The sequence below is a fragment of the Camelus ferus genome, chromosome 19, assembly GCF_009834535.1.
Source record: "Camelus ferus isolate YT-003-E chromosome 19, BCGSAC_Cfer_1.0, whole genome shotgun sequence".
Lineage (NCBI taxonomy): Eukaryota > Metazoa > Chordata > Mammalia > Artiodactyla > Camelidae > Camelus > Camelus ferus.
Genome location: NC_045714.1, coordinates 20,237,195 through 20,356,325, shown reverse-complemented (window position 1 = coordinate 20,356,325; position 119,131 = coordinate 20,237,195). Strand labels below are relative to the sequence as shown.

At 53.5% G+C, this 119,131-nt stretch overlaps 2 protein-coding genes across 4 annotated transcripts; one reads left to right on the top strand and one right to left on the bottom strand.

Annotated features, from left to right (window-relative positions):
- Positions 1–3,533: 3,533 nt before the first annotated feature.
- On the bottom strand, positions 3,534–64,787 carry RRBP1 (ribosome binding protein 1). Of its 3 annotated transcripts, XM_032461782.1 has the most exons (25): positions 64,523–64,725; positions 42,450–43,073; positions 40,715–42,419; positions 28,594–28,742; positions 27,294–27,416; positions 22,298–22,450; positions 21,401–21,519; positions 19,316–19,469; positions 17,464–17,602; positions 15,362–15,531; positions 15,203–15,237; positions 12,776–12,866; positions 12,190–12,282; positions 10,430–10,522; positions 10,266–10,346; positions 10,048–10,137; positions 9,418–9,510; positions 8,987–9,058; positions 8,453–8,548; positions 7,836–7,919; positions 6,270–6,377; positions 5,489–5,572; positions 5,161–5,259; positions 4,556–4,699; positions 3,534–4,086 (listed from the first exon to the last, which is right to left on the bottom strand). In XM_032461782.1, the coding sequence occupies exons 2-25, from the start codon at positions 43,050–43,052 to the stop codon at positions 4,048–4,050; spliced, it is 4,617 nt and encodes a 1,538-aa protein (XP_032317673.1). In that variant the 5' UTR covers positions 43,053–43,073; positions 64,523–64,725; the 3' UTR covers positions 3,534–4,047. The 3 variants fall into 3 exon arrangements, with proteins under 3 accessions (XP_032317673.1, XP_032317675.1, XP_032317674.1); XM_032461784.1 differs by having other exon boundaries at positions 40,715–43,073; positions 64,523–64,787; XM_032461783.1 differs by lacking the exon at positions 6,270–6,377 and having other exon boundaries at positions 40,715–43,073.
- Positions 64,788–90,464: 25,677 nt separating this feature from the next.
- On the top strand, positions 90,465–112,479 carry BANF2 (BANF family member 2). Its single transcript, XM_006194894.2, has 3 exons — positions 90,465–90,538; positions 103,826–103,954; positions 112,027–112,479. Exons 2-3 carry the CDS (start codon positions 103,829–103,831, stop codon positions 112,171–112,173), a joined length of 273 nt encoding a protein of 90 aa, XP_006194956.1. The 5' UTR covers positions 90,465–90,538; positions 103,826–103,828; the 3' UTR covers positions 112,174–112,479.
- The last annotated feature ends 6,652 nt before the right edge of the window (positions 112,480–119,131 follow it).

Below are 119,131 nucleotides of genomic sequence, written 5' to 3'. Positions count from 1 at the left end.
ACAAGCTCTCCAGGTCATTCTGATGCAAAATGAGAGTTCTGAGACCTCAGCTGACACTGGTGAGGAATAAAACTACAGGTGCACTCTGCCTTCAGCACCTTGACCCCTTTACAAGCGTTAACACGTTACCAATCTGTTCATGGAAAGCTGGCTTAGGGTTCATTTAATAATTACTCTTGCCCTGAGGAAGCAGCCACTGCTAACAGAAATTCAGCTTAACTGTGAAGTTTGTTATTTCAGGGCATATTAATCTCTGAGAATACAGTGAACACAGTGACTCGAGTAATAGGATTAGACTTAGGTCAGTGGTTTCCTTTTTCAGATCTCCCTGGAGGGCTGGCTGGTCCGCTCACAGGAAGTGCAGCTTCTGTTTCCTGATGGATCTTTGCCCTTCAGAGTGTCAGACTGGATGTGCCCAAGGACACATCACTGTGTCATGATTTGGTGCATTTCTGAAATATGGAAACAGTCTCCAGACCGAGTTCCAACCGGGCTCCAGCTGGAAGAAGGGTCACTGTACGGTGGCTGGGAGGAGGATGGTCCAGGAGCCTGGGTTTTGGTGGGAGGGGCTGTGTTTGGCCAGCCCGTGCTCTCCTTGGGTACCACCTGGGCCCAGAGGGGTGGCAGGGGGAGGGGAGGGGCTCACTGAGCCCACAGCCAATGCCTTGGTAACCCACCCAGAGAGGTAAAGTAACTTGCCTGAGGTCACAGCTCATGGGCTGCACAGCTGGGCAGCTTGGGTCTTGTTTTCTGGTCCTAAGCTATTCCCGTCACACCCCTGGCGAGTTCATTTCTAACCTCTGGAATTCTGAGCTAGGTTTTGTTGGGTGCCAGGGATGAGACTTGAATTGGAGCGGGAAGGAAAACAACACCGTCCTTTTGGGCCCGAACCTGCAGGAAGCTCAGGGAGAAGGCATTTGTGGAGTGTCTAGCGGTTTCTAGAATCTTGAGTTTTCTGCCCTGCAGGCCGGGCATCCTGATGATTGTCCACTTTACTGAACAGCATGCAGAGGTGACCAGAGGAAACTAGTGCGGGAGGCCCCAGCCAGCTTTCTGGGTGGGGCTTCCAGGTCTGGAGGGGCTGTCAGTGGGCCATGTGACCCCAGAGTTTTAAGTCCACCCGGGGAGCCTCTGAAGGGAGGGGTTCAGCCTGGATCTCAGAACTCCCACAGCTCTGCTGTTGGTCGGAGATGCAGTGATCCGAGCCCAGCCTGGGGGCTTTGAACTTCATTCCCGGGGACTACAAAAGCCGGTTCTTAGGTGCCGCTCCATTTGCAGGACAGGGAGCTGTGAAAGGCCAGAAAGATGCGCCCGGCTCCCGGGGTGTCTGCACCGTTGCAGACACTACCACATTGTAGAGAAACCACAAGGGGCCTCTCAGTCTCTGGTGCTGGACGCTGGCAAGGGTGGCTGCCTGCAGCTCTCTCTCCTTACCCAGCCTGAGGGTGGAACCCGGCCCAGGAACAGCGAGGCCCATGGGCGCCCCCTGCCGGCACAGGAGCTGCCACCGCTGAGCCTTGGGGCTGCTCAGCCCAGCCCGACAGGTGGGGAGGGCGGGCCTCAGAGCTTGAGCCGCAGGGGCCTCCAGGTCAGCTCCGTGGGGCCTCCTGTGCTGCACCTGCCTTTGACCTCCTCTCCACAGGGGACACTGGGCCCCACCAGGTGGTCGAGGAGGGACCCAAAGGCAGCAGCTCAGGGTCTCTTGTACCTTTCTCCGGGGTCCCCCACCCGTATTCCTGTGCCTGCAGAGGGCTTCTCCCCAGCACGAGGGTTCTCAGTTCTACAGACAGTGGGGCAAGGGGAGGGGAGCTCGCTGGAAATGCAGGCTCCCAGGCCGATGGTGGCCACGCTGATGCAGGAGTCCTGGTTCGGGGCACAGTGCTGGCCTGTTTCCCACCAGGAAATGGGGCCCCAAACCACTGACCATGCAGGAGGATGAGTTTTGAGCCCCACTCCAACGTGCAGGGCCCACCGGAGCACAGTGAGGCACAGCCCATCACGACCACACAAACCAGACTCTCCAGCTGCCGCCCCAGGCCTCCTGATGCCCTGCTGGGTGTTAGAGGCGGGGTTGAAACCTCCCTGCCCTGTACCAGGTGGGCTACTCCCTTCTGTGGGGACTCTGCAAGTGCGGAAGGTTCCCCTGAACTGAAAGCTGTCACATGAGAACCAAGCACAGGGCTGGCACGTGGCTACATCAGGTGTGACGGGTCACTTCCTCCTGCTCAGTCTCCCAGCCAGAAACCACGGCCTGGATCCCACATTCCGCAGGTGCCCCCTCCACTTCAGCCCCCTCCAGAGAAGAATGGTACTTCAGTGACCCTGTTGCCTTCCCTGTCCAGACCTTTTCTGTCCTTCATAACCCAGCTCCTCAAGGCTTTCTTGCCCCGCCCCTGCCACCACCCCCAGCCCATCACACGTCTGTGCCTCTGCACCACTGTCCCCTCAGCCTTGACCCTTCTTCCCTCCTGACAAACATCTCTTCTGCTGAGCTCCAGCTTAAGCGCACATCTCTGGGGAGCCTTCCCAGAATTCCCAGCACCCTGATCCCAACACAGCCACAACACACCAGTGCCACCCAGTGTGTGTGGTCAGGCGGCCCACGGACCAAGTGGTCCCTGAAAGCCAGGGCCAGGTCTTGGTCATGCAGACCGAGGCCAGCACCGCCCGGCCCGCGGCAGCTGCTCACATGTGGGGCTGAAGGTGCCCGGAGGACACACGGTGCTGCAATCCCCCTCCCGTGACAAACCGCCCCAGGGAGGAGTCAGCCCCACCAGCAGGTGGCATGGACCGCACAGAGGTCCCGGGAGGTGGAGAACCTAACTCCAAGACCACCCTTCCCTGGGTGCCGCCCTCCCTCCTGTTTGGCCGCACCTGCTGTCAAGGTGCTTGTTTTCTCCCAGCTAAGTTCAGCCCCTCAGCCCCCAGCTGTCAGGAGTCTGAGTCTTGGGACTGAGCTGAAAGTAGACAGACTGGCTGATGCTGCCCAGGGGCATCGGTCCGCTGATTCGCCTTCCGTGCTGGGTGGTGCAACCACTCCTGCGACCCAACCTCTAAACCCGTTTTTTGCTTACACGCCAGGTTCCTTACAAAGACCTGAGCACACACCTGTTGACCAGTTTCTCTGGGGCCACCGAGCACAGTGGGTCTGATCTGAGGCTCACGGGAAGGTAAGGCAGCTGCCCCAGCCCTGAAGCAGCCCGCCTGAGGTGTGGATGTCTGCCTAGGTCCTGGCCAGAAGACAGAGGCCCCTTTGTTCGTTCCCGGAACTCACTTCACAGGACAGCCTCGGCCACCCACAGCCCTTTGGGGTGGGGGGTGCGGTCAGTGCATCTGGCCACCCCACCAGGTGTCACAGGCCTTGCTCCCTCATCCCGCCCAGTGGGTGCTAGGACCTGGGTGGCGGGACAGGGAGAGCAGTGGGACAGGGGACCTGGAACCACACCCGTTCTCTCCCTGAGGGAGCCCCTGGTTCCTCATCCCTGCCCAGCACCAGGTGTGGGAGCCCCGCAGGAGACCAGACCAGACCGCAGTGCCGGGCGACATGTGGGTTTTAATGGATTTCACGTCCAGGAGGTCACATCAGTTCTGGTGTCAACTCCTTCCAGGGCTCAGGGCTGCTGCCTCACTGGGTTGTGACTCTCCAGTCTCGGCAGCCCACCCACCCACAAGACCGCCCACCGCCTGACCCCCGACCCCACAAGAGACAAAACAATTGCACTGACTGACATACAGGTGCCCAGAGGTCCCGGCCTCCCCAGCACACACCCCGGGTCTGCCCCACAGCTGATGAGGGCTTTGGTGTCCGCTGGCCGGCGGTCCAGGGCTGGTCCTGGGGAATAGTGTTTATCAAATGTGACAAAGGTTCTCTTACAAACAGGGATCTGGAAGATCAATTTCTGGTGCTGAGACACTGTCATCTCTGACGGCGTCTCAGATGCAAAGTCAGGCCCGGAGGACGACGCTGTGTCGGCTGGGCGGTTGACTTGTAGGAATGTGTAAGGCATTTTGGTAAGTGGAACAGTAACTTCTTTTTCCTCAGGAGACTCAGACAGAGGTGCCCTCCTTTGAGCTGCCGCCGTCCTCCTGTGGAAAAGGACAGAGGGAGGGAGAGGCTGGGGCCAAGGAGCCCAGGGGAGCACGCGCCCCAGCTCCGAGGGCCCTCCCGTCCCTTCAGGTTAACCCTCCTAAACCACCCCAACGCCTCCAGAGAAGGCCGGCCCAGCCCACCACGTCTGGAGTCCCAGCGAGGACTCGCTCCGGGGGCTGGAGGAGACGCCTGAGGGCTCGGTGGGAGCAGAGGACACAGAGGGGAGCGAGGGCCCCAGGTCCGGCTAAGGACCCGGGGGCACTGGCTCAGGGGCAGCGCGGGCCCAACGTGAGGACCTGGGCTGGCAGCAGGGGTCAGAGGCGCGCTTCCCACCCCGGGGGGCCGCAGAAGGCCAGGTGCGGGCCCCACCGCGGGCGGCAGGGCTGCCTAGCCCCCAGGTCTGGGTCACGCTCCCTGGGAGTCCTGGGAGCCCTCCCCCCGCCGCGGGCAGGCCAGCGCACTCACTGCCTTGCCCAGCTGCTCCTGCAGCTTCTTCACGGTGTCCTTCTCCTTTGCCAGCTGCTCCTGGGTTGTCTTCAACAGCTCCTGTAGTTTGGTGGCAGCACGTCCCAGATCACTCGTCAGCTTCTTCTCTTTTTCTAGTCTCTCCTGTAGGGCAGAGGGTTGAAGGGGTCCAGCCTTTGCCGACGCGCAGCCGGAAGGCCACCTGGCCATGCCCGTGCCCGTGGGCCCGACGCCGGGGGCCCTGAGGGCCTGAGGACGTGCCTCCTGGTCACAGGACGGCAGCGACGGCCCCGAGCAGGCAGCCCACGAGCCGGTCAGGGCTGCGCCATCCACAGCGCTGCCGGGGTGCCGGGGATGCTCGGATGCGCACAAGCTCCACACGGCGCCCTGGGGACGGGCAGCGGTGGCACACGCCTGCCAGGTGGCAAGGGTGACGGAGGGACTGAGCTCCACTTCCGCTTAAACAGCGGAGCTGACTAGTGGCTGCCACGTGTGACACTGAAGACACCACCCCACTAGGCTCGACGCTGCACGAGGGGCTCCGAGGCTCCTCTCCCACCCTCCCCCTGGAGGGGCGGGGAGCCCGGGCAGGCGGCCCCTCCTACCTTCAGCTGCGCAGCCTCCTCTGCTTCGGAGGACCCGAGGGGGCTGGTGTCGCGGAGCTTCTCCAGCTCCCCCTGCAGCCGACACGCCGAGTTCTGAGCCTTGGTGGAGAGAGGGCGGCGGGTCAGGGTGGTTTGCCTCATGACCCCGACAAGCCTACTGGGGATGGGAGGGCACCCAGCACGATGGGACAACGGCTCGAGCCCCCCGGACCCAGGCACACAGGAGGCAGGTGACTGATGGCGCAGACCCTCATCCTCCTGCCTGGACCCCCCCCACGCCCCTGGCATCCTGACCCACAGAAGGCCCGACACTCGATACGACACAGACCTCCTCAAACTCAGCTGTGAGCTTCTGCCGTCGTGCCTGCTCGTCCTCCAGGAGGGCTTCTGTCCGCTCCAGCTGCGTCTTCAGCTGCGGGCAAACACACTATCGGAACCTGCTGCAGGACGCTCGTGGGCGCCCAGGGCTCCGGGTCAGGCTGAGACCGGAACCTCACCTTCCAGCCGCTTCCCGGGCTCCCCCGGCTCTTCCCTGCCTCTGTCTGGCGGTGGGAGTGCCCACAGCCAGACCACTGGGTCATCTCCAAAGCTCCCCGCTGGGGGGGGGGGTAGTGCCCCAGCTCCCGGTACAGGGCTGGTGTGGATGAGAAGGACGCTGGTGGGACCCCTACTAAACTCGGGCGCCTCTGATGGGACCCATGGGACAGAGACCCCCTCAGCCCCGCGTGCCGGGCCCCACTCAGTGTTCCCACGAGGCGGCCAGGCCACCGCTGTCCAGGCGCACTGGGCAGCAGCTACTTGGACCAGGGGTCTGGAGAGCAAGTGCCCCGCTAGTGCTGCCCCAGCAAAGGCCACAGGGGAAGACTGACCCCCGAGCCCAGTCCCTCCCGAGCACATTGTTAGGATGGCGCCCCCAGCCCCTCCGCGCCCTGGCTGCTACTCTGGGGCTCCCAGAACCTGGGGGTCGGGGCAGGAAGGCAGGCGGTGGACACTGCCAGTAGCCAGGGTTTAGCAGAACAGAGGCTGCCGTCCCTGTGCTCCAAATGGGGCGGAGGGGCCCACGAGGGTGGTTAGTGACCGACATCTGGGGGCGGGCTCACCACCCTAACCTCGACGGGGTCCTGCTCTGCTGGGGGGGCCTCTGGGGGGACAGCCGGGGACCCGGCTACATCACCATCCTCTACGTGGCTCTTCATCTCACTCAACTGCTGCCTGACCTGAAACAGGGAGGGGTGGGTTGTGCAAATACACAGCTGGATGCCGGCACTCACGCACGGCCCCCCCAGGAGGACCGCAGGCGCTCTCAGCAGCTGAAGCCCCCACGGGGTACCTGGGTTGGTAACAGTGACCTGTGTCAGGCTCCCATGCGGGTTCACTGGGGCAGGAGGGCCAGTGCCACAACCCCTCACCTGAGCCAAACTGAGGCCTAGGGAGCATGTGGTGCTCTGCTCCAAGGCCAGCCGGCATGGAGCCCTCCCCAGGGAGCCAGGGACCTCTGAGGGATGCAGCACACACAGAGCTAAGGAAGCCGAAGAGAGGAGAGGTGGCCGGCAGGCTCAACACGGACAACACGGCCCACGTCCCACACCCCTTCTAGACACAGTCACTATTCAGGGTCCTTCCGGGGTCTAGAGAAGATGCTGGGCGGAGCCTCTCACCTAGTAAGGTCCCCCAACCCTGGGCTCCATCGCTGGTGGCCCCTGAGCCCCCAGACCAAATTTGAAGGGGCAGCACTGTCACCCACGAAGCTTGGGTAAAGGTTCTGGGCAGGGCTCTGGGTGGGCCCTTGGCACGAGCTCCCCAAGGGGCGCCCCAAGTGTGTGGGGCCTGCCCCCCGACCTCCTTCCCTCCTGCCAATGGCCCTGAAAGTGATCGCCAAAGTGCACAGGCCAGCGACGACCGGAAGCTCTGGGGCCCAGACCCGGTGTGGACAACAGCTTTGGAGAGTGGGCCGCGGACTCAGCCAGAGTGTGTGCCCAACGCAGGGCCTGCTCAGCGGAGGCGGCTGCGGGACCGCCAGCCCCAAACACCACACTTTCGTCTCCTCTCAGAAAACCAGACGCTTAAGTTCGGATCCAAAATATCCCAGTGTCTAGACGTTAACTAATTCAAGGTTTTTAAAAAGCCTGTGCAGATCACCCAGCACGTGTCCATGGCCTCACAGGCTGCTGTTTGCGGCCCAGCCCCAGAGCTGGGACTGGGACTGGGGAGGCCCCACTCCTGTCAGGCTGGGCTGACCTTGTCAAAGAGCGGGGACCAGGATCACATGTCAAGGCTGAAAACCGAGAGAACCAGAGGCCCCTGCGCAGCTGGGGGACATCCGTACCGCCCGGCGTGGAGCGGGCCTCCCTGCCCGCCCACAGGCTTGACTGGACTGGATGGGTCTAAGCCACTGCTGGGAGAGAAAGGACCCCAGTCCCACCAAGGGCCACAGGGTGGGGGGACCCCCAGCTCCCAGACCAGGGGCTGGGCTGCCCTAGGGGCTGGGAAGCAGAAGTGGGCACTGTGGTCCCGGCAGACTTGGGCCCAGCTTGGACCATTGAAATAATGGGCAAGGAGCCTGCTCAGCAGCCTGGCCCCAGCCCTGAAGCGCGGACCCCCTCCACACAGCTGGCACGTGCACCTCACACACACCTGACCCCGCGTCACACGCCCGCCACACCGAGTTCACTCACCAGGGCAAGCTCATTGCTTTGTTTCTGGGCTTCACTCTTGGCTGCGTCCAGTTGAGACTGAGATTCTAATAGAAGTTGCCTCAACTTGGACAGAAAACAGACCCCGTTGATGGAGGGAAAGGAGAGAGAAAATCAGTTCCTTTGAGTCAGCAACTCAGCACCCTATCTTGTCCCCAGCGCCCGAGGACACGGCGGGGCAGTGGCGGGGCGGTGCCGGGGGTGGAGCACCTGCTCCGAGGGGCCGGGAGGCCCGAGCGCAGTACACGACTGTCTGAGGCCCTTGCAAACGTTTACAGATTGTCCTCTGCTATATGAGGCCAAAAGTTTGAGATCAAACCAGAAGGGAGGAAGCTGGTTTGCTCTTTCTGCTTCCGAAATCAGGAAACTCTGTCAGGTTTAAATGTGGACACCAGAGAGGGTGTCCCCACACCAGGTAGAGAATCCTGCTGCCAGGCTGACCTGGCTTCACCCCTGTCCGGTCCCCAGGGCTGCCTTTCTGCCACCTGCCCTGTGACACACTCGTCAGCTGGCGGTCCCAGGCCTAAGGCACAAGCTCTCTGAGCAGGCTGCTGAGGAGAGGCCCCTCCAGGCTGGCCCGACGCGGCCGGGAGACTCACCCCCGCCACCTCCTGGGCGTAGCTCTGGCACTCGGCGCTGGCGGCTGCCATGTGCTTCTCCAGCTCGGCCTCTAGGTGCGAGGTGCGCTCCTTCACCTGGACACACGTGCACACACACAAGTGTCAGAGGCTCCAGCCAGGCAGCAGGCAGGCCAGAGCCACAGGACGGGGAGACGGGGCGACAAGGCAGGCTAGCCCTGGGATAAGGGCTGAGAGGAGGCCTCGCCTCTCCTGGGCCAACGGAGGCTAGGCGGGCGTGAGCCCGGGCACCCCGACCCCAGCACCAGGTTTCCCCGTGAGGTGGGCGAGGGGGACCGGCTCCAAGGCCTGATGGGGGCGCCAGGCAGCCCCGCTTCACCAGGGCTGGGCCTGCCACCTCCCACCACCCCAAGGTCGTAAGGCTCATTAGAAAAAGCTGGGCTGAGAGATCCAGAAGCTTCTCTAAGATACGTGGTCCTCGAGGGACAACGACTGAAGGAGCCTCTGGGGTGACCTCTGGGACAGGAGAGCCCCTCTGAACAGAGCCCCATGTACCTGATCTGAACTTTCCAGTTCTCCTTTCAGCTTCTCGACAATCTCTTCAAGATGTTTCACTGTGACGCGTGACTACAAAGCAAAGGGACAGCCATCAAAGACAAGCGGTGGTGGGGCGGGGCTGTCCCCAGCCGTGGTACCACGTGTCCTAATGGACTGTCCTGAGGCCGAGCAGCCCAGGCCCCCCTCTCAGGAAGCCCAGGGGTGCCCACAGCCCCCAAGTGTGACCAGCAGCCTCCTCCTGGCATTCTGCAGTCACACTTCCTGTGGTGTTACCAAAACCCAGCAGACGTGATCCACAAGTCACCCAGATAATCCCATCAGTGTTCCTGTGGATTTGATGGAATTCCAACCCGGCCGCCTGACTAGAGTGAGTTAAGTTTGGATTCCCAGGGAAGGTGGGCCCTGGGGGGCGCAGGGGCCGGCCGTACCTTCTGGAGCTCCTCCTCTGTGGCGCTCACCCGGGCCTTCCACACCTGCTCCTCCTCCTCCACGCTCTTCTGCAGGTCCTTGAGCATGCCCTCCTGAGGGACGCGGGCACTGAGCGTGGCCTTCCAGGGTCCCCTACACTGTGCCCTCCTGCCCCCAAGGCTCCCCCCCGGGGACCACCTGGCTGCAATGCAGCTCCGCCCAGATCACAACCCAGGGAGGAGGGTGGGCAGTCCTGCAGCAGGGCCCTCCGGCTAGTGTGCAAAGGAGGCCACGAGGACTTCATCTCTGATGGGTTTGCCACCAGCACTGGCCTCGGGGTCCCAGGAAAGGCGCACAGGACGGGGCGGTCAGAGCTAGAGGGCTGGACCGAGCGTGGCTCTCGGAGCCACAGGAAAGTGGCTTTGAGCTGGCGTCGGCCACATGCTCACCTCTCCCTTCCCCACACTGTGCTGCCACTGAGGCTGTCCACTCCCCCAACCTCTAACCTGAGCACCTGACTCACCCCTTTTACCACTCAGCCAAAGAGAGGGGCCCAGAGAGGGGCAGAGAGACAGCATTCCAGCCACGGCCTCTCTCCACTGGCCTCCTGCCTTTAGCCCCGGGGAGCCCGGTGTCCCCGCCCGCCTCACCGTTTCGGCCAGGATGGTGCGGTACTGGTCACACTCGGCCTGCAGGCTGCTCTGCGTCTCCTCCGCCTCCCTGAGCTTGGAGGCCAGGTCCTAAGGGCAGAGGGCAGAACAGGGAGCTGGTGAGCCAAACCCAAGGGATTCTCCCGGCTGCTGGATGACTGGCTCCAGGTACCCTCTGTCCCGGAGACCAGGGAGGGCGCCTGTGGCCCCGCACTCACCAAGGGCTCTGGGTTCGCTGGCGGCGGTTTCAGCAGCTCCGGGCCTTTCTCTTTGAGCTCCTGCAGCCATTCGGCATAATTCTGCACAGAAATGTTTCGGGTCGGGCCCGGACGTTCCCCATGTGCAGTGCAATGGGGCCCCCAGGAGCTGCCTCCCCTCCTACCTGGTGGGTCGAGTCGGAGAGCGCCGGGAGCAGGGCCAGCAGGGCCTCCTTGGTCTGGGCCTCGGTCAGGCTGAGCTGCTTCTCCGACTCCTCCTGGAGGAAGGGTGGGGGTCAGCATGGAGCTTAGGGCAACCCCAGGGGTGTTTACCTCAGAAAGCCATCCTCAGCTCTTCAGCGGAGGGTCAAGGATCAGAGACGGGTGATGGCTCCATGTAGCCACTGGGCGGGTGGGCGGAGGCGGTAATCTCAGCAGCCAAGTTCTGGCCAGCCCAGCCCAGGCCAGGTCAACTTTAAACAGACTGAGCTCTAAGGAAGGGGAGGGGGGGCTGGCCCTCATGCCAGGTGCGGGTGCCGAGTGTGTGCACATGCGTGTGCGTGTGGAGGCGGGCAGAGAAGAGGTGCGTCTCCCAGCGGCCCCAAGTCAGGAGCTTCTGCAACCCTGGGGAGGGAGGACCTGTGCTCCCACAGAGGCCGTGATCTTCGTGGGGTGGCAGCTCTCTGGACGCCTGCTTGGTGCCACGTGCTGCAGCCACGCCAGCCAGAGCCCCATCCGTCCTCTGTGCTGCTCCCACTCAAAGCGAGGAGGAGCCGAAGGAGGAAGGAAGGGGCTAGAAGGCAAAGCCGAGGACAGCAGCATCCCTGGGGACAGATAACCCTCTCCCTACACCCTAGGGGGTGGCTGCAGGAGATTCCTGGCTGAAGTCCTATCTGATAACCTGTCCCCAGCAGGCTGAACCTGCTGCGGCCCCTCACAGCCCGAGGCCCCAGAGGGGCACTAGGAACTCCAACTGGGTCAGAGCTGGGAGCCATGTTCTGGAATGTGCCTATGGGGGACGGCTGACAAACGGACGCCCAGCCTGACCTCAGCACCCATGTTATCTGGCTCAAGTCTCGAGCTGATGCCCAGCGACCCACAGACGATGCCTATGGCCTGTCGTGGGCCGCTGACCTTGTGATCACCACTCAGGCGCCCCATCCCGAGAGCCCGAGGCAAGAGCCAGACAAGCAGAGGCCAGCTCCTGTCTTTATCTGGCTGAGTGACCGCGAGCATGTAGGGTGACACCTCTGGTCATAGCTTCCGCATATGCCATGGAAAGGCCAGGCGGGTGCCCAGGTCACTTCTGGGGAGTCTAAGTACAGCTCCACTGCAGACCCAAGGCCAGCACCCCCTCTGCCTCTCTGGGGGCCTCATCTGACACAACCCCAGGCTTCCTGGGAGGCTAGTGAAAATCACTGCAAAGCTCACGATAACAGGACAGACCTCCCCCTGCACGGGGGGGGGGGGGGAGCAGGGTAGGGCTGGCCCCCGGCGCCTTTCATCAGGACAGAAACGTGTGGTGAAAGGGGCTGCGAGGTCCTGCCTGCTGCCATTGCTGCCCACGTTCTGGCCGGGGCCCCAGAGGCTTCGTGGGGCCCCCAGACACCCCGACCTGAGCCTAAGTGCTTTCTGCTCAAGACTGTCCTTCCCCTAAGGCTCAATCAGAAAACCTCCTGGGCCTGAGAAAGCAGCGCATCATTCAGATGAAATATCAGGGGAGAAAAGTAACATGAAGACAGTCCAGGCAGACAGACCAACCAGAGCCCACTCAAGGCAGCGCCGCAGTGGGCTCGGGCCCAGCTGGCAAAAAGCAGACAAGGGCTCACTGTTCCCCTTCCCCTTAAGGAGAACTGGGATGGGGGAGGGAGGGGCCGGAGGACACAGGAGGATGTGGGAGCCCGGGCCCTGGCGGGGATCTCCGAGGCGCCGGGCAGATGCTGACCTTGGCCTGGGTCAGGGAGCGCAGCTTCTCCTCGCAGACCCTTTCGGCCGAGGCCAGAGCCTCCATTGCCTTCCAGTTCTTCTCGCGGAGGTCCTGGGGGAGATGGGGAGGCGATCAGCAGCCAGGCGGGGCCGACCAGTCTCAGCAGCCTGGAGAGCCCTCTCCAACCCGGGTCTGGACCCCACAGGCCACATCCACTCAGCCTCTCCTCTCTCCTTTCAGGGAGATTTGTCTGGAGGAGGAGGGGGAGGGTCACCCAGCTCCTCAGAGAGATGAGGGTCCTAACGGCCAACGGCCAGCTCTGGCCCCTCTGGGCTCTGGTCCAGCCACACACAGGTGGGCGCTCCCAGGGAAGAGCCAAGGGGCAGCCAGCAAGCCTAGGCAGGCAGCCCAGGGAAAGGATGGAGCCAGCTCCTGGGCACCCTCTGGAGAGGAGGGGTCTCCAACACCACCCCCTTCTCCTGATGCCAGGTGACCATGGGATCAGCTGACCCAGGAGGAGTCAGGACTCAAGGAGGACGGTGCTCGTCATCCCCACGGGAGCCCCTTCCCTGTTCCCATGCATGCAGGAGGCCCTGACACTCACGTTGTTCTTCACTTTCTGCTGCTCGACCGCCTCCTTGAGCTCGGTGGCCTCCTTCTCCAGACACCACACCTGGGACTCCAGCTCCATGAGGCTGACGGGAGACAGTGGCATCACCAGTGGGCTCCGAGGTCCTGTGGTCCCCACAGGTGCTACTTCGGAGGCCCTTCCTCTGCCCAGGGACCCAGAAGCACCCATGAGGCCAAGCCACTCGGTCACCTTCCCAACCCCCTCGCAGGACATGAGACTCAGGGGAGACCAAGGAGCCACCCCGGCCCCTCCTCTGAGGGCATCAGGCTGTGGGGACAGCAGAGCCAGAGCAGCCACCCCAGGCAGCGCAGGGATGGGTCCCAGCCAGTCAGGGTTTCGGGATGCCTTCCCTTCTGGTGAACTGAGCCCAGCAGCCGGGTCCTGCTCGGCCCACAGCATGTGTCGGCGGGCCCTTCCCTGAGGCCGCACCTGCCCTCAAAAGGCCTTCTCAGAGGACACCTGGCTGGAGGCCCCCAGGGCACCGTCACCCACACACCCACTGGGTACACCCAGCTCTGGGCAGCTCCTGACAGGCCCCAGGTCCCCGCTGGGGACAGCAGGACTGTCCTTTGTCCAGAACCTAACCCCGCTGAGACCCAAAGGCTCCCCCTCAGCCTGTGCCCAGGCTCTAAGGAATCAGCCTGGGGGGCCCCCGGGCAAGACACAGTCCCACCTTTCCACACCTCTCTCCAGACTCAAGGCCCAGCGGGCTTTGCCCACCCCCATCATCCAGAAGGTGGGAGATCGACACCACAACTGCACTGGCTGTTCTGAGGAACAGGCTTCAAACAGACACTAATATGTCACCTTCTGTGTTAAGATTTAGAACAGGGCAGGCCCCAGGGACACACGAAATCTGAAGTCCAGAAGCCATTATGACCAAACAACTCCAGCATGGGCTGTGCGAGCTGTCCCGACACCTGCCACAGCACCGCCTCACTTTTATTTTAAATACAGCTTGCATCTGGCCTTGCAAACGGTTGTTGACTTCTTGGATGTTGGTTTCAGGCCACAGAACTTGACCCCACCCTCAAAGCTCCACTGGGACCCCTCTCAGCTTCTCCCTCAAGCTGCCCACGTCGTGCAGCCGCCAGCCTCTGCAAACCCCTGCGGGAGCATCCACAAAGGCACAGGGCCCTGAGGAAGAGGACACAGCAGGCCAGTGGCAAGGACACTGCCTCCCTTGGTTGACCATCACCCTCTTGGTGGCCACTGCCCAAGTTCCAGAATGTCTGGGGCCAGATCACTCATCTCCATTCTACAACAGGCCAGTCTGGCCTAGACGCAACTTTCAGATAAACAGTCTGAGAAAGAAATTTTTAAAACCCCTAATTTCTGCCAAAGACATCTGTATGATACAAAAAACTAGAATCAGCCTGATCTGCACATGACTTAAGTACCTAGTAATCAGCTGTGTGGTCCAAGAATCCGATCTTAAAACACAAGAGGAAAAACCTAAACAAACACAGCCTTCTACCCCCACAAATAACACGAGAAACAAAGTTTTCCCAAGCTTTCTGGAAAGGCATATGGAGAGGGTTTGCTTTCGAGTCTCCTGCAAGGCACTCTGGGGCCTCTGAGAATCTGATTTCCTTCCACAGCCCCCAAACCTGAGCCTGAGGCCAGAGATCATGGGCCGTGGCCTGGGGAGACACCCGGGAGGTGACTCACTGGTGGCAGCGCCCAGAACAAGAGACCCCTGTCAGTGGACGGCCCAGGACACGACCGGCCACCTGCACATCTCACCTCATGTGGCTGCCCCATGGAGCCCTGGCCACGGCAGCCAGGACCACCCCGAGCCTGTGGGCATCTGCTGAGGGACACACACGCCGGAGGTGACGGTGCCCAGGACTCCAGCACGCAAGCCTGAGGCGCCCTGAGGCTCCCCACCCAGCCGTGGGCTCCAGTCCCAGCAACGGCAAACGCACAGTCCAAGTACCCACCAAGCCTGGGGCTGGGCTGCTGAAGCCACCTCCCGCCACCCCTGCAAACTGATGGGCTCTGAACGGCACCACATCCCAGTCTGTGCAAAGAGCCTGCGTAACCTCCCAGCTTCTCCATTCTGGGTGTGCAACCACTTTCCTGTTTGAATTATGACCTCAGCCCCTAAAATCCGTCGCCTTGTAGACATAGAGAGAACTCCCTGACCACCAGTCCTTCCCGTGGAGATAAGGACGGATGGATGGATGGACAGGCAGCAGGAGGCCCGTCCCCTGCGGCCAAGACGCCGGCCATTCCGCAGGCAGCCAAGCTCCTCAGAGGCAGGGAGCTCTTTGCAAGGCTTCTTTCCTGCCCAGCCTGCCCTGGTCCTCAAGGTGACTGGAGGGACAGGGAAAGGCAGGGCCTGCTCCCCAGGGGTCCCGGGCCCCGGGCCCAGGCTGCAGTCCTGCCTCCTCTTACCGGGCCTGCTGCTGGTCGGCTTCCGCTCGGCTGGCCTGGAACAAGAGACAGAGAGCCCCGTGGTCACGAGACGCACCTGGCGCAGCAGGTCGTCAGGGCAGAGCCCCTGCACAGCGAGGGGGGCCCTAAGGTGCTCTCCCTCCCCTCCCGACGGCGGACCTGGGCATCCTGGGCCTGGCCGGCCTCCAGCAGAGCCTCGATGGAGCGGATCCTCTCTGCGAGCTGCACGTTCTCGGCCTTGGCCTCGTCGAGCTGCCCGTGCAGGCCGCGCAGCTCCTCGCACTGGCTCCTCACCTCCGCCTCTGCGGACTGCAGTTTGCTGTGCAGCTCTGGGGGAAGGGGCGGCGAGCGGGTCGGGGCGGGGAAGGCCAGGAGGGACACCCCCACGCTGCTGCAGCCCACGCCCCGCCCGCGCTGTGCGCTCCCGACCCCCGGGGCGTCTTATCAGCTGGTGGAGAAAGTGACGCCCTGGCTTCTTCTCAAGGACTCACTCCGGGAGAAGGGAATGCCCTCAGATCACTCGGGAAAACGACGGAAACCTACACAGGTTCCAGGTGCAGTTTCTAAAACCTTGTCCTCCAGATCAGCTGGCGTTAGCCGAGACCGGCGGCAGAGAGCTTCTCGGCATGTCCTTCTCCCTCGGTGACCTTCGTTTGCTAAGTCCCATGGCTCTGAATGTCACCCACGTGTCTGTGACTCCACACAGTCCCGAAGCCCTGGCTCGGCCGGCAGCCACTTCCAAACAGAGCTCTGCCAAGGCCGCTCACACCCAGCACTGCGGCCGCCACGTCTCCTGGTCGTGGCTGTTCTGCTTTCCCGTTCTGCCCCAATCTCTAACCCACCTTCCAGGCCTGTGAATTCAACAGCCATTGTCTGCCAGGTCCTCACCAGCGCCTCTGTGGCTGCCTGGGCCCAGCCCTGCTGCCTCTGGCCTGAACGACCACGAGAGCCCCATCCCTGGTCCCCAGGCCACCCCTGCCCCTCAGTCCTTTCTCCACCTAGCGCCAGAGCAGCCGCAAGTGCAAATGGGATCACAGCATCCCTCTGCCCAAGCCCCGGCCCTCTCATCACTGCACACAGCGCCCAAACTCTTCACAAGAGGCCCACCCGGCCCTGCCCATCTGGCCCCACACTAGCCTCGGCCTTCTTCCCCTCGTTGACCTTCTGTGTCTGTTTCTTGCACAGGCCAAGTTCAAGTTCCTCCCTATTCTCAGGGGCTCCATGCTGGCCACTTCTGCCCTTTCTGTTCTTTTTGAGGCCAGCCCCTTCCCATCACCCAGACCTTGCCTAAAACATCCGTTTCTCAGCAGGGAGGTCTCTCCTGACCACCCAATCTAAAGCCACACCTGGCCCATTATAGCAGGAGGCAGCAGACCAGGCCCGTGGGCCACCGCTGGCCCACCACCCATGTTTGTTTTATTGGCACACAGCCAGGCCTGTCTGTCCGTCTGCTGTCCAGGGCTGCTTCTGCACTGGGGCAGCACAGCTGAGCAGTTGTGACAAACACCGTCTGGCCTACAAAGCCAAAAGTGTTTACTACCTGGTCCTTCACACACACTGCTCGCCGTCTCTAGGACCTGCTCTGGCAACATCAGCTACCTGAAGTCTGTCGAGCACAGGGCTGTTGAGCTGGTCAATGCGGACCGTCCACTGACTGTGCCATCTATCCGTCCAGCTAGAGCATGGCCCTGACTCCGCTCAGCCCCTCACAGTTGCTCTGGAAATACTGTTAAGCAAGTGACGGTGGAGCTGTCACTGACACCGTGCACCCTACTGCTCCAGGGGCCCTCAGTGGCCTGGACTTTGCCACCCCTCCTGATTGGGAGGATGACCTGTGAGCACAGGTGATCAACAGGCCCACCTTCTAAATCTGGCCTCCGGGCTGACTTAGCTGGAAGAGCCAGAGAGGGCCAGGAGTCAGCCCGGAAGGCAGCGACTGCTCAGGAGCACCTGGGCTCCAGGTGGGGCCCACAGCAGGCGAGGTGCAAGGTGGCGGCACCTTTCACCCCCACCTCCCTCCCCGGGTCTGCCTCACAGTCTCCGCCCCTCGCCCCACCTCCAGCCCTCAGGCTCCACCCCAACGTCTAGTCCTCCTGACCCCAGGCCTGATGCTGCACACCTCCAGCTTGTCCCCCAATGGGGTGCAGTCCCTGTCTGGCTGACTTTCTAGAGGGCAGAGCCAGGGATTCCCAAGCTTCCCTCGCTCACCACGAGGCTGGCCCGTCTAGGGGTGCCGGCCCCGGCCTGGATGCTGCCCTCACCAGCCATCTGCTGCTGCTGCTCCTGGGCCTTCTCGGCGTCCGCCCGGAGGCTGGCATGGCTGGTCTGCGAGCGGCAGAGCTCTTGGCTGACCTCGTCCAGGCGCTTCTGCAGGGCCTCCTCACTCTCCTTGTGAGACGCCTGGTGACAGGGCAGCGGGAAGAGGGCTGTGAGGATGCAGGCGGGAAGCTGGACCCTCAGCCAGCTCGGCGGTTGAGCCCGACAGAGAGAGCGCCTCACACCTGCCAGCCTGCACTGACAACGTTTACAAACCCCCTGGATTTCTCAGGCCAACTAACTAGGAAAAGCCAGGAGGCCGTGTCCACCTGACCCCCGAAGAGTGGGATCCAGGGGAAGGGGCCTCAGGTGCAGGAAGGAAAAGACCCACTTCACTGCGGCATGGTGCAGGGAGAGGCGTCCTACAACCTAACCCTCCAGCCTGACCTGGAGATTCCCCAAATGGGTCTGTTACAGGTCACAGTTACTGGGCTTTTCTGGGGAGACTGAGGCTCACTGTCAACACCACGGGGGCCAATGAGGCAGCCGCACGCCCCTGCCTCCCCACCACTTGCAGTCAACCATGCCCAGAACCTCTGGAGTCAGAGGGAAAGAATGGACTCTGTGTGGCCGAGGACCCTGAGACCTGGAAGGCAGGAGATGCTCAGTCTGGGCCTTACTGGTGGGAGCCAGGCCCAGGCCAGGCCCTTAGGAATCTCACATGTGATGGAGATACCTGGGCACCGGAGTGGACATTCCAGCCCAGCGGCACCAGAACCACGTGAGAGCCTTTAGCTCCGTCACAGCCACGCCCCCCCCCCCAGCGGTTCTGAACTCACTGGTCTGGCTGGACCTACTTGACATGAAAATCAGTAAACACCAAGTTATCCGTCTCAATTCCACCCAAACGATCCAAACTTTACCTGTTCCTTTTCTCTTTTAGTCCCTTGCACACACGCAAACGTCAGTTTGACAGTTTCCTGTCTGTCATTCTAGTCCCTTCCATAAAACAGCTCCACCGCCCCACACGCAGAAGCCTAGCTTCAGAGACTGAGCAGGAACCGGCACACAGCCTTGCGGGTCTCCAGGGTTTCCTTGTTCTCCAGAAAATTTCAAGCACAGCAGGTGTGACATCAAGGCCCCCCACAGGCATGACAACTGCCCCACGCCTGGGCACCCTGCCCTGAAACAGGCCAGCTGGGGAAGCAGAACCCGTCAGGCCAGTGGACAGCAGGGCCACTAGGCTGAGGGCCACGCGGGATTTGCCCAGTGCACTTCGGGGTGGGCAGGGGGTGGGGCACAACAGTCCTCCCCCTGGAGAACAGGCATCCTCCTGGGAAAACACGAGCTTCCAGGCCACATCTGGAGGCCGAGAAGGAAGAACACTCTGGCCCTGAAGCTGGAGGCTGTGTGAGCGTGCCTGGAGCCGCACACTGCAGGTGGGGGGAGGGGGGGAGGCTGACACTGCTCTGGGGCTCCCCGGGGCTCACACCCTTGCTCTGTGTGAACCTAAGGGAGCTGCTCAACTTTGGGCCTCAAATTTCCTACTGAATAAATCACAGATAACAACAGTACCTACCTTGTGAGGTTACAATGAGAATTAACTAAGTTAATGTTTATGTGAAGTTTACAACGAGCAGCACGTAAAAAGCACCCACTCAATGGCATCCAGCCATCACTACTAACAAGGCCAAGGTGTGCATTCCAGCCCCAGCCCTGCCTGAGTCTCTGGCCGTCACAGACACAGCTGGGAAGGGATGAGCCAGTGTGGCCGGTCAAGCCCTGGCCCGCCGGCTGTGCACAGGGGCTTGGTGGGCAGGATGCTCGGGCACCGAGGTGGCTGCCACCCCGACCCACCTGCAGCTGAAGGATCTGCTTCTCGAAGGCGGCTGCCTTGGCCTCCAGAGCTTTCCGCTGCTGCTCCTCCTGCCGAGAGGCCTCCGACTTCTCCATCAGCTCCTTGCTGACCTTGCCGAGCTCCTGCCGGAGCTTCGCCAGCTCTGCATTCTGCCTGCAAGACAGTCACCAACCCCTGACTGACGGTCGAAAGAGGGTTCAAGTCGGCTCTCGGAGGCCCTGAGAGCTGCCTTGGACAATGGGGACGGCACTCTGAGCCTTTCCTCCAGGGCACCTGCTCTTTCTTAAGCAGTTTCCCACGTCTTGGAGCCATTTCCAAAGTCCCTCTAGGTCATCAGCCATGTGAGATGTGATGTGTTTCATTGAAGATGCTGTTTCAGAAGCACGGCAGTGGACCAGCGAGCAAGAGCAAAGAGCAAAATGTGCGTTGAAGCAGTCCACAGAGCCCATCCAGAGACAGCGGATTCCTCATTGCTGACCTGGGCCCAAATGAGCCCTGAGGCGCGGGCTGACCCGCCTCACCGCCCTGCAGGGCCAGGGGCAGCGGCCCACTCGGGTCCATGCACCAGACTTACTGGCCAGTTGGACCACGGCCGGGCCGAGGAGGCCACTCAAAGCGGGAGGCTGCTGCATTTAGTGAAACACACCCCTCAACACTGCCCCAAAGCTGGGTCTCCAGACGGCAGAGGAAGTGCTGGAATGACAGAAGGAAACTTGATTGACAGGAAAAGAGGGCAGCCTTTTCCAGGGTGCGGAGGTCCCCAGCATGTCGGCCTCCTTCACTAGCACAAAAGACACCTCTTCAAGGCAGGACTGACTGTCCAGACAAGACGAAGGGGACAGACAAGGCTGTCCATAACCCGAGGAGGCAGGAAACCTGGCAAAGACCAGCTCTGCTCTGCAAGTTCATCACCTGCACGGGGGAGGCCGTCCCAAAGCCCTCTGCAGGGCTGCACACGCCAAGATTCAAGACTGGAGGGCTCACACCAGAGCCGGACTCCACACCCTGGGGTGGGGGTGGGAGGCTGGCTGGGAGGCCCCGAGGGACTGACTTGAAGCTCTGGGGGGGCCCTGGGGACACCTGTCCTACACGGCAGAGCTTCCGCAGATGGACGGCGTCAGCGACCACCCTCTCAGTGACAGGTCTCCGGGCATCAGAGCTGTCCCCAGGCTGGAGGCTGCAGCAGATCCTCCACGAGAAGGAAGTCAGAGTGTCCCTCTGTCCCCACAGTCACCTGCTGCTGTGGCTGCTGAGGAAACCCAGCCACAAACCACCAAGCTGCCAACCGGCCAGGATGCAGGTGAAGACAGGGACCTCCCAGCAGAAGGGACCAGCTGGGGGAGGGTGGCCTCAGCGGTCTGGGGGGCACACGTGTCCCTCCCCGTGCTGCGCGTGGGCAACACCCTCCCCACCTCCCAGGGTGCCTGTCCTTGCTGCTCCTGTCAGTCTCCTCCAGGACGGAGAGGATGTTCCAGGGATGATGAGAACCCCAGACAGTCCCCTCGGGACACCCCGGGCCAAGAGGAGGCAAGGAAACGTAAATCAAGAGGAAACGCAGCGGGGCTTCCTCGGGGCGGCCTACTGACCGGTGATGCTCAAAGCAGGGGCTTAAAAGCAAGTGTGCTGTTAACAGGGGCCCCGCCTGCTCGCAGACACTCCCGAGCTCCTCAGCAGAAACGCTGAGAGCGAGCCCCGTTACCACAGCACGGCGGCGGCAGGGGGGCCCTCCCGCACAGGCGACCCCGCCAGCAGGTGTCAAGGCGCTCAGGCCCACGACAGGCCCCTACACCACCCCAGGCTCTGATCCTGGACCGTCAGCTTGGCCTTGATACTCTGGGCCCAAACCAGGAGTTTTTAAAAGCTTCATGTCAAAATATTGTAAAGGTAGACATGAAAAAAATACCTGCTCTCCCAGGAAAGCAAGATGCTGACAGCATCTGAGGGGGACACAAGCAGGATGTGGCCCGGCCACGTGAGAGGACTCAGCCGCTCAGGACCAGCCCGGAGGCGGAGGGGCAGGACGGAGCCCACAGGGGAGGCAGGGAGTCTGCAGCCGGCCCAGGGCCCCGAGGCACCGAGCTCACCTGCTCTCCACCTGGCTCGTGGCCTGGTTCAAGGCATCTCTCAGGATGGAGTTCTCCTGCTGTAGGCGGGCCAGCTGCGTGTTGGGGCCGTTTTCCAGCTGTTCCTGGAGAGTTCGGATCTGAAAAGTCATTGAAGGGGCATCAGAGAGCCACTCGGCCTTCAAAGAGAACCACCTCGGAAGCAAAGTGAGCGAGGTCAGCCCTGCCGACAACCCCCGGGGGGCTCCGCCTTCTCCACACAATGGGGGCGCACCCCTGAGAACCGGGCGCCTACAAAGGGCACAGCAAAGGGCTCAGCCCAAAGCCCTAGATGTACTGCGTGCGCTCTGCCTCTGACCGAGGTCACGGGCGGCCTGCTCTGGGACACAGCAGCCAGCCACAAGCCATAGCCTACAAATGCCCCGAGGAAGGCCCGTTTCCGGCCCTCTGACCTCCCATGGCTTGGCCCACCGTGAGCAGAGTACAGCTTGAGAAGGTAAGGCTCGGAGCTTGGACCCACAGGTCGGCCCTCCGCTGGCCTCGGGCCCCACGCTGAGGTTTTGTGGTTTTCAGGCCTTGTTTCACGGGGTCCTCCCAACCTCACATGGTGGAGGCGGGGCTGGCGTTACTCCAAGGTCACAGGAAAGCTATGAACTTGATCCATGGACAGCCAGGGGACGGGACACAGGGCTGACCACTTGGGACCAGAGTATTTTCAAAAAGGGCTCTTTAAAACGTATTTACACCTTCCTGGTTGTTAACAGTAAACACACACACGGTGGGCTGGCTAACACCATCTGCCTGAGAAAACACCCGCTCCCTCCAAAGTCAAACCAGATCCCAAGGTCCCTCTCAGCAGGCATCCTCGACTGCCCTGGGGGGCGGCTCCAGACCCCCGGCCCCACAGCCGCTGCCCACCTTGCCCTGCAGCTGCTGCACCTCCTTCACGTGCTCCCGGTAGCTGGCCTGCATGCGAGCCTGCACGGCTGTGATCTCCTGCTCCCGGGCCACGAGCTGCTTTTTCACCTTGGCCTCCCCAGCTGCGGCCTTGGCCTTTTCCGCTGTCAGCTCCTAGGAGAAAGCAGAGGGCAGGGGGGCCAGTTAGGCAGGTGGGGGCAGGAGCTTACTGGATGAAACCACGATGATCACAACCCAGAGCGTGACCTGGGGCTGGAGAGGCCGGGCAGCAGGGCCATGAGCTCTCGCACAGACCCAAGCAGCCACAGTGGTGAACAAGCAGGGGGCCCTTGGTGGAAGGCTGGCTGTCGGGCCTTGACCACAGCAGACACTGCTAGGAGCTGGGTAACACAGCATCCTGTCCCTGGCTGAGCCCTGCTGGGATTATAATGCCCTGGTTTGGCTCAGTCCCCCAAATCCAGGCCCCTGAATGCCCACTTCTACTCGAGCACCTTGGCCAGGACCCACAAGGCAGCAAGGCTCAGTGCCTAGGGGTCAGTCCCACTCCTGGAGCGCCTGGGTCTCCATGGGCAGCCACTCGGTCCTCCACCCCAGCCCAGAGGACAACTGCTCCGATCAGCAATGGATGCCCACAATGAACACAGGAAGTGGGGCCTGAGGACCCGGAGCCTCAGGCCAGGGCAGAGCACACGGTGGGAAGGGCTGGTCGAGGTCTCTGTCATCCTGGAAGGATAGGCAGTGGACAGAAGGCACAGGGAAGCAGGGGGTGACCGTGGAGGAAGGGCTGATGAAACAGGCCCCCGAGGTGGGAAGCCCCTGTCCAGCAGGCCTCCAGTCCAGACTGGCCACTCCTTGCTATGGGCCCAGCTGGTCCCATGAGATTCAAAGCCCTTCCCCAGCCTGGGCAGTAGGCCAGAGAAGTGGGAAGTCCTCTCCTCCTCCAGGCCAGGGCTGCCAGGGAAGCCCATCCCGAAGAGTCAGAGTAGCTGAGATGTCTGAGATGGGAAGGGCTGGGCTGATCGGGGTGGCCTCTGGGTGTCAGGGCTGCTCTGGGTGCCTGGCATTCCCTGGGACCACCTGCCCCACTTTTCAAAGACAATCAGCTTCCTGGCTCCACCGAGGGCAAGAGCCCACAGAAGCACGAGATCCACGCTAAGGAACACTTCACTGATGACACACAGAAATGGGCGGGGTGGGGAGAAGGGCTGGCACCGTGCCCGCTAGGGGACAAGCATGTGTCTCATTCAGTTCTCTTACGAAAGTGAAGATTCCCATCCCCAGTTTAAAGTTGAGCCCACTGAGCCTCAAGGAGAACGTGCGGCCCAAGGCTGGAGAGCAGCTCTAAGCGGCAGGAACCTGGGACTGCGCAAGCCCACGAGGGTCCCTTGAAGGGATGGAGTGATGAGGTGCCCCCTCCTCTGGCTGGCCCGGGCGCCTCTACGGAAGCAGGAGAGGGCAGCTAAAGGGGCATCAGGGCACCCCCAGGCTTCCTCTAACATGCATACCCCCACCGGCCCCGCCAGAACGGGCGTGGTGGGGAGCACCCGGAAGACCCCTCGACGTACATGATCAGAGATGCCCCGACGTGCTCACAGCCACACCGGCAGTGAGTGACACAGCCACACGTGGGCCATCCTCTGCCCGTCTCTGCTCACCACCCTGGGCCAGACCCAGAGGCTGGCACTGAGCATCTGTCTGGGGACAGCCTTCCCTACCCTGAGCGGGTCCTGTGCAGTTGTGGGCATCCCCTTGGGTTCAGGGCATAAAGGTCCCCGTCTCCTAGAGACAGGGTCCCAAGGCCACCAGAATTCAATGGGATTTCCCTTCCCTTTTTTTTAAAGGCATAGAAAGCCAGCTTCTCCCCAGGATGTTTGTTTCGTCCTCCAAGGCTTCTCTTTTTTCTAAAAGCTCAGACTCCCAGGACTTCTCCAGCCTGTCAAATTCTTAAGTCAGTCGCAAGGGTCGGGTGTATTTTCCTGAAAGGCACATGAGGTGACGATGGCTGACTTCCCGGAGCCCCATTTCCTTTGACTGGGCTGGGAGGGGAGGCTTGGCACTGCTGAGCATCGCTGGCTCAGAAGTGCGCTCCGCTCCCTAGGCCAAGTGGGCCCCACATGGTGTATCTTCCAAGGACAGCTAAGACGCAGACAGGAGGCAGCTCCCACCAAAAAGGTCTCCCAACAGGAACACCTCCCGCCCCACCCCTGCAGCACGCCCACTCCGAGAACCTCCTTGGCCACCAGGGATGGGCTCTCAGGCCCAACAGAGTACAGGATGCGGTCCAGTCCAGGGCATCGTCCTAGGACAGAGGCCCCTGGTGCCTAAGCAGACAGACGACAGCTGGAAAGATGGTTTTCCAGAAGAGTTGCTCTGGAGCCACGTGGTTCCTCAAAACCTCACACAGGGCCCTGGAGATGCTCAGAAGCCAGGACAGAGGTCTCAGGATGCCTGAGCCCATGAACTGGTGCCTGGCACTGTACTTGGACCCAACTCTGCTGACTTCACCCACTTGCGAGGCACGGATCTGGTAGGCAGTCCATATGGTCTGTGTTTAGAGCATGCCTTTGGCCACAGACCACAAGGAAAAGAATTCACCAACATCCCCTTTTGCAACTACAAAAACTTCTCCACAAGGACAAAGAAGACATGGAGGGAGCTCAACGTGAAATGCAGGTCCTGTCCACCCACCAGCTCCAGTAGGGGATAAGTTAGAGGAACCTCTGTATTCCCAGTAACTTAGTTTCTCATTAACTTTCCCCAACAGTGCTGCGCTAGGGGACGTGACCAAGGATGAAGCCAACCATCGGCTCTGCTCGGAACTCGCAACAGAGAAATGCAGGGACCTCATGTCCGTGGACCCAGGAGCACGGGAAGGACAGATGACAAGGCCTGAACCAGCAAAGGCTTCCCCTTAGCTGTGCGCCGGCTGCGGGCCTGTGGCCACTGGCTGACAGGCACCTGCTGGGATGAGCCAAGGGAGGTGGCTAGACTCTCAGGGGACGCAGATGATGAGGCACAAGGGTGTCCTCTGTGCTGGGACAGGAAGATGGGGGCCGTGGAAGGCTTGCTGGTGGAGGGGAATCAAACTGAGTCTCCAGGAATAAGGAGATTTCCAGTCAGCTGCGAGGCTACTGAAAGAGGAGGAGAGGCCCGAGGAGGCAGCGAGGGGTGTGGAGCAGACGCGGGGAGGCAGGTGCTGTCGGGGGTGCAGACTTGGGTGTGAAGACTAGGAGCCAGCAGCTTTGAGAGAGGGCTCTCCCGGGACTGGATTAGTGCTTGAGAGCCCAACAGGACGTCCTCAGGCTCAGCGGGGAGGCCAGGCCCAGGACGGATGCACTATCGGATTTCCGGCCTCAGAGCCAAGGCCTGGAGCCCAGAGGAGCATGAGGGGTTACAATAACCAAGGGCCGCACCCTTGCGTGTCTCTCAGGCCCCTGCAGCTCCCAGCAGGGAGACAGTCTGCCAGGGCCGAGCTGGAAATGCATCTCGCCCGGGAGGCTGTCTGCGGCTTAGCTGTGCTGTGGTTTAGAAATCTCGTCAAGCGGCCAGCCCTGTGGGGGAGCAGTCAGGGTCCAGCACAAAGGGCAGCACCGAAGGGGCCTTCTTCATAGGGTGCAGCCCCCCAACCCCGCACCTGCTGCCCTGCCTCCGGTGGCCCACGACCCCAGCAATGGTCACCGTCACCATCACCATCAGAGGCTGCACCTCCAGCTCATCCTAAATTCAGGGCCAGCATAGGAACTAGCCAGGGAGCCACACAGCCACCAGCCGTGGGAACAGTCACTCCCCTGTGCTCTCACTTCAATTTTATTTTGGGCATCAACGCATTTTCTCAGTTTCTCCAGAAAGAGGATACAGAAGAACGGCCCCTGAAACCACAGACTTCAGGGTGGCTGCCAGCCGCGGGCCTTAGCGGGTGGGAGGCTCTGACGTGCAGCGCTGGCCCGCTTCCGTGATGCAGACACTCCTGGCCGGTGGCACAGCACCAGCTAGGCCTGGGAGGGATGCACAGTTGGCTCTTGGTCGCTGCGTGAGTGTTTCCTGCCGCCCGACATTTAACCAGCAACCCAACACGGGCTCACGGGAAGGCTGCGTGCAGACAGTCTTGAGAGAGAGCAAAGCCCATCAGGCAGGAGGCGACCACCAGAGGCGGCCTTGGACACCTGCCTCTTCCCATCCTCCTGGGCGCAGCATCGACAGGACTGACCATGGCAAAGCTTCATCTTCTGCTCCTGCCATCCATCCGTCCCCCACCAAACGAACTTTGCCATCTGGCTCGGAGCTGCGTGCCTCCAATTTAGGACAGAAACTCGGGCTGCCTCATTTCTGCTTCCTCAAGAACAAGCAGATGCAGGTGCCCAGAGGAAGGGATACAGCCCAGGTGGCACAGGACGTTCAGATGCCCAGGCCGCCTCCCTGCGCCCACCGCCCAGGTGGAGCAGACGGGCAAGCAGGAAGAGAGCAGGCAGCCCACAGCATTTTGCTGGGAAAACACAGCTTCTGAGCTGGGTGTGACCAGCCCCATGGGGCAGCACATCTTACTCCTCAGAAGGAGAAAGGTGAGGGTCCCGGCAGGGAGAGGAGCCTTGTGCCTGTGCCCTGACTCCTCCTGAACGATGCTCGCAGCCCGCTGCAGCAGCAGGGACCCATCGTGACCGGTACCCACGGGGAACAAGTGTCACATGCAGAGCCATCACAGGCTCCCCCCAGACATCAGAGAAGGGAAAGAAGCAGCCTGTCACCCTCTCCCCACTGGCTTCGGCTCCAGCTCTCAAGAAAAGAACCTGAGATCAACTGTGCCCACCCTCCTCCCAGGGCATCCCCCTAAAAATACAGCCACCATTGCGGGGTCAGCTGAGCACTCCCGGCCATGTGTTCTCACGTCCGGAGACAGGCGCTGCAGCCCAGGCTCCAGGGTCTTCATGCAGCCCCAGGCTCGCGGGCCCAGGGAGAGCCAAGGGGAGGGTGACCCCCAAGCCGGCAACGCTGGCCCTACCTTGTTGAGCTCCCTCAGTTTGCTCTTGGCAACAGCCGCATCCTCCTGCTCTGTGGCCAGCAGCTTCTCCTTCTCCTCCAGCTGGCGTTTCAGAATTGCCACAGGGTCACCCTTTTGAGTGGCCTGGAAATGCCCAGAGAGACATGTAAATGGGAGGAGGGGGCGGATGCTTGGTTGGAGCCCCAAGCCCGCTCTCAGACCCTGACCCACGCCCAGGGCAGCGGTTCTGTCCTGACGGCAGACACCCCTGGGGGAGGCACCCGCCTGGCCACCCAGCCTGCCAGGCCGAGGGCCGGGGCCGTAGGAGCTGCTGGGGCCCAAGGCTCGGACCTCTGGGTAGTTTTTAGGAGCGTGGTTGATGGTGGCCAGGGCCTATTCATGGTCTGCTATGGGGCAGTTGGCCATCATTTCTGGCTCGGTGCCCATTCTTTAGCTGCTGTGTATGGACTGCAGGTTGCCGGCCTAAGCCTGAGGTCATGGCTGGAGGGATATTGTGGGGACAGAGGCTTGAGCTGAGTCCAGGCCTCTCTTGTTGGAGAGGAGTGGTTACCGTGACCTCATGCCCAGGAGATGGCCCGACACTCATGGAGTGAGGAGCTCCTTGCCACTACAGGACTCATCACCCCTCACTGAGGGCCGGTCGTGGGGTGGAGAGTGACCCCAGTGGCCTTAGGGCAGGGATCACCCACCTGGCTCTGAGGACACCCCCAACATCTCTTACCACTAAGGTGCCACAAAATCCTCCAGTAAAATGATCTACAATTCCAGCTCTGCTTAAGGAACAAACAAGCCACACAGCCCCTCCTGGGGCAGCTCACTGCCACAAGTGCCAGCAGGTGGGCGCAGGCCCCCAGCAGGAGACGGGCCGCAGAGAGGCATACAGCGCACCCTACTTCTCCCCGCCTCACCCGGGGCCCTGGCCACCAACGGGCGGGGCCCAGCTGCTGTGACCACCCAGACCCCCGGAACACAGAGCCCCACCCTGGCTCTTAGCCGCCCTCCTGTTTCAGCAGCTGGGCTGTGGCTGAAGCCAAAGCACCTGCAGGGTGACTCACGCGGCCCGTCCTGGGAGGGGCAGCAGGGTTCTGCCGAGAGGTAAGTGGACTCACCATGAACACCGCACAGCTGGGCAAGCGGCTGTGGCCAGCCCGCCAGGCATCACCTAGGGGAGGCTGGTGTCCCAGAACCAGGTAACCACTGCAATCACTGGCCCCAGGCCAGGCATCGGGGGCGAAACCACCCGGCCAGCTGCTCGCCAGCCACAATGGCCACCAAATGTGGCCAGGAGGAGGGGGCCCACCTTGTGCCACGTGTCCTGAATGACACCAGCTTTCTCAGACAGGATCTCGATGAGCTGCTGGGCCTCGCCCTCGCTGAACACCATGCTTCCCACTGTGGAGACCAGTGTCTTGTAGGGGAGGCAGGGAGGGCTGTTGGCGTCTGGGGGCCCTGCATGGCGAGAGAAGGGGAGGGCCTCACACTCAGACCAGCAACCAAGCCCCTCACACCCTGAGGGAGCAGGGGCCAGTCACAGCCAAGGCCTCTGTCCGGCTGCCGTGGGTCTGTGGGCTGAGGGCAGTGAGCCCAGCCCAGAATCTCGAATGGCCTCATCGCCAGGTCCTGCACCTGCCCAAAGACAGCAGGGGAAGGTCCCCGAGTAAAGAGGTTATTTTCCTGGGCTGGAAATGTCCCCCCACTTTTATTTTACCATCAAAATAAGCAGAATCAAGCAAGGCATACTTTCCCAAAGGTGGTTTTTTCCTTCCTTCATTTCCCAGCAAACTGCCTGGTCCGGTTCTCACCCTGCATGGCCCAGGGAGGCTCACACCCCCGCCGTGAGTGAGCCCCACGGCCCTGAGGGGCTGCACTAATGTCAGTCATCCCCACAGCTGCACCCCCGAAGTCCCAGGGGGAGGAGGCCGCCTCCCCCACGTCCTGGTCCAGATCCTCTATTTCCACCTCTCCCTGGAGAAAGCTTAAGGCAGGTTTCAGGACAGAGGAAGGCTGGGCTCGTCTGGACTAGTTCTGCCCACTCGCCAGGCCATTGGCCAGTGAGCTGCTGCAGGACACAGAGCCACGTGCCACCAGCCAGCGGCCCGTTCTGGAATCCTCCTGATGCCCTCACAAAAGCTTCGCGCTCTCGCAGGCTCTCATGCAGCCCAGAAGGCCAGAAGGGGAGAACGGAGATGCTCTGCCTGGCAGGAGCCCCGCCTGAGGTGCCCAGGCAGTTCCTCGTGCTGAGGCCCAAATCTGCACACCGCTGAGCAACAGGGCCCCAGACAAGCCGAAACCAAGGCAAGAGGCTGCCTGCAGCGGTACCTGCAGCCAAGCCCACCCCACGGAGGATGCCCAAGGGGGATGGTTTCCATGGCAACCCGAAATTCTCTGGCTTGTCACAATTATTTTCCCTCACTTGTCACAATATTTTCATCACAAGTCAAAGCACTTAGCATGATACCCAAACAAGGGGAAAGTGCGACATGGGTGAGCTGGTTGCTACGAGCACCTTCTTTTTTAGAATCTCTTACCCCGTGAAGCTCAGAGATTAAAAATAACCACGTTAACATTAGAAATCTAAGAGCTCAAGGGCGTCACAAAAATGGGGAGGTGAGGGGATGTCCCCTTTCAGCTTTTATTCTTTCACTGAAATACGTATATAATGCAAAATAATTCTAATGGCAAATGTACGTGCACTAGAGAGAACTCTGAGTGAAGCCAAGCCGAAGGAGAAGAAAAACCACTCTCCAGTTCGCGAGCAGACGAAAACCCCACGGTTAGCATTTTGGTCTCTGGGCTCCCTGCTCCTCCCCCTGGGGCTGCAGATGGACATTCCTGCCAGGGTTTTCCAGAAGTGGGAGGTCAGCTGGAGTCAGACTGGGCAGGACGGCCTCTCAGCTGACCGCCACTCAGCCCTTCTCCTTTCTGGACTCAGAGAGGTCTCACTCACCCTGTGCTGCCAGTGTTCAGCCACCAGCCACATGTGGCTGCCGGGCACCTGCCATGTGGCTGGTGGGAAGTGAGGTGGCTCCCAGTGGAGGACACACTAGATTCTCAAGACTTGGTATGAAAAAAAAAAAAAGAATGTAAAATATCTGTCATAACTTCTTTTGTTAATTGCATGCTGAAATGATGGCATTTGGGGTCAACTGGGTTAAATAAAAAGATACCATTAAAATGAATTTCACGTGTCTCTCATCTGCCTTGTTTAATGTGGCTCACGCTGCATTTCTACAGGACAGCCTGGCTACTCCTTTCCAACCCCAGGGACGCCCGAAGCACTCCCTGCTGAAGCCCTGGCAGCCTCTGTCCCTGCAGAGGCCCCAGTGACCGGGGCTCAGGCCTCTCTTGAACGCTCTCCCTGGAGACCATCCTCCCAGGCCCCTGCTGCACCATCTGGGGATAGTCTGGGAGAAGGGGACACGTGACATCTCAATGACCAATGTCACTTCCTTCACAGCCATCACCCCAGTGGTCTCGACAAACGTGCATTCCCTCCTGGAGGGCCATGGACGCCACGATGCCCTGTCCACAGAACGTTGCTGAGAGGAACCTGTAAGAGCGTTATCCTAATACATCTGTATTCCAACTTTCTCGTGAGATTGTATTAAACTGTATTAGATATTTCAGGGAACAAAGTAATAAAAATCTGTTAACAAGTGAAACATTTCAAAAGTACGTAATAGCAAAATTTAACTCCCTCTGCCCACCCCCCACCCCCCCAGAATTGTCCAGCTTTCTCCAGCCTCATACAGAGACTTTAAAATTATTCCTAGAGATGTAACTTTACATTTTTTCATTAAGCCTCTTAGGTAAGAACAGTGCCATCTCTAATCTCTCCAGATCAGGGGAAGTAAAACCGAAAGAGAGAAAAAAAGTCCTGGGAAATAGGAACCAGAACCTTGGATTTCATGTGAGTGTATTTACTTCCAGTTTTCAAGGGCCTCTCACCAAACCTGCGGCACTAAAAACCTGCCGGGGGGCAGGAGACCGGCAGGCGGGCATGGGACCCCTTCCCCAAATGACGCATCGGCACATCACGCCAGTCCACCGAAGCTCAGAGACCAGGAATAATTTCGGTGCTGTGAAATCCTAAGGCCCTAAAACAAACTTGTCAAAGACTCTTCATCTAGTCTGTGAAGCCACAGGCCTCATAAAGACCACGCATCGGGCAACTCCAGGGAGAGGGGCTCACCGAGGGGCTGCTCCTGTGGCCAAGGTTTGGCCCACCTTAGAGTCTAAAATTCCAGGAACGCAGAGGCCCTGGAGGCCTGGGGAGGAACAGGTTTGGCAGGAGAGCGGAGCGGCCAGGCAGGGCCAGCGTCTCACTGCTCTGGAGCAATCCAGGCTCAGAACAAGGCCCCTGGAGCCGGTGGCCCAGCCTTGAGTTCCAGCTCAGCTCCTTCCCACCTGTGCGTCCTTGCACACGTGGCTTTGCCTCTTTCTGCCACTGCTCCCTCCTCTGTGAAATGGGGGTAACAATCCTTCCTCCCCTACAGTCTCACTGCGAAGATTAGACGGCAACGTGCGTGGATGATGCCGGGCACAGGGCAGGCCGCTGCACAATCCCTCAGCAGCGCCATGAGCATCCCAGACCCTAGCCGACCCCTCCCCTGGAGTGGACAGCGCCCCTAGCGGCTGAAGCAACTCTGCCCCTGGCTCCCATGACCGATGCACAGGTCCCAGCACCCACGCCCTCTATGGACAGAACACTGCGGCCTGGGGACCCTCTGCCTCCTGTCTCGCACCCCTGTCCTCACTCACAAGGTTAAGGGGGCAGCACATAAGGAAAATGGGGAGCCCTCTGCCTCCCTGGGCTCTCAACCAAGAAGCACGTAGCACTTGGATAACAAGTGTAATACCTCAGATTCCAAAACTCAGCTCCTTGTGCGGTCACCCTGGGAGGTGGAAACACCTAGGAGTAAACCTGCCTTGCAGAAAGGCACCTAGGGGTCTCCTCCTCTCTTCCTGTCGGCCATGCGGTCCTTCTGGGAGAACTTCTCTCCTCCTGCATAGGGGCCAGGCCTCAGCCACGGGGGCCTCGCACAGATGCTTCAGCAGCAGCCCCTCCGGCGTCCAGTCCCGGGAGCCCCTGCACGGCTCGTGGCCGATTCACCACCCAGCGGGTGCTGGGAAGGTTGCAGGAACTGCCCGGGCGACAGCTGTGACCCAAGGGGGGTCGTCATCAGGCCCTAGGATGGGTGTCCCAGCAGCCCTGTCCAGGGGGCCTTGGGCACAAAGTATGCACCTACTGTGTACCCAGCAGTCTGCAAAACGCTGGGCTGGAAAGGCTGGTTGGGTGGGACTTCCAGCTAGGAGGGGCGGAGGAGACCCGGGACAGAATCATGCTGCAGAGCCACGCAGACAGAACTTGCACACCGGAAAGGCTTTTCACGCAGGAGATGCTCACACCAGACACTGCTGGGTGGAGAGAAGGCGAGGGCTAGGGCTTCAGGAAGGGGAACGGTGAGGATAGGCGCAAGGCTGGCAGAGTGGAGGCAGGTGAGACGGGAGTAGGTCCCAGTCTTCACCCAAGGGATCCAGATTTCACCGCGTGGGCAAAGGAGCAACACCTAGCAATGAGCAAGGTTTGCATTTGGGAAAAATTACTTCAGGACACACAGAGGGACAGGGCTGGAGGCTGGCAGGTCAGCAAAGAGCCCAGGGCCAGGGGCTAGGGCTGAGGGGGGCCCAGTGTCAACCCAGGGACTCCAACAGCGGACCATGGTGGTGCAGTCTACGGGGCTGGAAAATCCCAATGGCAAAGACACTCATCTTCTCAGGCAATGTCCAGACCAGTTCTGAAGGCCTCTGCCTCAGACACAGAGATGCAGGTCAAATGGCTGCTGCTGACTCCGGCTCCTGCACAGGTGCCACCCCAGCAGTGTGGGTTAGGGGACCCTGCAAGCTCCCCAAAAGGAAGCCAGACCCCAACATCGGGAAGCCCATCAGGCCCTGACATCTCCAATCACCTGAGCCAAACTCAGGTCAAAGGCCCGGGGCCCCAGGAAGGGCTCCCCAGTGCCTCCTGGAAGTCAGCACCACACAAGCACCTGTCTGATTTAGAGACGAACTTCTGGCTCCCACTGACCTCAAGTCCAGAGGGCGAGCCCCTGAGTCAGAGAAGCTGGCAGGCACACCTGTCTCCAGAAATGAGGCACCTGGGCCAGCATCACAGCTGGCCTCCCCACCAGCTGCTGGTACACACACGGTGGCCCTGCAGGGTCCTCGGGAGCCTTTGGGAAAGTAACACTTCGAGGCCCTCGATGGAAGCTCTGCCAAATGCATCAGAGGCACAGCCGCAGCTCCTGCCACCCTCGAGACTGCTTGTCCCCGTCACAGCGGTCAAGGGTCCTGGGCAGCACACAGGAGGCCAACTCGAAGCCCCCCTCAAGCCCAAGCCCAGTACCGTCCAGGGCTGGTCTCCCTCCCGACAGGATGCAGGTCTCAGAGCAGCGGCTGCCCCGGGCCTTCGCGGCCCAGGACACCAGCACGTGGTGTTTTAAGAGCACTGGAGCAAAGTACAAATACTGTCAGGAGCGACCCATCTGGGGCCTTCAAGTCAGGCTTTTCCATTTGGTTGGAGAAAAGAATAATCTATTAAGCTACAGATAATGGTGTCTAATGGAATTTTTTTTTAAATCCTGTAGATTGAACGACTTTATTTTTCTCTTTATACTTTTGCTTTTCCCCTCAAATTTTAACAAAATCAATTTTATATCTGAAAAAAACAAGTACGACACATCACAGTGTTTCTTAAAGAAATACAGCTCCTCGAGGACCCCGGGCAAGGCCCCTCCTCGGGCCTGAGGTGAGCGTGCTGCTTTGACCTGCCGCCCGCGGAAGCCCAGGGATGGGCCACCGCAGGCCTCCTGCCCGGCTGTGGGCAGCGGTGGGAGCCCCAGTGCTGCTGTGTTTGGAGAGGACCGAACGGAGGGCTCTGGAGGAACGCCTTCCAGCGCTGCTCTGAGATGTGGCAGTGCCCCACCGACATGAGACTCGCTTCCCTAGGGGATGCTTTGTTCTTTTAGAAAAGAAGAACAAAGTTGGGTTTGAAGAACTTACGTGGAAGTGAGTAAAAGCTCATACGCCCTGCAGCTTTCTTCAGAGCTTCTGACCCTGAGAAACTGAGTTAAGTTCAAGACAGGATCAAACATAATCTCAAAACTCCCTCTGAGGGAGTCGAAGGGCGGCTGCCGGGGGCTGGGCCTGGGCAGCTGCAGATGGAGACCCAGGCCCAGGGTCCCATCCCTCACTTCCGGGATGTCTCCAAACAGGGATGAGCTTTGGTTTCTGCTGCCAGAAAACAGGTTAAGACTGCAGACCCACCTTAGAGAACACTCGGGGACAGATGCACAGAAGGAACCCCTCACCAAACAGCCGCCGGCGCGCAGGGGGCCGGGCGGGCGGGGGTGGCCCAGCAGGAAGGAGTGCTGCTCCTGTCCGGTCACACGGCGGCAGCTGAGGCCCTGCTCAGCTACAGACTCGCCGACTATAGTCTCCTGGTAGGTCTGGCCCCTGCCCCATTAGGTTACAGAACACGACTCTACCCATGCCATTTCCTGTGGTCCGGCAGTGGCAGAAGCAGCCGGCGAGGCTCCGTATGACGTGTAGCTGACGGGCCCCCAGGATGCTGCCAGGTTCCCTGACACGGGAACCACCTTTAACTCTCATCTGACCTCAGGCTGGCGCCCAGGGCTGGGACAGGCTGAGAAGAACTGGCCGTTTTCTTCCTCAGCCTGGGCCCCCGAAGTAGCAAGGAGTCCTCTCTGCCGCTCAGGGGATGCTCAGGGCCCTGAGGTCAGAGCTGGGCTGCCTCCTGGAGCCCGAAAGGATAGGAGCTCCACTTGGTACAAGAAGGGCCTATTTCTTCAACTCACAAATAATGGAGTTTTTGTTTCTCTTCCATTAACAAGAAATGCGCGTTAGAGAAAAACTGGAAAATGCAGAAGGGTGAAGGGAAGATAATGAAATTCACCCACAGTCCTCCCCACAGAAAGGGCCTTCCTCCCACATGGATGTGTGGCATGTCGGGCTCGGCCATCTTGGCTCGTGAGGGCCTGTGTCTGAGGGCGTTTCCTCCTGGAGGCTCCTGGGCCCTGATGTGATGGCCTCTGGCCCCAGAGTAGACGGCTCGTGTCCATGGACAGGGACAGGGTCTGGCATAAAGCCAGGGCATAGAGTGCAAGGGGAGGGTCCCCCATCCCAGATGGCCCACCTCGCTCAGCAGACACAAGTCCCAGGGCTTGGGCCCAAAGTGGAGTTTCCAGAAGGTACCTCCTGTCCCTCCTACGTCTGAGTGTCTGGGTCGCCAGGCCCTGCCCGCACCACACGCACGGACTCACTTCCAGGAGCTGGAGTGGACGGTACCCAAAACCATCACCACGTCCACACGCTTCCTGAGCTCTCCTAATCAACACGAGCTCTCGCTGCGGTGACTCTCGGGGAGCGAACCAGCAGAGGCCTGGACGGGGCTGCAAACACTCAAAGGTTCAATTCCAGGAAATTTCCACTTTGCTGTGATTCCATGAATTCCCTCTTCTCCAGACACCGAGAAAAGAACCTTCTGTTTCATAAACAAGTGTTTCTCCTCATTCCGCACCTGGTTCACAGAGGCCCCTGAAATGACCACCACCTCCGTGGAGTGACATGAGCAGTGAGGTCGGAGGGAGGTGCCAGGACACCACTGGGAGGACGCCCACCGTGACAGGCCCTTGGACAGCAACGTGAGCTGTCTCCCTAGATTAAAAATACACCTACCTTTTGACTTAGCAATTACATTCCCAGGAATTTACGTTACAGAGATACTCACGCAATAGTACACATACGTCACTGCACCATTAATTTTAGCAGCAAAAGAACAGCACGCTATTTAACATCATTTAAATAAATTATGATACATTCATGCTACAGAATATGAACGCAGCAGCCCTGCAGGTGCATCTGGAAAGATGTCACCAGCACACTGGTGAGCAAGGGAAGTAAGCTCCATCTCTGCGCACCGCAGGCCCCAACGGTACGCCGTCAGGGTGAAGAGCAGAGCACCCTCGGGGCTCCCCCGGAGAGGTGGGTGGCGCCTGCCATAGAGTGGAAAGGAAGACATCCAATTTCACCTTCCACGCCTCCACATTGTTCGAATTTTGTTTGCTGGAAGCACATATTTACACAATAAATTTGAAAAAGGATTAGGAAGGCAGGTGGCCGCTGTCAAATCCGGCCACCAACAAGCAGTAAATATCTGCCACAAGGCCTCGATTTGCTCTTGTAGGAAAATCAGATCAGAAGTTCTGGAATAATTCCAGCTCGGGCCTGCAGAAGCATGTCCTGTGCCCGCCTCCAGGAGTCTCCTCTGGGGCTCCTGTCAGTGAGGGCCCTGCTGAGACGACCAGGTGACAGGACAGGGACAGCCCATGTGACTGAGGAAGCCACCCCGTCTCTGGCGGAACAGCTCCTGGGCTAGTTTTGCTGCTGATCTGCCAAGTGTCACAGACCAGGCATAGCCTCTGTGACCTCTCACTGTGGATCGAGAGGATGGCGGGAGCTCAGTCCCAGCCCACCCAGGACACAGGCAGGAAGAACAGTGGGGCAGGAGCCTCACGATGCCAACTGGGCTGCAGAGGAGCATCCACCTTCACAGGGCCACCTCTGTCCCACTGGCTCCTATTTAGAGAAGCATTGTCCAGTAGAACCTTGTGTACTGATGCAGGCGGTTTTCATCTGCACTGTCCAAAAGGGTAGCCACTGGCCATGTGACTGAGTCTTTCATTTTTTGACTTTTGATTGATTTGAATGTTGACTTAAATGGCCCCACGTGACCAGCAGCTCCCATACTGGCCAGCACAGTCCCAGACCCTAGCTCTCTGGTACCCACGGTGAAACCTCACGGCCCCTCCCTGCCCAAGTCAAGGTCCCCTCCCCCAAGCTCTCTTCCTGGCCTTCTTGATGCAGAACCCACTCCCCACCCATCTTCCCAACCCCTGCAGCATGGTCTTCAGGACACCTCACCACCCCCAAGGCCACTCATACCTCCAGGCCCCCAAGTTTCTGGGTGCCCAGGGCCGGCCAGCCCAGCCCGGATTCTGTCCACAGTTCCCTTGAGGTGGGTACACGTGGGTCTGAAGAAGCTGGCCCCAAACTGACACAGTCATGGCGGGCAGGCAAGGAAACCAAGGGGGAGCAGCCAGGGCTGACTTCAGCCTTCTGCGCAGGACACGAGGAATAACTGCATGACAAGAACATGGCCTGCTTCCCACGTGGCAACGGGGCCACAGCCACAAAAGCTCAACATGGGTCAGACTAACACTGGAACACCGAGTCCCACAACCAAGGTGTGATCGCAGGGGAGCCCTCCATCCCCACCGGACCACCATTCCCCATATCTGTCCCTCACACCCTCAACCACCAGCTGTGGCTTGCGCAACTCTGCTGAGAACTGGGGGATGAGGCAGCGGGAGTGAGCGCCGCACAGGCGGGGACATCCCTGCAATGATCAGGGCTCTGGTGCGGAGAAGGGCCCAAGGACACAAAATAGCCCCTAACCCCAAACACACTGCGACATGGGACCTGGGAAGGGTCTTCAGAGCCAGCCCTGAACTGCATGCCTGCATCTGGGGACACCTGAACCGACCGGGAGAGAGGCCCACACTTGACCACTCCCCTCCCCGGCCACAGTCCTTCATGGATGAGACAAGCCCTTAGGGAAAGAACTCACCACTCTTTCCTGCACCCCGACCCTCGGCAGACTCGGGGGCCCTGACTACCCCCCAAGTGTGGGCCTGGGACTAACTGCACCAGCATCTCAGGGTTGCTGGTTAGAAATGCAGGACCTCAGACCCCGCCCGGAAGTACTGAGTCGGAGTCTTTATGTTAACAAGATCCCCGGAGATTCATCCCCACATTAGAGCTTGAGGGGCCCTGCACAGAGTGGGCTGGGGGATCTCTGTGGAGTAGGGGGAGGGCCCACATCCACCCTGAGGGCCTCAAGATGGCTCTGCACACCAACCACGGGCAAACGGGGCCAAAATACCACAGCGCAGTCAGGAAGATGAAAAAGAAACCGCAAGAAGGTATGTTTCCCATGTTTTCAGACTCTTCAGAGTTGAAGAAGAAAAAATTCACATTCAGGTGTCACATCGACCCCGCGTCACCCGGTGAGGCAGTGTCCGCACACGGTCCTGACTGCCGGGCTATGTGGTTGGCGTGTGGCCCAGCACCTCGCACCGGCCTTTGTGATTTTCTCCCTGTGATCCTGGCGTCACAGCTTCCTGCCACCTGGGCTGGATCAATACTAATTTTGGCCAGCTCTCGTACTTTCTAGGTTTCGGTTTCTTTTTACTTTAATTCATCTAAACGTTACATTTTTAGAGGGGGCTAATAAGCAGATCCTTCCAAACCTGGCACATGCTGCCCAAGATCAGTGGCTGAACCTCTCTCCTCCCCTCACTGAAGTGCTCAGGTGCCACACAGTCTGCTTAGGACCATTCTCTTCCTGACCTGCTGGCCTGGAGCCAGCATCCTACCATAATTACAGCAGTTTGGGAATGCGTTCACACATCAGACAAAACCGGCCTTCCAAAAGGCACTTAAAAACCTACTCAGTATTCTTGTTTATTTTCCCCTCGAGGTGGGACTTTTATTAAGCCCACTGAAATTTCAGCAGGAAGAACAGTAAGCTACTAAATTAACTTGGGGATGAAACTATAACATTTAGTCTTTTTCATCCTGAACCATGGTATTTCCTCTGTTTCAACGTCCTCTTATACCACCTCAGTCGAACTGCTTTGTGGGTTCATACAGGTCGTAAATTAGGTCTTCTGCTAACAAGGCTCTTTATTACCTGCAAATAGGGGCAATTTTGCCTTCCCTTCTAATATTATCCTCTGTTCCTGTTTCACACCTTATTTCAAATGTCTAAAGCCATACATGGTACTAATGACCATAGGAAGTTCTAGTCTGAACACACTTGATGTGGGAGAGCCAGAAAACAGGCAGGGTCTCATTTCCATCCATCTTCTGTCTCAAACGCCCTTGTCCCTTGGTCAAATGGAACATCACCTTCAAAACAGGACAGTGGCTCAGTGTTTGGATTTTCAAAGGGCCCGAGAGGTTGATGTGACCGGTAAGGCAAGGCAGGCTGGTCCCTGAGCCTCGGTAGGAGCCCAAAGCCACTCACACGGGACAGGTCCCCTGACTGGGAGCAGAGTGCCGCCCGAGCAAATGTCCCCCGCAAAAGCTGGGGGGAGAAGGAAACGGAGAAAAAGTGAGACAGCTTCACATAGGGGAAAGAGAGGGAAACCCAGCTGCAAACACAGGGCCCTGTCCACCTGGCTCAGGTCCCAGGATTTCAGAGCCCCTAAGATACCTCATCAAGATAAATACAATTAATTTCCCAAACCAACGAATGGCTAATCTAAGAAAGAAAGAAATCAAGAGAGAGAGCATGAGCAATTGCACACAGAGTAAGAAGAGAGGAAGGAAGGAGGGCGGGAGGGAGGGGGGGAAAGCCTACTGTACCAAATGAATGATAACATGAAACAGGAACTCACCGGCTTAATTTCTATAGCAATGAGCACCAAAAGACAACAAGAAACTCGTATTCTACATTACCTAATATGTGTCTGATCTATAATATCTATTTTAATGTTCTAAGGCACTCCATTAAATAACTGGGGTGGCGGGTACCAAAGAGGGAAAACCGGGAGGCGGGGCTGTGGATGCCATCGCTTCTTAGAAGCATTATCCTACTGTTACTCACTCAACAAACACACAGAAAAGAACAATGCTATGCTAAAGCACCAGGTGAGGTGAGAACACAGGACAGGCTGACCGAACGCAGCCATTCGTTTACCACTGCCAACACACGGAACTGTTCCACACTATGTGGTGGATGGAGTCACTGTTGCGAATTCTTCTCTCTCCAACTCACACCTTCTCCCCATGTCGCTCTGCAGTCCCTCCCGCTGGAGGCAATGGACTTCCTGTCCCTTGACTTGGGCTCAGTCACGTGCCTTGCTTTGGCCAATAGGATGCTGGTTTGAAAAGTGCCCTTTGATAGTTCTGCCATAACCACGAGGAAGGCCTCTGCCCTCTAGACTCTGATGCCTTGGCCCGGGCCCCAGAACGGACACACGTGGAGGAGACCTACACTCGACCTGCAGCGGGAGCCAAACCAATTAAACTGCAGTGTGGAGCAGAGCCACCAAGCCAGGAAAACCCAGATCAGGCAACCTCCAGCTGTGTCAACAGAAACAGGAGTGAGAGTAAGTGACTGCTGCAGTAAACCACTGAATTCTGGGGTGTTTGTTATGCAGCCTTGTTTTGGCAACATCTGATACAACATACAGATGGCCTCCCCAAAGGGAATCCATAAGTGTTTTAAAGGTAGCTTTCCCCTCCAAGTTTATAAAGAAATCAGAGCTACTTACCGGAATCACCCTTCTTCTTTGACCCAGACTTCTTCTTTGCAGGAGCCTCTTGCTTTGGTGCCTCCTGGCTCTGGACCATATCTGCATTTTTGCCCTGGACAGGAGCTGAGTCTCCTTTTCTACTCTGATTGGCAGATGCATCCACCTTTTTGCCCTGGCTGGGGGACCCTTCTGCCTTTTTGCCCTGATTCGAGGTGACCTCTGCCTTCTTCCCTTGACTGGGGGCGCCTTCGGCTTTTTTCCCCTGGTTTGCAACACCATCTGCCTTTGTACCCTGATTAACAACCAAATCTGACTTTTTGCCCTGATTCTGGCCCCCCTCTGCTTTTCTGCCCTGGTTGGGAGCCCCCTCTGTCTTCTTGCCCTGGTTCTGGGTCCCTTCTGCCTTCTTGCCCTGACTGGGGCTTCCTTCTACCTTTTTGCCCTGGTTTGGGGTACCTTCCTCTTTTTTGCCCTGATTCTGGGCCCCCTCTGCCTTTTTGCCTTGATTCTGGGCCCCCTCTGCTTTTCTGCCCTGGTTAGAGGCCCCTTCTGATTTCTTGCCCTGGTTGGGGGCCCCTTCAGCCTTTTTGCCCTGATTGGAGGCCCCCTCTGACTTTTTGCCCTGATTCTGGGTGCTCTCTGCTTTCTTACCCTGGTTGGCAGTCCCCTCTGCCTTCTTGCCCTGGTTGGGAGTTCCCTCTCCCTTCTTGCTCTGGTTCTGGGCCCCATCTGCCTTCTTGCCCTGGTTGGGGACCCCCTCTGCTTTCTTGCTCTGGTTCTGGGCCCCCTCTGCCTTCTTGCCTTGGTTGGGGGCCCCCTCTGCCTTCTTGCCCTGGTTGGGGGTTCCCTCTGCCTTCTTGCCCTGGTTTTGGGCCCCCTCTGCCTTCTTGCCCTGGTTCTGGTTCCCCTCTGCCTTCTTGCCCTGGTTCTGGGCCCCCTCTGTCTTCTTGCCCTGGTTCTGGGCCCCCTCTGCCTTCTTGCTCTGGTTCTGGGCCCCCTCTGTCTTCTTGCCCTGGTTAGGGGTCCCCTCTGCCTTACTGCCCTGGTTCTGGGCCCCTTCTGCCTTTTTGCCCTGATTTTGGGCCCCTTCTGCTTTCTTACCCTGGTTCTGAGGCACCTCTGTCTTCTTGCCCTGGTTGGGGGCCCCTTCTGCCTTTTTACCCTGGTTCTGGGACCCCTCTGCCTTCTTGCCCTGGTTCTGGGCCCCCTCTCCTTTCTTACCCTGGTTCTGAGCCCCCTCTGTCTTCTTGCCCTGATTGGGGGTTCCATCTGTCTTCTTGCCCTGGTTCTGGGCCCCCTCTGTCTTCTTGCCCTGGTTCTGGGCCCCCTCTGTCTTCTTGCCCTGGTTCTGGGCCCCCTCTGCCTTCTTGCCCTGATTTTGAGCCCCCTCTCCTTTCTTACCCTGGTTCTGAGCCCCCTCTGTCTTCTTGCCCTGATTTTGAGCCCCCTCTCCTTTCTTACCCTGGTTCTGAGCCCCCTCTGTCTTCTTGCCCTGGTTCTGAGCCCCCTCTGTCTTCTTGCCCTGGTTGGGGGTCCCATCTGCCTTCTTGCCCTGGTTGGGGGTCCCATCTGCCTTCTTGCCCTGATTTTGGGCCCCCTCTGCTTTCTTGCCCTGATTTTGGGCCCCCTCTGCTTTCTTGCCCTGATTTTGGGCCCCCTCTACCTTCTTGCCCTGATTTTGGGCCCCCTCTGCCTTCTTGCCCTGATTTTGGGCCCCCTCTGCCTTCTTGCCCTGACTTTGGGCCCCCTCTGCCTTCTTGCCCTGTGCAGTGCTGGTGGCTGAGGCACTGCCCTTGGCACCCACTGGGGACACAACCACCATAGGCACCTCCTTGGGAGCGGCTTCCAAGATGGCAGCCTTTGAGGCAAGAACCTGGATAGAATTGACCACAGAACTGACTGCTGGTTCCACCTTTGCCACTTTTTTTTCCTTTTTCTTTTTGTCCTTAGGGGAAGAAGCCAGCTTCTCTTGGGGCATGGCTGGTACCGTGGCCACGGGGGCAATGACCACAGGGGATGGGACTGAGGTTGGAGCCACGGCCACTGGCAGTGCCCGCACCGGGTCTTTGAGGAGGACAGTCACGTTGGGGGCTGGCTCATGGTCAGGTATCTTCCCATTGGGTTTCTCTTCCTTTTTCTTAGTCTTTCCTTTCTTCTCCACTGTTTTCTCCTTCTTTTTCTTCTCCACTTTCTGGTGGTGAGTTTTTGCCATCTCCTTGCGCTGGTTGGCTAGAGCTTCTTCATATGACGTCTCCTTCATGGAGAATGTCGACACCAGGAAGATGCCGATGGCAGAAACCACCATGAATCCACCAAAGACCACAACCCCCAAGGTCTGAGTGTCGTAAATATCCATCCTGGCTTGCTTTCCTTTCACCTGTCAAATACATACACGTCGATTACTCTTTGTAGACACCGAGGCATCTGACAGTTACCATCCCCAACACCTAACTTAATGGTTTCGCGACTTCTTCAGACTGGTAAGTCAAGGAAGAAACAAACCCAGGCAATCTCTGCTGTCACACATTCTCCCCCGCCCCCTTCAGAAGCGAGCAATTCTTACAGAATTAACATTAGTGCTGGAAAATACGAAGCCAGGGAGATGGCAGCACACAGCTCTATAATCGGGGCACTTAGCTTCCCGGAGACTCAGATGCCAATTCAAGGTGTCCCCACCGCAGGGGTCAAAGATGCACATGAGCACAAGCACAGGCCAAGTGTGAGACAATGGGGGTAGGGAGGACTGCGGCAAAATGCCCCCTAAAGTAGGGGCAAGTGTCTCCCCACCACAGCTGACTGCTGTAGAAATCGGAGCACTGTGTTGAGAGATCTACTGCATTTTCACATTTGGACAGAATTTTTTTTTTCCTCCACATGAAGTTGACTAATTTAAAAAATACCAGGTGAGCCCACGCAAACACGGCTGCTGGCTGTCAGCCACACGCGCCCCGGCCAGCAGGCGCCCAGCAGGCCACCTTCCTCTGCCGGTTCCCTCCCCCTAGGCTGACAAACACAACCACCCGGGTCCAAGATGGGGAATTCTGCATCAGACTCCTGAAAAGTCACCACAACTCTGAGGAAGAAGACTGGCCTTCTGTCAGGGACAGCTCCGAAGAGCTCTGCAACCTGCCACTGACCGTTAGGAAACCAGGAATGTCAGTCTTGGGAAGCCAACCAAACAAGATTCCAATCTGGAATTTCATGTCCAAGGGCTGCAAAGATGGAGGAAGGCAGTGTCACCAGGCGCACTCCTCACCCCGGGGAGGGGACCCTTTGCCTGATGACACACTCCCAACCAAGAGGATGGACCACCCCTTCTCCTGGGGACCAAAGTCAGAGGGTCAGAGGCTGTGGGTCCACACCTTCCCGCTGGTAGCCGGACTGAATTCGACTTCAGCGAGGACCTCCAAGAGGCTTGCTCCTTTGGATACATTCAACTTTTATCAACTACCTGCGATGCTATCATCACATCCCAGTCCCTGGACTGCAGAGTGGGACCAGAGCCTCGCTCCCCTCAGGACCAGCAAAGGAACCAATGCACAGAATGCAAGCGAGAGGGGGCTGGGGTGTGGAGGCGGAAAGGAGGAGGGGTGGACGCCCCCCAAATCCCTAGAGCTGTGGTAGACTGGGGCCGGGCTTCTCAGGGGCTTAGAAATTGAGATTCCTCTTCCAGTAGGAGCGGGGTTTCTAAACAACAATTGTGTAATCCAAATTTTGACCTTGGGGCATTTTAAAGAGATCTGACCTTAGGGCATTTTAAAGAGAAGAGAGATTGTTTAAAGTTTCAGCATACTGTTCGAAGCAGAATCACTCTCCCTGCAGAACAAATGCACAATTTCGCCATCCCTTCCTTATATAACCCTCACAGGAAATGGGCTGCACTCGCTTTCCATGATGGTCCCTGCAGCCGTGACACTTCCTCCTCCCAGACTGTCACCCTGGGGCTACGGCTCCAAGTCAAACTCTACCTGCCATCGTAATTGGTCCCAGGTGGGCTCGTGGCGCCTTCAGATCCTGTGGAGGGGGGTTCTGACCTCTGGCTGTGGGTTCCCACAGTGTGATCCCAGCCAGAGCCCCTCACGTGTGACAGGAGAGGCTGTTCCAAATGAGCCTTCTCAGGCACACACTCATAAGCTGAGAATGCAAAAGGCCTGGAGGGAGAGGTCCTGCGGGCCGGAGACCGGGGACAGGAAGGCTGGAACATTGGAGGGTCAAATGCCATTGCTTGGTGGGCGTCCACCAACTGAAAGTCAAAGTCCTCACAAGGACCTCTCAGAACTTCGCCAACATGGACACGTTTCAGGTGCAGGAACGACATTATCATCACTGTATCCATTCAATTTAGGTGACAAAAATCCTTTCAAACTCCCCTTCTCCAGAGACAGTGCCACGCCAGGGGCTCGGGTCTCCCTGACTGAGCCCGAGTGGCGTCCCCAACGTGTTCTGGAGGGCAGGGTCCCGTGGAGCCACAGGGTCACCAGCCCCCCACGCCAGGCACCTGGCCCCCACCAAGCACCATGGGCTCCGTGCAGCCGCGTGGTTTGGGCAGAGAAGCCATGGTTGGAAAGCCAGCCTTGACCCTCACTCAGGTTAGGCAAACATGGGATACAAAAAAATATTCTCTGCCGGGAGCGCAGAGTCGGGAAAAGCGAGCTGGGAGAGGGTTTCCCTCTGCTGCACACAGACCAACGTTTGATTCCATCACAGGCGTGTCTTCCCAACTGTGCAGCGCGGGACGCTCCAGAGAGAAATGACACCCCCGCCACTAGCTCCCGAGTGAAAAGAACTCTTTCACCGGAAGATGAAAAGCCCGAGCCTTGTGGCCACGCACCCACACAGTTGAGGCTCAGGCCGCGCCCCCGCGAGCAGACACTGAGGTGAAAGCCGCCTCCCAGCTGCCCCGCGGCGTCGGCGCGAGCGGCAGGACGTTGCAGGGGACGCCGCTCAGAGGACGGCAAACCAGCGATGCCTCCAGCCCACCCTCACGGTCAGCCCTCCCGGTGCCTCACTTCTGAAACTCCCACCATCTTAAAAGGAACCCCAGCAGGAATCTCCCCCAGGGCTTCCCCCCCAGGGCCAGGCCTGGGCAGGCAAGGCGTCAGGCCCAACGAATGCCACCACATCCTGTGCGGGCCGACCACAGGGAACCTACGTTTGTCAGCCCCGGAAGCGTCTCTGAAATGTGTGTGTGTGTGCACTGCTGCCGGTCCCCTCAGCGTCCAGCAGGACGGGGAGGCCTGCCATGCAGGGAGCAGAGGCCGCCCGAGGCTCGGGGACCGCTCCTGGGCTGCTCCGGCTGAAACCCACCAGCCCACCTCCACGGTCCTGAGAGGAGGGTTTTCTTCTGCTCCTGGGGGTACGAGAACAAAAGTTAAGGGGAAGCCCCAAACACGGAACACATTTGCTAATTCAAGTGGCCTGACCAGTCCAGTCCAGTCTGACCAGTTCAGTCCAACTTGGCAACTGGGATTTGGGTAGACTTTGTGAAGGGACCCTCAGCAGCACCCCTGGGGAAGGGTCTCATCGCTCCCCAGCTGCTCAACTGGGGCCACTGGTGGGAGCTCAGAGAAGCCATGGGCAAGGTTGGGAGGGGTGTCAAAGGGACCAAAGCTCGAGGTCCACTTCCTGGGCATCAGGTGATTACCAGGAAGGCACAAAACTAAAGCAGGATGAGGATAACCCAGAAATGAGAGCAGAGCTGCATCAAGACCACCACCTCCTAACTTCTATAAATATTATGAAATACTCCAAATATACAAAAGATTAAGAAAAGTATTGTGCACGTCCATTTACCCACCACACAGGTTTAGCAAATCCAAACATTTTACCACATTTACTTCAGAGAGAGATATATATATAAAATATCTCATCTTGGGGGGAGGGTGTAGTTCAGTGGTAGAGCACATGCTTAGCACGTACGACGTCCTGGGTTCAATCCCAGTACCTCCATTAAAAAAAAAAAAAGCACACATACAGTAAAACACAGAAAGGATAATAAAAGCTCATCTTTCCTTCCAGAGAGAAAACCCAAAACATGTCAGTTACCACGTCCACACGTGCGTGCGCTTACACTACAGACACGCCTCCACAAAGCGCAGCACTGCTCTGACTGCTGGCACTGCTACGTGATGACACGGCTGCACGTGTCACTGGGCAACATTTCATCCTCCAGGACACACCTACCACGGAATCAGCTGGTCCCAGGTGGGCTCGACTGTGCCACCAGGTGCCGCCAAAGTGCTCCCCAAATGGGCAGTGCCACAAAGGCCCTCCTCCCACCACGTCCCTGCAACAGCCCCTCCTGCGTGCAACCTAGGGACGCTGTCCCAACCAAATGGACGTGATGCTGTGCCTTCACGGTGACCAACCCATCATGTTTCTTTCACTGTTCCCTGTTCATATCCTTTGCCCATTTCTTACGGACTGTCTTTTCCTCTGATTTGTAGGTGTTCTTTGTAGTAGTTTGGTTTAACCATTTGCTGTTTAAGAAGTACTGAAGTCTGTGGTTTCTCTTTCAACCAGTTTTTTAAAAATTATTTTATTTATTTTGTTTGTGATTTGTGTGTGGGGGGGTAATTAGGTTTATTTATTCAGTTAGTTATTTTAATGGAGGTACTGGGGATTGAATGCAGGAGCTCGCGCATGCTAAACATGTACCCTGACCACTGAGCTGTACCCTGACCACTGAGCTATACCCTCCCCCTCTTCAACCAGTTTTTGACACTATTAATCATACTATTAATGTAGTCCAATTTATGAATATATGCCTTTAGGGTTTGTTATCCTTGTTTCATAGCTACTGCCCCAGAATCCAAGAGAATCTGTTTCCTTTTCCTTTTTTTTTTTTTTAAGGAAGTAACTACTGTTATCCTTTTAATTTAAGTAATTATTCAGTTGTGTTGGAGAGAGGCAATACATTCCTATGGGTCAAAATTCAAAAGGAACAAAGTGGTTGATACAGATTGAAAATCTCCTTTACCCCCCGGGCCCCAGCTGCCCAGGTTCCAATCACTGGGACAGAAGTGATTTTACTGTTTTATTTTCTTCTACAAACTTCTCAAGGCTTCTCACAGTTAGGTTTTCAATCACCTGGGATTGCCTCTGGCATATGACAGGAAACACTGCCAACTTCTCCCCACCACGCTAATTACCCAGCACCCCTCCCTGACTGGTCTGTCCCCTCAGCCAGGCCTCTGACCCATCAGGTTTAAAACACACGTGGATCCGTCACTGGACTCACGCTTGGTTCTACCCCCCTATTTATCTATGTCCTGCATCAATGCCTCCAAAAATTCTACTGAATTTGAGACACACTGAAGTTACAGATGAACGTGGAAGAGCAGACCGTGGACACTCTGGGAGCCGTTGATGAACGGAGTGTGCAGCTCTCCATCTGTTTAAACGCTCCTTCGTCCTTGCAGATAGCTTTTATGATCTCCATCCACGTCTCACACACCTTTGTTGTTGGTGTTAAGGTTATTGCTGTTTAAATGCATTAGAAAGATATTTTTCATAAAGTACTTTTTCTGTTTTTAGCTCTAGACAACCAGCAAAGTTACTCATTTTTGCATGTGTCATTAACCCAGGGAGTACACTAAACTCCTGTCAAATCCAGGAGTTTGTGGATTCTCTTCATTAAAAAAAAAAAAAAAATCACCCATGAAAAAAGACAGTATTGTTTCTTGCTTTCTATGCAGTACCATCTCACAGAGCCGGCCAAGAACTCTGGAGCAGGCTTTCCTGGTCTCACCACCTCTCACGTTTCACTATTAGATGTTGTGTTGACCGTAGGCTTTTGGTAGAAACCTTTTATCAGGTTAAGCTAGCTTATATTCCTAGTTACCTTTTCTTTTTAATAACTGGGTATTAAATTTTGCCAAGTGCTTTTTCTTTATCCCTTCACATTTTCTCTAATCTGAAACTGGATTAAAATAATACATATTCTAATGTTAACTCACAGATGGTTCTTACGGTGTAAACACTTTGTGATGGCAGGTCTTTTCTGTTTTAACCCCTCGATAGGTCTGGTCCGTTCACATTTTCACGAGGGATGTGTATGTGCACTCTCAGGTGAGGCAAGTCACAGGTCCTCCTCAGACTGTCCCTGTGTGGTCTTGGTAGCAAGGTCAGTTGAGTCCCATAAAATGAGTTAAGGAGCATCCAGTTTCTCCTGTTCTTGGTGGGCTCAGAACTTGCCTGCCAAACTGTCAGGATCTGGTTCTTCGAGATCTGTTCTTAGAGCGGGGACAGGGGGCCCAGAGCTGATTTTTAACTGCTGTTTCAATTTCCATGAGGATTCTAGAACCAGCTTTTGGGTTTGTAACTCAATCTATATAATTAGTTTTCATTATTCCTTCCTCCAACTTCCATTGGTTTATTCTATTCTTTCTAATTTCTTGACATGGACATTTATTAATTTTCATCCCTTTTTTTCCTTATAGTAAATGTGTAAGGCAATAAATTTTCCTATAAGTACTACTGTAGCTTCATCCTCCAAACTACAATGCACAGTGTTTTCATTAGCATTCAGTTCAATACCTGAGATTCCCAAATGACCTCTGACTTGTGAGGTGGCAGTGTCCTTAACTTTCCTAACATGTGGGGGCTTTGACTTATCATTGACAATTCCTAACTCAACCGTACTGTCACCAGAGTATCCGTTCTGCATGATATGGATATAAGTTCTCAGACTTCCAATCGTTATCCAGAAAAATAATTTTTACATGACCCAGGACACACATACATACACCCTAATACATGCATAATGTATATAAACGTGTAAATAACAAAACTTTCATGAAACAGTAACTCAATCTTAGCATGTATGATGCACTGATATTTTCTATGCCATCAAAAACTGTTTAAGTTTTTCTCAACCAGCTAAATTTGACTATTGAGGCTTACAGTCCAACAGGCTGGGTCTACAGTCTGAAAAACACTAATTTAGATCGTGATATTGGTGAGGTTTACCAGATTGTGGTCAATTTTTATAAATAAACATGTTCTACATGGAGTGAAGGGCTCTATGTGTGTCCCTGGCTCCAGCTTAATAATCTTCTATGGAACCACACTCATTTTTCTGTCTGCTTCATCTAATAGGTACTCAGAGCTTTAAAACCCTCCCAGCATGATCACAGATTTATCAATTTCTCCTGGGAATTTCTGGATTTGTGCTTTATTTGGAGACCATCCCGTTAGGTGACCCTAAGATCAGAATTGTTACGTCTTTCTGATACAGTGCCTACTATTTTTTCCCCTACTACAGCGGTCTTCTTTATCTCTAATAATGATTTTTTTTTCCATTTCACCATCTATTTTAAAAGTTACACCAACTTTTGCGGAGTTAATACTGGCCTAGAATCATTTTCTCTTCTTCACTTCCAACCTTTCTGTGTTCGTATGGTTTAAGAGGAGCTCTTAAAAATAGCATATACCTGGCTTTTATTTTAAGGCCAGCATGGCAATTTGTCTTTTCAACTTGCAGGTTTAGTTCATCAGCATCTATTGTGATTCCCTATATAAGTGGGCTCATTTGTACCCTTCTGTTATTCCTGTCTGTAGTACTTTTTCTTTGCTTATTCTTATTCTTGTTCTTATTATTTTGCATTCTATGGGACACCTTTTCTTCTACGGTGTTTCAAAGTTATACTTTCTTTTTGTGTGTGTATGTATCTGTGTGCAAGTGCTCTTTTAAAAAATTGTAATTGAAATGTCTTTTACTCTTATGTTTTCCCTACATACACACTTGACACTTCCCAACAGAGGAAGAGCTGCAGGAGGCCTCGGGTCTGGGGCTGGTCCGCGGATGGGAGCCCCTCTCCCACCCTGGTGCTCCCCGCCCCCTTCTCCCTCGCACACAGCTGGACCACTTGCAGCTGCTTTGTTCCAGACACTCATGTTTAAGTTACCCAGATGGTCCCCAGTCTGCCTGTTCGTCACTGACTCTTACATCTCATGTCCTTTCTGAGTCTCCCCGAAGTCCATCCCTGACTAGCTGTTTCAGCAAGAACCTCCACTTGATAAACTTCCTCAGTCCTACGGTCATTTTGAAAGAATTCCTTTCTTTCCCCCTCATTCTTCATGAACGGATGAACTGCGTCTAGAATTCCATACCGAAAGTGGTTTTCTCTCACCACTTTGAAGATATTATTTTATCTGTCTTCTGGCTTTTTTCGGCGGGGGGGGGGGGGGCTTATTATTGAAAAGCATGCTGCCAATTTGTCATTCCTCTTTCACAGCTTTTAAAAAAGTATCTCATGGGGATTAACAGACACATGTTATTATGCATAAAATAGATAACCAACAAGGACCTACTGTACAGCACAGGAAAGTATATTCAATTTCTTATAATAACATATAATAGAAAAATCTGAAAAGAAAAAACATGTGTGTACATGTACAACTGAATCACTTTGCTGTACACCTGAAACTAACACTGTAAATCAACTATACCTCAATAAAAAAAAAATTTTTTTAATCTCATTTCCCTTAAGATCCACCTTTGGGGTTCTAGAGATTCAACAAAATGCCTTCCGGTGTGCACTTCTATTATCTTCCTCAGGATCCTTGGGCTTCCTCACGTTTTTCACCTGTCCTGGGAAACCCCTGACCGCTTAGCTCTTTCGGGCCGCCTTGCTCCCGCCTCCTTGCGGCAGAACTCCTAACCAGACCGCGGGTCTCCGTGCCGCCGCTCGGGAAACGTCCTGAGACACGCGTCCCACGCCACCGACGGTCCCTTCAGCTGCATCTAACCAGCTCTATAATCAGTTTTTGAGTTATTCTATTTTTTTTCAAGCTCGCCTTGTTTTCTCCCAGCGGTATTTCTTCCCGTTGATGTTTCCCACTGCCCGCTTGCACAGCTCCAGTGGTGATTTTGTGTCACGTCTTTGGAGGGACTTTATTAGTCCAGTCCTGTCTGGGCTGAATTTCGGGCTTGTCTCTAAAGAGCTTTTTCATCTTCCCTTCAAGGGGGCCGTCAGTGGAAGCAGCAGGCATGGGCAACTGTTCACACGAAGCACGCACCTTCTGTTACAAATCCTAGGGGAACTTTGCCTTCCCTGCCTCAGGACAAAAGAAGATAGGCTCCCATGTCATCTCCGCCGGCCCTAGTTCGTCTTTTCATTGCGGGTTGTACATGGGAGCATGGGGGGGGTCCCATTCCCCCACCCAGCTCCCACCTGGACATAAAAGTCAAAGACTGAAGACTAAGACTGTGGATAACACCCCCTCCCCCAAACACCCCAGGGTCACTTACTTCCCGTCCCGGCCACTGCCCTGGCCCTTGGTTTAGGGCCTCTGGCGACCTCTCTCACCACCCTGGGAGCTCAGCTACGCTTATTAACTCAGGCTAACATTTCTAAATGTTTAGAGCAGAGAGTTTCAGATCATCTCACCTAAAATTTTAAGTCTAACCTCTATTTTTTTTTCACCCAGAGAAACAAAGAGAAAATATCTAAAATAAAAGATATATTTGGAAATAATTTATTTCATGTTTTAAAAGGATGGAAATAACTGACTTCCTACTTTAAGGAAACAATGCTACTCGTTCTAAAGAAAGAGAAAACTCTAAAAATAGAAATGTATTCTATTCTAAGCCTTGGCTTATTCATCAGCCGTTTTGGATTCAATTTCTTCGCCTAAGGAAAAAAAAAAAAAGAATTGACATGTTTTCGTGTTTCCTCAAAATAATAGTCTTTGGGAAAGTAGGCACTTAAATAGACCTAAATCTTCTGAGAGATCAGAGAAGCCTACAGGCCTCACCTTGTTAATGAAGACAACAGGGTCCTGACTTCTCAAAACACCCATCAACAGTTACGAGGTGCTAGCCCATGACAGAACGCTTCCTGCAGCAGACAGTAAGGTCCCAGGAAGCAGGGGTGGGTGGTTTCCCCACTGTATCCAGTCAAACCTCAGCCCATCAACCCTGTCTGCTGAGCGAAGTCTCTACTCGGTATCATAAGAGGCAGGAGTCACTCGTTTACATGGTTATACAGTTGTGAGAACCACATGGAAACACAAAGACACAGGTATCCTGGTGGAGGAAGATAATGCACACCGTGGGAGCTTACATGCTTTGCAAAGAGTTATTTCTTGGTCCTTCAGTTTTTACACTATTGCAAATGGGGTCTCTTTTAAGTTTCATTTTCTGTTTGGGACTGGTATACAGAAATGTAATTGACTTCTGCAGGGGGATTTCCGCCCCCAGCAGCAATCTTGCCTAATTCTAGGAACACATCCGTAGATTTTTAAGAACTTTTTCTACACATGTAAGCATACTGCAAATTACAGTTTTGTTCCTTTCTCCACAACCTTCCTATCTTCCACTTCCCTTCTCTTGAATTTTTGCTCAGGGCAGGACTTCCAACACCGAGCTCAAGAGAAGGATCGTTAGCAGGTGTCCTGTCCTTTCTGATCTCAAAGGGGAAGATTCCAGCGTCTTGCTATTTAGTGCGATGCTCGCTGTAGGCTTTTTGTGGATACCCTTTCATCAGGTTCTTGGTTCTCTTCTTGGCTCAGTGTTGGTAAGTTCTATTTTCCCAGAGTTTATTTATGTGGTTAGAATTTGCAAAATTATTGCCATGTTGAGATTTGAAAAAGGAGTCTTCTCTGTACAATGTGCGGTAAACCCCCCTCCGCTGGATCCTACAGATATTTTTAATAAACACCTATGACCCTGATCTGATTTGTTTTTATTTAACACAAGTTGTTCCTAATAATCACTCATCTTTCTAATGTCTACCACATCTGTAGTGAAGTTTCATTTGACGTTCTTGTATTATTTGTGCCTTTTTCTTGATCAATTTTGCTTGACATTTGTCAACATTATCCATCTTTTTGTTAAGAATGCAGTTCTGGCTTTGCTCACTCCCCTACTGTATATTTACTTGTCTTCTGTTTCATTAATTCCTTCTGTTACTTTCCTTCCGATTGGTTTATTTTGACTTTGTCACTTCTGGAGACCGATGCTTACTTAGCTCATTAATTTTCATCTTTTCTTCTTTCTTAACCTATGTTAAGTTATATATAAGTTATATATATGTCATAAAGTTCCCTGCAAATAATATTTTCGCTACATCCTGCAAGTTTTGATGTGTAGTATTTTCATTATCATTCATTTCAAAACATTTCCTATTTTTCTTTTTCTGACCTACAAATAAATGCTAGAAGCATATTTTTTTTTAAAATTTCCAAATACATGAAGATTTCCCATTCATCTTTTTATTCATATTTCCAGTTTAACTGAACTGTGGTCAGATTACCTGCCCTTTATAACGCCAATCTTTTCATTTTTGTTGAGACTGACTTGAAGGCCCCAGATACGGCCAAATTTTGAAAATTCTGTGGAATCAACTATGTATTAGTTGGCTACAGTGTTTTATTTGCTTTATTTATACACAGTCATAGACCACATTCCTAATTTTGCTCAAAGTTCTAATACCTATTGATTTTTGTCTGCCTCACTGTCAACTACTGAGAGGAAACGGTAAAATTCTCCACTATGATTACAGGTTTGACCATTTCTTGTAGTTCTGTCCATTTTTGTTTTATATATTTTGTGATTTTATTAATAAGATGGACCCAAAGTTAAAACTGCCGCATCTTCACACTAAACTAAATTTGCATCGTCATGAAGTGACCCTTTCCCTCTAAAACACTTCTATGTGTGAAGTCCATTTTACGTAACAATAGTACAGCATCAGTTTTCACAGTATTTCCATAGTATACCTTCTTCTACTCTTTCTTTTCACCCCATCTCTCATAAACAACAGTTGCATTTTTTAAATCCAGTATGATATCTTTATGTTTTAACTGGAGTATTTAGTCAACTTACATGTACTAACAAATGCTGATATAGTTGAGTTTAAATCCATAATCTTATTTTGTGCTGTCCCCACCTGTCCTGGGGTATTTCTTGTCTCCTTTCTTACCTCTTTTTGGATTGTTTTAAAATCACTCCATTTCCCCCCTCTACTATTACAGAATACACTGTTTCCATTCTTTAGCGACTAACTTTAAACCCAATAATATGTGGGGTTCACAAAGTTCAAAGTTAAATAAAAGTTCACCCCCTCCACTAATGCCATCACCCCTTTAACTTCAGGGTTGTTGATCCTTTGTTCAGCGCCCCCGCCCCGGCACTGCCAAACTGTCTTCTTTCACATTTGTTTAGAGATGCCCAGGTATTTCCACCTTCCTCCATCCTCACAGCTGGGACATCTCACTCTTCCTACCTGGCACCACTTTCCTTCCAAGAACATCCTTGAGAATTTCCTTTACCAAAGACGTCACTAATTGCCTGTCTTGGTTTTTGCCTTAAAAGTCACCTTCATTTCACCTTCACTCTGGACGTTCTTCCTCTGCCTGCTGTATCACTACCCCTCCTATGGGTAGGTGTCTTCTCTGTTCTTTTTCGGATGAGTGTCTCATCCTTTCTGTAAAATCCTCAGTCATCATTTCATCCAATACTGACCCTGTCCCCTCATCTCTCTCCTCTCCTGGAACCCCAACGAGACACACTTCTCAGTCTCTCCTCCCTGATTTGTACTTGGTCTTACAAATTACTCACCTACTTGGTTCTCTAGGATGAAATTCATACATTCTGCTCTATCTTCAGTTTCAATCATTCTCTTCAATCTGTTGGGTTTTTAATTACAGTGACTGAACCGTCCATGTCTAGAAATTGCACCCGATTCCTCCTCTGAATTTGCTAGGTCATTTAATAGTTTCCTTTCTTCGCAGGTATTTTCATCTTGTCTATTTAAGTACCTAAGGAGCGCTTACTCTGTGTCCACCACTCACTGTCCCGTGTCTCAGATGTTCCTGCCAGTCCTCATTCACTGAGGGCAGCATTCTTTGTGTTGGGTTGTTCTCAACTAGGGATGCTCATTTGCCCTGAAAATTATACCAGGGGATTCACTGAGCCCAGGATAAAGGTGCGGTGCTAAAAGACCTGCTTGCTTGTGGACCGGTCCAGGAGCACCCTCCACAAAGAATCAGAATTGGCTGGAGAATTTCCCACCACTTAGGTCACGGGATCTGCATGTGGGACAGCTCGTGAGCATGTCTTGGGAGGGGAACAGGCTCACTTCTGACTCGCCTTCACCCTGGGGGTGCAGGAGCCCTCAGGGGTTCCAGCTCTACAGGCACAGCTTCCATCATCCTGCCCACCCTGACCTCTGCCCCGGTGCCCAGAGATGCCGTCAGAACTCAGTTTGCCCAGTTCACCAAATGCCCTCAGGATTGTGCTCATTGTCCAGGGTGACCCCTTGCTCTGAGACTTGTATCTCTTAACTATCTTCCAAGTCATTCAATGCTTTCCGGAGGTGTTTCATTCAAATCTGTTCTGTAGCACCATCTGAGTCCAGACCACCCAGCCCACCCCGTCACCAGAACACAGGGTCCCCTTACTTCCTCAACCTACTGACATTTGGCACTGCTGTCCCTCCAAGCCAAACCAAATCCCTGCCAAGCAAGCTCTTTAAGGGAAAAGGAGATCATCCCTACACTGTGATCGGAGGACCGCTGTGCTGGAGAGCCGTCCAGATCCAAACCTGGGTACGCATCCATCCCAGGAGGAGAGGACCCCACACCACCACTCCTGGGCTCTGCCCAGGATTCAGGGAGGTGGGCAGATGTCCAGGTTAGAAATGTGGGAGTCAGGCTGAATGACCTGTAGTACCCAACTGCTAGCTCCTTCGTTTTGAAGAAATCCACTTACCATTCCAACACCCCCGCCATTTACCTGGGTGGGACTCGGGGGCGGTGGGGGGGCGTCTGATGAAGAACTCTTTCTGCAGATCAAAGCTCTGTGAACTCCTCCCCTCATTTAACTACTGTGAGGGGCTGCCTTTCACTTGGATCTGTGGTTAAGAGACAGCCTTTGCTCATCAGCAGTAAAATCGGGCCCTTTTTGCACAGGCCCACCTTTGATGAATTCTGAGGCCAGCCACTCCCACCTCTAGGACACACGAGTGAGGTACTTCTCATTAACAGCAAAAGCAACTCAAACTTCACCCGGGTTCCTGCTTACTCAGCCACTGCAGAGTATGCCCCGAGCTCTCTACACTGCTGGTGGGAGCACAAGTCAGGACCCGCACCTTGAGGGGAAGGCTGGCAGTCTCGTCCAGAGCTGACCACAGCCCTCCTTGGGGCCCGCAGTCCCACGCCTCAGAACTGACCCAGGGGAGATGTGGACAAGCAGTCACCAAGGGCAGGGGCAAGGCTGTTTTTTATAATATAATGTAACTTAGAGTGTATTATAACATAAGCCCCAAGGTGGAAACTATCCAAGTTCCCCTCTGCAGTGACATGCCAGGTGCCTACGATGGGAACGCGGACCACAAGAAACCCAACAGCACGGATGGGATGGTCTCACGCTCACACGTCTCACGTGTAACGTCGAATCAAAGATCCAAAAGAGCACCTGTCGCGTGACTCCACGTACCCTGAGGTCACCCACGGGCAGAAGACGTCCGTGAGCTAAGGGTCAGGAGAGCAGCGACCCTCGGGGACCAGCAGCAACCTGAAGGGGTGCGAGAGGAGCTCACTGGGGGATATCATTTCTTGGTCTGCTGGCTAAACAGGGTGCAACTTTGTGGAGGTTTACTGAGCTGTGGACTCAGGACAGTGCATTTTCCTGCGTGTATTTCACTTAGTAAAGAGTGAAATATACATCCATGTGCCGGCTTGGGTCGGAAAATGAATCTCACGTTCTTGAAGGAGAAGCATCTTAAATGCCTGAAGGGTCCATGACAGCACGTCCACTCCCATCACCTCACAGCCACCCCCACCAAGGTGGGGAGCTGGGGCCGGGGTCAAGGCGGGTGGCCCCACAGACCCTCGCTGTCCATGGCCCACCGCACTGACCCCAGCGGCTTTGGAAACCCAACTTCAGAATAAGGGCCAGGGGCTTCCAAGCTGAGAGGGAAGCAACAACCCAGGAGAGGGCACTGGGCTTCAAAGTCGCAGCGGGGCTGACCCTGTCACAGCCCTCACAGCACGACAAGCAGTTAGGGCGCAGAACCGCCACCGGGCAGCTGTCTTCAGCCTGGACTCCTTCCCCCTGGTCGCTGCGGGTACTACTCACCTCCCCAAACTAGGCTTTCTCTTTCTTGTTGCTACAAAGACCTAGAACTCACAAAGAAATGAAAAACGTGCTCGACAGAAATAAAGCTACACCCAGTTCCTATTCAAGATGAGTCTTAATCAAAAAGAAAATAGTTTTTGCTACAGTTGAGTTGTACATTCTAAGCACTGAATGAAAAGTTCCAGAAAAACAGACTGGGCTTAGGGCCAGAACCTGGTCCCTGCCGGTTCTGTGTGCAACGAGCAGGCCAGATCCTCCCGTCAGGAAGGGCTGAGAATCCAGGGTCTACTCTTCACCTTTTTGCCTAAAAGCAAAAGCAGGAACAGAGGAGACGAAACAAGGGGTGGGGGCTCGGCCTAGAGGGGGCTCTGACAGACCGCCACCCCCACCCCCACCCCCACCCCCGGCTGCCACGCACTTCAGGGGAGGCCGGAGGCTAATCTCATCGGCCCCTCTTCCTCCTCAGTCTGACCAAGTCTGCCCAAAGCAGGGGGCCTGGAACGCCAACCACAAGAAAAGAACTGCCCCTCCTCCCACCAAGGAACACAGAACCCACCTCTTTTCAGAGCCAGCACACTGTTAAAACCAAAAACACCATTGTGTCCCCTGGTGCGTGCACAGTCACCAATAAGCTCAGCTACTCCGAGAAATAAAGGATGCTCCCTGCGGATCCTCCTCCTGGAACCAGTGCAAGCCCACGGAAGGGCCAGTCCTGGTGTGGCCCCCCACCTGGATGACGGACAGCAGAGAAACACGTAGCGCTCAGATCAATATAACCGCCGGTAGACGCACGGCGCCTGGGAGAGAGCGCACGCCCAAGCCTTCTGCTAAGGGTCACTTCAGAGCCCCGGCTTCTGCCGGCGGCGCAGAGGGGCCCACACTGGAGACCGCCATCCGCGAGTTTAACTGTCAACTTCCCAACTGGAGCAAGGCTGGAGGGAATCCAAAAATTGCTTGGCCTTGGAATATGATTTTTGTGTTTATATTTGATGCTCTAGGAATCCAGACTACTTGAGGCTAAATTATCATATACCCACAGAGCACGAGAACAAGAAAATCATCTCTCCGTCAGCTCAGCAAGGATGGGCACCTGCTATGAGCCACTGTTCAGACATTAGGGGTGCCTCAGAAAAGCAAAGTGCACACATCCCTGCCCTGGGAGAGCTTACGCTCCGGTGCAGAAATGACGAAGTCAACCACATAGTGACACGTCAGGTGGTGATAATGAAGAGAACGTCATGCAGAGAAGTGGGATATTGGAGGCTGTCACTTTAAATTGGCTGGTCAGGGATGTAACACTGTACAGACCTGAAGGCAGTGGGAGAGCAAGCCATGTTGTTGTCTGGAAAAAAGCTCCCTATGGAGAGCAACAGCACATGCAAAGGCCCTGAGACAGAAGCATGCTGGAGAAACAGAGGGAGGCTAGCATGCCAGGAGCAGAGGATGGGGGAGGGTAGTGGTGCAGCCAGAGAGAGAGTGGGGTCCTTGGCCACTGTACAGACTTTGGCTAAGTAGGGTCTTGAACACAGGGCTGACATGATCTGCTCTGGGAAAAGACTGGAAAGCAGACGGTGAAGGCAAAGGCAGAGAGACCACTTTGGAGCTAGTGAAATAACCTGGGAGGTGAGAGCGGTTGGCACCAGAGTGGTACTAGTGGACGTGGTGAGAATGGATGGACTATTTTGAAAGTGGAGCTTACAGGATCTGCTGTTGTACAGGATACAAGCACGAGAAAGCAAGGAGTTAAGGAGAAACCAAGGTCTGCGGCCTGTACAGTGAACCACCTGGCCTAGTTTCACTTTACACCAAGAGGAAACTGAAGCCCAGTGAGGAGACAAGTCATGTCCAAGGTCACACCACTTACTTTGGGGATTAGAACCCCCAACCAGTGGTTCCCTCTGCCCCCAGCTGCAGCTCAATGGGAGACACTGGTGACCACTCAGGTCACGCCCGGACCCCCTCCAACTCCTCTTTGCTCTCAGATGCTAGGCAGGCAGTGCCCTCGGGGACCGCCAGTACCCAGACGCGTACTGTCAGTGAGGGGAGGCTGCTGGGGAAGAGCGCAGGACCTTGCCCAGGGAGGGCGACCACAGTCCACGCCCGCCACACAAGGAACCAGACCTGATGTGGCCCAGAAATCCCCGTTTTCTCCAAGAGAACCCCAAAACCTGGATTTTAACAACAAATTCTCCATTTCTAAATGTGGCTAGTTGTTTAGTGACATAGAGCTGGCCAAACCTCATGGGCTGACCAAGTTCAATCCATGCAGACCAGTAGCGTGGAACCAGTCTCAAGACAGCCTGAAACAAGCCTGGTTCACTCACACCTCAACCAGGGTTAGGGAAGAGAATTAAAGCTTTGGGTCTTTAAGTCCAGCTTCTGAGCCAGCAGGTGATACTCATTATCACTATAAACAGTTGATAACTTCCGGCACCATCCTCATGGGCCTCCTCTCTGACCAACAAGAAACTCATTGCCCATCAGTCTCGGTTCTCTGTTAACCGGTCTGACAACTATTCTACACAGAATAGGAAGATGAGGCCACTAGGCCAGACAAGACTTCCAACCTTCTCCCCAAATACTACCCAATGATCCTTCCAAAGTTACACACAGTAAAACAGAGCCCTGCAAAGAGCCAGGAAACAACTTACGCCAGCCAAGCAGGAAAACGCCAGCACCCTGGAACGTGTCAGGTTCGGGACCAGGCAGGTGTTCCAGCCTTGCCAAAATAATCAAATGCACACATTACAAAACTTTCTCTATAAATTAAAGTTGCTTCCTGTTGCCAGACGGGTAGGAGATACGTGTCACTTACGGTGCTTCAAGGAAACCCGTGAGATGTGTCTGGCCTTCAGACGTGGGAGTCAGCTCGCCTGTTTCAGGAGACAGATCAGAACCTGTGTGCCTAAGAACAGAGCCGCCTAGGAAGTCCCCAGGTTACTTTTCTATAACGCTAAGTGGCCTTCCTGCCCAGGCGCTCTCAATTGGAATTAAGTATTTACTTGACCCTACAAGCCACATGCTTCCTGCCCAGGACCTGTTTTCTGTGTCTGGTACATCTGACCACTCTGATGCCATTGGTGTTACGTGAGACTCTCTCCAGGGCCGGGCCACTATCTGTGCTGCACCCCCTTCCCACTTTATTCCCTTAAAATGCAATTTATAATGCACACACACAGTCAAGAACAATTGCTTTCTAAAGGTGACAGCTTATTAGGTTGAAGTGCAGAACCGCCACTAAGCAGCTGTCTTTAACCCACAGAATGGCCACTTCATACGGTTCAACATGACAATTTCTCTAAACGATCAGAATCCCAGCCACCTCTGGACAGCACTGCCCAAGAGAACTCTGTGAAGACGCGGAAGCTCGAAGTCCGCTTGAACCAACACATGGCACCAGGCACTTGAAATGTGGCGAGTGTGACTGAGAACTGAATTTTAAATTTCATTTAACTTTAATTAAGTTTATATACCTCTACGTGGCTACCGTGCTGGACAGCAGAGTTCCAGACAGGAGCTTCTTGAGACAAGCGAGAGTTTTGCCTGAGACAGCATTTGAAGGCCTAGCACACAGGAGATGCTTGAGAAAGAAATTAAATTAAAAGCACTTTCTTGGCACTGCCACATTTTACACTGAGTCCCACTGAAGCTCTTAATTTCTGTCTTCTAGTTTCAGGTGCTCCCTCGGGGAGTTACCGGACCAGCAAGTGTGGAATTATACAGCCTGCAGGTGAACATTCAGAAGGCTGTGTCCACATCACCCAGCAGCTGGGCAACGGGAACTGGCCTGGTGACCACCTGACTGCTGGGCCTCCACATTCTCATTCACAAGATGGGAACAACAACATCTACTCTACAGAAAGGGGCACCTGTGAGGCCTAGGTGTACATCATAGCTGTGGCTGATTCTGAATAGCAAACCTTAAAAATCAAACTGGGCTCAGCCTCAGTTGTCCAGTGAGATAGCTGGACAACCAGTGAGAAAAGTTACCAGGTGTGGTGGTCTGCCTCGTTTCGCCACCGTTTACTGGGTTACAGGCCAGGCCTTAACCACTGCAGGGCCAGGATGGACAAATGGACAGAACAATCTCATCCTTCATAATTCTAACTGACTATTATTTTTTTCCCTCCTGAAATGAGATTTTTAGCAAAGAAAAATCTGGATTCTCAAAAGAACTGTTGACTCCCTGCCTACACGTCACTCACCTCCTCATCACAGCTCTTTGGAATAAAGGAACTAGCAGGAGGAGTCTGCAGTCTTGATATTTTTAAAAGGTGTCCCTGCCACATAATAAACCAGTATTCCAATCAAATCATTTGCATTCAACCACTCACATGCAGTTGGGTGCTACATAATCACTGCAGCCTACTGACTTAGGGCTCATTTCAGCAAAGAGCATAATTGCTCAAATGTGACTCAAAGATTTGAGATTTATTTAAACTCTCCCATCACCAAAACATATTCATGCACCAAGGTACCAATCTAACTTCTTAATCTCTGTTCAGAGACTGATTCCTAACTATGAAAAATGAGAGCTCTGTTACAGCCCAGAGCCTACAGGCTCCACGTGCTGGACACTCTGTTTCTAGACACCAAGGCACCTTTCTCGTCCCCCTCCCAGCCGCTATGGGCCCAAAAACCCTGCAAGCAGGTTTGCACTGCCCCACAGTCTGCCTCCAGTTCTCCTCCTTTGCTTAAATAGAGAGGGAAGTGGCATCTCCAGGACCTCAGAACCGGAAGCTTCTTTCTGGAAGGGAAACAAGTTGGCAGCCTACACTGGGGCTGACCTTTGGAAAGTTCATAAAGGAACTGAGACGTCACCATAGTGAGCAGCATGCTGCGGGGTCACCAAGCTTCCTCTGGTGTCGGATGAACGGGAAGTTAAGACGACGAAGCACAGAGAAAAGTATAAAGGGGGGCAGAGTGCCCCCCAGCTGTGCAGGGCTGGTGTAAACCACGCAGCTGCTCCTCCTGGAAGTGCTGAACAGAAGACCCCAGTTTCTGGGGATGCTTAACAGCCGGAGTTCTGAAGAGAGCACTGAGCTAGGGTGTGAGTTCCCCAAACTCCAGATAACGCCACCCAGATGCCCCTGCTCTGAAGGTTCCAGCACACCCAGCAAACAATGACCTGAGAGGCTCCCAAGAGCCGCCAAAGTTTCGTTTCCTTGGTGCTTCCTAGTCTCTGCTGACCTCCAACCTCCAGGAGTTATTGCCAAACTGCCTTCTGTTTGCACAAGGTCTGTTTTTCCCAGCACTTACCTGGATGGCTGCCTGACCCTACTGTGTGTGGTGGTTCTCTCTCCAGGCTACAGATAAGGAAACCCAGGTTCAGACAGGCTAAGAAACCCGAGCAGAGGGTCTGTAAACGTGGCATGAGGGTGGACTCCAGGCCCTGGAGGTGGCGAGCCTGTATCCGAAGCCGGCAGGCTGGAGCCAAACCCAAACCCCCACCTCCCTCCCAAACCCCAAACATCCCTAGAAACTCATCCAATAGTAACAGCCAACACTTGTTGACTACTCCATACGTGTGCTCGGTCTTCGCAGCCTCTCTCTCAAGTAGACAAGATCAGCAGCCCCGTTTCTGAGACGTGGAAGCGGACACCGGAGTCAAACAGCTTGGCCGAGGTCACTCAACGGTGTCGGGCTTTCAAAAGCCCACTCCCTCGGCTGCGACACCATACCAGCTACCATTTGTGTTCTACAATCCGGGGAGGGGTCCCTGAGGTTTCCCAGGTGCTGCGCTGTAAGCATGGACCCCAACCCGCCTTCCCCTGCCCAGGGCGCGGCCGGGGAGACCGGCGGCCCGGGACGGACGCCAGGCCGGCTGCCAGCGCGCTTGGCCGGACGGGCCGGAGGCGCTGCTTCCGCCGGGGCCTGGCACCGCCGGCCCATTCATCGCGGCGCGGGCGGTGCGGGCCGGGCAGGGCCCGGGGTGCCCCAGTCCCCAGCCGGGAGCCCTCGCGCCAGGGTCCGCGCTGAGCGGCCGGGGAAAAGGCTCCCCCGGCCCCGCCGCCAGGGGGAGCAGGGAGCCGCCTCCTGCACTCCGGGAAGTTGCCACCGCGGCCGCCGGGAGCCCGGACCCGGACGGCCCGGGTCCCCGCACGGCGTCCCCCGCAGCCCCGCGGACCCCGCCCGCCCCGTCGGGGCCGCCCTGCCCCTGCAGCGCCCCGGGGCCGCAGCCTGCAGGCGGGTGCGCTTGGCCGGCGGGGACCCCATTCAATCCCGCCCCCTCCCCCCGGCCGGCCTCCGCCGCCTTCCGCCCGTCCCCCCACCCCCTCCAGCCCGGACTCCAGCCCGACAACGTCATCCGGCCGCTTCCCGAAACTTAACCCCTTCCTCCGCCAGCTGTGCGCCGCCCCGCCCCGCCGCCAACTTTCTTCGCCCAACTTCGCAGCGCGCGGGCCGGCCCGACGGCCCGGCGGGGAGGGAGGGGCGGCCACGTAGTGCCACGGGGCCGCCGCAGGTCCTGCCGACGGCGAGGGGCGTGGGGTCCACCCGGCGGGCGCGCTCGGCCGACGCCCCCGCACGGGGTTCAGCCCTGCACACGCCCCCCGAGCCCGCCCTGACCCCGAGGGTCCGCGGCCGCGGCGACGGCAGGCGGCGCCGCCGGGGGAGGGGCCGCCAAGGAGACGTGTCACTCGCCGCGCGGCCGGCCCCGGCTCGGGCCCCGCCGCCCCGACGGCCCGGCCCCGCGCGCCGCCGCTGCCGCCACTGCTGCAGGGCCCAGCCAAGTTTCTTACCTGCAGCCGGAGACGCGGGAGGGTGAGCGAGAGGGCAGGAACCGCCGCCGCCGCCGCGAAACCGGGAGAGAGGAGCCGGCCGAGCCTCCGCCGAGAAGCCGCCCCCAAGCAGCTGCAAGCGCCGCGACCCCTACGCCGCCCGCCCCGTCTGCCGTCCGCTCGGGCCGCTCGCTGGCTGCGTGCGCGCGTGTGGAGTCGTGGCACTTTCTGCCTTGGAGCTGGCGAACGGCCCCCTCCGCCAGGATCGCCGCCTCCTGCCTTCCCCACCCGGGCCAGCCATTCATCGAGCCTCCTCTCCCCATTGGCCGGCGCCCCGCCACTCCGCCGGTCGCTGGCCAGTCAGAGCGCGGGCGGCCGAGCCGCGGCGGCGGCCATTGGACGGAGAGGAGGGTCTCCGCCTCGGCCAATGGGAGATGGGAGGAGCTGCGGAGAGCCGCGGGGGCGGGGCCGGGGAGGGGCGGAGCCGCGCGGCGCCGGCGCTCGTCCCTGCGCGGGGGCGGGGCGGAGCCAGAACGCCCCGCCAAACGGGGGAGGGGGCGCCGGCCGGCCCCGCCCACTCGGGGCTCGCTGCCCTGATCGCCTGCCCTGACTTGGGGCCGGCTCTGGTCCCGCAGGTTCGAATCCCGGCGGCGCTGCGCCTGCGCCTCAGGACCCCGCTGGTCTGAGGTGGCGGTGGGTGTCACCCTGAGCAGGGTTGCGCAACACGGGAACAGCCTGGAGCAATGCTTCATTTAAAACCAACTAACTTCCCCCGCAGCGGCGCCCCCTCCGGGCCCTCGATGTAAGGACAAGTTCCGCCCGGGGTCAGTCCACAGAGGGCACGTCCCTATCTTCAAAGAGATTGCAATCAGCACCAGAAAGAATTTTCTTGAGTAAATGGAGGAATTGGGGCGGAAAGGCCAGCAGGCGAACAAGGAATGGAGGGTGGACGTCATTGCTCCCATTTTTAGGGAGGGTACAACAGAGTTACTCGTCCAAACCACAGCTGGCCGAGCAATAATTGCAATTCAGCTTATGACCTTTTATTCCGCGCAGTGTAGAGGGTGAGAGGGTCTGACCCAAAGAAAATCAACCCACTTCCCAGAAAACTGAGCAAATGGTACTTCATGACATGACTTCCTCCCCCACCGACCCCCATATAAAGCCAACACTCTCTCTTAATAAGCAAATAAGTCTTTCAATTAAGATAATTTTAGGCCTGGTTTTTAACCATTTTTATCAGTGTCTCTTAAAGCTAACTCTTTGAAGTTGAGCCAAAGCCAGTTTCTTTGAAATTAAGATTTCTGAGAGGCCAAAAGGGCTGCTACAGGCTGATCTGCCCCATACCACTCCCCCCACCCCTACACTGCGGAATCCTGTTCCTAATGTCTGTTTCTCGGACAATTTCACATACCCCTTCCCCCTTTGTCCCAAGTTGTAAGAAAGATGTGGAACTACGAGCCATCCTGAGGGAGTGAAGAGGGCTGGGTTGAAATTAAACCATTCATTCCTAGTTCTAATCTCAGCAGTTCCTTAGCACATTAATGATTAATCAGTGGGAATTAACCTGGATTAGCTTTCGGCATTCAGTCGTTTTCTAGTGGTGAGCCTCAGGTTGACCAAAAAGTCAAGAATCCCAGCTTCTGCCTGGCATTTGCTACCAACCAGTTCTAATTGACCACGGGTAAACCAATTAACCTCTCTGAACATGGATGTGCTCTTTTGGGACAATTACTGCCCCCTCTAGGTTCTGAAGAGGAAATTCATTATTCATTCATTCATTCATTTGGGTTTGTTTACTGCCTGGTATTCACCACCAGGCTGGGCAAGTAGTGTAGAGTGATAGGCAGACCCAGTAAAGACCCAGCTACCCTTGAAGGCCCTGCTGTGGGCAGAGACCTCCTTCATCTTATTCATGCTGTTTAGGTTTTTCCAGAAGCAGATCGTGACCAGGAAGACTTGGGTGCAGGTGACTCATCTGGGGGATGATCACAGGAAGCACTGGGAGAGAGGTGGGATGGGACAGAGGCAATAAAGAGCACGCTATTGAGCAAGTGACTGCGGTGGGCCAGCAGGGCCCAGGGTCGCCGCGCATGCCGGGAACCACGTGGAACCCGCTCTAGGGGAGTCCCGCCCCATCCTCCTTGGTGGAGGGCTTCTTCTGGGGGCATTTTAACTCACCCTGACACCCCGTCAGCCTGAGAAAGCCTTCCGGCAGAGAGAAGCAGCTGTGCAGCAAGAAGCCCTTGGCAGGAGGGTGAGTGCCTAGGGCGTCGGAGGAGGGGGGAGGGTCGCATCTTCCAGGCAACTGTGACCCCGTGACTGATACAGCATCTGCGCAGAGTAGGGGCTCAGTAAATGCGCACTCCATAAATGTTGTTAAATGAATGCTAGAATTACAGCATCCCTAAGAGTGAAGGGTGTTTACAAAAAAGGATTCTCTGCTCCTTCCCATGATTGACGTTTGGTTTGGCTTCAGTACGACATATGTTCCATATGGACGAGTGGCCTGACCTTCGCCCTTGCCCCCTGCCCCTTGTCTAGGGTCCACGAGGAGGGCAGCCCCCGCCCTACCCAACCCCCTGGCCTGGCCTGGCCTGACTCACAGCCACTGGTGTGCCTGCAGACACCCACCCTCAGCCCTCCTTGACCTCCTCAGTGTGTCTCAGCCTTGCGTTCTCCCAAGGAGTGTCTGGGGAAAAACCACAACCATCCTCAGGACTGAATGGACAGGGGGTGCCTGTGGGGTCAGTGAGGGGCTTCCTCCAGGCTCAGAGTCCCCGTCCCTGCTGTGGCTTCTACCGCAGGCCCATAACTGCCAAATTACACAGCTTTCTGCGGCGCTAGAGGTCCCGTCCCACAGCCTAGCCTCCAGGTCCTGTCTGCTCAGCACCGGGCACTGCGCCAGAGCCTGGGGAATCAGGTCCCTGCTGTCCCTCCCCCTGGATGACAGGCTAATGAGGGGCTGTCTCGGGTAACAGGCCAGAGAGGGCCCAGGTGATATGGGACACCCCATGGGCAGGGATGTCCACCCAGGCTGAGGAGAGCAGAGGGGTGACAGCCTGACAGAGAAGGGGGAGTTAGCCAGGCCAGAGAGTAGGTGAAGGCGCGCCTGGTGGGAGAACAGGATGGAGAGAGGCCTGTGGTCCAAGGGAGGCCAGGGCACGCGCAGCCACGCCAAGCTGTCGAGCTGTCATGTCTTGCCAGAGCTTGAAGGGTGAGGAGAGGGTAAGAAGGGCTGGGGCTCCAGAGGGGAGCATCACGGGCGCAAGGGAGCCATTTAGCAGTGATGGAAACGCGCCACACTTGGGTGATAGTGGCGGTTATGTGATCAAATGATACACTCTGGAAAAGAGTGAATTTGGTTTGTAAGCAAATTATTCTTCTAGCAACCTGACTCAAGGGAAAAAAAGGGGGGGTATGTCCTTTTGGGTTTTTAGCTGTGTGTTAAAAGCAAAGCATTCTCATTAGGAAAAACTAAACATGCAGGAATAATTACCTAGGCCAGTCCACTAACTCATGCCAGTGCTTCGCTTTCTATTACCGACTTGTAAATATTATTTTTAAAGAGTAGGCAGAAAGATGAGACTCTCCCCTACAGTGTAAAAAGAGATTTTACCTTATCAACAACCATAAAAGTGATAAATGGCAAACAGAATAAAAATGTCACATGAAAAAAAAAAAGACATTGTAACATTTTTAGGTCTTGTCACGTACCAGGCCCTGTTTGAGATGCCTTACAAATGCATAAACTTATTTAACCCTCAGAAGAACCTAGTAAAGGAGGTACAGGTGTTATCGCTGCTTTAGAGATGAGGAAACGGAGACACAGAGAGGTTGAGCAGTCTGCCCAATGTCACAGAGCTGGTCAGAGGAGGGTGTTTGCCCCAGGGTCCATGAACATAACCACTGTATTTGGTGCCAGATCCCAGAAGTTGGGCTGTCCCTGTGTGTCATGGGGTGAACCTAACCTTTGGTGGTGGTGGGTCAAGGAAGGGTTTGTGGTCAGTGACAGCCAAGGTCACCCTCTTGGCACTCAATTTCGGGTGACTGTAACACTCAGCTAGGTGGGGGGCCCCCTGGGTTGGAGACCATTGCAATAACCTGAGCAATGAGGGCTTGAATGGGGCAGTGGCAGATGTGGGAGGTGCAAGGGTGCTTCATGAGGGTGTTTAGGAGATGAAGTAGGGGAGGCTTGGTGACCATGAGGTGAGAGGGACAGGCAGGAGCCACCTGTGAGCCCTTGTTCTTGGCCTGGGTGACAGGGAGCATGGTGGTATCACTGCAGGGTCAGGACAGGAGGAGAAGGAGCAGGTAGGGGCAGGAAGTGGGCAGGATGTTGCATGTTGTCTTGACATGTCGAATTTGAGGATCCTGGGGGAAGCCCAGGTGGAGATATTGTTTCTGGGGGTCTGATGCTCAGGGGTTGAGACCAATGTGGGTATTACAGTTTGGAAACCCAAATACAAGCAGAAGTTCAAACTTTAAGGGCAGAGGTGATCACACCCAGTGTGCAGCACTGGGAGCTGCAGGTGGATGGGGACAGGAGAAAGCCAACGCCTGGGTCCTGGACAGAGAAAGGAAAACCCGCAGAAGGTCCAGTTCCATCTGCTTTTGCTGCATAATAAATCACTCCAAAGCTCAGTGGCTTAAAGCGATTATGGTTTCCTATCTGAGCTCACATGTGCGTGGGTCCGCTGAGGCTCGGCAGGTCTTGCTGGCTTGTGCAGAGGTCTTTGGGTGGGCTAGGGGTTCACCTCCAGTCAGGGCCTGGGTGGAGCGTCTTAGAAGCTGCTCCACTTGGCTCCCACCCTTCTCAGGGGCTCAGAGGCTAGAGGGGGCATTCACTTCTTGTGGTGATGGTTGAAGCAAATGAAAACAAGGAGAAATACCCCAGGTCTCTCGAAGGCTTGGAACTAGGCGGCTACTACCTCATTCTGCTGGTCACAGCATGTCACGTGGACAAGCCCAGATTCAAGGGGAGGGAAAATATGGGCCCGGGTGAAGAAATGGCACCACTGATGCCATCTATCACTGAGTCCAAGAAAGACAGATAGAAAAGGTAAATCAGGAAAGGACGGGTTTATGGAGGGGAGACAGTTTCAAGAAGCAAAGAATGGTAAACACTGTTAAATGCAGCCTGGAAATCCAGCAAGATGATGACTGAGTATGTGTTAAACGAGGCAATCAGGAGTCACCAGGGACCTTCGGGAGATGGTTTTCGAGGAGGGGGTGGGGGAAAAAATGGCCACCCCAAATTTCAGAGGGCTGAGAAATGGATGAGAGGCTGGAATTTAGGAGTGATGTGCATTCATTCACCCAACAGACTGAATTCAACTCAGTACCTACCATGTGTTGGTCCCTGTTCTAGGTGATGGGCAGACAGCCACGAACAAGGCAAAGGGCGCCCTTTCATGGAGCTCACATTCTAGTTGGGGGAAGGCAGTAGACAAGTCAGCCAATGAATAAGCAAGGTGAATCAAAATGGTGCAAAGGGCTGCAAGGAGAGAGAACGGGCTCCCGGGATGGAGAGGGGCCGGGATTTGGGAATGGGGAGTGTGGTGGGTGGAAGAAGATGGCCAGAGAAAACCCATCTGGGGAGGTGATGGTTGAGTTGATGCTAAAACCACGAGAAGAAGCTGATCTTGTGAAAAGAAGGAAGAGTAAGTGAAAAAGACCTGGGGTAGGGGAGGAGCTTGGCAGCTGGTTCAGGAAACAGAAAGAAGGCTGTGTGACCAGAGAAAGGCAAAGGCGGCGAGGCAGGAAGGTATCAGACAGCAGAGGGGGCCTTAGGATGCCCTGGGAAGCCAGTAAGAGCGGGAGCTTTAAGGAGCAGGAGTGATGCAATCTACTCCACATTTTAAAAGATCACCTTAGCAGTGGTGGGCATCTCATTAAGACCTGTGACGAAGGATCCCAGGACCCGATAGGAGGCTTCTGTAAGATTCCATGCAAGATATAGTTGACATGCTGGTAAATATTTAACAATTGGTGATCAGAAGGGTGGCGGGTAGGGGAGCACTCCTAATTTGGACCATTTGCCAATTTCTGTGGTGTGTATATTCCCATCAGTGCTGACTTCAAGCTACTGAGTCACCAAACAAAGACAGGAAGAAATTTGCGGTAGCATGCCACTGTACACCATACAGATAGTCCCATAAGTCGTCTCAAAGGCATACATGGTAGTAAATTGCTGTCAAATAATTAGGAAGTGGTGAGGTTGAGTATTTATTACTTTTGTTTTCAATATAATCTATGTCATTGTAAGTTCATATCATTAAATTTTTAATAGTGGTTGTGTGCAATGAGCTGCTTGAAAGATTCCTAAAATTGTAACCATCAGCTCTTAGGAGCCGGCTGGCTCCTTCACACCGCTGAATATGATCATCACCTGGACTGGAGCGGAGGGTGTGTGTGTGTGTGTGTATGAAAGAAAGACTCAGGTGGGTTTGGAAGTGTTAGAAAAGTGAAGAACTGTATGTGCCCACGTTGACACTTTTGCACACATCTCACTCCCCATCTGAATGGTGGGCTCATGGGGTTCCGTGGCTCAACCTGATACATCATTATGTTCCCTGAACACCTAGCCCCGTGCCTGGATTCTGGTAAACAAACAAACAAACAAAACCTCGCCTTAAGTTGGATCTCCTCAGAAGATCTTGAGAAAATAATTTGGGTGAAAGCATTTTATTTGGAAGGTGATCCCAGGAATGACCAGGAAGGGAGTGGAGGAGTGAGACGGAAAGGGAAGCCAGCCAGTGAGCAGTGCATCGTCAGCCGGTTTCCACCGTGGGCAGCCGCGCTGACACCCATGGAGGAATCCTGGGAGGCAGAGTGACATATGTCTCAGAGTTACCCAACCTGAGACTCAAGGAAGCCGGAGGACTTATTCACCAACTCCAGTCCATCACTGGTTAAGGCTGCTCCTGGCATTTCCAGCCCACGCCCCAGGGAAAGTTCTAGGGAAGGTTGCTGGTGTTCGCAGTCAGAGGCTGCTGATGTGCACAGGAATGGCAGCAGGATGTGAACAGGGGATCCGCTGGGTGGATCCAAAACTGATTTCTTAAATGAGTGAACAAACGAATGAATGAACATAGGGCCCTTTGAGCTCTTTTAAACACAGATCTAGGGTTTAAAAATATCGAAACAGAATGCAGATCCTTCCACTCCACAGTCAGCACATTTATCTCATACTTTTGTAAAATCTAAAGCAGAGGACCTGTGACACTCCAGATGATTTAAATTCCGCAGCAGAGTGACTCAAAACCAGAGTAATGATGTTATACACCTAAAGAAAAGTCTCTACATATATATTATAGTAACTGTCAAAAGAAAAATAAAACACAAAGAAAATAGATGGTAAGTGCGATCCCAAATTACCAATTTTTATAGTTGCTGGTAGTAGTAAAAGATAACGGGCAGAGGTGGTTTGTTGTGTGGGTGACATTGGAAGTCAGCTCAGAGATGGGAGCTTTTGTAAAACTGCAGACTGACCTGGTGGCTGGCTGTGAGTCCCCAGAGAAGACATGGGGGAGACAAATAGATGACTGATGTTTGTCTGGCACTTTCCTGTTTTTAAAATGCTTTTCAAATGATTCTTACTGGAACCGTGAGAGGGAAGTATTATTATTGTTACCTCAGTTTACAGGTGAGGCAGCTGATGTTCAGAGAAACGCAGTAGTTTGTTCAAGCCTTCACGCTGATAAATGACAAAGTAAAGTAAACCTCAGAGACTCCAAAAATGGCATCTTTCCATGACACAACCATCTGCCTTCCCCATGGAAAAGCCGGTGGGGAAAGGAGCAGGTATAACAGACCCTACATGAGTTAATGAAACCTTCCTCCTTCCCACTGTCCTTCCAGGACCCCATACATTTCCCCTTCTCCTGCACCTCAGGTAACAGTGAGCGCTTGGTAAGCTCACTATTCAGTTGAGCTGCCCAGCTTTGTTGTCCTAGGAATTCTGGAATCATACCTCTCTGTCTCAGATGGGAAGTTCCAGCCAGGCACAACATTCCTGGCCCTGAGGTCAGCCTGGCTTGGTGAGATGCCTCACACTGGACATTCAGATACAAAATCTGAGGGCCACTGAGTTAGAAGGCACAGTGGGGCTCCATCTTTCCATCCCTGCACAGAAAGCATCCTGAAGTAGTCCAGCTAGTCAGACATCTTGGCTCTTTTTTAAGATGACCAGTGATGAAGAAGTCAGGACTCCCAAACTCTGTCCCCTCTTCTGGGTTTACTTTATTCATTCCTTCAATATTTATGGAGCACTGTTGCACACTAGGGTCTAAGTGCTAAATGCTAGGTGCTAGGTGCTAAGAATTCAACGGAGAACAAGAAAAACGGGACCCTGTGTTCAGGGACCTTATGGTGTGGTAGGGACGGGGGCAGGCAATCAATAATTCATTAGACTAACACTCTGCTTGTGGTAAATGCTCCAAAGTAAATACAGTGAAATGGTACACAGAGCTGTGAAAGACCTAACTGTCTTCTTTTTCTCTCTCTCTCTTTCCAATCCGTCCCTCTGACTTTTGGCAAACTCATCCTCCAAAACCACCGCTTCCATCTTGTCTCGCTTCCCCTGCAGGAGCTTCAAATGTTCCCACCACGTCCAAGCTTCATTTCTCTGCCTGACTTTTGTGGGCTCCCATAGCCCGGTGCCCCCCTACATTCGCCAAGCTCTGCCTCTCCCCATCCATGCCTCTCAGCGCCTCTGCCAAAGCACGCTGTCCCCAACCTTGAGCCGTCCCGTCCTGCCCCATCTTTCAGGGGGTGCCTTTGGCCACTCAACCTGGAACCAGGCGCTAAGTGGGCCAGGCACCCTCTTGGCAGTGGGGCTGCAGAGTTGGTCGAAGTTGGTTCCTCTCTACCCTTGAAGGGCTCACAGAACTGTTCTCTCCACAAAAGCTCTGAATGCACCTTTCCCCCATCACTGGCTCTGTTCAGAGGCCACCCTGACACAACCAGGCCCTAAAGTTTGCTGGAAGATTCTGGGTACCGGAATTATGACTCCTCAACAGATGTTAAAAACAATCAAGGGCTGAGTTGAAGGTTCTTCCTTCTGAATTTGCTGTGATTTCCAGTTCTGCAATGGGCTGCTTTTAGCTTCAGGAAGTCCTTTCTGATGTCTGTCTTTAATCACTACTTCATTGTGAATTTCTTTTTTAAAATCTTATTCTTCTTGGCTTTAGGGCACCGCTAAGGCACCCCTGCTCCATGCTGCTGTCTGCTAAATGTTCACGGAGCGCGTATTGGTTGATTAGTAAGTGCCTGGCACTTAAAAATCATTATTCTGTCTTCTCCTCTGAGTTCCTTTCCCCAGACCGAAGAGCTATAGCTCCTTAAACCTTTATTCCACATCATTTCCCCAACCACTTAATCATCGTGTGGCTTTTCTCAAACTCTGTTAATCAGCTTTTTTTTTTTTTTAATCATTAGTAAGAGTTTTGAAGAAGGTCTTTAAACCAGAAGCAAAAAAGAAAGTATAATAAAATCCAGAAATGGGCTGCCAGGACAACTGAGTTCAGCTCTCTGCCTTTGGTCTGGCAGGCCCTTCAACCAGCTAATAGATCAAGCAGACTGTCTCGCCTGGGCACAACCATCCCGCCTCCCATCTGAATGTGCGCTGCAGACAAATTAGATTTGGTGGGATGAGAACAGAGCCTGTGGCCCCATTGACACCATTCTTTAGACTGCTGCTGGCCGCTGTGGTCAGAAAAATCCAGGCTCTGGCAGAATTTAGTTAGCTGGTTTAATTTAGGCAAATTTTATTCCTTTTTCCATTGAGAGTCCACAGATCTCAGAGTTCAAGGTGCCACCCATGAGGTGTGAGTGTATATATCTGTGTGTGTGTTTGTGTGTGTGTGAGAGAGAGAGGTGAACTCAGACTAATTCACACTAAAGTTTTACTGACTTACCGTGCAATGCCTCTTCAACATTTTCACTAAACCGTGTCTCATGGCAGGTGGGGTAGGGGGTGAAGGTGGACACTGAAGATGGGGGCTCTAGCCTCTAAACCATCTGTATGGGAAGACGTTAAGTAAAGTTTATGTTAAAGATCTATGTGATTTTTGCATTCTTCTCCAAAATATATCCACAAAGGCAGATTTTCTAAAAATGGAAATTGTCTTCTTGTTATTTTTATGACATGAGAGTAGTGTATATGAATACATAATACAGAAAATACAGGAAGGGGTATCAAGAAAAACGTAGAAAATTGCCTGAAGTCCCAACCCCAGCAAGGTGACATTTTTCACTTTCTTCCTTCTATGCTATTTTCTGCTAATAAATACACATTGTTTTAATATGAAATAAAAATTTAAATTCTTTACTACCAGGTAAAAAAGGCTGTGACAATTTACCTGGTGGCCTCAGGTCAAGGCACCGAGGGCAGGACACCTGTTTTCCAGTTTGAAAAGCAACATCTCACGTGTGACCCCTCCAGGAAGCGTGCCCATTTCAGAAGAGGAAGAAAGAGAGAGGGCAGAAGAATTTTCTGAAAATGTGTTGGGGGGCACTTTAAGGAGAGTTGGGGTGCATCCCTGCCTCTGCTCAAATCTCCTGAGGCCCTGCCCGGCCCTCAGCCCGGTCCACTCAGTCCATGGTGTGGACATCGCCTGGGGCCTTGCGGGCCTGGGAGCGCTTGCTGTGTGCTGGGTTTTCCCTGAATGACCCACCTACAAACCTAGATTAATCTTCCTCGCAGAGAGGCCTCCTTCTCCTTCAGCAGGAAGTGAAACACGCCAGTTCCTAAAGAAGTGTTTTCTTTCTTTCAGGCACGAAAATTAACAGGCTCCATCTTTGGCATGGATCAGAAAATTCCGCCGGGGCATTGGCAGGGCTCACGCCAGCACCAGAACTTTAAAGAAATCTCACACTGAGAACTATGAGGAACAAAGGTAAGGCTGACTGGCCTGATTTCAGCGCTCACAGTCCAGGAAAGAAAGGGGAGTGGGAACAGAATGAAGCACCTGGCTGGGCAAAGTGTGTCCAGTGGGAAGGAGGAGCTTTCCCGAGCTGCTCTCAGAACCATCTGTCTCCACGAGCAGCACAATGCCTTCCTTGTGTGAGCACCACATCCTCACCTGGCGCCTCACCCGGTCCGGCATCAGTGACGATCGTTCACTGTGGCTGCTGGCACGTCCTGGGCAGATTTCTTCAGCCACTGGGGCGGTTCCTGCTCTCAGCAGAGGAGGGAAAAGCCATGTTTGCCTCACAGTCTCTAGTTCTTGGAAAACAGCTGGCAGATGGACGGAATAAACGCAACGTGTTGCTGAGTTGGCATTTGTTCACTCTCAGTACATGATTTTTGAGCACCTGTATGCTCTGGGGGCTGGAGACAGCAGTGAACAAAACAGATACCCTCTATGCAGGGAGGTTTGGGATGGGAGGTGGATTATCAGCATTAAACAAACTGAATAAGTCCAGTTACTAATAACACAAGGTGATGAGATAGAAAATGAAAGTGGGGAGGTGGTTATTTTAGGATGCTTAGTTGAAGCCTCCGGTGACACTGTCACTGAAATCTGAATCACCTGAAGGAGCCAGCTGAGGGAAGATGTGGGCACAATAGTCTTCTAGGCAGCAGGAACAGCATGAGCAAAGGCCCTGAGGCAGGACCGTGTTTCACAATTTCAGGGAACTTAGTGAAAGCTAAATAGTGGTAATGAGCAAGGTGCAAAGAAAGGCTTTATTACAAGAATCATCACATGTGACATTGTAGAGTGCATTATAGTTGGCAGAGGGTTTTGAACACACACTATCTCAATTCAGTCATTTTCCTCATCAATACTCCTTAGCAAATAGATGAGGAAACTCAGGCTCAGGGGGTATCAAAGTCACAAAGTAGGAAGTGGTGGGACAGGGAATCTGACCAAGGACTCTGTTTGCACAACTCCAGAGGGCACTACCCACACAGCAGGGGAAGCCATTTGTATCATTCCTTGGAGTTTGTGCAGTGCACAGCCTGTGCCACCGTACACAGTGACCCTGTGTTGGCTCAGGTCTATTTTCTCCAAATTTCTGTGTGTTTTTTGTGCTGGGGCTATTGGAAATACAGAGAATAAAAATATTATTTCAGCTATTGGGGAGCACATGATGTGGTTAAAGAGAAAAAAGATGGCAGATGATATAAGACAATATTTGTTTCCAGAAAGGACATGATGGATGACTTAGTAGGGGATGTGAGAGCTGAGCCTGGCTGGAAGATTAAGATTGCTGGGCAGACAGGAAAAAAAAAATCATAGGACTTCATTATACAAACTTGCAATAAAAATCTGGTGTGTTGTAGACTGCCATAAGTTCTTGCCCCCAGCAGCTTACTATGTTTGATAAAAATGAATGTTTATTATTCTATCATGTAAAAAATAGAACCATATAGGTAAAATTTTGGCAAATCTGAGAGAAAATAATCATCTATGATCTCATTCATGAAACACAACCATTTTTCACATTTTAGAGTACTTCCTTCTATTTCTCCCCCCAGGGAAGCAATGTGTGTATGTGTGTATACACACACATATATATCTGAATGTATACATATGTAATATATGTCATATATACACACCACAAACACACACATTCTCACATTTGTTGAAGTGTAATTTACATGCTTTAAAATTCACGTTTTCACTTAGTAGAATAAGCTCCAGGTCCATCCATGCTGCTGCAAATGGCATTGTTTCATTTTTTTTAATGGCTGAGTAGTAATTCCATTACAAAACCGAAAGAGCCTCTCAGGTATAGAAAACAAACTTATGGTTACCAAAGAGGGAAGGAAGGAGGGATAAACTGGGAGTTTGGGATTAGCAGATACACACTGCTATATACAGAATACATAAACAACAAGGTCCTACCGTACAGCACGGGGAACTACAGTCAGTATCTTGTAATAACCTATAATGAAAAGGAACATGAAAGAGAATATATGTGTGTGTAACTGAATCACTATGCTGTAGACCAGAAACTAACACAACATTGCAAATCAACTATATTTCAATTTTTAAAAAATTCACACATTTTAAGTATGTTGGTTGACAAGTTTTGACAAAAATGTACATAACTGAGTAACCACCACTCTGCTAAAGATCTAGAACGTTTTCTTTACCCCTCAAATCCCTTGTCCCTTTAGACCACTCACCCCAACCTCCTTCAGGCAACCACTGACTCGTGTGTGTAGCCTTGGACTAGTCTTGTCTGCTCCAGAAGTTCACATAAATCCAGTCAAGTGTGTATTCTTTTGTCTCCGGCCTCCGCTGACCAGTGTTTTTGAGGTGTATCATGTTATCATGTATGTGCCAGTAGTTTATTCCTTTTTACTGCTGATTAACATTCTATTATAAGAATATACAAGAATTTGTTTATTCATTCACCTGTTAATGGACGTTTGGGTTGTTTCTGGTGTTTGGTTTGGGGATATTACAAGTACAGCAGCCATGAGATTTGTTCACCTGTCTTTTCTGGTGATGTTTTCGTGTCTCTTGGGTAAACACCCAGGAGTAGGATTGCTGGGTCATAGGGTAGGTCTGTATGTTTCACTCTATGGAAAAACTACCGAACGGTTTTGCAAAGTGGTGCAGCATTTACAATGTAGGGAATTCAATTGCTCCACAACCTTGTCAACATTTAGTGTTGCTGCTCTTTTTGATCTTAGTCATTCTTGTGAGTGTGTGGTGGTTTTAATTTGCATTTCCCTGACCACTAATGATGTTGAGCATTTTTTTCACAGGCAACTGTTTTCGTAGTTGCAATTATTTGTATTTGCTGTTTTTTGAATTTACACTTAATATGACCATTCTCCTCTGTGACCTTGTAGTCTTTATGACTGTTATATTAATGGCTCCTAATATTTCTGCAAGGGAATTCTGTAGTATTTAATCATTCCTCTATCAGACATTTATATGATTTCCAACGCCCCACATTTCAAAATAACACTGAAATTAACACGAGTGCATAGATTTCCCCCATATTTTAGATTATTTCCTTTAAATTACTTACACACAAGAAGTCTGGGTCAAAGGCATGTTTGTGGCTTTGGAGTGTAAAATATGAGGTGAACATTGAGACCACCATCTTCAAAGGCACAAACTGAGCCCCTTTTCCCATCTCTTAGCTCTATGCTGGGTCTCAGAATCGGGTCCCTTTCATGAATGTGAACTTTTTGTCTAGAGGCAGAGCTAACAGTGGCTTTGTAGCCAATTACCTTTTGAGTCCTGGATGATGCTGAAAAGGTTACTGTTGTTTTGGACACAATGCTCCGGTACAAGGGGCTTCGTCCTGCGTCTAGCCAAGCTGAAATGTGGGGAAAGAAGAATTCTAGGTGCCTTGTCTCCTAAGAATGACCTGTGAAGGTGCCTGGCCAAGAAGCCACTGGGCCTCTTCAGTGGCAGGTCCAGAATTTCTGTACACGAAGGGGCCCATTGTGGGGGTGGGAATTTGGCTTGAAAGGGAGTTTTGATGCCATGCAGTGTCTTCACTTGGGCTGCATGTTGGTTTGGGGGGACTCGGGGAGGACTGAGGAGGAGGAAGATTATGTGGGAGAGGTGGGGGGATACGGCCCACTGCCAAGGCAATGGATTAACCCTGCCGCAGCGGGGACGTGAGGCTGGGCACAGCCATGGCACGGGGCTGGGTGCCTAGGATAGCATCAGGCCAGCAGAGACCCTTATCCACCCCTCTCCAAGCATCCGACAGACCCCCAAGCCTAACAAGAGCCGTATTTTACGTGGTGCCAGGTCTACCTCCAAATTCCTATTTCAGGAGGAACTATCCAGGGAGGAATTTGCATAGCAAATCAGTCCCCTGCGGGTACCACATTCAGGCCTCCCTGTGCAGAAGAGGCCTTTGGGCCAGGTTGCCAAGGCCCCTTCTCCCCGCCGGCCTCCTCCTGGGAGTATCAGTTGAGCTCCCGTGTTTCCTCCAGGCGCCCCTGATGACACTCCAAAGGGCAACCAGCAGAACGCCCCCATCTGCCCTGAGACCCGACACTCACCAGCAGTTCGCAGAAATTCCTGATTGTACTCAGCCACTTCGTCTTTCCCCCTCTAAATATGAACTTACCAAGCACAAAAACCATTCCGTATTCATGATGTCCTAGTTTGGGTTCCCCTAGAAGCAGACCCTCAAACAAAGATTCAACGGCAGGTCGTTTATTTAGTAAGGGCTGATCCCAAGAAATTCTGGTAGGAGAGTAGGGAAATGAGCTGGGGGCGGGGGAGGCAACAGCAAGACAGGGTAAGTAATCAAGCCGGTTACCCCTGTGGGCAACTGAGGCTCGGTCCTGCGGGGACCTCTGGGAGATGGTACAGAGCCCTTGTCCAAGTTACCACAGCTGAGCAGGAGGGTGCCTAGGTATTTATTTGCCAATGGCTAACAGTCATTGGTTGAGGATGTCCCTGGGGAGACTTAAATTCTTGGCCTCGCAGCTGCACCGCCTGCAGGTAGGGCGGGCTCCAGCAGCTGGAGGAACCCCCCAGCAAAGAGACACAGGTGCTGGCAGCTAGAAGTGAGGCTCCCTAGTGCACTGAAGGGGTAAAGCCAGGAGGCTACAGCCAGGCAGGTCACGGACAACATCAGCAGAGCTCAACACTGGCAAGAAATAAATAAACATGAAGCAAACAAACAATAACGCAGGTTGGTCAAACCCAGAGGGCTCAGCTAGCTTTGGCCCCAAAACTATAGCTCCTGTCTGTTCTCCGGCAATTCCTGACTCAGTCAGCACTGCTCTTTTAGGATCAAATCCGGAAGACCAGCACCCCTGACATTCTGAAGCAATGGTTCTCAAAGTGTAGTCCCTGGACCGCCAGCAGCAGCCCTTGGGAACTTGTTAGAAATGCAGATTCTTGGTTCCTATCCCAGACCTACTGAATCAGGAACTCTGGGGGTGAGGCCTGGGAATCTGTATTTTTAACAAGCCCTCCAGCTGATTCGAATCTACCCTACAGTTTGAAAACCACTCTTTGAGACCCTAAAATTGAGGACAGTCTTCAAGGCAAAGCCATTTGCCCTTTGGTTAGAATGCTCCCCACGCCCAGCCTCAAGCACCAGAGGAGGGAGATGGAACTTCCAGAAACCTTCTAGACTTTGGCCCCTTTTTGTGAGCTTGTCTTTTCTTGGGGGCTGATTAAATGTCAGTTGTACCTGATGACTAGTTACCTGCAATGGGAAGCAGTGAAGGCACGTATTCCAGAGACGACAGTCTGAGGACGTCGTGCTGGATTTGATAAAAGAGACAGAGAAGGCGGCGAGGGTTATGCTCCTATTTGTTTTCCTGAGCTAATATTTAAATCTTCCTGCTTGCCCTCTGGACACACCAGGTGGGCAGCAGGGGAAGAGTCAGGGGTCAGCCTGGGTTTCTAAATTGATCATGGAAAATGTGCAAAAGGAATAGGTAAGGGTTGGAGGTACCCCCTGAAGTCAATTTACACAGGAAAACTATAGAAGATGGGCTTGGTTAAACTGCATCGACCCCGGCCGGGCGGGGGTCGGAACACATGGCACTGGGGGCGTCTTAAAGCCGTTCCCAGGCTTGCAGGGAGGATGCCCTCATTGCATCCCCAGCAGTGCTGGCCCAGGACAGCACCCAGGTGGGTTCGACTCTCCAGGGGACTCCCAGTCCACTGACACCAGCAGCAAAACAGCAGGCCGTGTGGGGGCCTCCCCGAGGGGTGTGACATCACAATGAGGTCCATTCAGGATCTTGGGACTGACTTGCCCCTGGGCCCGGGATGTAAGCTGAGCCCTTAGAGCTGGCCTGCATTTAAGGGGCTGGGCCACCGAGACAAGCTGACCTTCCAGGCAGCCTTGGTGAGTACTTACTTCCACCTTCCCAGAATCTCAGGCACCAAGAGCTGATGGCGGGCTGGCCTAGCGCCTGGGGTCTCATACTCAAAACAGCATTATCCAATCTGCCATTATCCAGCCAGCCCAGGGCCCTTCCTGGGGAAGTCGATTCACCCAACCTGGGCACCCCTTTTCCAGCTTCTGCCTCTGGGGTTACTGGCTGCCGGAGGTGATATTCTAATCACCTCCAAGGCCTGCTCTGCCACCTGCCCCAGCTCCCTGGGCAAAGGTCACCTGTGGGCTTGATAGAGGCTCTGGGCAGGGAGGCCAGGCTCTCAGACGGCAAATCCACAGAGGACTCCCCACCCCCCTGAGTCCTGGCCAAGGGAGGCCATGGGCAGCCCTTGGGCCCAGGATGCACCTCACAGCCCGGTGAGCAGGTGCAGCCTGGGGGACGCTAAGGATGCCGGAACCACCACCCTTCCAGAAACTCACACGAGGGCCCTTCCTCTCCACGCACCTCTGGCGGTATTTAAATCCAGCGCCCCATGGCCCTCAAGTGTGTTAAATCCTTCCCTCTTGGGACAGGGAGGGAGGTTTGCGGCAGTGATGGGAAGTGGGTGGGTGGGTTAGGGCACCAGAAGGGTAGGCAAGAATGGAAGAAGGAGGTGAGGGTGGGGCAGGGACCGAGGCCAGCTCTCCGAGAGGATGCTGGCTCTTCCCAGCTGGGCCACCAGCCGTTGGCTGAGTGTGGTCGGAGGCCCAAGGGTCCTCTACAGCCAAGAGTGGGGACCAGCGCAGGGGCCCTGGAAGGCAGCGCTACCTCCCCACTTGGGCCCCTCGTGGGCTCCGCAGCCTGTCTGTCCATCAGGTTCCTGCACGCAGACGGGCCCCTCGCCATCTGGGAGGGAGCACTGTGGGTCCACGCAGCCATGGCACACCTCACTCGCAGGGTGGTCTTTCTGGAGCCTGTGGTTCCGAGCAGCTCCTGGCTTTACCTGAGTGTGTCAGGCAGAAAGCAAGGTGGGCGGGTGGAGAGTCTTTGGCCTGAGGCTGTGTCATCCCTCCTTCATCTTCCTGGGATGTCTGCCCCCCAGCTCGACTTCCCACATATGGATCCCGGACAGCAGCGGGTTCCCAAGCCCCCACAGGAAGAAAGCAGTCTAGGCGCCGGAGCTACAGGGCTCGTGGGCCCCCAGTGCGCCAGCCCTCATTTGGAAAGGAGGGAGGGAACACGCTTACTATGTGTCAGACCTGCCACTGGGGTCATTATTCTTCATTCCCGCCGCCAGGGAGGAGAAACGGGTATCCTCATGCCCATTTATAGACTCGGAAACCAAGAACTGTGTTCTGCGCTGGGTGCCGCGTGTTAAGAGGGACATTAACCTAGAATTTATATATACTTCATATTACAGACGAGCTCTCCAACATGAGAGCGCTCTGAAAATAGAACGAGCTGCTTTGCGAGGCAGCCAGAGCGTGCCTTTGGAAGCATCCAGGCAAGCTGAGTACCTTCCACCAGCAGGGTCGAGACAGGGTCCTTGTGATCTGTCGGGAGCTGGACCAAAAGATCTTTAAAAGCCCATCCAGATCCCCGGTCGCAGTATCTGGGTCTCAAAACCTCGCTCATCTTCCATGTTGGAATCCAACTGGGTCAGGCCTCCCGGGGCGGCTGTGAACTTTGTGGGGGGCAGAGCTTGAGGGAACTACAGAGATTAGCTCTGTGGACCTGCTGGGCTGGTAGGAAACAGGAGGCCAGGCTGGTCAGGGGGGTGGTCCAAGGCCAAAGCCAATTTGCACAATGAATGTTTGTTGAAAGATCGAAGGAGTGACAGTACCGGGGTTGGAATACTAATCAAACATCCCTTAGCCATCTCTCCTCTCCTAAGACTCTTTCCTATCGAATTATAATTCTGCCAATGTTCACTGAACACCTACTCTGTGCCAGCTGTGTTCACAGGGATTCTTTCATGTAATCCTCCCCTAACCCGGCAGCTTGGTGTCCTCGTTCCCGGTTCTCAGATGAGGATGGTGGGGCACCTGACCCAGAGGATAGTGAACTGGGGGAGATGTCACCAACACTAAAGGACAACACGGGTCCCACTAACTCCCAGGAGAGCCTGCACCTCCACCTGCCGCCTCCCAGCATGGACAAGGAAGCGCTCTCCTTTCTAATCCTTCCTAACAGCAAACCGCCGGTGCCTCGCCCCTTCCCTCGGGGGCTGACCTGGCCCCTCCTCGACTTTGTCCTGGCGGATGTCGGGCTCCCCACGTTCCCTCTGGTTCACTGCCCGTGCCTATCACTCTGACGAGACAACGAGGGAGCGACTGTTTCCACACCAACAGATGTTATGTGCCAGGGAAGCAAATATGCTAATCGACATCAGCTTCAGCTAATTGTAGCAATTTCCCTCTGCGAGGTGCCCTGAAATAGTAGCCACGCTCTGTTCTTTTTGCACACTGGGGAGCCCCAAATTGGCAGCTTAAATAAGGTTGTAAAGAAGTCAGTTAAACAACCTCTTTGCTGCCAGTTACCATGGATGAGGCCTTGAACACACTCTGGCTAAGACCCCGGCTCCAGTGTTCGTGGACTTGGCATCTGGCTGTGGTTTACAGGGGACCCCTCCTTGGGCTGGAAGAGCCTCACTTAATCCTGGGGAAAACCGGAACCTCAAGGGATGTAATGAAGCACCAAGCCCAAGAGCACACGGTCTGACCTTGAACCCTGGCTGACCCTGGTTTGTTCCGTAGCCAGCACTGGCCAATAGAACTTTCTGCGTTGATGGAAATGTTCTCATCTGTGCTGCCCCATATGGTGGCCGTGAGCAACGTGTGGCTGATGAGCTCTTGAAATGTGGCCAGTGGGACTGAGGAACTGGATTTTCCATTAAACTTAATCTTAATGTAAGTTTACGTTTAAGGTAAATAGTCTCATGTTGCCAGTGACCACTAAACTGGACGGTGCAGCTGCAGCCCTGCCGACCTCTGTGACTTCATATCTTGACCTCATCCCCACCCCCCCAGCCCTCCTCCTCCCTCTGCGTTCACCTCCTGGACCGGCTGCCTGGAGCCTCAAACACCAAGCACGTTCCCCTGTCCCTCTGCCACACCCCTGTTCCTCTGGTTCAATGTCATGGCCTCAGATCACGTGCGTCTCGTTGGGGAGACTGGACCTACGTTGTCTAATATTGTCCCTACCCCACTCCAAATCGCTTCTCTCTCTGAACTCATCACATGTCTTAGCTCAGGCTGCCATAACTAAATACCATCGCCTGTGTGGCTTATAAACAGCAGAAATGTATTTCCCCCAGTTCTGGATGCTGGAAGTCTGAGGCCAGGGTGACAGCAGGGCCACACTCTGGGGAGGGTCTGCTGTCAGACTTCAGATGGCCACTTCCTCACTGATCCTCACACGGTGGAAGGAGAATGGAAGAGAGCTCTGTGCAGCCCCTGTGATGTGGCCACTAATCCCATTCACATGGGTTCCACCCTCATCACCTAATGACCTAATCACCTCCCAAAGTCCCCACCTCCCAATACCATCACACCGGGGGTTAGGATTTGGGGGGCAGGGGTACGGACACAAACTTCCAGGCCATTGCATTGTGTTCGTGTGTTTTCCTGTCTATCGCTCTCTCTCTGGACAAGAATGTCAGTTCTGCGGGAGCAGGGGCACTGTCCATGCTCACCACCACTCTGCCCCGCGCCTGGAACAGCATTTGGAACAGCATCTGGCAGGCAGAAAGTGCTTAGCGCAGTGTGTGGAGAGAGTGAACACCCTGCAGATGGCCTGGTAGCCATTCCTTAGCCACCTCCTTTCATGAAGAGGCAACACAGTTACTGCTACAGTAATCATTTGCTGTGTAATAAAATAACCCCAAAACTTAGTGGCTTAAAACAGCAATGATTAGTTGCTTCTCCTGAGTCTATGGGTCAGAAATTTGGCCAGGGCTTATCTCCATGAGACATCAATTAGGGTCACTTACTCATCTGCACTCAGCTAGGGGCTGGGATGGACCAGGCACCCGGAGAAGGCCTCCTCCATCCATCTGGAACTCACAGGCCCTCAGGCAGCATCTCCGGGGGCTTAGCCTGGAGTCGGACTTTTCCTATGGCAGCTGGTTTCTGCAAGAGGAGACAGAGCTGCCAGGGCACTTGAGGGCCAAGCATAGCCCAGGCAGCACCACTTCCAGCACATTCCCTGGGCCTAAGCAAGTCATGGGGCAGCCCAGAGAAAAGGGAAGGGGAAACTGTACCCCGCTGATGGGGGAGGCAGCAGTACACACACAGAGAACGAGCGGATGGCGGCTGCCTTTGCACACAGCCACAGTCACCACAAGGAACCCACGTGGTGCTGCTCACATTAGAACGTGCACCCAGACCACCTGGGGTCTTGCTAAGATGCAGATCCTGACTCAGTAGGTCTAGGGTGGGGCCTGAGATTCTGCATTCCTAACCAGCTCCCAGGAGATGCCAAGCCTGCAGGTCCCCACCCACACGTGGAGCAGCAGGACTCTCTTCGAGCACAGCCCATCGAGGCTGGCCTTCTGTTTAGGTGTGGCCTCACAGAGCCACAGATACCACCACTGGGGCTTCCCACCACTGGGTTAAGCACTGTGCATTCTTGTGGGGTCTGTGTGACCGGTCCCTTCTGCCAACACCACAGCATGGGGATCCATTCCACTCCGCCTCCTGAACATTTCTCACACACTTCAACCAAGCTCTACAGCCCCTCCCTCCTCTCATTTCACATCTGATGCTCCCCATGTCCCTGGCAAAATTGGTGGGGCTCTTTCAAGTTACAGGATTAGAACCAAATCCAAACTAGATTAAGGGAAAAGGATTGATGGGAGACATGGCTTCAGGAATGCCTGGATCCTGGCCCTGCATTTTCTTGGGATCTCCTCGGCAGCTCTCCCAAAGTGAGCAAGAGATGCCCCCCGCTTTGCACCCACAGCAGGAAGGAGGTACCATTTCTTTCCTGATCTTTCCAGCAAAAGTGCCGGCGTTCTCTCTGGGTGGCCTTGCTGGGGTCCCATACCCACAATGAAGCAGTCGCTGTAGCCAGGAGGGGGTGTTACCTCATGGCCAGGCGGGGGTTCTGTGTACGCCCTTAGAGCCAGGGGACGAAGCAGCCCCACCTTGGCCACATGGAATGAGGGCAGGAAAGCTGGGATTGTCCATGGAAAATTGGAAAGGAGGGAGGACTACTGAGAAGCCAAGAAATGCCCACAGTCAGTCATGAGACAAGTGTTCTGTGTTGGCTGGGGAAGCAGAGGGCAGGGGCCTTATTAATTCCAGGGGTCTACTGTCTCCCAGCACAGACTCAGAGGGGCTGTTGAGCTAAAGAACTTTAGCACCAGAAGAGACTTGAAAATTAGCTAAGGGACGTTAATTGATGTTAGTTAAAAGGCCGTGTGGTCCAGGAAGGTTGGGAGACAGTGTGTCAGGCCAAGTTAACAGTTCCCTTGCTGTGCAGGACTTGTCAGGGCCTTCAAGCTGGAGTACACCGTAAATCACCAAGAGTGGGGCACAGATTCGAGGCAGTTTTTGGTTGAGCACAACTTGGGGAATTATTTACTTAACTCCACCCCACCCATTTTATAGATGAAGCAACGGAGGCCGAGAAAGGGAATGTGACTTGGACAAGGTCATGCAACTAGTTAGCCTCAGGTTTATCCCCAACTGCTGCGACAGGGGTGACATATGTGACGCTGCCTAGAAGCATCACTTGTCCCTCAGGGCACTCCTGTCTCCCAGCCCTGGGGGTTTCCCTTCCTCTGGAGCGTGGGTGTTCTCTTTCCCCTGAGACATCCCTGCACGAAGGCTCCGGGGGGGGGGGGGGCCTCGGGCACCCAGAGGGCTGCCCCTGCCTGGGACCTGTCCTTGCCGCTGCAGATCTGAGGGAACCCTGGAAAGTGCAGAAGCACGTGGGTCTGCACTTAGGAAATCAGAGCCATGCCTACCGGCAAGGTGAGGCACGATGAGGCTGAAGAGGCTCAAAGCCTGGCTGGACTTGGACAGGTCAGCAACCACCAGGGAAGCCAAGTGCGTCAGGTGGGAGGGCTGGGAGAAGGACCATGTTCCTGGAACAGAGTGCGCACTTACAATCCAGACGGCGGTTGTGCGTCAGGGCCCTGGCGCGCTGACGTCCGAGACTCCTATGACCACATCGCTTTTGAGGACCTGGTCTGGGCACTTCTCAGCCACTCAAAGACCCACATTTACAAAGAAGAGAAAACAGCCACCGGCTGGTTGGTGTAACTCACAAGGGTCAGCGACACACAAAGGACTCAAGTTCTTTTTCCCGGCCAAGAACACAAGTTTGGATGTCTTATTAAACCCTCCAAGCCTCAATTTCTTTGTCTGTCAAGTGGAGCTAAAATGAGTTCCTGCCACACAGCTTTGTTACGAGGATTAAATAAGATCACGCCTGTGAAATAACAATGTGCCTAGTTATTATTTCCGTAATACGGGCTCCTGAAGTGGTGGCAGGGCTGGAGAGGTGGGATCAGGGCCAGGTTCTCGGCTGGGAAGGGGCAAAGCCAAGATCAGACTACGTGCAGCCAGTGCCTGGATGTGGCTCTTTCCTGCACTCACCAGCGGACGGTGATGGCTCGGAGCCCAGAGAGGTACAAGGGGCTTCTCTGAGTCTTTGTCTGTGTAAGAGGAGTGGTGACATGTGTCTGTTTGGTCCCTTGGAGGTGACTCTCCCCAAAGGCCAGGAGGAGAAGCAGGTGTCACCAGCAGAGCCGGGCGTGCGTTCCCGACACCTTAGAGCAGAGCCGGTGCCAGTTGTGGTTTGGTGGCCATCTGCTATCAGTGCTCATGGCCGCCCAGATGGAGGGGCCTGGGGACCACCCTTTGGCATTTTAGGCCAGGTTTGCATGCAGGACAAATCGAGACTTCACCAGCAGAAAGCTCTGGCGGTAAAAGTCCCAGCAGGGATTTGAGGGAAGACTTAAAGCTAGGAGGGTCTGGCCACCGAGTGGGAAGATGGGAGTGGAAGCAGGAATGGGGGTGACCTGCCTGTAGATACACTTTACGGGGGGAAGGTCAGACCATGGCCCCAGGCAGCCACGTCCAAGGTTGAAGATGAGAACCACTCTCACAGGACTTGAAATTTGGCAGCAGAGTTTCCTAACCTGGGGTGCTGGTGCATGACCCACTGTAAACTGATGTCAATTTTTATTTATCTGTGCAAATGGGGAGTTATTCTGGAAGCAAAGTCTCCAGCAGGAGAGGCAAATGGGCAGCGTGGCTGGGCTTTGTTGGCTTTGACTTGCCCGACATTAAAAAACTGGGGACTTGCACATAAAGTCAAAATGTTGGGTGTCTCTTGAAATAACTCCGAAGATCTGGCTCCTTCCTTTAGGTGCATATGGGACCCCAGTCGCTCACGTCTGCACCATTTTGTGACCTCCCTGATAAATGCCCAGCATCACTCCACACTTACCATCACTCTCGTATTGTTTTTCCTCACTGATTTATTTATTTTTCACTTGCCTGGATCCTCTGGCCTTTGTGTTTGTAACCCCTAACCTGAACTTTGAATAGATGCTCAAAGTGGTGTCTGTTTTCCAAGAGGTCATTGAAACTAGAATCCCTTCCACCCTAAACTCTGCCCTGACAACCAGGCTGGAGGCCGACCCTCAGTGGGAGCAGAACACAGCCTTGCCCAGGCCAGGGAATGCAGTCTCTTCCCCCTAGGAATGTGGTGGTGCTCTGTGTCCAGGAGTGTGTTTACAAATGGGCAGGCTTATCTTTTGATGGCCTCAAAACACCAAAAGATCTCCAGAAATCACTGAAACATTCTTCGTTTAATCTCAGCAAGAGTGCTGTTTGCAATATGCATGGTTCATGTTCTACTCAGATGATCACACACTAAATGAAACCAGTAGCAATCTTTGGGAAATCCTTTTTTATGGCCTCGAGAACCTGGCTGTTGAGTGGGAACAAATCAGGGAGAGAACAGAACTCTCTGGCCGAGACCTCCTCTCTGAAGCCAGAGCCAGCAAGACTGGGCGTCTGAAGGAGGACTTTGCATTTGGGAAGATTGAGCAACTCACTTAGGGCTGATTTCCGAACTGAGAGTCACGGATGCATAGACACATACCCTCGCTGCCAGACACGTGGAACTGGAGGGGCCTTGGGAGACACTGGAGCTGCTGTGCTGAGGACCAGCAGACAAGGGCCGGGGTAAAGGAGAGCTGAGTCCTGGACTAGAAGTTGGACTCGAATTTTGGAATCTCGCCAAAGAGCAAGTAGAAGACACATCCATAAGGGCCTTGCTTATCTCAGAATGGGATGAATATACGGCTTCAGACACGCTTCCACCTAGACAACACGGTGGCACCTCGCTGGTCCACGGCCCGACTGTAGCAGCCTCGCTTGTGTTCGCACCCGAGCAGAGGACTTCAGTCCCGAGCTGGAGGGAGAGAAAATGACTGCCCAGAAATCCAGCAGAAGCCTTTCTTGGTGACTCAGTGTTTGGGAACACAGATATTAGTCTGAGCACACCCAGGTCTGAGGCCTGGCCATGCCCTTGGCCAGCTCATGTGTCTTATCTGTAAAATGGGGATATCACAGGGCCTAGATAATGCACGAGAAGCGCTTCCCACGGGGCCTGGGTGCCTGCATCTGCACCCGCCACGCTCTCAGCCTGGATTTCCCAGTCACCGACCCGGGAATCTGATTTAAGTGCAAGAAGTAATTTAAGAGGGGGTCCGGGTCACACAGGTAGGGGAGTGAGGAAGCGAGGCTGGGCGGGGAGGGTGGTGCTGTGTTCAGAGCCGTCAAGGCCTTGGGCCGTCTGTCAGAGCTGCACTTGGGGTATCTATCCACCTGCAGATGCTTGTGGTGGGAACCGAGAGCCCCGAGGGGATGTGGGCGGGGCAGGGATGGCTAGGCTGTGAAAACTGCCCTTGTGGTTCTGATTCCTCAATTTTCCATCTTGGGGCAGAAAGCACGTGGGCTTTGCAGCCAACGCAGACCTCAGCTCACATCCTATCCCTGCCCTTTACTAGCTATGTGACTCTCTTTGCCTCTCTGGGCCTCAGTTTCCCCATCTCTCAAAATGGGAACAAGTCTCCAGTGCTGCCAAGTTAATTCAGAGGGTTAAGTATGACGTTGGCCGCAGAGAGGCAGCAGGTGGTAGGTGCTCAGCAAACGGGAGGCCCGTGGTTCTTCTCCCCCAACCACCCACGGCACGCGTCCTGCTCCGGGTGAGGCCGGCTGGCACCTACGTCTCTCCAGGTGAGCTGGACATGCTGACATCCCACCTAGTGTTTGCGTCCGATCTTCTGAGCGATGTGTGGTCCTACTGCAGTGATCTCCCTAGCTGTGTGTCGTCCGGCTGTTTCCCCTCTAGCTTCGCGGGTCTGTGGCTTTCAGATCCAGAAGGGGAGGCAGTGGCTGGCCTGAAAGAGGCCAGGCCAGGAGCGAAATCCCAACGGGAAGAATTTCTGACCCTGCAGCTCACCAGGCAGTCCAGGGTCCAGCGCATGGGCAGATCCAGGGGCTCCTGCTGAGTCAGAGGGGAAGAGAAGGCTGGGGGCAGGGACGCAGGATGCCTGGCTAAATTTGAATTGCAGCTAAACAAATGAATAACTAATTAGGATAAGTGTGACCCGAGTATTTCACAACACATACCTATTCTGAAGAGGTTACTCGTAGTTTATCGGCAATTCAAACTTCTTCACATACTAGTAAGTTATTTATTTGTTTCCACACTTATACTAATAAGTTATTTGTTTATCTGAAATTCAAATTTAACTGGGCATCTTGTATTTCTCTTTCCTAAACCTGGCCACCCTAGTCTGGAGGAACAAACCCTCATTGGAGGTTTGGGTTAGAACCCAGCCCAGCAACCACCCCATCAGCCCTGCAGGCCAAGAGGAGGGGAGAAGGGTCACCTGCCCCCACTCATTGCATCTGGGGTTGGCGGGGAGCACCTTTCAGGGCCTCATTAGAGTCATTTACCATGTAGCGTAAGATACTATGAACCGTACAGTGGAGTCGGTCACAGATCCACTCGCGCTACACCTAGACGTGCAAAGAAAATGCACTTCTTCGTACGCGGCGGGGTCCAGGCAAACGCAGGCTGGTTGGCAGCGTGTGATTATGTCTCAAGTCAGTTCCGGGAAGCAGATCTGAGACCAGGATGCAGGTGTGCACGGCCCAGGGACAGGGAGGGGTGAGCAAGGCTGCTGCCTGCTGGGAGATGCTTCCGCGTGCTCTCACAGCAGCACAGGAGCGGGAACGGTGTCACAGAGTTGGTCCTGCCCAGAGACAAGGGGGCCAGGCTTTCCTCCTCAGTGTCAGGGCTCACTGCTGCCTTCAGCCTCCCAGGCGTGTCCAGGGGCGGCTGCTTCCACGGCAGATCCAGCACTGCCGGGAGAGCTGCCGCTGTGTGTATTGGTGGCAGAGCTCTTCACAGCTGGGAGGTAGGCGCCCCAGCTGGTCCAGGGGGTCCGGGCGTGGCACCAACCGCCCTACTATGCGCCTATCAGTTTCACCCTGTGTCCTTTCAGTGTGAGTAGTCAGCTATCAGGCCACTTTAAAGAGTCTCTTTTGGGAGACGGTCTCCTTAGTGGCCTCTCTCCCCCTCTCCAGCCTCCCTAAGGAATTCTGTGGCTGTGGGGCTGGGGAATGATGCCGATGCATCTTTATGGCAGTGGAGGATCGGGGCTTTGAGGGCTCATGATGTCTACAGGACAACGGCCTGATCCTTGTGTCTGTGGCTGCCCCAGTCTCCAGGGGTGACTAGCCCCTTCTGGTCTTTAAGGGACATTTTGACCCCCAGTCCTGGAGTCCATGGTTTGGTCATTTGCCGTGCTTGTATGGTCCCCAATCCTGGAACCTCTTCATCCTGACTCCTGGCTCCAGCTCACCCATTACCCCTAGAGCATCTCCTGCCCGGCACTCAGCACTGTTCATGGCTGCCACACCCCTGCCCGAGACACCTGAGAACAGCCTGTTCTTGTCATCTCCTGGTAAGGCCAGGCAAGCAATGCATCATTCCCACGGCCCAGCCAGTGTGCCAGAACTTTCCCTCTGGAATCTAACGTGTCTGCCCACTTTGGGATTTTTGTCCCAGAGAGGGAACCCCCAGCCCCTATTACCTGCTTCCCAAAAATCATGTTCCCTCTGGTGGGTAATGGGGTGACCTTTCTCATTCTTCTTTTTAGAATCCGTGGGGCAGAAGAGGTAGGCTCTCCCATCTTTCTTTCTTCTGGGGAAATTCCTCCTCCTTCCCAAGACGACATTGTTTTCCCCTTCTCTCTGGGGCTGTCACGGCAGAGAGAGGAGGAATCAAAAAGCCCTACCCATAGTGAGGTGGAAATCAAGAAGTTAAAATATATATCTGTTACAGTACACCCATGTGCATAGCAGAGTTACCCACGGCAGCTAAAAGGTGGAAGCAACCCAAATGGCCATCAGTGGATGAATGATGATAAAAAATGTGGTCTGTACATACAGTGGAATACTGCTCAGCCTTAAGATTCTAACACACGTCACAACCTGGATGTGCCTTAAGGACATTATGCTGAGTGAAATAAGCCAGTCACAAAAAGACAAGTAGTGTCTGATACCACTTACGTGGGGGGACTAGAGCAGTCAAATTAGAGACAGGAAGTAGCATGGTGGTTACCAGGGCCTGGGGGAGCCGCTGTTTATTGAATGTGGAAAAGTTCTGGGGATGGTTGCCAAAACCGTGAATATACTTAACACCACTGAACTGTCCACTCCCAAACTGACCAAGGTGGTAAATTTTATGTTATGTATATTCTTGTCACAGTTAAAAATAAAAGTAAAGTGAGAAGGAAATCTGTTACATAAGCAGGTGTCTTGTCCGTGGAGGGTAACTAATATACTCATCCGTTCCTTAGATGATGTGTTTTATTAGATCAGCCCTGGATCCTTTGCAGAGAACGGGCCCCAAAAAGAGAAAATATTTTCATGAAGAAAGGATGCAACAAGGAATAGTCCCCTCAGAACCACTATTTAGACAAAAGATATCCAGCAGAGACAGGATTTTAGAGAAAGGGGAAGTTATATTTAGGGAGAGGTGTTTGGGAGTCAGACTCATCGGATGAGAGAGGTGAAGTCTGGACGAGCTGGGGACAGGTGGCTTCTTCAGGGGATCACTGTAGGCAGCGATCTTAGCACAGGTCTAGAAAACCTTGCTCGAAACTGCTGGGGCCACAAGTTTTGGGGGAATTCAGAATTTTTGAATTTTGGAAAAGCAATCTGGTACCTCATCTGTGTATCCCAGACCATTTCCAGTGGAGTCTGGCTCCTATAAATAAAGCCATTAATATTCCTGTGGCAAAATGTATAAATATGCACACTAAGTGAGATAATAAAGATTATTAATAGCCTCCTGTCAGTTCAGAAGAGGTTTTGTTGCCAAAGAATTATCAAAATCTTTTGGTTTCCAGAGCTTTTTGGATTTGAAAATGGCAGAATAGGGATTGTGGACCTGTGTGAATTTTGTATCATCTAAAGACTGTAAATCAACAGAGACACAAGATATTGGAAGGGACCAGAATGATGAGTTCCAGCTACCCCAAGATTCTGATTTTATAAATATGAAACCAAAGTCACATGCCCAGGGTCACCCTGGGCACGGTCAAGAGCTGAGATTAGATTCAGGTCTTCGACCCCCAATCCAGCACACCCAAGCAAGGGTCTAGGTGTGGCCTTCAGACCTAGACTGCCTTTTGAGTGAAGTCTGGAATCCATGAAATCAACCTTCCCTCTCCTTTCCAGTTCCCTGAAGAGGTGACTTCTTGCCTCTGGGAAAGTTCTCCCTTATAGCTGAGTTCACCCTGTGTATTATACCTTCCAATGGGCCAGTTTTCTCTGCGTAAGGCACCTGCAGAAGGCCTTGTCCTATGGTCCACAGACTTAACTCAAGGCCTTGCATACAGATGGTGCTCAGTAAAGATCTGAGGAATCATTGAATTTATTTGCATGTTCATCACTTGTAGATCCACCTAGAAAAAACCTATAATTAAAAGATCATGTGTAAGACAGCCACCAAAGATCTTGTTTGCCATTGTAGACTTGGAGTCAAGGGCCAAGAAGGCAAATATATCCTTTATTTCTGAATGATGAACATTAATGGTCATTGAAAATGATTTTTCCATCCTTGATGCCTAAGCCCTGGGACTGATCCTGTCCCAGGTCTCTGGGCAGAATGAAGATGCCTTTCTGCCTAAGATGGTACTTAGCACACAGTAGGTGCACCATAAACACTTCTTGAATGAGTGAGTGAATGGATGACATTGGGGGTGTATTAGTTGGGACTCTTTGTTACAAAGAACACCATCTCAACTTAAATTGAATTAAACAAAAGTAGAAAATATTGCCTGATGTAATTGAGAAGTCTAGGAGGAGACGCCTTCAGGCATGGTTAGATCCAGGCCTGTGAATGATTATTGGGGAACCTCTCTCTTTTCTTATCTCAGATCTGGCTTTTCTACATGTTGGCTTCTGTCTCAGGCAGGCTGTCAGGTGCAGGTGATGGCAAAGATGGTTACTATCAGTTCTGTTTTCACATTCTATCAGCTGAGTAGTCCTTGCAGAGAAAGATGGCATTTTAAACCAGCAATTCTAACAGAAGTCCCAGGCTTGGCCTGGGCTAGGTAATTAATGCACCCACTTCTGAATCAATCACTGGCCATAGTGATATGCTAGCTTCATTGCCCAGGGCTGAATATAATTGCCCCCTGGTGCCAAGGTGTTGGGAAGGCAGAGATTGAGGTTTGGGGAAGAGTGGTCCCCAAAGGGAAGTAGAGGTGATGGTCCCGGAAGCAGAGGGAGCAAGTGCTGAGCAGGGGTAGACAACAGATGTGTCTGCAGGGCTGGATGCTAAAGGGTCTTTCCATGGTATACGAAGGATGCAGCAAGCTCGTGTTTTAAAAGACAATAGTGTTAGAAGCAACAGAGATCAACGTGATCTCCTACTCACAGAGAATTGCTTGATTTAAGAAGTAATGATTAAATAAAACCCCGATGAATCAGCTCCCTGATAGTGGATCTTACTCTGCTCCAGACAGCGCACAACGCAGCGACCTTCTGTTAACTCATCTGATCTGAACAACTATCCAGTGGGACACTCATCACCCCCAGTTTACAGATGAGAAAACTATGTCTTTGGTTTAGGAATCCTCTCAAGGTCTCCCAGCTTGTAAGAGAAGGGGCACATATCCCACCCTCTTATTTCTGACTCCCTAGCTTGGGCATGTCCTCTGCCCATCTGTATCCCTAGGCCTGCCTTCTCTCAGATCTGCTTTGCTCCGTGTGGCTGGCTCCTCAGGTGGGCTCCCCATGAGGGGTGGCAAAGATGGCCAGCAGCAGATGAGCAATTCTCACCGATTAAGACCTTCACAGGAGCACCAAGATGTGTCCTGAGAGGGGGAGGAGTGTCCCACGCCAGCCCCGAGATCATTCTCACCCTCATTCTCCTCCTTCCCTCGGGGCTACCAGGCTGCTCTGTTTTGAGGATACAGGGGTGGATCCTGAATTTTCCCACACATCTGCTTAGTTTAGGAACTATTTATATTCTCCATAACTTTCAGGCTCTGGGCAGCTTTTAATAAAGGGTATGAGCCCTTTGAACACCTGAATTCAAGTTGTAAAATAAAGGTAGAAAGAGAAAATAAAGACACCGAGCAAAAGCAGCAAACATGATGACTACAAAGGGAAGGAGGTTTAACCAATGCTAATTTCCATCCTGGTTAGCTCAGAGACTCCTGGTAGGCTGAGCAAAAAGGGAAATATGACACTTATAAATTCTTTCTGTCATAAAGGTAGAGATACACCAATTTTGAAAGGTACAGGTTTTTCTTCACATGAAACTTCAAATGGTTGATCGTGTGGAACATTTTATAGAACAAGATGTAAGCAGAATGGTCCCCCCGGACCCTTTGCTGCCACCCTCAATAAAGGGTGAGGGCAAGACATGAATCTTACATATTATGCTCGCAGTCCCCTGGGGAGGGCAATACCGTGTACACCCAAACCGAAAGCAAGCATGAAATTAAGATAATTTACTCATTTACTCAAAATGTTTTTGGGCAGTTTGAATATATAAACTTTTAGAGATATAGATAAAAGGTCTACTTACACCATTTGATTCCATAATTTAATTACACACATTTAAAGTTACATATTATATCAAATAATATATTTAGGAATATATCACTTTTCCATTCACATTTCAGGAAAGCAACAGTATTCCAATTATATTTATGTATATCACCACATCAGTTTCTTCGTCATCGGGGTCACTTTTTCAGAGGATAATGACTTTGCTTCTAGCGAATGGTTGTTGAGCAATGTTATCTTTTGAATTTATGCGTGTGTCCCCACTGGACACTGAATCCCAAGCCCCACATACCCACCTGTAGAGCATCAGCGCCCCCCACTACAACCCCATTTCTCTGTGGGGCGGATCTGTGATCACTTCCTGACAAAGACCTATTGCTCAGATTTCTTAAATGATCTTTAAATGATGTCAAACAGTTGCAACTAGAAGGTCATTCCTTTGGGAATCATGATTAAATTCCATGGACTCTTTTATTCCTTATTTAAACAGGTGGCTTCTCTAAGTATCTAAAACCAGACTTGACTGAGGTCATTTCCTGCCAGTATGTCCCTCCCCAAACTGTACTTTGAGGTTCAAAATACAGTAATTGATAAGCACGCTCAGGAACACAGGAGTCTTTGGCAGCAGTTCTCTCAGATGGCGGTGGGGTGCTTAATCTCACCGTGCTGCACCCTCCCACCCCCCTGCCCTGAGCCCTCCCCAGAAACTCCGCTGCCTTAGAAGGGAACGCCGGTCTGGGGAGCAGGGCCATCCATGCTCTGCTCCGTGCATGGTCTTGAGCAGGTCCCGTAAATTCTTGGGCCTCCATTTTCTTTTGAGTGAAATGAGGGGTTTAGGCTAGATCAGAGAGGGGCAAGGAAAGCAGCGGGGACCAGGCGGCGGCTCCATGTTTGAGGCGGGGGTTGGTATTTTCACCTCGTTCCCAAGTCAACAGAGTCATTCTCCTTTGATCAATTTTATATAAAGGGATCCCAGGTAAAATTTCCTTTGAAGTAAAAGATTGCTTTTCTTTTTCTAATTTTTGAAAAAGGGGAGATAGGCTGTTATTGAGGTCTGCCTGCTCTGAAGTTCTCTGACTTCAAAGCTGTCAGAGTCATAGTCAAATCTTCCCACTGATGGCCGATGAGGACCTGGTGACTGGCGACTGGGGTGGGGGTGTAGGCACTGCCTGTGAGTTGGTGAGCTTGTGCCAGGCTATGCTTCATGCTAATTAAATCAAACACTAGAGGAGGGACCCAAGCATCAGTAATTTGTAAATCTCCCAATGTGGGTCTAACGTGCTGCCAAGTTCAAGAATAAATGGCATTGACATGTGATCCAGCAATCCCACTCCTGGGCATAATTTGAAAAGATACATGCACCCCAATGTTCACAGCAGCACTATTTATAGTAGCCAAGACATGGAAACAACCTAAATGTCCATCGACAGATGACTGGATAAAGAAGTTGTGGTATATATATATATATATAATGGAATACTACTCAGCCATAAAAAGGAATGAAACAATGCCATTTGCAGCAACATGAATGGATGTAGAAATTATCACCCTAAGTGAAGTCAGAAAGAGAAAGACAAATACCATATGATATCACTCATATGTGAAATCTAAAATATGGTGGAAATGAACTGATTTATGAAACAGAAACTGACTCACAGACATGGAAAACAAACTTAAGGTTACCAAAGGGGAAAGAGGATGGGGAGGGGTAAATTAGGAGTTTGGGATTAACATATACATGCTACTGTATATAAAATAGATAAACGACATGGTCTTACTGTATAGCACAGGGAACTGTATTCAATATTTTGTAATGAACCATAATGAAATAAGTAAAACTAGAATCAGGGAAAAAAAGAATAAATGGCATTGGTACAGCCATTGTGGGAAATAGTATGGTGGTTCCACAAAAGATTAAACATAGAATTACCATATGATCCAACAATCCCTCTCCTGGTATATATTCCATATACCCCAAAGAACAAAAAGCAGGACCTTGAAGAGATACTTGTACACCCATATTCATAGCAGCATAATTCGCAACAGCCGAAAGGTGGAAACAAGCCAAGTGCCCATCGATGGATGAATGGCTAAACAAGATGTGATACACACATACAAGGTGAGCTTCCTTAAAATGGAAGAACATGACACAACATGGTTGAACCTGGGGGACATTATGCTAAGTGAAAGAAGCCAGTCGCAAAAGGACAAATACTGTATGATTCCACTTCAGGAGGTTCCCAGAGCAGTCACGTTCATAGAGACACAGAGCAGAACGGGGGTTGCCAGGAGCTGTGGGGATGTGCGGGTGAGTAGTTGCTGCTCAATGGGTTTAAGAGTTTCACTTCTGCAAGTTGGAAAGACTTCTGCAGGTGGGTTGCCCAACAGTGGGAAAACATGTAACACTACTGAACTATCCACTTAAAAATGGTTAAGACAGTACATTTTATGCTATGTATTTTACCACGATTAAATACAAAATAACATAAAAAGATTTAGTGGCATCACGTCATGCCTTGCTACTCAAAATGTGACTTGTGGGCCAGCAGCATCGACGTCTTCCAGGAACTTGTTAGAAGTAGAGCGTCTCGGGTCCATCCCACACCTGCCGCAATCCAACATGCATTTTTTGACTAGACCTCTCCACCAGGGGGTCGGCATGTATGTTAGCCTTTGAGAGGTGCTGATTGTGATGGACTGAGTATCAGACCAGGGTTCAGAAGATGGAGCAGACAAGCTCATTCGCCTACCCAGCACCCGCCTCCTGTCTTCCCACATCCTAGAGAACCCAGTGTTCTCCACGCAGCCTTATGCTGCGAGGCTGACCTTGTCCACACCCCGACGTGGTCCCAGCCCCCTGACCAGTGACTTGTTTAGGGCTTGGTGTGTGACCTGGCTCTGGCCAATGACACGTAGGGAAGTTCTGCTGAAGAGGTTCTGGGGACACCCAAGCAGAAATGGCCTTTGCTTCCTTTGGAAGGTCTCATGTCAGGATGGTACCTGAGAAAATTCTGTAGGCACCTTGGGACCTTGGGGGCAGCTGGCCTGGTCCTTGAAAAGCAGAAGCACTGACTGACAAGATCTTGGGTCCATCTCACTGATGAATTTCTGGTTGTGTGAGATTAGAAATGTATTTATTGTTTAAGACCATTTGAGTCAGGATTTTCTTTTTCTTTCTTTCATTCCTTCTTTCTTTCTTTTTTTTTTTTTTTTTTAATGGTGCTACTGGGGATTTAACCCAGGACCTTATGCATGCTAAGCACGTGCTCTACCACTGAGCTATACCCTCCCCCTGAGTCAGGGTTTTCTGTTACCTGTAGCCCAGGGTTCCTCAACCTTGACCCTATCGACGTTGGGGCAGGATAACTCTTTGTTGCGGAAGAGCAGCTGTGTGCATTACAGGAGGTTAAGCAGCAACCCTGACCTTTACCCTTCAGGTGCCGTTAGCACGTCCCCCTCCCTCAGCTGTGTCTCCAGACACACTGCCAAATGTTTGAGGGGGGACAGTTCGCCCCCAGTTGAGAACCACTGTTGCAGACAAAGGCATCCTCATGAATGCAAAGACATTTTCTTCAACGGGTCCTCAGGAGGCAGAAGATTGCTCCGACGCCCCAGAGTGTCTCAAGGATCAGAGTGAGATCAGGTGTTTGAGAAAAGCAAACACACAGGGTGTTGCTAATCATTCACTGTCTTTGGTGTTGCTGGTGCCTGGATAACAGTGTTGTACTTTCCACGGACTCTTAATAGGCAGAGATGTTTAACTTAACAGATGGCCAGCGCGGATAGCGAGTGGAATTTTCCCTCGGCAAAGTCGGTGACCCCGCCAGCTCTCTCCCGGGCTCTTCCTCCTGCTCAGAAACCCTGATTTCTTGCCACCCGGCCCTGAGCTGGGCCACCATCCCGCCTCATCGTCCCATGAGGTGATGGGCGCTGCTTTCACAGGTGAAGAGGGATCAGCATATTTAATTGCTGACGAGAGAGATGGAAGCCCTCCACGTAGTAATGTATTCGCAGCTCACACGTCTGTGCGTCTGAGACCCGCAGAGTCAGGGGATGCCGGGCAGCCTCTCCTGCTTTAAGTCCCCTTTCGAGAATCAGCCGACACACAGAGACCACTTTCCTCAGGAGCCCCCAGATCTGAAAATCAGTGCCTTGGGGTCCATCACTTCTTGGAGAATTTGGTTTCGTCCAAAGTGTTCCCTGGGGGCAGGAAGTCTTACGAGGGGAGCTGGACTTTCCAGAAAGGTCTGCAGGAGAGTTGGGAGTGTGAGGACAGGCAGGGGGACCAGTGCTGTGAAAGGGAGGCGTCTGAAAGCAATGGAAGCTTCTATCACTTATGTTGTTGACTGTTTACCATGTGCCAGGTGCCGCGCTGGGCACTGGGGGAGAGATAGGTGACAAAGGCCACTTGGAGGCAGCTGCGACCCTCAGGGGCCTCACCCTCTCTTGGAGGGGGCGTGTGTGGTAGTCGCTGGGCTGCTCTCCTAACCTTGCCCCATATCCCGGTGTGCCACCCTCGGTGCCTGCCCTCAGGCACAGGACCACCACCCCAATTTGGGGCCCCATCCCAACTCCCACCCCTGCAACCCGTGTGTTTGCAGGCCACTAACTCCCTCTCTGAACCAGAGGGAAGAGGTACACTGGACCGTAGTTAATGTCTTCGGCCTGGCACATGATGGTTTGGACTGGAGAAGGCGTATGTTGGCAGCTTCTAGGGGGAAGCAGGGGAGGGGGCATGGCTTACAACAGTGACGCCAGGCCCTGGTGCAGGCCGGCTGTTTCCACAAAGGAGACAAGCTAAGGGTCAAGCAGATAAAGGAAGGAAGGCAGAGTCAAGAGAGGTGCAGGGAAGTCAAGCTGGAACCCTTTTATTTTTGAAGTATGGTTAATTTACAATGTTGTGTTAATTTCCGGTGTACAGCATAGTGATTCAGTTATATATGTGTATACACATATATATATTCCTTTTCATATGCTTTTTCATTATAGGCTATTACAAGGTATTGAATATAGTTCCCTGTGCTGGGCAGTTGGACCTTGTTGTTTATCTAAAGCTGGAGCCTTGATCAGACCACCTGTGACCCACCTCTGAACTTTTTGGTGGCAAATGCTAATAAACCTCCTTCTGGGTGAGCCAGCTGGAACCGGACTTCCTGTTGCTTGCTTCATAAACCAAGGGGATGCAACAAGGGGCAAACCTCTGTGTGGGCTGGCTGAGGGGGGACATCCATGCAGAGGGCAGCAAGGCGGTCTTCACCCAAACCAGGAGGACGGTGCCCTCGCTTAGCAAAATGGCTGGTATTGGGGGGCTGCTTTACCCTGTGAAGCAGACCTTATATGTACGGAGACAGCCTCTGCGATCTGACAGGGAATATCGGGGTGCTGGCTACCTCTGCGTCCTCACCAAAACCCTAGGGGATGCGTTCGGGGGGAAGGTAGCCCTTTGGAGGGTGAAGAGGGATGAAAATACAGCTTTGCTAAGAGAGTCTTTATTTCTGTGGCCTGAGCAGGACTTGCTGGGTTGGAAAAGCTGGTTTATCCCGCTGAAGTTAGAACACAGGTGACAAGTCAGGTGACTTAGCCAGAGGAAAGATTGGGGTCCCGAGAAAACATCGTCCCCAGTTTCCAGGTCTCTCCCGAGCATCTTGGCTTAAGGATGTCACGTTGATAAAGCCTTATTTGGAAGTTGCAGCTGAGATGCAGTGGGGTAAGGAGCAAATCTGAGGTGCCTCCCCACTGAGAGATGTAGAAAGATGCCCCTGATCTGAGGAGCAGGGCGGCAGGCCAGGCACAGAGGCCAGTTGCCAGATCAAGGGTACAGACCTGCAAAGATTTCCAACTCGAACCCCCAGCCCGTGGACTTGAAGAGAAGAAACCCAGTACATTCTCACGGGAGCTGAGATGCTAAAGAAAGTGGCCAACTAGGGTCCTGAGACTGCCCTGCCCAGAGCTTGTAAGCAGCTGGTGCTAAAACAGTGACCCTCCTTGGAAGGCATTGACCCCGAGCCCGCCCAGATGTTAACCAGGCAGTGGACCGGGGAGACCCCCCAAACCCAGAACTGGGCCGCCATCTTGTCTGACTGAGGGACTGGCTTCACCCCCAGGCAAGGAATCCTCCATATTTCCTCAATATTGTGCATACTACTGACCGATGGCAGCCGAATGTGTTTCCCATCTTTTCTTCCTCCAAAAGGAGACTTCCCCTTCTGGAAATCCTTACTGCAGATGTCCTGGGTTTTCCCAGCGTGGCTGGCTACACTGATGCTAGTGAGCTTCAGAATTTAGTTCCTAGGTTACCATTCCCCGCGTAGCTGCTTCCAGACACGGTGGGGAGTATGATGCATCTCCCAGAAGACATGAACTTGAATCTGAATCCAGTAACTGGACGAATCATTGGGCTTCACCCTTTGGGGGAGGGGTGAGTTCACCCTTTGGGGGAGGAGCCAGTCTATTTTAGCCAAGTGCGGATATTTCTGATGATTATGTAATGGGATAAGAGCGGACCAATGTTGGTCTGCCAAAGGGGAGGACCACAGTGGCACATTGTGGTTACCTTTCACACCCACCTCCCCTCGTCTGGATTATAACCCTGATTTTATCCCGGTAACTGCTTGAATCACAGCTTGTGTGGATTAGGGAAAGCTAACTGGGGCTGGGCACATGGCGGACCCTCAGCTCACACTGGTGATGTACACCTTCAAGACTCAACGAGGCTCTGCTTGGAACTTCTCAGAAACACACTCTCTCTCCTTCTTTTGGGGCTGATTTGGTGGGAGGGGGTTATAAGCTGCCATTTCACCACCATGAGGGGAACCAACCCAGACCGAAACCAACACAAGGAGGAAAAGGTGAAAGAATGAGAAACAAGGATCTGTAACCCTGACTGTATCATCGCCCTCCCCTTGCTCTTGGACTTTAGAGCTCTGGAATGTCTTCTCTAATATTTTGAGCCAGTTAAAGAGTTTTCTGCTACTTGCAACCACACAACTGACGAGTATCGAGTGTGATGAAGGCTAAAATAAGAAAAAAGAAAAAGTGATGGTGGTTAAGAGAGAAGGTAGGTTAACTAAGAGGCACAGGCTGTTTCTTTAAGCAGTTAGAATGCTTGGAAAGTTGGAATGTTGGAAAGGAACCCAGCAGAGTTCTTACATGAAGCACACCCATCTCACGCGGATTTCTCGGATTCATCTGAGGCCATCCTACACACGTCTTAATCCATGCAGGGGCAATGGGTATGGAAAGGCCCTCAGAGCAGAGCATTACCCTTGGCATCTAAAAGTCCCCAGTCAATGTTGGCTGGCAGCAGGAAGCCCCCCATCTGTTGGCCCCAGCCCCCTGGTAGGCCAGCACTGAGCTCCCCGATGCCCATCCACACCGTGAGCAGCGGTCGCCTCCTAACCCTGTTCCTCCCCACTGCTGTTGCAGAAGATGGATCACATGTCTCCCAGACTGAGAGCCTTCCTCTCTGAACCCATCGGAGAAAAGGATGTTGCCTGGGTAGACGGGGTCAGCCACGAGCTTGCAATCAATTTGGTCACCAAAGGTTTCAACAAGGTAATGCCGTTTTTCTTCTTTCTCAAGCCTCTCTTCCCCTGATCCTACCAGATGGCAGCCGCTGCCACATGTCCCCACACGTGGCCATCAGAGAGCAAAGCTGCCACTTGGCAGGGCGCCACGTGCTGCAGCGCTCCTGGCCCGCGTGCTTGGGTGGGCTCCAGGGTCCGTGGACGATGGGCAAATTGAACCACTTTGACTCAGAGCAGCTGGGCTATGCCCGATTCGCTTGGTGCTCAAACCCCCAGGGGTCAACCAAAGTAAGCCTGCCGCCCAAGTCTGGGTCTGAGCTGTCAGAATGGATGATTTGGGTGCACTCCCCACCCCCATGGAGAGACTCATGGGGTCCCACTTGTCCTGGCAATGGCAGGTGGAGTAATAGCAGCCTGGGGTCTACACCACAGAGTAAGAGGATGTGAGTTGTTCTAAGCTGTCACTAGCAGCCCAAGAATGGCCTCACGGACAGCCAATGGGACTGGAACACTATCTTCTATGCACTCGTATTCGTGGTGCTGTTATGAAGCTGCTGGGAACCTTAGAAGAGAAGGGGAGACGTTCCCAAAGAGAAGCAAAGGCAGGGAGTGAGTGGAAATTCACGGGCAGCGCTCACGCGGTGAGAAGCACCAACAGCAGAGCTGTCGCCGATCATTCCCTTCAGTTTTTAGAGTCAGCCCGTGCCGCAGGGCAGGCAGAGGCTGGGCACTGCAGCGTGCACGGCTGCCCACCAGTCTGGTTGGCATCGGCCCAGGCCCCGCTGTTTCCAGGGGCATCTGAGCTACAGGGCCGGTGGTTTTCTGGTTGACACGCTGCTCTGTGCCAGTTGTTAAATATTCTGAATATCACCCCGATCTACCACCGTTTAATATCCAATAGGTGGTATTACCAGGAAGCTGGATCGAGACAGATTTGATTCTTTCCTCCCAGGTGAGGGAGCTAGGGCCACTCCCAAGCAGGTGGGAAAGCTGGTAAGGCTGATTAGGGAAGACACTTTAAATTAAAAGTTACTTATCAGAGGAAATGATGGTCCCTTTTACTTTCCTATTGTGGTGTAGCATAACCACACTGATATGAAGGGTTCAGCTCAATGAATTTTTACATACACACACACACACACACACACACACACACAGACACACACACACACAGACCCACCACCTGGATCCGGTGATCAGACACCTCCAGAATTCCAAAAGGTTCTCTTGTGTGTCTTCCAGGCTGATGCCATCCCCCACTCCCAGAAGTAACCACTATTTTGGCTTCTACCACCATGGATTTAATATTTCCATAATTGTGAGGTTTTATTGTTGTTCAGCCATACTTATTTAAAAAATTTTTTTTTAATTTTTGTTTTGTTTGGGGGGAGGGTAATTAGGTTTACCTATTTATTTTAATGAAGATACTGGGGATTGATCCCAGGACCTCCTGCATGCTAAGTAAATATTTTAATTTACAAATAGTAAATTTCACCTTTTTAACACACAGTTCTGCAAGTTTTGACAAGTGTGTGCAGTCATGTAGCCACTACCACAATCAAGACATAGAACAATCCCATCATGCCAAAATGTTTCCCACTGCCTTTCATATTTCCCATCTCAGCTGCTGGCAACTACTAATTTTTGTTTTTGTCCCTATAGTTTTGCCTTTTCCAACTTAACTGTGTTTTAAATGACTGTACATAGGATGATAGGCATATTAAAGATAAAGGAATGAATAACTAATGGGAAATTTTCAGGCATTTGAGAACTTGCTACACAGCATCAGGGCTCTAAGGAAAAAGGAACTGGCCAGGTCCCCAGAGATCTGCTCCTCTGTGGACCCGACCTCCTGTCTGGCTGTGACCAGCACTCCATTTCTAGGCCCTATTTGCTCTGAGAGCTACTAACTCCAGGCGCTGACACTGGGGATTTTGCCTTCCTCCTCTGTGTTGAGCCCCTCACCCACCTGTAAATGAGATGAGAGTCGCTATCTCTACTTTACCAATGAGGAGAGAGAGGCTCCGAGGAGTCAGTGCCTTGATAGAAGTCCTGAGTGAGGACCAGAACAGCCGTGGGTTATATCGTCACAAACCACAGAGAAAGACCAGGGCCAGGTGGTTACCCCAGCAGAGAGGGGGCTTCCACCGAGATTTGGTACTGAGACCCTGTATTGCAGCCTGGAGCCTGGCCAGGCCTATAAGAGGAGCCAGCAGGAGACCCCGAGGTAGCACCTACAAGCTGAGCAGGTGCTTCTGAGTGAGGCCCGGTCTGCGCGCAGGGCCAGCAGCAAGAGCCTCTGGGGCAGGCGGGTCCCAGATGTAGCAAATAAGATGCCGGCTCCTAGAGTGCTTTTTTTTTTTTTTTTCACTAGCTAATATCACTGTAGTGTTTCTAATAGACTATTTTTAAGAGCAGTTTTAGGTTCACAGCAAAATTGAGCAGAAAGGACAGAGACGTTCCACCTCCCCCCAGCCCTCATACACAGCCTCCCCCATCAACACCCACCCCCAGAATGGTCTGTTGTTCCAGCAGAATCGACACTGACACGATACCTCCCAGGCCTGTGGTTTATATAAGGCTTCACTCTCGGTGCAGCACCTTCTGTGGGTTTGGACAAGTGCGTAATAACACGTACCCACCATCTAAACATCCCGCAGAGCTGCTCCATGTCCCACCATCCCTCTGAGCTCCTGGGTTCTGTGCCCTGCCTGTGGGAGGCCCGAGCCTGCGTGGGGAGGGACACCTCTCCAGCCTCGGGCTGGCCTCTGCTGGGGTGTGGCAGCCCCCTCCCCAGGATGGGGGTCTCCAGGGTTTCTTGGCTGTGAGCAGAACCCCCTCAGGTTCCACTCCTGCTGGTGACAGCTTCCTCGGCCTTGTCCCATGGGTGCTGGCCCTTTCTGCACCCTTTCTGAGGACCTGCCAGGACACAGACCCATAAAGCTGCCCTCAGCCCTGCTTGCCTGTGCCCCTCACTCAGCCGCTCCCAAGACCCTAGGATGCTGGAGCCCGGGGAGGCCAGGACTTATCAGGGCAACTGTCCCCTCCCTCGGGCTGCGGCCCTGAAGGGGGGCAGGTGTGGCGGCACCCTCTCAAGTTCTCTTCTCCTCCATTCCTGCCCCGTACAGGTCAAACTTCCATTTCTTCTTCAACAGAAGGTGTGGGGGTGTTGGGAGGGGACCACCCCCATGTCCCTCAGTACTTTCCCCGAGATCTGTACGTGGCTCAAACAGTTCTCTGGCTCAGTTTCAGCCATGACTGTCAGAACTATTGATTCTGCTATGGACTCACCCAAGTCTCAAAAGTCAGAAATGCAGCTCTCTGGGTGATTTTGTGCCTGCCCTTCCCTGGAGCCATCAGCTGCAGTCTGGTGACCTGGACCTCGGCCGTCCAGTGCGGTGCCACGGGCCACTTGTACTGGTTGAGCTCACATCTGAATCGAGGTGCTGTAAACATAAAATACACGCAGCCACATTAAGGATTCAATATCTGCCCCCAAAATTGAAAAATATCTCATTAATAGTTTTTATTGATTACATGTTGAAATAATATTTTAGAAATACGGGAGAAAAACATTATTAGAATTCATTTCACCTGTTTCTTTCCCCCTTTTGCTGTGGTGGCTAGAAAATTGGAGATTGCATATGTGCTGGCTCACATGAGACTTCCCCCGGTCGGCGCTGGTCTAGATTTAAGGGCAGAAGGGCTGCCAAGGTGAAAGGAATGACCAGAAAAGGGAAACTACATCATGCCCAGGGTGCTCAAGGTTGCCTTATGTCCTCTTGTCCCCCAACTCCACCCCCATGCTCCACAGACTCTTCATGGACCGCAAACACATGAGGGGACCACCCTGCGGAATCAAGGCTCCTCTCAAAGTAGACTTTTGTCCCCTTCAAGGCCACACGCACAGCCCACCCGCTCCAGGACGCAAGCCCGCCTCCTGCCCGCCCGCCCCGCCTAATTACCGAGCGTTCAGTGCGCCCCTTGCTGTTACGTGCATCAGTTGATTGTTTTTTTCTGTGCCTTATGTCAAAGGTACTGCTCCGTTTGGTGTCCTCCCATATCGTCCCTGAGGCAAAGGATTGCCCTATGTTCTTTGCACTTCTTCTCTATGAAAACCCCGCCCGCGGGGGAGTGAAGTTCCAGGCACTCAGTAGATCAGAGTCATGGGGCAGTGCTCAGCGGGCGAGCGCGGTGCTGTGGGGGGACTAACCCTGGAGTTATTCCAACAGCGTGGGAGGAAGTTTAACATCCCCCCGAATCCGGTTTGGCTCAGTGTTCTTGGAAGACCCTGTAAAGTCACATCCATGTGCCTAAACCTTCCTCGTGAAAGGCACTTGGAAGATGAGAGTGGGGTCGATGTTCTGGGTGCCCACCTGCTCCCCGAGTCTCTCCCACCTAAGAGAACTAGCACACGCTGTTTGCTCCATCTCAGGCATGGTTCTAAGTGCATTACATATATTTCTTTTATTTAATCATCAAAAAACCCTGTAAGGTACACTGTTTCATCTTTTATTTTACTGAAGAGGAAACAGGCACAAAGAAAGCCTCCAAGTAACTCGCTCCAAGTAACTCAAGGTTAGAGAGATGACATTTGATTCTGGGCAGACAGGCTCTGGAATGGGCAGTAGGGCACTGGACCCCTCTGCCTGCTGCCTGGGCCCTACAAGGGGTCAGCCACATAAGTTTGGGGTTACCCTGTGTAGGGTTGCCAGATAAAACATAGGATGCCCAGTTGAGTTTGAATTTCAGTTAAACAAATAATTTGGGGTGGGGGTAGGTATAGCTCAGTGGTAGAGTGCGTGCTTAGCATGCACAAGGTCCTGGGTTCAATCCCCAGTACCTCCATTAAAATAAATATATAAAAACCTAACTACTCCCCTCCCAAAAAAATAAAAACACACACAAATTTTTAATCTAAAAAGAATATCTAATATCTTTTTAAAAAAGAATATCTAAAAATAAATAAATAAATAATTTTTTAGTACAAGGATGTTCTAGGGAGACAGGGAGGAGAAAGACGAAGGGGCACTGGATTGAGCATTCACCCTTCCAACAAGGAGTTTTAAGCTGGAAACGACTGAGAGATGCTGGATTTGCGAGGTGGTCATCGGCTCTCGGGAGGCCATGAAGGCTGAAGAGCCAGCATCCAGTTAGAGGAGGAGAAAGAAAGATGTTCATCACACGAGGAAGCCTCGTGGTGCTGCAAAGCGCGTTCACCGAGGGCGCGGAGGAGCTGGGAACTTGCAGAGGGGACGTGGCAGCTTGAGAACGAGGGGGCCGAGGCTACGTATCTCTGTTTGGAAAGGCCAGGTGTCCTAGTGAAGACCGAAAGTTTCAATTAATGGAGCCAGGACCAGCTACCTAATTTGCGGGGCCCCGTGCAAAATGAAGATGGGAGGCGCCTGGTTCAAATTCATTAAGAATTACAAGATGATGGCAGCAGAGCCTGAAAACAAGTTGTGGGGACTCTCCGAGCGCAGGGTCTGTGTGGGGGCGGGGTCACAGCCGAGGGACCCCAAGCCTGGTGCGGACTCAGATGCTGCTCCTGTTTGACTAGGAATGGGCAGGGCGAACTGGAGGGCGGGCCAGACCTGCTCCCTGTTCGGACTCGGCGTTGAAGGGAAGTCTTCCCTCGGCCACCTCCTGCCACGGGGGCAAAGGCTGCCCCAGGAAGGAATGAGCATCCCTGGCTTGGAGGTGGCCTCTGTCCAGGCCGGTGGGACAGGGAAACGTCTGCCAGGGCTTCTGCGTCACTCTCCCTGCAGCCAGGTTGCTGTGAGCTGTGGTCCGAGGAGGGAGAGTGTGGTTCCTCTTCTCCCCATCAGGGGCTCGCTTTCTGGAGCCTGCGGAGAAATGCAGAGGGGCCCTAGCAGGGCCATGACGGGAGCCCCCAACTCCAGTTTAACTTTCCCTCCCTGCCACCGGCTGGAAGTTGGAGGGTAAACCCAGAGAGAAAGGGTAGAAGGGAGCGTCAAGTTGCAACTTGGCTCCCAAGACAGCAAGTTGAGGCCCTTCTGCCTGCAGCATTCCTGGAAACTTCACCTCTGGTCCCACAAGCCACGCATTCCCTGCCATCCTAGCCGCTCCGCGTGGAGGCTCTGATTACTGGACTGGCTAATGCCAGTGGCTGGGATAGCAGAGGTGCCAGGCCAGACAGCAGACGGCTGGGATGCTGGGGAAGGAGGCTGAGGAGAACCCGGGTCTTAACCTCCTGGGCTCTTAGTGACTCCATCTGGAGAATGGGATGGGGCACACGCGAGAATCCGATGGAGTAAAGCGTGTCAGTGCTCAAAAGTGCCATTTACTATTGTAATTATCATCAGCGATGTTCCCTCCCCTGGGACAAAGCTCTGTTTCTCAATCCTGTTCCACAGACCACACCCCACCAACACCTACTGCACCAACGGGCTCAATCAACATTCAGTAAATGTCTATTTTTTAAAACACTGAATTAATACACATCTCAATAAAATCACCACTGAAAAGACAAGGATACCAATAAAGCAAAATCAAATCATTCTGAGCAACTACATTGCTTTTTACAAGATAGTTGAAGCAAAAGTTTAAAATGACCATGAAAGCTGGTTTTCTTCTCAACAGCTGGATCTCAACTAAAAATTTTAAAACCCCAAACTCCAACACTTGGGTATATTTTACCACTGGAATTCAGCTTTTATTTAATTTCGCTTTTTAAAAAATACATTCCCTTTGGTTACGATGAAGTTTGCTTGGTTTTATGTAACTGAAAGTACACAGAGGCCAGCGGGTTTTCCTGGAGAGGGCCCAGGACTCACAGCCTGGACACTGGCTCTCATTCATTCTAGACTGGAGTGCCGCTGAACCAGCCCCAGGAGACGCGCATTGACCATGACCTTAAATCTACAGGCTTTCCCATTCAGTGGCCCAGGGGTCTGTGGCCTCAGACATCTCTTTTTCCACATGGTCCTTGGTCCTCAGCAGTAACAGTGATAAAATAGCACAAGAGGAATGAGAAAGCTCTCAGGACAAGGATTCGGAAAACCAGAGAATGCCATAGAACTTTGAATCGTGGGGTAATTTAATCTTTCCTTTGTGTGAATTTTTCACCCAGAGAGACTCTTCGGAGGGGGAAGAGGGGCAGGGTTCAGCTGGCTTCCTGCCTGTCATGCTCCTCCTGCAGGGCTCCATCTTCCAGGACAAAGAAAGGAATTTGCATTTTTTGAATGGTCTTGCAGTTGAGTTCACACAATTCAGTTTGCAGGGTGGGGCAGAGCAGATCACCTGTCTTCGGAAGATGCAGAAACTGAAGCCTGGAATCTGCAGGTTCTCACTTCAGGCTAAGTGAGTTGCCTGTGGTCACACAGTTGGTTTGCGAAAACAAATTGACGCTATGGTGCCCTTCACCTGCTGGTCGCATGTGCAGTGGTTCTCAGTTGAGGAGATTCTGTCCTCTGGGGACACCTGCCAATGTCTGGAGGAGGTTATGACGGTCCCAGTTCAAGGGAGGGGGATGTACCACTGGCATCAAGTGCGTAGAGGACAGGAATGCTGCTAAACTTCCAACAGTGCACCCCAAGTCCCCTGGAGTCTCCCAGAGTCCCCCGGAGTCCCCGGCCCCAACCCAGAATCCTCACAGATGTAATAGTGCCAAGGGTTGGAAACTTTGCGCCGGAACAATTAAGGAAGTGGTGGGGTGGGAGCAGCTCTAACTCCTGTGTGCATGCGTCTCCGAGAGAAATACTAGATCACAGGACCCAAGGGATCATCAGAGGGACACAAGGCTCTTGCTACTCAAAATATTGTTCCTGGACCAGCATCAGAAATGTAGAGTCCCGGGCCTCACCCTAGACTTACTGAGTCCAAAGCTGCCTTTTAACAGGATTCCCAAGTGATGCGTGTGCCCCCATTAAAGTTGAGAAGGACAAGGTCAGGTTCATCCCCGGCTGGACAGCCCCCAAAGCCACCTGGAGAGATGGACGTTTAACTCGACTTTACATCTCACCAAGGGCCAGTCTCCGAATCGGACCCGAGCCCCCCTCCTTTGATTTTCTCCCGAGTCCTCGAGCGCGGACTCACAGATCTGAGTCCGGCCCCCCCTACCCCCGTGTTCCTCCGCAGGCCTACATCCTGTTGGGACAGTTCCTTCTGATGCACAAGAACGAAGCCGAGTTTCAGAAGTGGCTCATTTGCTGCTGCGGCGCCACCGAGTACGAGGCCCAGGAGAGCTCGAACTGCCTGAAGGAGTGGTGCTCCTGCTTCCTGTAGACCCCGCTCCCGCGGCGCCCATACATGCCGCCTGCGCACCCACACCGGCTCCGAGTCGTTATTTTTGTTTTTCACTTTAATGATACCCGGTCTTTTTAAAAAGCAGCTCAAGAATATCAAGGCCAAACACAAGAAAAACGGCCCCCAGATTCCACCACCCAGAAACTGCTGTGCCTTGCACGAATGTCAAGCCAGCCGTCTCTTAGCATACATTTACATAAAGGGGTGGATTATTTTATTTAAAAATGGTAATTCACACAAACTACTATATGCAGAACAGATAAGCAGCAAGGTCCTACTGGAGAGCACAGGGAACTCTATTCAGTAACTTGTAATAGCCTATAATGAAAAAGAATGTGTATATATATAGAGAGAGAGAATATATATACATATTCAGATATATAGATATAGATATATATATATATATATATATATATATATAACTGAATCACTACGCTGTACACCAGAAACTAACACAACATTGTAAATCAACCATACTTCAATAAAAATTAATTACTTAATTAAAATGGGAAATACATTTTAAGTCAGTATGTAAGTTATCTATTGCTGCAAATGAACCCAAAACGTAGCCGCTTAACACAAAACAATAATTTTATCTCACTCAGTCTCTGAGGGTCAGGAACTGAGAGCCACTTAGCTGGGTGGATCTGTCTCGGGGTCTCCTGGGAGGTCACAAACTATGGGCCAGGTTGGCTGGGGCTGGAGGACTTACTTCCAAGATGGCTCAGTCACGTGGCTGGTGGCCTGAGGCCTCAGCTGCTCTCTGCCTGGGCCTCCTGCAGGGAGGACTGTCCCGGTGTGGCATCTAGCTTCCCCCAGAGTGGCGGGTGGGGGGGCCAAGAGGGAGTGAGAGGGCACAAAGCCACCCTCTTTCATGACCTGGTCTCTGACTCACACAACATCACTTTGCCTGGTCCTGTTTTTAGAACCAAGTCCTCAGGGGAGGAGCATTAAACTGTCTCGAAATAGCAATTAGTATTTAACATGTTTAAGTGCATCACAGGTAAGTCACATACGGTAAATCTGGCCTTTTGAGGTGCGTGGTTCTGTGACTTTTGGCAAATACGTTGTCCTGTAACCACCATCACCACCAAGATAAAGGGCACTTACATCCCCCAGGGAGCTCGCTGGTGCCTCCCTGTAATCATCCGCTCACCCCTCCCCAGCCCTTGGCAGCCAGTGATCTGTTTTCTGTCCTTAGAGTTTTGGCTTTTCCAGAAAGCCGTGTAAATGGAGTCACACAGTCTGTGGCTCTCTGAGACTGGCTCTTTCACTGAGCGTAATTCACTTGGGATGAATCCATTACACACTTAAAGCGTTTGCTAGTGCCCAGCCCGTATCCTGTTGGCACTCACTGTTCTAGGAGAGCCCAGTAACTTCCCTGCAAGCACCTGAATTCCCTTGGCCAGAGGGGTCTCTGGCTGCAGGAGTGGGGTCAGCCTGAAGCACAGGGCAGGGAGGATGTGCCAGGGAGTTCCCGCACGGGGAAGCCCTCGGTCATGGACAGAAGTTGATGGCTAAATGCCCCGGGTCCTCTCCCTTTGGGTGGGGCAGCTCTGAGGCGGTTTCCCCTGGCTCCCCAGTGGGGCTGAGCCCAGTCACCCCATAGAGAGAGGTCCTGGCTCTTAAAACACCCTGGCATTGCAGCCTTCCCCGCCCAGTCTCACCTTCCCACTCCCTTACCAGGATTTCCTGGGACCACTCACACACACGATGAAATACTCAAATTTTCATCTTAGTTCCCTTCTAGAAGAACCCAACCTAAGACAACAGTATTAAGATTTAATTTAATTTTAACAGAAGAAAAAAAATGTGGAGCTGAACAGAAAGAATCACTGAGCTTCGCTGAATTTTCTTCATCATCACTAGATCTAGTCAGTTCTGAGTCAATTACTTCTGAGTTTGAAGAATGACACTGGGGAAAACAGTAAGAGAGAGACTAGTATCATTAGGTTTGTTTTAAACTCTGTTTTTCAATATTACATGTTATGAACGCCTATAAAAAAAGAAATTAAAGTAAAAAGAAATGAACATTCTTACTTCTTCCCTCTCATTTTTAATTGGTTTTATTGTTAGTTTTAATTTGTCAAGGTTTCTACAGCATATACATTCTTCCCATAAGCATAACCACTCAGTTATTTAGTACTAGTTGTATATTCAAGAGCTTATCTTCAATCTTTGTTAGTATCATTATTTTAAAAATCATAGCTTTGTCATTCCTGAGTTCTCTTTGTTGGTTGAGGAATAGGCCAGTGTATGTTGCTGTAACAACCCACCCCCAGATTTCAGGGATGTCGCCAACAAAGGTTGATGTCTCTCTGAGGCTACATGTCCAGTCTGTGTCATCAGGAGAACTCTGCTATTGTCACTCCAAGACTTAGGTAGATGGCAATTCCCTTTCAATACATGCTGCCATGAGTACCACAGCTGTGGGAAGGAGCCACGACAAATCACACACTGTCTTTCAAAGCCATGCAAATATGTTCACATTTCATCGGTCAAAGCAAATCACGTGGTCATACCTAACTCCAAAGGGGCAAAGAGTCTTCTGAATTCAGAAGCATGTTTGTTGACGATGAAAATCAAGACCACAGTCATTAATTAGGTTCATTATTTTTTCTCTGAGTGCCTTACGAGTGTTACATTTCCTAAGTTCATAATATGGCTGGGGTCTTTCTATTGGGGTCCACTTAACTCTCTTTAGCTCTGCTTCTCTAGCTTGCCCAAAGAGAAGCCAAAGAGGAGACTCCAGGTGAGCCAACTGGTTGGTCCAAAGACTTCAATGGCTCCATCTCCTGCGAGGTCAGGTTCTGACTATCCACATCCTTTCCCTGCTCGCTCCTCCACAGCCCACCCTTGGACTGATTCTCTACTGAAATAGTTATGGTATACGGAAGTCACTTACTGCCTAAGGCGGGAGCTGGTTGGCTCTAGGGAAAGAGGGGAGGAGCTTTATTCCTCACTCGATTTCCACACTCCTCCGACGTAGCTGAAATCCATCCCTTTAACCAGGTTGGCGTCTAGGTCATGAGAGAATGGAGGAGATGACCCCCAAGACTCAGGACCCTCCATAGAAGAACCCTGGCGCAGATACTAAAGACATGAGTAGCTGTTCCCCGTGTCGTGTAAATGGAGGAACGCTGGGGATGATGCCTGTCCCTAAAATCTTCCCCATAAACACTAGGAACGCTCCCCACCCTCCATTCATTCCCTTCTATTCATTCTTGTCTTCCTTGGAGGTAAACTTACTGGCTTCAGTTCTTCGCTTCTCCCTGTACTTCCCCACCTTTGTCCTGTGATTTTTGCAGTCCACCTCCCCCTACGACTAGAGGCAGAGTCACTCCCAGCCCCTTGATTCACCCTTGGCCAAGGGGCTTGCTTTGGCCAATGGTACAAGGCTGAAATGGCAGGGTGCCACTTCTGTTTCTGCTCACCCTCTCGTATCTTAGTCAACATGGAAAGAAGAGCTACCCCCTTAGATAACTGCCGCCCCTTCAGCCTGGGCCCCAGAATGAACCCAGGTGACCTGAGCCCACCCTGCAGGAAGGACCCAAGGCCAGCCAGACCTGCAGCTGATGCAAAGCTGCCCAGCTGAGCCCGGCGTGGATCAGCCAACCCTCAGCAGACACACAGATGGGGGAACAAGAATAAAGGACAGCCATTAAAAGTCACTCATGTTTGGGACAGTTTGCAGTGCAGCAGTATCTAACTGAAACATGCCTCCCAGTCAAAAACGCCCTGTCCTGCCGAAGGGTGCCACAATAAAGTCCAACCAAACCTTAGATGGAGCCGCAGCCCCAGGCCGGGAAAGGACCACTGCCTCTGGAACCAGCCAGCCATGGCTGTGAATTCCAGCTCTGCCCATCGCCACCTCATCCTGGATGAGCTATTGAACCTCACTGAGCCTCAGTTTTCTCATCTGTGTAATGGGTGCAGGAAGGTAATTACCCTGCCTCGCAGAGTGGGTTAACTGAAGTAGTATACATCAGGTGCAGAGCAGGAGAACTGACTACTCTCAGCTGTCCTCTGAGCCCAGCCTCCCTAGTCCTTGGGCATCTTGTAGGTGGCACTCGGGGACAAGTCACAGCTGCGAGTTGGGAGGAAGCCCAGTTCTCAGCTTACCCAACCTAGTCCAGTTCTGTCCAGTGACCAAGTACTGGACACTATACAACTGTTAGGGACCATGCACACTAGTGAGTGGGCAAGAAAGGACAACCAATGAATGTGAGCTTATTTCAGATGTTGACTGAGATCCTACAGGGTCCCATTAGTCCTGATCCCCAAGGCATTTTCAAGAAGAGCGGGCTTGCACGTGAGTCCTCATCCCAGTCCAAAGCTCCTCTTCTCCTTGGCAGGGCAGTTGCTTCAGTGATGTGGGGAAGAGTTGGTGCCTGAGAACCTTTACCAATCTTCTCGGGTTTGACCAGCACCTCAAACAGGAGCTGAAGCGACTGCAAGGAAGAGGGTTCAACACCGACCCTCGGCCAGTATCTGTAGTTTGGGGGCAGCCATGACTCCATAAATGACTCTGATGGGTGTTCATGGTGTCTGTAAGGTTCTGAGCATGGTTAGACACTGTGGGAAAAGCAAGGGAAATGAGTATGAGTTTCTGTAGCTTGAAGGAGCTTATGGCTTAAGAGGTCATAGGACAAGGGGGAGGGGGGGCACAAACACCCCAGGTGTTAGGAGGGGTGGCCCAGTTTGCACCATCCCAAAAGCAGACCCTGAGACAAGGGTCTCAGGGAAAGTGGTATATTCAGGACATGCTGGGAAGCTCAGGTCAGGGAGTAGAGGGCACGGCCAGGGGGGAAACAGCCAGTAAACGTGTGTGTCATTCTTTATCACCGTGCGCACCTGACCGCGGTCCTGCCGGGGAACTCCAGGAGTCGGTGTAGACGCGCATTTGGTTACCCCACCTTGAGGTGTCCAAACACCACCTTATCTGTCGTTTGCTGAGGGCTGCTCCCACAGGAAGTTAATTGCTCAGCTACCAAGCCTGCCATGTGGCAAAAATGAACTCCCCCACCCCCAGAAGGCGTTCAGGCCAAGAAGCGCAGACGCGCGCACCAGGTGGTGACGCCCAGGGCACACCTGCAGGCCGGACACTGACAGCTTCCGCCACAGGGTGGCTTTTGGAGGAGGACAGACCTGGCTTTGAAAACAGAATCCACCCCTCACCACCAGCTCCAAGACCTTTGGAAAATCAACCTCTCAGCCCAGCTGCCCAGCTGTAAAATGGTGATACTGAGAATATCTACTCAAGTGTCAAGATTAAAATTCCTGCACCTGGTAAGAGCTTCCTGTGTGGTGTCTCTCAAAACCTGAGTGTTAAAAGGCACAGCACTGCCTGTGTATTGATATTCAAAGAAAGGCAAAGTGGGTATGGATGGGAGTGGTCAGGGAAGGCTGCTAGGAGGAGGTGAGATTTGGGCTTGGTGTTGAAAGGGGAGGTCAGGGTTGAGTAAGCTGAGGGCAGAGAATAGGGCGGGGAGGAAGAAGGTAGACAAGGAGGCTGGGAGATAAGGAGCTGCTAGGGGAAAGACAAACCCAGTTGGCCCAGAAAGAGTGAGTTGAGGGACCCAGTAGGACAGCTAAGGGGTGGGTCTGGGGGCTGTCAAGTAAGAGGCTCTCATTTCCTCCAACAGATGCCAAGTGTAAGCTGATACCTGGCCTGGTTTGAGAAGCCAGTTACTTCAGGGTCTCCATCCTGAGTGAGGTGAGCGCTCTCAGCAGTCAGCAGGGACCCGGACTCCCTCTGTGCCGATAACCCAGGTAGGGGGCCCTGCTCCCCACCCCTGAGAAAGATGCTGCAGTAACTGATTCTAAAAATGCCCACAACCCTCCAGGCCTCCAGGTACTTCCCGTGACTCTGCAGCTCCTCTGGTGAAGAGGAGAGTCTATCTCCCTTCCTGTTGAATCTGGACTAACCCTGTGACTTGCTTTGGCCAAAAGAATATAGCAGATATGACAGGGACAGACAGGCCATGGCTGAGAGCCGTGGGAAGGCTGGGAGAAGACATTACAGGTGGAGGGGAGAGCCCGTGCAAAGGCCCTGAGGTGGCGTGTGTCGGATAAGTTCAAGGGGTGGGGTGAGCCAGGTGGAGGGCAGCAGGAAATGTGGCTGCAGAGAAAGCGGGTGGGGTCAGACCATGTAGAGCCTTGTAGGTTGTCAACAGGACTTTGACTTTGACTCCGATGGAGATTGAAACCCATTGGAGGCCCACATCATCAGACAGATGTTTGAGAAGCTCACTCTACTGGGTTTAGAAGAGTCTCAAGGGGTGAAGGTGAGAACAGAGACCAGTCAGGAAGCTCTGCAGGAATCCAGGTAAGAGGAGATAATGGGTCAGACCAGGATCTGTCCTGAAGCCGGAGGGAGCCACGGGAAGTGAGAGCAGATAGAAGAGGGAAGGGGGTCAAGGGCTGAGCCCTAGGCACTCCAGGGTTTGGAAGGCAGAGGGCTAAGGGGGGTCACCCCTGAAGGCGTAGGCTCCTGAACGTTGTGGGAAGAAGGTGCCTCCAGGGGAGGGAGGGGCACCTGTGTCAGGAGCTGCTGATAGGTCAGGTGAGGTGAGGAGTGGGAGTCTGCGCTCGGGATCATTTTTTCAGGCTGCACGGAAGATCCCAGGGAGAGGGGAGCTTTGGTGATGCAGGAGAGAGAGGGAAGCATTGTCCTCGAGTAAGCGACGGGTGGGATTCAGGGTACGGGAGGCAGGACCGGCCTTGGCTGGGAGCACAGGCTCCCCCGCTGGGACCATGGGAGGGAAGGAAGAGCGGAGGCCTGATGCGAGGGAGTGGGCCGCATGCAGTGGGCGATTCCGGAATTTCTCTTCTGATGGCCTCTGTTTTCTCAGTGTGATGGGAAGCACAACTGGAGCTGTGAACAAGGATGGGGTGGAGTTGGTTGTTCAGGACAGTGGAAGGACAGGTGGGTTCT

Coding starts and splice junctions, on each gene's coding strand:
- RRBP1 (XM_032461784.1), bottom strand. CDS start 43,052: ATGGATATTTACGACACTCAGACCTTGGGGGTTGTGGTCTTTGGTGGA. Junction 12,283..12,775: donor AGCAGAAAGTGAAGAACAAC/GTGAGTGTCAGG, acceptor CATCTCCCCCAG/GACCTCCGCGAGAAGAACTG. Junction 5,260..5,488: donor TCACAGCTGAGTTTGAGGAG/GTCTGTGTCGTA, acceptor CTCTCCACCAAG/GCTCAGAACTCGGCGTGTCG.
- BANF2 (XM_006194894.2), top strand. CDS start 103,829: ATGGATCACATGTCTCCCAGACTGAGAGCCTTCCTCTCTGAACCCATC. Junction 103,955..112,026: donor TCACCAAAGGTTTCAACAAG/GTAATGCCGTTT, acceptor GTTCCTCCGCAG/GCCTACATCCTGTTGGGACA.